The sequence below is a fragment of the Ranitomeya variabilis genome, chromosome 2 (genome assembly GCF_051348905.1).
Source record: "Ranitomeya variabilis isolate aRanVar5 chromosome 2, aRanVar5.hap1, whole genome shotgun sequence".
Lineage (NCBI taxonomy): Eukaryota > Metazoa > Chordata > Amphibia > Anura > Dendrobatidae > Ranitomeya > Ranitomeya variabilis.
The window spans coordinates 388,828,630-388,964,527 of NC_135233.1; the positions used below are offsets into that span (position 1 = coordinate 388,828,630).

The window sequence follows — 135,898 nt, forward strand, 5'->3', positions numbered from 1 at the left end:
AACTCCAGCAGCTGCCGGCAGCTTTCCTTCGCAGGTACAGGAAACCGGTCTGCCTCTGAATTCATTGGCAACTTCCCTTAGTCCTCCGGGTTGGGCCTTCTCCTCTTCTTGTTGCCATTTTCTCTCAACGCGGCCTATGCTGCCATAGCTGTACACGGGATTTTCTTCCGGGCCACACCCGTTCCAAGGTGGGGTCGCTTCCGGCCGCTCCACCCATTTTCTAGCAATCTGTGGAAAGGGGCCAGTACTACTCCTCTTCAGACACTCCCACCAGGGGAGGTCACCATACTTAGCTTACTATGCCAAGTAGTTTTTCATTCCACTTCTAGGTCAGAATGCCTACAAGGGGTGGGGTCAGAGTTGTTGTTCTCCATTTTGGCGCCATTTTCCGCCATCTTTAGAATCACCATCTTGGAGTCAGTCACAATCAGTCCGTCACCTCAATAATTTTTCCATATCTCTTGTTCATTTCCACAACATCAATTTCTTCACTTTTCACGGAATCACAATCCTTACTATTCCTGGTTACATTTAAGTATTCAGCATCTCCTCTTGTCACATCAATGTCATCTCTTACAGCATTTCCTCACTACACAGTTTCGGCATCCTGCTGCACTATGCAAAATGTAAGGGGCACGACCAGGGCAGTAGTCATGGCCAAACACTCCAGTGTGTGCCCTGGCCTCCCAATACATGAAAACATTGTCTATCACTTTGCGTACCTGTGGCTCGACTTTCTGCGCCGTCAGTGTCACCACTGTTTCGCTGTAGGTTCCTATCAGTCAGTGTGCTAAAGATTGAGACACAGTCCTTTTCAACTTTCAAATAAACAATTTTACTGCAAGCTTTACGCAGCACATCCAGATTCTTTACAGCATTTGCAACAGAATTCGCATTACACATCTCCTCTTCTTTCTCTGCACCTTCCTTTCTGTCACTCAGCACACACCAGGGTCAGACCGTGCCACACGGTTCCTCAGCGTCCTCCCAACTCAGCTCTGCTGCGGTTAGACATTCCTTAGTCTGTTTCGTCCCAGACAAGAGAATTTCCATCTCCGAAGCAAGTTGCAACTTGGCAAGCGACCTGCCCTTCAGTACTGTGGTTTGTGGTGACCCAGCTCACTTCTTCTGGGAGTTCCCCCAGCAACCGCTTGGCCCTGGTACTGAGGGCATCAGCCCAAGCTATAAGCTGCCACATCCTGGAGCTACCTGTGCCCCGTACTTTCTAGTTTCTCCTTTCCCGCTGCTGAACTGGCCTCTGCTGTTCCGGCCCGATGCTGTGGATGACTGGGCTTTTTCTCTTAATAAAACGTTAAGTGGAAGCTGCTATTGTCCTGGGCTCTTAAGCCCGTGTGGACTGTCTGAGCACCCTAGCCCTTCTACCTCAAATCAGGAAGTCCTCCCTGTCTTAGCTACAGATAACCCCTCCTAACTATGCACATTATTGTGCCCCATCTAGTGTCCAAACTTCAATACTACACTTTCCCTATTTAACAAGTACATGCAATATAACATTATATACATTAGGCACATAGCAGCTATTATAACTTTATCACAAGAGAAGGGAGTGGAGTATTATATGTACTGCCACATCCCCTACAATTGTAATAATTTACTTGTAGTACAAGTGCTTTCTCATCTACTGTACATTCGGAAGGCACTCGCACCATGTTGTTTGTATGTATCACTTTACTCGCACCATTATTTGGGTTGTTCTCGGGGATGTTGGTTCTAAAATTGTGGTTCTCTCTTGTATCCATTGTAGAGTGTACTGTTTTACTATTTTATGCTCTGATTTTCCATCTCTCACTATTTCAATTATTCATCATGAATCTCCTCGGAATTGATCCATTATCCCATTAACGACTGGACAATTTCTCTGTTTTCTTCACTGTAGATAATATCATTGTTCCCTGATGGTGATTGTATATTATTTATTGTTTTATTCATTTGTTTTCATCCGGATGATAATAATCCATTACAGGTTCAAGTCTGATAGTGGAGGAACACCAGAAAAAGTCCTGTAGGGGCCCCGATGCTGATAACCCAGTGGGAAGTGCATACACTGTAAGCTCAGGAGGAGGTTCTGCCATTGATATGGAGCCTTAATGTTCACATGTATTCTGCTCCCCATGACTTGGATGATAAATGTCTGCTCAGGCTGCCGTCACACTAGCAGTATTTGGTCAGTATTTTACATCAGTATTTGTAGCCAAAACCAGGAGTGGAACAATCAGAGGAAAAGTATAATAGAAACACGTCACCACTTCTGCATTTATCACCCACTCCTGGTTTTGGCTTGCAAATACTGATGTAAAATACTGACCAAACACTGCTAGTGTGACGGCAGCCTCATAGTTATGGCGAAGGGGAAACTGTCAGTTCCCATGCATACGTCACTTTTGGTGATACTCAAATCTGGGTCCTGATGTTAAATAACACCAGCATTGACCACTGAGCCTGACCCAAAAGTTCACAATGCGGTTTTGTAACTGACACTTTAAGGCTAAGTTCACACTGGGCGTTTTTGCTGCATTTTTTCGGCGCGTTTTCTGCTGCTAGTTTTTCAGCTGCGTTTTTCAGTACCAGCTATGTCTATGAGATTTCAGTAATCTCATGCACACAGCTTGTTGTTTTTTTGTCTTGTATTTTGCGCTTTACATGGTTTTCTGGACCTAGAGCATGACACTTCAGCATTTTTCACCCATTGATTTAATTGGAAAAAAACGCATGAAAAAGCGCACCAAAACCGCTGCAAAAATGCAGCAAAACCTGTGTTTTTGCTGCAGCTTCTTTCCTGCCAAGCACTCAGGCTTTGCTGCAGAAAAAAAGCCCAGTGTGAACTTTGCCTAAGAGGCACACCATTCAGTATTGTTTCTATTGTTGCAAAGTGAAACAAACTGGAAAACATCAAACAATTCAAGATTATCTGTTTCTTACGTCTTTGTCACTGGTACATATCTTAAACCAATAGTATTAGTTCACACGGTCTCACGCCAACACTGCTACATCACACAGTCTCACACCAACACTGCTACATCACACAGTCTCACACTAACACTGCTATATCACAGAGCCTTACTTTATCTGCCAGTAACTTCCAGGAAAATAAAAAAAATCCTGCGCCAGAATATAAGCTGGTAATGTGCAAAGTGTAAGAGCACGTTCACACTGTCGCCATTTCACAGACAAAGCTGAAGAAAAAAACAAAATGAGCGTATATTCTACAGCAAGTAAATAAGAAAATAGTAATAGTACATAGAAATAACATAAGGTACCTGCTTAGCGTTATTTTGATAAAAAAAAGCATAAAAGCCATCGCACCATGACAAGATGTATCCATTGGGACAAGCCTAACCTGTCTCTAGTATTAAAGCCTTAACATGTATCAAACAACGTCAGTGTGAATAAGGGTGGAGCAGAACAGGACCCCAATTGAGACCCCATCCACTGGAAGCTATGCAGGTTAAATACTTAGCTCAGAGGGGGGAGCCCTGTCCTGCTCTGCCCCTATTCACATTGATGTTGTGTTATACATGTTCAGGTTATAATACTAGAGACAGACTAGGACCATTGCAATGCGTGCACCTTGTCGCAGTGGGACGGCTTTTATGCTTTTTCGATCAAAATAGCGTTAACCAAGTCCCCGATGTTACTTTTATGCAGTATTACTATTCAGTTATTTACTTGCTGTAGGGTTTATGCTCATTTCCTTTTCTTTACTTCAGTAATTTCCAAAGTTGAACCATCAGGCTACATTCTAGGCCAATACGGCCGTCCCTGCTGCAATTTTGACCCAGAAGGATCCTCATAACCCTCTTATAGAAGTCAACTGCAGTGTCCCACTGGCGTGAATTGCCCAGCTTCACCACGACCAGTTCTCACATCGACAGCCGACTCTACAGAGCCAACCACTGATGATTGACTTCATTCATCATTAGTTCAGCGGTGGCCCACAAGAATCCCCTGCTAGCCCACTGTTCACCCCATGGCTCACTTGCCAGACTTCACTTAGTAAAATAGGCATCCTCGCCTGCTCCTCAGCATCTTCAAGACTTTAGTCACATCTACCGACCACCGGTCCTATAGCTGCACCTTTCATCCTCTATAGAACCAGAAACACATGGGCTACTTGCACACTGAACAAGTCTGGAGGAACCTGTTCACACCACCAGAAAACTTGAAGACACAAAAAAGCACAGTGAGGTCAAAAATACTCTGTTGTAAAAAAATCACAGTAATAAGCAAGTGCTAGTCAAAAGATGTAAAGAAAACAGGGTATTTAGTTGATACGTTTTTTTGCAAAAAAATGTATACTAAGCTGCTCCACCAAATCGCCAAGGTATACCCTTATAGAGCAGTCCTAACTAATGTATGCAATCCCTATCTGATGTATTTAAAACCTGATTATCTGTATAGTACCTGTATAAGCAGGGTTCAGAGAGAAAAAAATATACATGTGGACATGCAGGATGGAACAGCTTAAATGCAAATGACCCACAATCCTCTGTGGGTCATTTGCATTTAAGCTGTTCCATCCTGCATGTCCACATGTATATTTTTTTCTCTCTGAACCCTGCTTATACAGGTACTATACAGATAATCAGGTTTTAAATACATCAGATAGGGATTGCATACATTAGTTAGGACTGCTCTATAAGGGTATACCTTGGCGATTTGGTGGAGCAGCTTAGTATACATTTTTTTGCAAAAAAACGTATCAACTAAATACCCTGTTTTCTTTACATCTTTTGACTAGCACTTGCTTATTACTGTGATTTTTTTACAACAGAGTATTTTTGACCTCACTGTGCTTTTTTGTGTCTTCAAGTTTTCTGGTGGTGTGAACAGGTTCCTACAGACTTGTTCAGTGTGCAAGTAGCCCATGTGTTTCTGGTTCTATAATTGTTCTCTTGTTTCTACAAGACTGGGGAGTCCACCACTCCTCTGTGGGTCATTTGCATTTAAGCTGTTCCATCCTGCATGTCCACATGTATATTTTTTTCTCTCTGAACCCTGCTTATACAGGTACTATACAGATAATCAGGTTTTAAATACATCAGATAGGGATTGCATACATTAGTTAGGACTGCTCTATAAGGGTATACCTTGGCGATTTGGTGGAGCAGCTTAGTATACATTTTTTTGCAAAAAAACGTATCAACTAAATACCCTGTTTTCTTTACATCTTTTGACTAGCACTTGCTTATTACTGTGATTTTTTTACAACAGAGTATTTTTGACCTCACTGTGCTTTTTTGTGTCTTCAAGTTTTCTGGTGGTGTGAACAGGTTCCTACAGACTTGTTCAGTGTGCAAGTAGCCCATGTGTTTCTGGTTCTATAATTGTTCTCTTGTTTCTACAAGACTGGGGAGTCCACCACTCCTCTGTGGGTCATTTGCATTTAAGCTGTTCCATCCTGCATGTCCACATGTATATTTTTTTCTCTCTGAACCCTGCTTATACAGGTACTATACAGATAATCAGGTTTTAAATACATCAGATAGGGATTGCATACATTAGTTAGGACTGCTCTATAAGGGTATACCTTGGCGATTTGGTGGAGCAGCTTAGTATACATTTTTTTGCAAAAAAACGTATCAACTAAATACCCTGTTTTCTTTACATCTTTTGACTAGCACTTGCTTATTACTGTGATTTTTTTACAACAGAGTATTTTTGACCTCACTGTGCTTTTTTGTGTCTTCAAGTTTTCTGGTGGTGTGAACAGGTTCCTACAGACTTGTTCAGTGTGCAAGTAGCCCATGTGTTTCTGGTTCTATAATTGTTCTCTTGTTTCTACAAGACTGGGGAGTCCACCACTCCTCTGTGGGTCATTTGCATTTAAGCTGTTCCATCCTGCATGTCCACATGTATATTTTTTTCTCTCTGAACCCTGCTTATACAGGTACTATACAGATAATCAGGTTTTAAATACATCAGATAGGGATTGCATACATTAGTTAGGACTGCTCTATAGTTAGGACTGCTCTATAAGGGTATACCTTGGCGATTTGGTGGAGCAGCTTAGTATACATTTTTTTGCAAAAAAACGTATCAACTAAATACCCTGTTTTCTTTACATCTTTTGACTAGCACTTGCTTATTACTGTGATTTTTTTACAACAGAGTATTTTTGACCTCACTGTGCTTTTTTGTGTCTTCAAGTTTTCTGGTGGTGTGAACAGGTTCCTACAGACTTGTTCAGTGTGCAAGTAGCCCATGTGTTTCTGGTTCTATAATTGTTCTCTTGTTTCTACAAGACTGGGGAGTCCACCACTCCTCTGTGGGTCATTTGCATTTAAGCTGTTCCATCCTGCATGTCCACATGTATATTTTTTTCTCTCTGAACCCTGCTTATACAGGTACTATACAGATAATCAGGTTTTAAATACATCAGATAGGGATTGCATACATTAGTTAGGACTGCTCTATAAGGGTATACCTTGGCGATTTGGTGGAGCAGCTTAGTATACATTTTTTTGCAAAAAAACGTATCAACTAAATACCCTGTTTTCTTTACATCTTTTGACTAGCACTTGCTTATTACTGTGATTTTTTTTACAACAGAGTATTTTTGACCTCACTGTGCTTTTTTGTGTCTTCAAGTTTTCTGGTGGTGTGAACAGGTTCCTACAGACTTGTTCAGTGTGCAAGTAGTCCATGTGTTTCTGGTTCTATAATTGTTCTCTTGTTTCTACAAGACTGGGGAGTCCACCACTCCTCTGTGGGTCATTTGCATTTAAGCTGTTCCATCCTGCATGTCCACATGTATATTTTTTTCTCTCTGAACCCTGCTTATACAGGTACTATACAGATAATCAGGTTTTAAATACATCAGATAGGGATTGCATACATTAGTTAGGACTGCTCTATAAGGGTATACCTTGGCGATTTGGTGGAGCAGCTTAGTATACATTTTTTTGCAAAAAAACGTATCAACTAAATACCCTGTTTTCTTTACATCTTTTGACTAGCACTTGCTTATTACTGTGATTTTTTTACAACAGAGTATTTTTGACCTCACTGTGCTTTTTTGTGTCTTCAAGTTTTCTGGTGGTGTGAACAGGTTCCTACAGACTTGTTCAGTGTGCAAGTAGCCCATGTGTTTCTGGTTCTATAATTGTTCTCTTGTTTCTACAAGACTGGGGAGTCCACCACTCCTCTGTGGGTCATTTGCATTTAAGCTGTTCCATCCTGCATGTCCACATGTATATTTTTTTCTCTCTGAACCCTGCTTATACAGGTACTATACAGATAATCAGGTTTTAAATACATCAGATAGGGATTGCATACATTAGTTAGGACTGCTCTATAAGGGTATACCTTGGCGATTTGGTGGAGCAGCTTAGTATACATTTTTTTGCAAAAAAACGTATCAACTAAATACCCTGTTTTCTTTACATCTTTTGACTAGCACTTGCTTATTACTGTGATTTTTTTACAACAGAGTATTTTTGACCTCACTGTGCTTTTTTGTGTCTTCAAGTTTTCTGGTGGTGTGAACAGGTTCCTACAGACTTGTTCAGTGTGCAAGTAGCCCATGTGTTTCTGGTTCTATAATTGTTCTCTTGTTTCTACAAGACTGGGGAGTCCACCACTCCTCTGTGGGTCATTTGCATTTAAGCTGTTCCATCCTGCATGTCCACATGTATATTTTTTTCTCTCTGAACCCTGCTTATACAGGTACTATACAGATAATCAGGTTTTAAATACATCAGATAGGGATTGCATACATTAGTTAGGACTGCTCTATAAGGGTATACCTTGGCGATTTGGTGGAGCAGCTTAGTATACATTTTTTTGCAAAAAAACGTATCAACTAAATACCCTGTTTTCTTTACATCTTTTGACTAGCACTTGCTTATTACTGTGATTTTTTTACAACAGAGTATTTTTGACCTCACTGTGCTTTTTTGTGTCTTCAAGTTTTCTGGTGGTGTGAACAGGTTCCTACAGACTTGTTCAGTGTGCAAGTAGCCCATGTGTTTCTGGTTCTATAATTGTTCTCTTGTTTCTACAAGACTGGGGAGTCCACCACTCCTCTGTGGGTCATTTGCATTTAAGCTGTTCCATCCTGCATGTCCACATGTATATTTTTTTCTCTCTGAACCCTGCTTATACAGGTACTATACAGATAATCAGGTTTTAAATACATCAGATAGGGATTGCATACATTAGTTAGGACTGCTCTATAAGGGTATACATTGGCGATTTGGTGGAGCAGCTTAGTATACATTTTTTTGCAAAAAAACGTATCAACTAAATACCCTGTTTTCTTTACATCTTTTGACTAGCACTTGCTTATTACTGTGATTTTTTTTACAACAGAGTATTTTTGACCTCACTGTGCTTTTTTGTGTCTTCAAGTTTTCTGGTGGTGTGAACAGGTTCCTACAGACTTGTTCAGTGTGCAAGTAGCCCATGTGTTTCTGGTTCTATAATTGTTCTCTTGTTTCTACAAGACTGGGGAGTCCACCACTCCTCTGTGGGTCATTTGCATTTAAGCTGTTCCATCCTGCATGTCCACATGTATATTTTTTTCTCTCTGAACCCTGCTTATACAGGTACTATACAGATAATCAGGTTTTAAATACATCAGATAGGGATTGCATACATTAGTTAGGACTGCTCTATAAGGGTATACCTTGGCGATTTGGTGGAGCAGCTTAGTATACATTTTTTTGCAAAAAAACGTATCAACTAAATACCCTGTTTTCTTTACATCTTTTGACTAGCACTTGCTTATTACTGTGATTTTTTTACAACAGAGTATTTTTGACCTCACTGTGCTTTTTTGTGTCTTCAAGTTTTCTGGTGGTGTGAACAGGTTCCTACAGACTTGTTCAGTGTGCAAGTAGCCCATGTGTTTCTGGTTCTATAATTGTTCTCTTGTTTCTACAAGACTGGGGAGTCCACCACTCCTCTGTGGGTCATTTGCATTTAAGCTGTTCCATCCTGCATGTCCACATGTATATTTTTTTCTCTCTGAACCCTGCTTATACAGGTACTATACAGATAATCAGGTTTTAAATACATCAGATAGGGATTGCATACATTAGTTAGGACTGCTCTATAGTTAGGACTGCTCTATAAGGGTATACCTTGGCGATTTGGTGGAGCAGCTTAGTATACATTTTTTTGCAAAAAAACGTATCAACTAAATACCCTGTTTTCTTTACATCTTTTGACTAGCACTTGCTTATTACTGTGATTTTTTTACAACAGAGTATTTTTGACCTCACTGTGCTTTTTTGTGTCTTCAAGTTTTCTGGTGGTGTGAACAGGTTCCTACAGACTTGTTCAGTGTGCAAGTAGCCCATGTGTTTCTGGTTCTATAATTGTTCTCTTGTTTCTACAAGACTGGGGAGTCCACCACTCCTCTGTGGGTCATTTGCATTTAAGCTGTTCCATCCTGCATGTCCACATGTATATTTTTTTCTCTCTGAATCCTGCTTATACAGGTACTATACAGATAATCAGGTTTTAAATACATCAGATAGGGATTGCATACATTAGTTAGGACTGCTCTATAAGGGTATACCTTGGCGATTTGGTGGAGCAGCTTAGTATACATTTTTTTGCAAAAAAAGTATCAACTAAATACCCTGTTTTCTTTACATCTTTTGACTAGCACTTGCTTATTACTGTGATTTTTTTACAACAGAGTATTTTTGACCTCACTGTGCTTTTTTGTGTCTTCAAGTTTTCTGGTGGTGTGAACAGGTTCCTACAGACTTGTTCAGTGTGCAAGTAGCCCATGTGTTTCTGGTTCTATAATTGTTCTCTTGTTTCTACAAGACTGGGGAGTCCACCACTCCTCTGTGGGTCATTTGCATTTAAGCTGTTCCATCCTGCATGTCCACATGTATATTTTTTTCTCTCTGAACCCTGCTTATACAGGTACTATACAGATAATCAGGTTTTAAATACATCAGATAGGGATTGCATACATTAGTTAGGACTGCTCTATAAGGGTATACCTTGGCGATTTGGTGGAGCAGCTTAGTATACATTTTTTTGCAAAAAAACGTATCAACTAAATACCCTGTTTTCTTTACATCTTTTGACTAGCACTTGCTTATTACTGTGATTTTTTTACAACAGAGTATTTTTGACCTCACTGTGCTTTTTTGTGTCTTCAAGTTTTCTGGTGGTGTGAACAGGTTCCTACAGACTTGTTCAGTGTGCAAGTAGCCCATGTGTTTCTGGTTCTATAATTGTTCTCTTGTTTCTACAAGACTGGGGAGTCCACCACTCCTCTGTGGGTCATTTGCATTTAAGCTGTTCCATCCTGCATGTCCACATGTATATTTTTTTCTCTCTGAACCCTGCTTATACAGGTACTATACAGATAATCAGGTTTTAAATACATCAGATAGGGATTGCATACATTAGTTAGGACTGCTCTATAAGGGTATACCTTGGCGATTTGGTGGAGCAGCTTAGTATACATTTTTTTGCAAAAAAACGTATCAACTAAATACCCTGTTTTCTTTACATCTTTTGACTAGCACTTGCTTATTACTGTGATTTTTTTACAACAGAGTATTTTTGACCTCACTGTGCTTTTTTGTGTCTTCAAGTTTTCTGGTGGTGTGAACAGGTTCCTACAGACTTGTTCAGTGTGCAAGTAGCCCATGTGTTTCTGGTTCTATAATTGTTCTCTTGTTTCTACAAGACTGGGGAGTCCACCACTCCTCTGTGGGTCATTTGCATTTAAGCTGTTCCATCCTGCATGTCCACATGTATATTTTTTTCTCTCTGAACCCTGCTTATACAGGTACTATACAGATAATCAGGTTTTAAATACATCAGATAGGGATTGCATACATTAGTTAGGACTGCTCTATAAGGGTATACCTTGGCGATTTGGTGGAGCAGCTTAGTATACATTTTTTTGCAAAAAAACGTATCAACTAAATACCCTGTTTTCTTTACATCTTTTGACTAGCACTTGCTTATTACTGTGATTTTTTTACAACAGAGTATTTTTGACCTCACTGTGCTTTTTTGTGTCTTCAAGTTTTCTGGTGGTGTGAACAGGTTCCTACAGACTTGTTCAGTGTGCAAGTAGCCCATGTGTTTCTGGTTCTATAATTGTTCTCTTGTTTCTACAAGACTGGGGAGTCCACCACTCCTCTGTGGGTCATTTGCATTTAAGCTGTTCCATCCTGCATGTCCACATGTATATTTTTTTCTCTCTGAACCCTGCTTATACAGGTACTATACAGATAATCAGGTTTTAAATACATCAGATAGGGATTGCATACATTAGTTAGGACTGCTCTATAAGGGTATACATTGGCGATTTGGTGGAGCAGCTTAGTATACATTTTTTTGCAAAAAAACGTATCAACTAAATACCCTGTTTTCTTTACATCTTTTGACTAGCACTTGCTTATTACTGTGATTTTTTTACAACAGAGTATTTTTGACCTCACTGTGCTTTTTTGTGTCTTCAAGTTTTCTGGTGGTGTGAACAGGTTCCTACAGACTTGTTCAGTGTGCAAGTAGCCCATGTGTTTCTGGTTCTATAATTGTTCTCTTGTTTCTACAAGACTGGGGAGTCCACCACTCCTCTGTGGGTCATTTGCATTTAAGCTGTTCCATCCTGCATGTCCACATGTATATTTTTTTCTCTCTGAACCCTGCTTATACAGGTACTATACAGATAATCAGGTTTTAAATACATCAGATAGGGATTGCATACATTAGTTAGGACTGCTCTATAAGGGTATACCTTGGCGATTTGGTGGAGCAGCTTAGTATACATTTTTTTGCAAAAAAACGTATCAACTAAATACCCTGTTTTCTTTACATCTTTTGACTAGCACTTGCTTATTACTGTGATTTTTTTTACAACAGAGTATTTTTGACCTCACTGTGCTTTTTTGTGTCTTCAAGTTTTCTGGTGGTGTGAACAGGTTCCTACAGACTTGTTCAGTGTGCAAGTAGCCCATGTGTTTCTGGTTCTATAATTGTTCTCTTGTTTCTACAAGACTGGGGAGTCCACCACTCCTCTGTGGGTCATTTGCATTTAAGCTGTTCCATCCTGCATGTCCACATGTATATTTTTTTCTCTCTGAACCCTGCTTATACAGGTACTATACAGATAATCAGGTTTTAAATACATCAGATAGGGATTGCATACATTAGTTAGGACTGCTCTATAAGGGTATACCTTGGCGATTTGGTGGAGCAGCTTAGTATACATTTTTTTGCAAAAAAACGTATCAACTAAATACCCTGTTTTCTTTACATCTTTTGACTAGCACTTGCTTATTACTGTGATTTTTTTACAACAGAGTATTTTTGACCTCACTGTGCTTTTTTGTGTCTTCAAGTTTTCTGGTGGTGTGAACAGGTTCCTACAGACTTGTTCAGTGTGCAAGTAGCCCATGTGTTTCTGGTTCTATAATTGTTCTCTTGTTTCTACAAGACTGGGGAGTCCACCACTCCTCTGTGGGTCATTTGCATTTAAGCTGTTCCATCCTGCATGTCCACATGTATATTTTTTTCTCTCTGAACCCTGCTTATACAGGTACTATACAGATAATCAGGTTTTAAATACATCAGATAGGGATTGCATACATTAGTTAGGACTGCTCTATAAGGGTATACCTTGGCGATTTGGTGGAGCAGCTTAGTATACATTTTGTTGCAAAAAAACGTATCAACTAAATACCCTGTTTTCTTTACATCTTTTGACTAGCACTTGCTTATTACTGTGATTTTTTTACAACAGAGTATTTTTGACCTCACTGTGCTTTTTTGTGTCTTCAAGTTTTCTGGTGGTGTGAACAGGTTCCTACAGACTTGTTCAGTGTGCAAGTAGCCCATGTGTTTCTGGTTCTATAATTGTTCTCTTGTTTCTACAAGACTGGGGAGTCCACCACTCCTCTGTGGGTCATTTGCATTTAAGCTGTTCCATCCTGCATGTCCACATGTATATTTTTTTCTCTCTGAACCCTGCTTATACAGGTACTATACAGATAATCAGGTTTTAAATACATCAGATAGGGATTGCATACATTAGTTAGGACTGCTCTATAAGGGTATACATTGGCGATTTGGTGGAGCAGCTTAGTATACATTTTTTTGCAAAAAAACGTATCAACTAAATACCCTGTTTTCTTTACATCTTTTGACTAGCACTTGCTTATTACTGTGATTTTTTTACAACAGAGTATTTTTGACCTCACTGTGCTTTTTTGTGTCTTCAAGTTTTCTGGTGGTGTGAACAGGTTCCTACAGACTTGTTCAGTGTGCAAGTAGCCCATGTGTTTCTGGTTCTATAATTGTTCTCTTGTTTCTACAAGACTGGGGAGTCCACCACTCCTCTGTGGGTCATTTGCATTTAAGCTGTTCCATCCTGCATGTCCACATGTATATTTTTTTCTCTCTGAACCCTGCTTATACAGGTACTATACAGATAATCAGGTTTTAAATACATCAGATAGGGATTGCATACATTAGTTAGGACTGCTCTATAAGGGTATACCTTGGCGATTTGGTGGAGCAGCTTAGTATACATTTTTTTGCAAAAAAACGTATCAACTAAATACCCTGTTTTCTTTACATCTTTTGACTAGCACTTGCTTATTACTGTGATTTTTTTACAACAGAGTATTTTTGACCTCACTGTGCTTTTTTGTGTCTTCAAGTTTTCTGGTGGTGTGAACAGGTTCCTACAGACTTGTTCAGTGTGCAAGTAGCCCATGTGTTTCTGGTTCTATAATTGTTCTCTTGTTTCTACAAGACTGGGGAGTCCACCACTCCTCTGTGGGTCATTTGCATTTAAGCTGTTCCATCCTGCATGTCCACATGTATATTTTTTTCTCTCTGAACCCTGCTTATACAGGTACTATACAGATAATCAGGTTTTAAATACATCAGATAGGGATTGCATACATTAGTTAGGACTGCTCTATAGTTAGGACTGCTCTATAAGGGTATACCTTGGCGATTTGGTGGAGCAGCTTAGTATACATTTTTTTGCAAAAAAACGTATCAACTAAATACCCTGTTTTCTTTACATCTTTTGACTAGCACTTGCTTATTACTGTGATTTTTTTACAACAGAGTATTTTTGACCTCACTGTGCTTTTTTGTGTCTTCAAGTTTTCTGGTGGTGTGAACAGGTTCCTACAGACTTGTTCAGTGTGCAAGTAGCCCGTGTGTTTCTGGTTCTATAATTGTTCTCTTGTTTCTACAAGACTGGGGAGTCCACCACTCCTCTGTGGGTCATTTGCATTTAAGCTGTTCCATCCTGCATGTCCACATGTATATTTTTTTCTCTCTGAACCCTGCTTATACAGGTACTATACAGATAATCAGGTTTTAAATACATCAGATAGGGATTGCATACATTAGTTAGGACTGCTCTATAAGGGTATACCTTGGCGATTTGGTGGAGCAGCTTAGTATACATTTTTTTGCAAAAAAACGTATCAACTAAATACCCTGTTTTCTTTACATCTTTTGACTAGCACTTGCTTATTACTGTGATTTTTTTACAACAGAGTATTTTTGACCTCACTGTGCTTTTTTGTGTCTTCAAGTTTTCTGGTGGTGTGAACAGGTTCCTACAGACTTGTTCAGTGTGCAAGTAGCCCATGTGTTTCTGGTTCTATAATTGTTCTCTTGTTTCTACAAGACTGGGGAGTCCACCACTCCTCTGTGGGTCATTTGCATTTAAGCTGTTCCATCCTGCATGTCCACATGTATATTTTTTTCTCTCTGAACCCTGCTTATACAGGTACTATACAGATAATCAGGTTTTAAATACATCAGATAGGGATTGCATACATTAGTTAGGACTGCTCTATAAGGGTATACCTTGGCGATTTGGTGGAGCAGCTTAGTATACATTTTTTTGCAAAAAAACGTATCAACTAAATACCCTGTTTTCTTTACATCTTTTGACTAGCACTTGCTTATTACTGTGATTTTTTTACAACAGAGTATTTTTGACCTCACTGTGCTTTTTTGTGTCTTCAAGTTTTCTGGTGGTGTGAACAGGTTCCTACAGACTTGTTCAGTGTGCAAGTAGCCCATGTGTTTCTGGTTCTATAATTGTTCTCTTGTTTCTACAAGACTGGGGAGTCCACCACTCCTCTGTGGGTCATTTGCATTTAAGCTGTTCCATCCTGCATGTCCACATGTATATTTTTTTCTCTCTGAACCCTGCTTATACAGGTACTATACAGATAATCAGGTTTTAAATACATCAGATAGGGATTGCATACATTAGTTAGGACTGCTCTATAGTTAGGACTGCTCTATAAGGGTATACCTTAGCGATTTGGTGGAGCAGCTTAGTATACATTTTTTTGCAAAAAAACGTATCAACTAAATACCCTGTTTTCTTTACATCTTTTGACTAGCACTTGCTTATTACTGTGATTTTTTTTACAACAGAGTATTTTTGACCTCACTGTGCTTTTTTGTGTCTTCAAGTTTTCTGGTGGTGTGAACAGGTTCCTACAGACTTGTTCAGTGTGCAAGTAGCCCATGTGTTTCTGGTTCTATAATTGTTCTCTTGTTTCTACAAGACTGGGGAGTCCACCACTCCTCTGTGGGTCATTTGCATTTAAGCTGTTCCATCCTGCATGTCCACATGTATATTTTTTTCTCTCTGAACCCTGCTTATACAGGTACTATACAGATAATCAGGTTTTAAATACATCAGATAGGGATTGCATACATTAGTTAGGACTGCTCTATAAGGGTATACATTGGCGATTTGGTGGAGCAGCTTAGTATACATTTTTTTGCAAAAAAACGTATCAACTAAATACCCTGTTTTCTTTACATCTTTTGACTAGCACTTGCTTATTACTGTGATTTTTTTACAACAGAGTATTTTTGACCTCACTGTGCTTTTTTGTGTCTTCAAGTTTTCTGGTGGTGTGAACAGGTTCCTACAGACTTGTTCAGTGTGCAAGTAGCCCATGTGTTTCTGGTTCTATAATTGTTCTCTTGTTTCTACAAGACTGGGGAGTCCACCACTCCTCTGTGGGTCATTTGCATTTAAGCTGTTCCATCCTGCATGTCCACATGTATATTTTTTTCTCTCTGAACCCTGCTTATACAGGTACTATACAGATAATCAGGTTTTAAATACATCAGATAGGGATTGCATACATTAGTTAGGACTGCTCTATAAGGGTATACCTTGGGGATTTGGTGGAGCAGCTTAGTATACATTTTTTTGCAAAAAAACGTATCAACTAAATACCCTGTTTTCTTTACATCTTTTGACTAGCACTTGCTTATTACTGTGATTTTTTTACAACAGAGTATTTTTGACCTCACTGTGCTTTTTTGTGTCTTCAAGTTTTCTGGTGGTGTGAACAGGTTCCTACAGACTTGTTCAGTGTGCAAGTAGCCCATGTGTTTCTGGTTCTATAATTGTTCTCTTGTTTCTACAAGACTGGGGAGTCCACCACTCCTCTGTGGGTCATTTGCATTTAAGCTGTTCCATCCTGCATGTCCACATGTATATTTTTTTCTCTCTGAACCCTGCTTATACAGGTACTATACAGATAATCAGGTTTTAAATACATCAGATAGGGATTGCATACATTAGTTAGGACTGCTCTATAAGGGTATACCTTGGCGATTTGGTGGAGCAGCTTAGTATACATTTTTTTGCAAAAAAACGTATCAACTAAATACCCTGTTTTCTTTACATCTTCTGACTAGCACTTGCTTATTACTGTGATTTTTTTACAACAGAGTATTTTTGACCTCACTGTGCTTTTTTGTGTCTTCAACCTTTCATCCTCTGTCTACAATCCCAAACCAATGGAAACAATCCCATAAAAGTTGTGTGTCCCAGGTCACAAAGGGACTCATGCCGGTCATAGCTGCCCACATTTCGGGAGGCATTGAAGTCCCATTCCAAACCTACGTGTCTCATGAACACCACCAAACCTCCATTTTATGAAAACCCCATCCCCTGCTTGCCCCGGAGCTATGATGACTATGAACTTGAGTCCTCAGGCAACCAGAATTTGGGACTATTATTGGTGAAATTCGGTGGGCTCCGCTCACACTGTAATCAGCACACTCCTACATGGCACCAGGCCGCCTACTTCTATGGCTCCTCCATGCTACCTGTCAGTTTCGTGACCCCGTAGATCTCATCGCCACTACGCTCAGCCAGTTGTGAACCTCTGGACAGTCCATTCTCCTCCAGGGCCTGCAGGTCCCCACGTTTAATGCAGCAGAACATATATGTAGCGCCCCCACTGCCGCAGGGCCGAGGAGTACCCGGTACCGGGCCTCTGAGTCTCTGCTCTGGGGTTGTCACGGTGGCTAGGCCCCGGTCCGTGACCCTGCCGAGGGGCGCACAGCTTATGAAGTGATAGGTGTAAATGGTGATGTTGCGGTGCAGTGTAGGTTGTAGTAAATAACGAGGACACCAGGTTGCAGTCTCTTTACCTCTTTACTGAAGATCTCTGGGTCCTCAGTCCGGAATCCGGATAACCAGGCTGCGCAAGTCCGGCCGGTCCAATGGCACCTCCAGAGTTCTCTTTGCAGGTGGAAATCTGTGCCTTCCTTCTAGCGCTAGGTGTTGTGGTCCTTCCCTGCTGTGCTTACGGAAAGTCCCCACAACTGTTGTGTCCGTTTCTTAAGTTCCCTCACAACTCGATTAGATGATGTTCTGCTAATCCTCCGTCCCTCCATGATGTTGCGGTTAGGATGGCACCCGTATGACGGGTAGGCTCGGAGCTCTTCCGGGACCCTAGAGTCGCCCCTCTCCACAAGTTGCCCCCCAAGACTGCATAGGTGATTTGGGTGAGACAGCCCGCCTTAGACTGACTGTCCTGCCGTTGGTTTAGAGTATTGCCTGAAGCTGAATATTGTAATACTCCCTCGGCGTTCCGGCCGCCGGTTGTGCGCCTCAGTAGGATGTTGCCTCGGTCTTGCAGCACGACTCCTACTGGTATTCTCCTTCTTGCTTTGATCTCGTTTCTCACTCAGCACAATCTATCTCGCTTCTAATCCTTCCTTGGGCACCGCCGCTATGCTGAGCAGGCACGGTCCCGTTATATTCCTTCTTGTAGCCAGGCCTCTGTCAGGATCCCACCCCTGACAGGGACCCTACCGAATCTTCTCCCACAACACCCTCTGCCACAAGGTGTTGCCTGGTTCCAACCCAGTCAGCTTTCTTATCTAACTTCCTGCCTGACCCCCAGTTTACCCACAATGGTGAGGAGTGGCCTAATGAATAGAACCCTTAGCTCCCCCTGGAGGCCCGGCTGTGAAATGTATTGGTGTCTTTCATACCTGGTCAGATGAACTCCTTCAGTGCCATCAGACGTACCATAGCTCCCCTTAGTGGCGGAGCCACAGTACTGCAACGACCAGGACTCTGGGGCGCTGCACTCCCCCCCGGTTAAATCCAGTACTCCGGGACTGGGAAGAAAACAATACAGGTTAGCAAAAAGACATACAATTTTGTGAGTGCAATAACAATAAGCATATTTGAACAGAGCTTCCCTTTATGGGAGGTGAGGACACTTGAACGTTACAAACATGGTTAAATACTTTGAATAACTTAGTATAAATAACTTTTCTCACCCAACCGGGTATTCTACTTAGTGCAAATCTTTGAACAATAAGTTAACGCTGCCTTTAAGGACGTACACTCTGAATCCACTAAAGACCTTCTTATAACACATTATAAGGCTTAAGCAACTGTGCTACATTCTCCTACTTGATGTCTGCAGGACCGCCTGTCCTAACGGCTCCAGACCTACTGCCTCTCCTTTCCTTACAGGACCGCCCCTTTCAGCCCGGGCCTACTGCCTTTTCAACTACTATACACAGTATAGAACATAACATTTACTTTCAGTTTGAAATCACTGAGCCATCTCTATCTGGCTCCTGAGAGGACTCACCACTAACCCCTACGGGTTCACTTCCTGTCCTCGTTCTTCCATCAACATTATCAAACACTTTTCACATTTAACTAGTCAGGTACATTTAACGTGTTCACATCAACATTATTACTTTCTCTTTACAAGACATTATTGCCACCCAACTGTCTTAAGGCAATACGGTTCATCAGCGCAATACGTGAACATCCCCTTTAGGAGGGGACCAAGTCTCTATGAGGTAGCACATCTTCTCAAGCTACCAGTCCATACTCAGCAAAAGCTCCGGTGCGGTATCTTCACAAAGAGTCTCTCTTTAAGTAAAACCAGTAGGGAGCACCTTTAATAAGGTGCCAACTATTTACAAGCAGTTTGTATCATGCACTGTTCATGATTGCGGCAGTTCTTTTCAACAGGAACAAAAAGTGGAAAAACAACCAAAAAGCAATAGGGATCCCGGGTCAACAAAGGGATCCCTTTAAGAGTTAACCCTAATCGGGTTTAGCAGCAAAACAGTAGAACAGTAACTATTTACATTTGTTAAAGCATTCCTGCTTACTCAGTCTTGTAGTGTAGGGGGTGGTCTCCTTCCAGGCCTCACCCGGCCCACGGGTCGCCTTGGTGTGGCAAGGGCCGGTCCTGGCTCCAGCAGCGACAGGATCCCTCGCCGGGATGCCCTCCTTGCTTGTGGGCGAGCACGACCCAGGGGCACACGGTGAGCCCGGACTTCTGGAGATTCCACGGAAACAGGTTCCATCACCTTCTCTGCAGGGGACTCGTCCTCAGATGTCCCAGTAGCAGCCTTGAGTGCGACACACCGCTGGACGCCCCGAGCCATCCAGCCAGTTTCGCCAGTTTCCCTCCTCCACCGGGTATAGGTCACTGCGTCGCCAGGCTCCAGGTCGGAATCATACCTTCCCCCGCAGGGCTCTACTTCTTCCCGGTCAACACGGACCTGTAGTGGCTCCCCGATCTCCTGGATAACTCCCCTTCCCTTCCGGGAGTTGAAGGACACCACGACACCCCAGTGTGACGGTGGGGTCTCCGCGACGCTTGTCAGATCTACCTGGGCTGCAGGTTGGGGCCTGTTCCGCCATGCTGTCATCAGGCACCGCAGGCGTTCTGCCTCCGGTAAGATCCCCAGGCCCTGCGCCTGCAGCGTACCTTCAGCCGCGGCCGGGTTGGGAGGAGCAGGGGACACCGGAGACAGGCGGACCTCCGTGGGCTGGCCCAGCCGAGCGAGCACGCGGGCATCAGCCTCCAAGCGGCGTGCTATTTGTCGGGCTTCGGCTGCGGCCACACACTCCTCGGACATCTGCCAGTTGGGTCGACCCATCGGTGGTTCCGTGAGGGCCAGTCCCCGCAACGATGGCGTCTCCGAGGCTGTGTCCGGTGATGCGGCTCCATGCCGAGTCAGGTCATCCACACGCGGTGCTCCCGGCGTCGCCATCTTTATCTCCTCTCCAGCGTCTTCTTCCCGCGGTCTCTTTCGTGGGCGGCCCCGTCTCCATGGTCTCCACCCTCCAAACAGGATCAGGAGGCGGACCTCGGCTGTTGACGGACACGTCCTCAGGACACAGAAATATTTAGACTGGGCGGCCATCGTCGTTCGCGCTCTCCAGCTTGTCCACGCCTACTCCACGCCCCTCTTCTTCTCCTGCGCTCTCCTCAGCGCTGTAATGGCAGCGGATTTTGGCGGCAAGTGGCACAGCACAGTCTTTGCAATAAAATACAGTCCAAGCACAATAAATCACAGTTCCAAGGCACACATGACCTGATTCCTCAGGCTTAAGTAGATCCTGTTCGTGACACCAAAATTTGTAGCGCCCCCACTGCCGCAGGGCCGAGGAGTACCCGGTACCGGGCCTCTGAGTCTCTGCTCTGGGGTTGTCACGGTGGCTAGGCCCCGGTCCGTGACCCTGCCGAGGGGCGCACAGCTTATGAAGTGATAGGTGTAAATGGTGATGTTGCGGTGCAGTGTAGGTTGTAGTAAATAACGAGGACACCAGGTTGCAGTCTCTTTACCTCTTTACTGAAGATCTCTGGGTCCTCAGTCCGGAATCCGGATAACCAGGCTGCGCAAGTCCGGCCGGTCCAATGGCACCTCCAGAGTTCTCTTTGCAGGTGGAAATCTGTGCCTTCCTTCTAGCGCTAGGTGTTGTGGTCCTTCCCTGCTGTGCTTACGGAAAGTCCCCACAACTGTTGTGTCCGTTTCTTAAGTTCCCTCACAACTCGATTAGATGATGTTCTGCTAATCCTCCGTCCCTCCCTGATGTTGCGGTTAGGACGGCACCCGTATGACGGGTAGGCTCGGAGCTCTTCCGGGACCCTAGAGTCGCCCCTCTCCACAAGTTGCCCCCCAAGACTGCATAGGTGATTTGGGTGAGACAGCCCGCCTTAGACTGACTGTCCTGCCGTTGGTTTAGAGTATTGCCTGAAGCTGAATATTGTAATACTCCCTCGGCGTTCCGGCCGCCGGTTGTGCGCCTCAGTGGGATGTTGCCTCGGTCTTGCAGCACGACTCCTACTGGTATTCTCCTTCTTGCTTTGATCTCGTTTCTCACTCAGCACAATCTATCTCGCTTCTAATCCTTCCTTGGGCACCGCCGCTATGCTGAGCAGGCACGGTCCCGTTACATTCCTTCTTGTAGCCAGGCCTCTGTCAGGATCCCACCCCTGACAGGGACCCTACCGAATCTTCTCCCACAACACCCTCTGCCACAAGGTGTTGCCTGGTTCCAACCCAGTCAGCTTTCTCATCTAACTTCCTGCCTGACCCCCAGTTTACCCACAATGGTGAGGAGTGGCCTAATGAATAGAACCCTTAGCTCCCCCTGGAGGCCCGGCTGTGAAATGTATTGGTGTCTGTGATACCTGGTCAGATGAACTCCTTCAGTGCCATCAGACGTACCATAGCTCCCCTTAGTGGCGGATCCACAGTACTGCAACGACCAGGACTCTGGGGCGCTGCATATAGAGGGGGATCTACATGGAATCCAAGATTTTAAAGGAGCATGCAACAAGAGCGGACACATTGGCCGCCCTAAGTCTGCAACTCACGGAGGTTTTACATTCCTCCCTCCTCTCATAGTTGCTGTAAGTGCTGCAGAGACCCATCATGGTGTAATTAACCCGGGAGATAATTGTTTTCTATTGACGACTCGTTTTGTGGAATTTTACAGATCTGAGGTTGGAGACGGTCCAGGGATTGCACACGGGATGTTTCACCGCGGATCTCCCCTCTCAGTCTGATCCCAGACCAGAACGGAAAGCACACTTCAGCTATGTCTCTCCTGAGGAAGATGATGGGGGCTCTTGTCCTGATCTTCTGCATTCAACTACTCTCAGCATCCTCCAAAGAACAGACGTCACCTCCCCCTGAGGTGGACAATGTGTCCAGGAATGGCTCCCAAGTGAACATCTTCTCCATGGAGTATCACCACGTGAAGACGCCCTTCGAGATCACCCTGTGCATTTTGCTGGCCTCATTCGCCAAGATTGGTAAGAGGTGGCAGCGCCCTTCTCTTCACCAGGGATGATGCCCATAGACGTCCCGGGGGGAGGACAAGATGGCGTTAAACATTTCTGATGTGACCACTCTAGTAAGGGCCCCCGAGCAGGGACACGAGACTGTAATGTCACAGATCTCTGCTTGCTGCCAATGAATTTTCCAGTCTGTTATAATTTGTCATCATTTTAAAAATCTCTGCTTGTTTCAGTGAATGAGATTGTTCATTATTTAGATCTAAAGTTTATCACAGCTGAAGGTTTGTTATAATGTGTCGGCGGAAACAATCCTGTGTGCAGGGGCGGATACAGCCAGGAGAGGCCCCTGTTCAAAAATGTACATGGGCCCTTTGCAGTCTTACAGTACATGGTAATGAGTCTGGGACAGATGCTGTTCTGGAGCCGGATGTGACGCCTCACCACTGACTCCTGTGCGGCTGCGCAGATCGCCCCAGTGGTCTGTCCGGCCCTGCCTGTGTGAGGGAACCAGCAGGATGTGTCCTGTCCTGGATTTACCTGGGCTGATACATTGTAACAAGCCCACAGCCAAACATTACTGATACATTGTAACAAGCCCACAGCCAAACATTACTGATACATTGTAACAAGCCCACAGCCAAACATACTGATACATTGTAACAAGCCCACAGCCAAACAATACTGATACATAACAAGCCAACAGCCAAACATTACTGATACATTGTAACAAGCCCACAGCCAAAAATACTGATACATTGTAACAAACCCACAGCCAAACATACTGATACATTGTAACAAGCCCACAGCCAAACATACTGATACATTGTAACAAGCCCACAGCCAAACATACTGATACATTGTAACAAGCCCACATCCAAACATACTGATACATTGTAACAAGCCCACAGCCAAATATACTGAGCCCACAGCCAAACATACTGATACATTGTAACAAGCCCACAGCCAAAAATACTGATACATTGTAACAAACACACAGCAAAACATACTGATACATTGTAACAAACCCACAGCCAAACATACTGATACATTGTAACAAGCCCACAACCAAACATTACTGACACATTGTAACAAGCCCACAGCCAAACATACTGATACATTGTAGCAAGCCCACAGCCAAACATACTGATACATTGTAACAAGCCCACATCCAAACATACTGATACATTGTAACAAGCCCACAGCCAAATATACTGAGCCCACAGCCAAACATGCTGATACATTGTAACAAACCCACAGCCAAACATACTGATACATTGTAACAAGCCCACAGCCAAACATTACTGATACATTGTAACAAGCCCGCAGCCAAACATACTGATACATTGTAACAAGCCCACATCCAAACATACTGATACATTGTAACAAGCCCACAGCCAAATATACTGAGCCCACAGCCAAACATACTGATACATTGTAACAAGCCCACAGCCAAAAATACTGATACATTGTAACAAGCCAACAGCCAAACATACTGATACATTGTAACAAGCCCACAGCCAAACATACTGATACATTGTAACAAGCCCACAGCCAAACATACCGATACAGCATAACAAGCCCACAGCCAAACATACTGATACATTGTAACAAGCCCACAGCCAAATATACTGATACATTGTAACAAGCCCACAGCCAAACATACTGATACATTGTAACAAGCCCACATCCAAACATACTGATACATTGTAACAAGCCCACAGCCAAATATACTGAGCCCACAGCCAAACATACTGATACATTGTAACAAGCCCACAGCCAAACATACTGAACCCACAGCCAAACATACTGATACATTGTAACAAGCCCACAGCCAAATATACGGATACATTGTAACAAGCACACAGCCAACCATGCTGATACATTGTAACAACCCCTCAGCTAATTGCAATGACACATTACAACAACCCCTCAGCTAACTGCACTGATACATTGGAACAACCCCTCAGCTAACTGCACTGATACATTGTAACAACCCCTCAGCTAACAGCACTGATACATTGTAACAAACTTTCAGCTGCCCCGATGGTAACTGAGTGCTCTTTCTATTTCTGCAGGTTTCCATTTCTCTCCCAGGGTCCGCACAGTGGTCCCAGAGAGCTGCGTCCTCATCATTTTGGGCCTCATTATGGGGGGGATCATTTACTTTGTGAGTAATCAGGCCCCAGTGATGAACAGCGACGTCTTCTTCCTCTACCTCCTGCCCCCCATCGTCCTGGACGCCGGTTACTTTCTCCCCATTCGGCCTTTCATGGAGAACCTGGGCCCCATCCTGTGGTACGCCGTCCTGGGGACCCTCTGGAACGTCTTGGGGATCGGACTGTCCCTTTATGGGATCTGCCAGGTGAAGGCGTTTGGGCTGCCGGACGTCTCTCTGCTGCAGAATCTGTGGTTCGGGAGTCTGATCGCCGCCGTGGATCCGGTCGCCGTTCTCTCGGTCTTTGAGGAGATTCATGTGAATGAGAAACTTTATATCTTAGTGTTCGGAGAATCTCTGCTCAATGACGCAGTGACTGTGGTGAGTTCAGACAGGGGCAGGATGGTATATATGACCTCCATCCTGAGCTCATCCCTATATAGATATCCCCCATCCTGGTATACAGTTGTGCTCAAAAGTTTACATTCCCTGGCAGAATTTTTGCTTTCTTGGCTTTTTTTCTGAGAATGATAACACCAAAACTTTTCCTCCACTCATGGTTAGTGGTTGGGTGAAGCCATTTATTGTCAAACTTCTGTGTTTTCTCTTTATAAATCATGACAACCAAAAACATCCAAATGACCCTAATCAAAAGTTCACATACCCTGGTGATTTTGGCCTGATAACATGCACAGAAGTTGACACAAATGGGTTTGGATGGCTACTAAAGGTAACATCCTCACCTGTGACCTGTTTGCTTGTAATTAGTGATGAGCGAGTGTACTCATTGCTCGGGTTTTCCAGAGCACGCTCGGGTGGTCTCCGAGCATTTTTTAGTGCTCGGAGATTTAGTTTTCTTTGCGGCAGCTGAATGATTTGCGGCTACTAGACAGCTTGATTACATGTGGTGATTCCCTAGCAACCAGGCAACCCCCACATGTATACAATAAGTGGATGTATATAGTGGTGTGGTGGGCACTGATTATCTGGGCACTATATACAATAAGTGGATATATATATAGAGGTCTAGTAAGCACGGATTATCTGGACACTGTATGTAATAAGTGGATGCATATAGTGGTGTGGTGGGCACTGTATACAATAAGTGGATGTATATAGTGGTGTTGTGGGCACTGTATACAATAAGTGGATGTATATAGTGGTGTGGTGGGCACTGATTATCTTGGCACTGTATACAATAAGTGGATGTATATAGTGGTGTGGTGGGCACTGATTATCTTGGCACTGTATACAATAAGTGGATGTATATAGTGGTGTGGTGGGCACTGATTATCTTGGCACTGTGTACAATAAGTGGATGTATATAGTGGTGTGGTGGGCACTGATTATCTGGGCACTGTATACAGTAAGTGGATGTATATAGTAGTATGATGGGCACTGATTATCTGGGCACTGTATTCAATAAGTGGATGTTTATAGTGGTGTGGTGGACACTGATTATCTGGGCACTGTATACAGTAAGTGGATATATAGCGGTATTGTGGACACTGATTATCTGGGCACTGTATACAATAAGTGGATGTTTATAGTGGTGTGGTGACACTGATTATCTGGGCACTGTATACAGTAAATGGATGTATATAGTGGTGTTGTGGGCACTGATTATCTGGGCGCTGCATACAGTAAGTAGATGTATATAGTGATGTGGTGGACACTGATTATCTGGGCACTGTATACAGTAAGTGGATGTATATAGTGGTGTGGTGGGCACTGAATATCTGGGCACTGTATACAATAAGTGGATATATATAGTGGTATTGTGGGCACTGATTATCTGTGCACTGTATACAATAAGTGGATGTATATAGCGGTGTGGTGGACACTGATTATCTGGGCACTGTATACAGTAAGTGGATGTATATAGTGGTGTGGTGGGCACTGATTATCTGGGCACTGTATACAGTAAGTGGATATATATAGTGGTGTGGTGGGCACTGATTATCTGGGCACTGTATAGCACCATTATACACATCCATAAACATGAGCGTTACATTTTTCGTTACATTTTTCTTCAGGTCCTGTATAAACTTTTCAAAGCCTTCGATGGCATGAAGGACATCCTGCCAAGTGACATCTTTATTGGAATTGGCAATATCTTTGTGGTTGGCATCGGCGGGACTCTGGTTGGCCTGATATTTGGGCTTTTGGCGGCCTTCACGACTCGCTTTACGGAGCACATCCGCGTTATCGAGCCGCTGTTTGTCTTTCTGTACAGCTATCTGGCTTATCTGACAGCAGAAATCTTCCATATGTCTGGGATTATGGCGTAAGTCTGGCGGCTGTGGCGGGGGATGACTTTGGGCACACGGATCTGAGAACAGGACTCTGATATTCTGCTTACACGGTTTCGTCCACAGGATCATCTCGTGCTCGGTGAGTATGAAGCGCTACGTGGAGGAGAACATCTCGCAGAAGTCGTACACCACGGTGAAGTACTTCATGAAGATGTGGAGCAGCGTCAGCGAGACGCTCATCTTCTTCTTCCTCGGATTCTACACTGTGGAGAGCTCTCACCAGTGGAACTGGCCATTCATCCTCCTCACCATCGTCTTCTGCTTGTTCTGGCGTGCGTCAGGTATGAGGTCGACTCCAACTGTGCAAGGGGAGACTTTAATGAAGTGTCTTCCGAGACATGGCATGATCAGGAGTGCAGGGGTGCGGTGATGCCTCCAAAAGTCCCTCACAGGATGGCGTTATTGTGATCTACTTTATTTATATCGATCTTCAGCCAAGAAAGCGGCTCCATGTCCTCAGCAGAAAAGTCCACCGTTACAAACGCTGCAGTCTGTGCTCCAGATTATATCATGATGAGAGTTGTAGTCCTGATGATTGTGCTATTTTAGGTATTGTAGTCCTGATGATTCCCCTATTATGGGAGTTGTAGTCCTGATGATTGTGTTGTTATGGGAGTTGTAGTCCTGATGATTGTTTTATTATAGGAGTTGCAGCCCTGGTGATTGCCCTATTATGGGAGTTGTAGTCCTGATGATTGTGCAATTATAGGGGTTGTAGTCCTGATGATTGCCCTATTATGGGAGTTGTAGTCCTGATGATTGTGCAATTATAGTAGTTGTAGTCCTGATGATTGCTCTATTATGGGAGTTGTAGTCCTGATGATTGTGTTATTATGGGAGATGTAGTCCTAATGATTGTGTTATTATGGGAGTTGTAGTCCTGATGATTGTTATTATGGGAGTTGTAGTCCTGATGATTGCCCTATTATGGGAGTTGTAGTCCTGATGATTGCCCTATTATGGGAGATGTAGTCCTAATGATTATGTTATTATGGGAGATGTAGTCCTGATGATTGTGTTATTTTAGGGGTTGCAGTCCTGATGATTGCCCTATTATGGGAGTTGTAGTCCTGATGATTTTTTTATTATAGGAGTTGCAGCCCTGGTGATTGCCCTATTATGGGAGTTGTAGTCCTGATGATTGTGCAATTATAGGGGTTGTAGTCCTGATGATTGGGTTATTATGGGAGATGTAGTCCTAATGATTGTTTTATTATGGGAGATGTAGTCCTGATGATTGTGTTATTTTAGGGGTTGCAGTCCTGATGATTGCCCTATAATGGGAGTTGTAGTCCTGATGATTGTGCTATTATGGGAGTTGTAGTCCTCCTGATGATTGTGTTATTATAGGGGTTGTAGTCATGACGATTGTGTAATTATAGGGGTTGTAGTCCTGATGATTGTGTTATTATTGGAGTTGTAGTCCTCCTGATGATTGTCCTATTATGGTAGTTGTAGTCCTGATGATTGTGTCTATTATAGGGATTGTAGTCCTGATGATTGTGTCATTATAGGGATTGTAGTCCTGATGATTGTGTCATTATAGGGGTTTTAGTCCTGATGATTGCCCTATTATGGGAGTTGTAGTTCTGATGATTGTGTTATTATTGGAGTTGTAGTCCTGCTAATTGTGCTATTATAGGGGTTATAGTCCTCCTGATTATTGCTCTATTATGTGAGTTGTAGTCCTGCTGATGACTGTCCTATTATGGGAGTTGTAGTCCTGATGACTGTGTCTATTATAGGGGTTGTAGTCCTGATGATTGGGTTATTTTAGGGGTTGTAGTCCTCCTGATGATTGTTCTGTTTATAGGAGTTGTAGTCCTGATGACTGTTCTATTATAGGGGTTGTAGTCCTGACGGGCATTTTGAACAAGTTCTGCCTGAACGTCATCTCCAAGAAGAATCAGTTCATTATCGCCTATGGCGGACTTCGTGGGGCCATCTGTTTCTCATTGGTCTTTCTTCTCCCCGATATGACACCAAAGCATCTGTTTATTGCGGCCACCAGCGCCGTCATCCTCTTCACGGTCTTTGTCCAGGTCAGTCCTGGGCAGATGTCATAACGTCCATCTATCAGATGAAATAACAGTAAAGCAGGTGGGGGAGGATCCTACAGAGGAATCTCCACCTCATTTACTCAGGCCCCTCCCCCGAGGAGCATTCACTTTTTTTTTCATTCTGCAGAGATTGTGGCTCATGGATGTGCTGGTTATGGGTGATTAATGGAAGGTTTTCTGACTTTTTTCAGCTAATACCTGTAGGATGAGCCTCAGGGAGGGAATTTTGGAAAGTGTGTCACCATTTATAATCCGAGGTGGTGGTCACTTAGCTTTCCCAGGCTGCTGAATACAAATCTTCCCTGCATGAATATGTGAAATATGACTATGTAACTAGACAGACGCTGCCTTCTTGGTTCTGGGGCAGTTCTTCTACATCGGATACATTGTTTCTTTGTGAGTCTGAATATTTTCCACTTCTCTTCTCTGTTACTTCGCATCGTTATCTGCTGCTTCACTCAGGGAATGACCATCCGGCCGCTGGTGGAGCTACTGGAGGTGAAGAAACGGAACAAAACGACGTCCACCGTGAGCGAGCAGGTCAACATCCGGGTAAGTGACGCTGACACACTGTAACGAAAATCTGGTCACAGAGAAAAGTCATTGTAAAAATGAAAACCAGCCAGGGCCGGTGTCAGGCAAAGCGTAGTCCTGGGAAGAAATAAGAGCAGGGTCCCAAATTCTGCACTCAAGCTTTGATATTACCAGCACGTCCTCCAGCCCATAGACTGTCTAATAAGACACGTGGATGATACCTGGCGATCATACGTACCACCGGGCATGTGGAGATGGGAGCCCAAAAATAGGAGTGCCAAACACTAACATCAGTGGGGGAATAAGATCTCCTGGAAGCAGAGGAAGCTGAAACCCGGCAGGAGCGGTAGGTGACGGCTCGGTGCTGGGGAAGAACGGTGCCGGACACAACAGGAAGGTAAGTTGTAATTAACCGCCTAATAGTGCTTAGGTACATTTTTTTATTTTTTAAGTCCCGGATACCCCCTATGAGGAAGTTTTTCCTTATCATCTAATATGGAAACAAACCTAAAAGGGTCATCTCACAAAGTAGATTTTAAGTAATAAATCTTAAGAGAGAAACCACATCACAGGTGCATTCGGTATTTCCTCGCGGGCAGGAACGTACAAAGAAATCACGGCACCAATAGCAGAACTTCTAATGGGGCCCTGTCCCCTCAAAACAAATCCTCAATATTTGGTAATTTTCCTCCTATTGAAGCCCCTAGATTGCCCTTTCATTGCCCCCCATAAAGTATGATACCAACAAAAGTGCCTCCCAAACACAGTATGATACCCCCACAGTGAACTCCTCCACAGTACCATCCACAAGCACGGTATGATGGCCCTACTGTGCCCCCAACTCCCCTGCCAAAGTATTGTGACCCCAACACATAGATGCCCCAACTGTGATCCCCATAAAGCCCTCCATACAGAATAATGCCCCCACATATTGCTCCATACAGAATGATGGCCCCACACAGTCCTCCATACAGAATAATGGCCCTCCATACAGAATAATGGCCCCACATAGTCCTCCATACAGGATAATGACCCCACACAGTCCTCCATAAAGGATAATGGCCCCACATAGTCCTCCATACAGGATAATAGGCCCCACACAGTCCTCCATACAGAATAATGGCCCCACATAGTCCTCCATACAGGATAATGACCCCACACAGTCCTCCATACAGGATAATGGCCCCACATAGTCCTCCATACAGGATAATAGGCCCAAATAATCCATAGTGCCCAGTCTGCCACCTTAAGGTCGACCCTGAAACAAGTGATGTAATGATTGTCCAGATAACCCCATACTGAGCTTTACCTGTCATGTACTGATCCTGAAATACAGCTTATTCTCCAGTCACCTCCAGAGCTGCAGTCACTATTCTGCTGTTACATCGTGTCTTATCCTCCAGTCACCTCCAGAGCTGCAGTCACTATTCTGCTGTTACATTCTGTCTTATCCTCCAGTCACCTCCAGAGCTGCAGTCACTATTCTGATGTTACATCGTGTCTTATCCTCCAGACAACTCCAGAGCTGCAGTCACTATTCTGCCGTTACATCATGTCTTATCCACCAGTCACCTCCAGAGCTGCAGTCACTATTCTGCCGTTACATCGTGTTTTATCCTCCAGTCATCTCCAGCGCTGCAGTCACTATTCTGCTGTTACATTGTTTCTTATCCTCCAGGTCTTTTATTAAATAAAATAAAAATACTTTACATGACAATAACTAAGATACATTACAAATAAAACACAACAGAACAAAACATAAGAACAAAGCTCCAATCAGACGACAACAAACGACAAAAATCACAAAGAAATAAACCGGAAATGGAACAAAAATGGAGAAAGTTCATGACCTACAAATCAGGGACGTGAAAGAAAAATTCCAATAAAAATAAAGAAAGCAAAACTAAAAGACGACAAACAAAATACTCATAACTACATGAATACCCCTGTAAAAAATATAAATATAAATAATAGTATAAAATCAGGTAAGATCCCCGGCCCAGCTTCATTCATACTACTATATACAACCCCAACTACATTCACACCGTCCTATATACAATATTATATACAATATATACACTATAAACACATTATACTAAACCAAACACTATACAACACCGCAAACACAACAAAACCCTACTGGTCCCACTGCCTTACCTCACAGCCACCCCCTTACACCACCACATTCACCCCACAACAAACCTAAATACAATACAGTGTACAACATTAACATTTTTTTTTTTTTTTAATATATATACACACACCTACTCTAACTTTCCCGCCACCCCTGATCCAGCTCTGGCCACAAAGTTCAGGAATTATCCGAGCTAGGATCAGGCCCCAAAGTTTTTCCCCAGACGGGGCCTGAGCCAGGCCAGATCAGTCTCTTATCACCGCCGTTGAACCCCCCAATCCCCCCACCCAACCTAACTAAGACCCTCTATTATATACACTATATACAATATATACAATATATACATAAACAAACATCACAGAACACAACCTACATACTCACCACCCAAGGCTCAAGTTCGATGCCTGCAAACCTTCTATTCAGGGAGCAGAAATACAAAACAAAAACCTAGGGTGTAAAGACATCAGCCCACCACCAGGATATAGGAGCGCTAACGGACTAAGGCACCCCGAAGGAGAAACCCCTCCAGAGATGGGCCGCCCTCCGGGCACCCAGTCTTTCGCACTCCAGAGAACGTACCTTCACCAGGGCACCTAGGATGCTGCTACAAACTTCATCTACACGGAGGATTTTACTCTGCGTCGAAACTAAAACTCGTGCGTTCCACGTGAAGTACCTGACCACTGCACTAACTAAGAATAAAGTGGCTCGGTCCCGTCTCCCGAGGTCTCTGAACGCTCCATAGGCCAACTCGGCATAGGACAGAGTGGCCAGCTGCGGCCAACCAATGGAAACGCCTACCCTGTTGTACACCTCTGTATTAAAGGGACAATGAAGCAGGAAGTGCTCCATGCTTTCCAGCATGGTAGCGCAATCCTCACGGGGACAATTTCTGTCCACGGAGCTCCTGTGCTTCAAATTGTCCCTCACATACAACTTACCTTGGAAGCAGCGCCAAGTCAAGTCCCAATACTTCTTGGGGATCCTGCTAGAATTTAACAAACTTAACCCAACCTCTAGATCCCGACTCGGGCAGTCCTTGAGGACCAGTGGTCTCTGAAAATGCGAAAGCAAGACCCGCATGTTGAGGAGTTTCCTCGGGAGGGACCTCACTTCCCACATTCCCAGACCCCACCGGCGCATCATTTTCAGAACCGGGGTAACATAAGCTGGGAGATGCCCGTGCGGTGTGCAAAGATCTTTCAATCTTCCCCCTGTCTCCCATTCCTGGAAGAAAGGCTGAAACCATCCCTTGCAGGAGAATACCCACGGAGGAGCCCTCTCCTTCCAGAGGTTTGCCACGTTAACTTTCAAAAAGGTGTTCACTAGAAACACCACGGGGTTCACCATATTCAACCCCCCTAGTCTCCTCGTGCGATAAGTGACCTCCCGTTTGACTAGGTTCAGTCTATTCCCCCATAACATCTGGAAGAACAGACTGTAGACCCGTGTCCAGAGAGGCTCCGGCAAGACACAGACGCTGCCCAGGTAGACCAGCAAGGGGAGCAGGAAAGCTTTGCACAGGTCAACCCTTTCCCTCGGTCAAAGACCAACCCTTCCATTAGCCACTTTTTGGGCGACACCCTTGATTCTGCCTTCCCAGTTTTTCGTGGGGTAATCACCCTGGCCAAATTCGATGCCTAGGACTTTGGCATGTTCTTGGGGTTCGGGGAGGGTGTCCGGAAGATCAAACGTGGGATCCCTGCCTCCCAGCCAGAGACTCTCACACTTGTCCTGGTTGACCTTGGACCCGGATGCCTCCGAGTAGCTCTCCACTTCTGACATCACCACCATCGCCTCCTCTTGCGAAGAAACAAAGACAGTAACGTCGTCCGCGTAGGCCACTACCCTCAGGATAGCCTCTGGCACCAACCCGCCCATCCTCACCCCCACCAACGGTCCACAATCAACCCTTCTGAGGAAGGGATCGATCGCAAACGCGTAAAGCAAAGGACTAAGAGGGCAGCCCTGGCGGACACCAGATCCCACCCCGAAAGGTTGTCCAATCCACCCGTTTACCAGAGGGAAAGTCTCAGCCCCTGCGTACAAGGTCTTAAGCCAGTCCACAAACCCTCCAGGCAGACCATACCTCAAAAGAGTGGACCAGAGGTACTCGTGGTCGACCCGATCAAAGGCTTTTGCCTGATCCAGGGTCAGCAAGAACCCCTTCCAAAGGCCCGCCCTGCCTTGCTCCACGGCCTCTGGGACACCCAGAACAGCACTGAAAGTGCTATGGCCAGGAACGCAACAGTGCTGGGCCTCCGAAAGGAGCCGCGGTGCAAACTTCACCAGCCTATTGAAGAGTATCTTAGCCAAAACCTTCCTGTCCACATTGAGAAGTGATATGGGACGCCAATTCTCAATGCGTGACGGGTCCTTACCCTTTGACAAAATGATCAAAGCTGACCTCCTTAATGATCTCGGCAGAGTGCCCGAGGAGAGACACTCATTAAACACCTGAGTCAAGAGGGGGACCAAAGAGTCCCTAAAGGTCTTAAAGAACTCGGATGTTAAGCCATCCGGACCTGGCGATTTTTTGGGCCGGAGCCCATCGATCGCCAGTCTCACTTCCTCTTCTTTGATCGCTTCTGCCAAACCGCCCAGCGAGAGGTCAGCCCCTGGCTCAGGAACAGCTTCAGCCAGGAAAGCCGACATCCTGTCACGATCCAGTTCCTTCCTTCCCAAGAGGTGCGAGTAGTATGAACTGACGACCTCCAAGATCCCTGATCTGGACCTTCTCAGCAGAGGCGTAGCTAGGGTTTCAACTTAGGGGGGGGCGAAACATCTGAGTGGGCCCCTAACCAGCTAACCCTGATTACAGCTACGGTTGCGCACTCTAGTTGTGAATATAGGGGAACCTCAGAATATGACCCTACTGTTATTGAAAATAAATCTATATACAAAAACGAACATGGACTTTACCGCCATATTGTGACCATATGCAACTTTGATGGTCACAATACTCTGAGTGCCCCTATAACAATAATGCTTAAGTGCCCACTTAACATTTAAAGGGAACCTGTCACCCCGTTTTTTGAAGATGAGCTAAAAATAGCGTTAAATAGGGGCAGAGCTGGGCGTTACATTAGTGTCTTTGTGTGCCTTCATTACCCACCTATGCTGCCGAAATACCTTTGTAAAGTCGCCGTTTTCTGCTGTCACTCACGCTGGTCTGGTCCTATGGGCGTGGTGACAGCGTTGTTTCTCCCCCAGAATCCTGCTCATCATTACGTTGGTGGCGTAGTGGTGTGTGCATGTCCAAAAGGCGAATCCACTGCCCAGGTGATGAAAAACAGCGCGATCTGCGCTATTCAGCCGTTTACCGGTGGGCGCGGCCATCTTTCCTGTGGCCGCGCGTGCGCAGATGGAGCGCTCTGCTGCCCGGGGCTTCAGGAAAATGGCCGCCGCGATCTCCATCTGTGCACGCGCGGAATCCCGCGGCCATTTTCCTGAAGCCCCGGGCAGCAGAGCGCTCCATCTGCGCACGCGCGGCCACAGGAAAGATGGCCGCTCTCACCGGTAAACGGCTGAATAGCGCAGATCGCGCTCTTTTTCATCTCCTGGGCAGTGGATATTCTCTGTTGGACATGCACACACCACTACGCCACCAACGTAATGATGAGCAGGATTCTGGGGGAGAAACAGCGCTGTCACCACGCCCATAGGACCAGACCAGCGTGAGTGACAGCAGAAAACGGCGACTTTACAAAGGTATTTCGGCAGCATAAGTGGGTAATAAAGGCACACAAAGACACTAATGTAACGCCCAGCTCTGCCCCTATTTAACGCTATTTTTAGCTCATCTTCAAAAAACGGGGTGACAGGTTCCCTTTAATAATGTCCCCTAAGTTCCCCCATGTACTGCTCCATTATACACAGTATGGTGAGCTTAAAGCTTCCCTATACACAGTCTAAGGCCCCCACAGCTCCCCTATACACAGTATGGTGATTCTATAACTCCCCTTTACACCGTATGATGTTCCCACTGCTCCCCTATAGATATGAGCCCAATGCTCCCCTATACACAGTATAATGCTGACAGAACTCCACTATAGAAAGTATAATGCCCCCCAGAGCTCCCCTATATACAGTGTAATGGGCCAACAGCTCCCATATGCACAATATGCCTTCAGTTTCCTATACACAGTATGATGGGTCGGCAGCTCCCGTCAAACAGTATGATGTCCCTCACAGTTCCCCTGTACACAGTATGATGGGCACACAGCTTCCTTATATACAGTATGATGGTCCCACAGCTTCTTTATACACAGTATGATGGGTCACAGCTTCCTTATACACAGTATGATGGGCCTGCAGCTTCCCTTATACACAGTATCATGGGCTCGCAGCTCCCTTATACACAGTATGATGGGCCCGCAGCTCCCTTATACACAGTATGATGGGCTCGTAGCTCCCTTATCACAGTATGATGAGCCCGCAGCTTCCTTATACACAGTATGATGGACCCACAGCTCCCATATATACAGTATGATGTGTGCACAGCTTCCTTATACACAGTATGATGGACTCACAGCTCCCTTATACACAGTATGATGGGCCCGCAGCTCCCTTATCACAGTATGATGAGCCCGCAGCTTCCTTATATACAGTATGATGGACCCGCAGCTCCCTTATACACAGTATGATGGGCCCGCAGCTCTCTTATACACAGTATGATGTGTGCACAGCTCCCTTATCACAGTATGATGGGCCGCAGCTCCCTTATCACAGTATGATGGGCCCGCAGCTCCCTTATCACAGTATGATGGGCCCGCAGCTCCCTTATCACAGTATGATGGGCCCTCAGCTTCCTTATACACAGTATGATGGACCCGCAGCTCCCATATACACAGTATGATTGGCCCGCAGCTCCCTTATACACAGTATAATGGGCCCGCAGCTCCCTTATACACAGTGTGATGGGCCCGCAGCTCCCGTATACACAGTATGATTGGCCCGCAGCTCCCTTATACACAGTGTGATGGGCCCGCAGATCCCTTATACACTGTCTGATGGGCCTGCAGCTCCCGTACAAACGGTATGATGGACTCACAACTTCCTTATACATAGTATGATTGGCCCGCAGCTCCCGTATACACAGTATGATGGGCCTGCAGCTCCCCTATACACAGTATGATGGGCCCGCAGCTCCCTTATACACAGTATGATTGGCCCGCAGCTCCCATATACACAGTATAATGGGCCCACAGCTCCCTTATACACAGTATGATGGGCCCGCAGCTCTCTTATACACAGTATGATGGACCCGCAGCTCCCTTATACACAGTATGATTGGCCCGCAGCTCCCTTATACACAGTATGATGGACTCACAGCTTCCTTATACACAGTATGATGGACCCGCAGCTCCCTTATACACAGTATGATGTGTGCACAGCTTCCTTATACACAGTATGATAGGCCCGCAGCTCCCGTATACACAGTATGATGGACCCGCAGCTCCCTTATACACAGTATGATGGGCCCGCAGCTCCCTTATACACAGTATGATGGGCCCGCAGCTCCCTTATACACAGTATAATGGGCCCGCAGCTCCCATATACACAGAATGATGGGCCCGCAGCTCCCATATACACCGTATGGTGGGCCCGCAGCTCCCTTATACACAGTATGATGGGCCCGCAGCTCCCTTATACACAGTATGATGGGCCCGCAGCTCCCTTATACACAGTATGATGGACCCGCAGCTCCCATATACACAGTATGATGGACTCACAGCTTCCTGTCATGATGTGGATGCTCCGGTCATTTACTCATCCTCCGGCGTATTCACTATTTTGTGGCACTGCTGCAGTGCCTCTGCTCAAACTTGTGAGCGCAGTTTCTGACAGGCCAGAAGTTAGAAGCTATGTCACAAGCGCTCAATGTAAGACTATGAGGCTATGTGCACTTGTTGCGGATTTACTGCGGATTTCCTGTGGTTTTTGTGCAGATTTCACCTGCGTTTTACTACCTGCAGAATCCTATACAGGAGCAGGTGTAAAACGCTGCAGAATCCGCAAATAGAATTGACATGCTGCAGAAAATAAAATGCAGCATTTCTGTGCGGTATTTTCCGCATCATGGGCACTGCGGATTTGGTTTTCCATAGGTTTAAATGGCACTGTAAACCAGATGGAAAACTGCTGCAGATCCGCAGCGGCCAATCCGCACCGTGTGCACATACCCTGAGAGTGAGGAACAGGCCAGAACGAGGCTCCCACAGACTCACATTGATTAGTGACCTCTGCGCTGCTCCATGAAACACTGGAGCCTCGGACAGGCCACAAACTGCAGGAGACGGAGCCGAGCGGAGACTAAAACACATGAAAACGCCGGAAGGTGAATATCAGACAGGAGGCAGGGGACGTGGATTTTCAGCACCGCTCCAGCAGTGAAATAAAAAATAATGCTGGAGTGGTGCTGTAAATGTGATGCAGGTCTTGGTTACTGTATGCGGGCTCCTTATACTAATACTCATAAAAGACCCAGGTGGTACGTATCAAAAGCCCCCCATCTCCCCATCTCCAGCCTCCCCAGACAGCAAATATTACATGTGATGGAGTACATATAATATCAGAACTAAAGATTATAATATTCAGCCCCCAGTGCCCTGTCCACCCTCCCCCCTTCAGCCCCAATACCCCCATCATCTCACATCCACCCCTCAGTGCCCTGTCCCACCTCACCCACCTTCAGCCCCCACAACACCCCCATTGTCTCACATTTACCCCCCAGTACCCTGTCTCCCCTCCCCCACTTCAGTATCCAATACCCCCATCAGCTCACATCCACCCCTCAGGGCCCTGTCCCACATCACCCACCTTCTCCCCTCATAACACCCAAATGGTCTTACATTCACCCCCCAGTACCCTGTCTCCCCTCCCCCACAATACCCCCATGGTCTCACATTCACTCCCCAGTACCCTGTCCCCCCTCACCCACTTTCAGTGCCCACAATACCCCAATGGTCTCACATTCACCTCACAGTGACATACCTGAATTTAATAAACCTAATAAGTTCCATCCCCAGCACTTACTGATAAAGTTTGCAGGCAGGACCAGGAAGTGTCTAGGTGAAATGCAAGGTGGGCACTAGGACCCAGCGTGCCTGAGCCAATCCCAGCGTGCACAGAGTGAAGAAAACTGCAGCCGGGGAAAAGCTTCATGATCAGGTCAGACGGGCGAAATCATTCACTGCAGGGGGGAGACTCTGCAGCCGGGCACTGTGCTAATAGCAGCCTGCAGAGTCTCCGTCAGACGGGAGCAGACAATATACTGCTCTGCTCCTATGCGGTGTTCAGCCTCGTCACAGAAGTGGCCCTGCCCTGGCTCCCGGTGGGCCCCTTCATGTGACAGGGCCCAGGGCGATGGCCCCCTCTGCCCCCCCAGTAGCTACGCTACTGCTTCTCAGGGATCCCGTACTGTCCATCAGCCCGGTCACTATCTTACTATTCACTGACATCCTGCAGCTTCTGTAAGGGTCGGGCGAGTAGTACTTCCCGTAATCCCTCTCAAAAACCAAAGATGCGTGCCTATCGTACTGACACCTCTTTAGCAAGGATTTCACACTGGAGATCGCCTCGCGGCTACCCCCAGTCGAGACAAGATGCTCGAGTTTCCTCCTCAGACTCTGATACAGGCGATCCCTGTTCAGGCTTCTGAGGTTCGAGAGTTGCCGGAAGAATCTCGCCACCCGATGTTTGAACATCTCCCACCACTCAGACTTAGTGTTACTTAGGCCCAGCAGCGGTACCTGGCTCTGAAGAAATTCCTCAAAGGACCGTCTTACAGCTTCTTCCTCAAGGAGTGACGAATTCAGCTTCCAATAACCTCTTCCCATCCGAGGAGTCTCTGTAACGCTCAGAGAAAACATAATCAAACAGTGATCGGAGAATTCCACCTCCACAACTGACAACGGCGAGGAGACGGCATCCTCCTTCAAATAAAACCTGTCTATCCTAGACCTGCACTGACTACCTCTAAAAAAGGTTAACCCCGCGTGGCCTGTGTTGTGCCGGATGTGGACATCCACCAGGCGTGCCTCACTTACTATCCTATTTAGCGCGACGCAATCGTAAGCCAGCCGGTCTCCGGAACCTCCTCTATCACAGGGTCTCGTGACGTTGTTGAAATCCCCTCCAAAGACCACCTGCCGACTCGAAAATAAGAAAGGTTTGATCTTCATGAAGAGACACTTGCGATCCCACTTGGACTGGGGACCGTAGATGTTAATGAGCCGAAGCTCCTGTCCCCCAATTGAGACATCTAGGATCAAGCATCTCCCCATTTCTAACTCGATCAATCGTCTGCATTCAACCGCTGCGGTCTTAAAAAGGACCGCCACCCCGCTATACGGCTCGGCCGCAAGAGACTAGTAGGAGGGCCCGTGCCTCCACTCCCGCCTTGCTTTATGCATGGTTGATAGGTCGGTCAACCTGGTCTCCTGCAAAAACAAAATGTCGGCGTCAAATTGGCCGAGAAAATGAAAGGCCGTGTACCTTGCCACATCTGACTTTATGCTGGCAACATTAATGGTTGCCAGTGTCAACGGGGTGGGTGCCGCCATCATGACTGATTGAATTAGATAGCCTTTTTCTTCCCACCCCCAACAGTTTCACCCTCTTCCTCTGACAATGATGAGTTTTTAGTGCGCTTAAGACAAACAGACTCATCCATTCTCTCCTTACATACACTCTGGCCCTTGTCTGGTGGTCCTGAGTTAGTCCCCCCCCCCAGAAGACTTTGTATTTGCCCCCTGAGAAGAAGACCCAGCGACCTCCTGAGCCCCAACAACGTTGTCCGCAACCTCCGGCCCCGGGTCCCCATCGCCCCCCTCTGGAGGGGAGTCCTGGAGGGCCCGGAACCGGTTAGAGAGATCCACCAGAGGGGGGGGGGGGGGGGCGGCTGGACCTTCCAATGGCACCTGTATCAGGACTACGGAGTCAGAGGGGTCGTACTCCGAGGAGGAGGCTCGAGGCCCGGACCCCCTCTTATCCTTAGTGGTTTTCCTGTTACCCTTTTTCTTTTGCTGTGACCACTCCCCCTCTCCCTCATCCAGACTGTCACCGGATGAAGGTTCCTGGGCAGACATGGCGTCCTTTTGCTCCTCCCTTTCAAGTCTCTTAACTTCCTCGTTCAATTCGCCATCTTTAGGATCCTCAGCTGCAAGCGAAGCACCCGGGTCAGAGTTTAGGGTCATTACTCCCTGCCCCCTGTTCCCATGGCGCTGCTCCTGCCGCCTGATATTGGATGGCGGCAGCCTGCTCCTCACCGGTTCCCTGCCTCCTCTGCCTCTACTGGTCCCTTCACCGGCGAGATTAGTCCCGGCTTTCGCCTGTCCCGCACTCGCCGCTTTCAGGACCGCATTGGCAAAGGAACGCGGACAGCGACTGAACGGGTGACCGAGGTCACCACACAAGTTACACCTAATCCTGCCACAAGTAGCAGCAAGATGGCCGAGGTCCCCACACAGTGCGCATTTCTGGGTGGTACACTGCGCACTGAAGTGTGTGGGGCTGCCGCACCTGTGACAGACCTTAGGCTGCCCCCGGTAGAAAATCAAGATCCTGTCCCTCCCCAAAAATGTTGAGGAAGGGATATGGGTAACGGTGTTTCCTGAAACCTTCAATTTCACCATGAAGGTCCAGGCTCCTGACCAGATACCATGCTCATCGAGGGTCTTCTCGGGAATACCGACGATGTCGCCGTATCATCCAACCCAGGTGGAGATGTCTACACAGGAAAGTGACTCGTTACTGGTCAAAACGGTCACCTTCCTAACCGAGTTCTGGCGGGATATTGCTACAGTGTGGAAACCCTGCCATTCGGGGCGACCCCGAGCCAGCTCATGGCGAGACCAGAAAAGCTCAAGGCCCTCCGGTCTCACGAAGCTGACATCGAAGTAGGAGGTCCCATAGGGATGGATCAAGGCGAAGATGTCATATGCCACGAAGCCCATCCCCAGCAGGAGCTCAGCAACCTTTGACCGATCAGGACAGGCATCCTTGCTTACCCACTGGAGACGGGCCACGTTCCTACGGTTACTCCTCTGCCCCGGTGTCGGCAGAGACCAGACAGTCTCTGCCCCTCTGTCTCGGAAGGCGGAAAGACCGTGTCTCTCTATCCAGAAAGACAGATCAACCTCCCTCCCCTCTACATTGATAGAACTCTCCCCTCTCCTCAGGGCGTCCAGGAAGCGCTGTTGCAAGTCACCATCCTCAGGGTCACCAGACAAGGGCGCACTACTACCCCCAGCAGTGACAGCTCCTGAATAGCTTGGGGCTGAAGCCCCCGCCACCGTTGGGGGGGCAGCGGGACCACTACCTGCTTCCCCTCCACCAACACCCGTAATGCTCTCCTCATTCACTCCACCACTACTCCCATCATTTGCAACTTCACTACTCCCACCATTCACTCCACCACTACTCCCATCATTCACTCCACCACTACTCCCATCATTCACTCCACCACTACTCCCTCCATTCACTCCACCACTACTCCCTCCATTCACTCCACCACTACTCCCATCATTCCCCTCACCACTTCCCATCACTTTATTACCAGTATTCTCACCACCATTTGTCCCAGTGTTCTCTGCACCTTCCACAGTAACATCCATTCCTTCCTCACTTGTGTCTGGCTCCTCTGCACTCACACCTGCTGGACCGGGGGAGGGGTGCAGCACCACACCCGTTTTCCCTTCATTGGTGTTTTGTTGTTTCTCTGGAGCGCCTTGCCCCCCTACTGCAGCAGTTTGTATTTTATTATTCTGGGCCCGCTGCTTGTTGGGGGGCACCACCTGCCCCGCACCCACAGACTTCGGGGTCCTGGTGTCACATTTGGGTGCTGGAGCATTCTGTCCTCCCGTCGCAGCAGGGTGCCCAGTGTTCCCTGCGGCTGATTTTTCCTGCTTTTTTTTTTTCTTTTTGGACTCGCTGCTCCCCTATCGCAGCCGCGTGCCTCTTCTCTGTTGAGGCGCACTGCGTCCCTGTCACAACAGTGCGCCCCCCTTTCGCCGCACCATGTTTCTCGGACCTGCCCCCCACAGCCCTGGCGTCGGCCGGCTCAGCCGTAGTGAGCAGGGATGGAGTCTGCCCACACCGTCCCCCTTTCGCAACGGCGTGAACATCCCCCTCGCCCCCCTCAGCCCCGGTGATAACCGGCTTAGCCGCAGAGGGCAGGGAGGTAAACTCCTCGGGGTCCCCTATGTCCGGCGCCATGAGTACCTCCACAGCCTCGCCCCCTGCACTGTTCCCCGCACAGACGGCAGCACCGCTGGACGTCCTCCTCCTCTCCCCACCTTGCCTATGCCCCGGACCCACTGCAGAGCCCGTGCCTTTAGGTTTGGTGGGGTTTACACAGGAGGTGGTAGGTGTAACATCATCCATCAGTACATATCTGTAACTCACCACCTCCCGTGCGGTCTCCTTCGTTGTCTTCTTCCTCTTCTTTGTTTCCTCTGCTGGCTCGTCCTCACCAAAGGAAAAGCGGTCCAGGTTCACTGGAGACTCCAGCTGTCGGATCTCCTATAGCAGACCGCCCTCCTCCTCTTCCTCCGCTGACACTCCAGCCTGTGCTGTCGGAGTCCCCTGCCGTGCCGGGAGGCCGCTCCCCTGTTGTCGGCTCTGCGACTCACTCTCCCGGCTGGTTCCAGTTTGTAGGACTCCAGTCACAACCACATCGGCGTCCTCCTCCTCCTCCTCCTCGTCGCTTAGGACGCCGGCTGGCGGCTCTCCTGAGGTATTTAACCCCTTCATTTCTGAGAACCGCCGCTGGTTCTTAAACCTCTCCAGGAAGGGACCTGCGCTTTTCTCAATCCCCTCCCGGAGGAGCACTAACCGGGCCACCTCATCTCTGAGGGCTCTGAACCTCTGGGAGGTCGCGGGTTTCTCCTTGTTAGAGGCTCGGGTGTTCAGGATCCGTGCCTCCTGCAGCTTCTCCTTCAGCCCTGTCAGTGCTTTGCCGGCGTCCTCGTACTCACGTAGCATGGCGACCACTCGGGAGGAGAAGGTACTCGTGGACTCGCCGGAGCTCCTCTCCCCCCAGGGTGTTCCTGGGCTCTCCTTCCTGGGGCCTGGGGTGCCCCTGTCTCCCTCTCTGGGCGGACGATGAGCCATCTCGGGGTTGGAGTAGGTGGGTATGTTTCTTCTCACCCGTCCCGACCTCCTCAGTCCCTCTTGGGCCGGTTGCTGCTGCTGCTCTCTGTCCCCCGCCGGCACAGACCGGGGAACAGAAGCCTGGGAAGCCATGCCGGCCTCCCAGGAAGCCTGCCTCTCCCTGGGGAGAAGAGAGGCAGACTCTGGGCCTCCTGCTGGAAGTGCTGGAGCTCACAAGACAGGTGCTGCTCCTAGCAGGGTGTGACTGATTGTGGGCACCTGTCCTTCAGTCACCTCCAGAGCTGCAGTCACTATTCTGCTGTTACATGACATCTTATACCCCAGTCACCTCCAGAGCTGCAGTCACTATTCTGCTTCTACATGTTGTCATGCGAAGACTAAGAACTGTTGTTCGAAATGCGTCTGCCCACATTACATTCCCATATGGAGGTTGTGACTTTTTAAGATATGCAACGTTTTTATGGAAGATATTTTTCTAATAAAGAATTAAAAAAAACATAAAATTAACCGACCTTTCTGAGCTGGATCATACCTTCATGATTTCTTGTTCCTGCTACACAGCAGCTTCCGTGCTTGGATACTGGGACCGACAGATGGGTGAGCTGACTTTTTTCTATATTTTTTCTTATTCTGCTGTTACATCGTGTCTTATCCTCCAGGTCTTTTATTAAATAAAATAAAAATACTTTACATGACAATAACCAAGGTACATTACAAATAAAACACAACAGAACAAAACATAAGAACAAAGCTCCAATCAGACGACAACAAACGACAAAAATCACAAAGAAATAAACCAGAAATGGAACCAAAATGGAGAAAGTTTATGACCTACAAATCAGGACCGAGAAACAAAAATTCCAATAAAAATAAAGCAAAGCTAAAAGACAACAAACAAAATACTCATAATTACATGAATACCCCTGTAAAAAATATAAATATAAATAATAGTATAAAATCATATAAGACCCCCGGCCCAGCTTCATTCATACTACTATATACAACCCCAACTACATTCACACCGTCCTATATACAATATTATATACAATATATACACTATAAACACATTATACTAAACCGAACACTATACAACACCGCAAACACAACAAAACCCTACTGGTCCCACTGCCTTACCTTACAGCCCTCCCCCTTACACCACCACATTCACCCCACAACAAACCTAAATACAATACAGTGTACAAATTTTTTTTTATTATTATTATTTTTTTTTTTTTATTTTTTTTTATTTTTTTCCTTTTTAATATATATATATATATACACACCTACTCTAACTATCCCGCCACCCCTGATCCAGCTCTGGCCACAAAGTTCAGGAATTATCCGAGCTAGGATCAGGCCCCAAAGTTTTTCCCCAGGCGGGGCCTGGGCCAGGCCAGATCAGTCTCTTATCACCGCCGTTGAACCCCCCAATCCCCCCACCCAACCTAACTAAGACCCTCTATTATACACACTATATACAATATATACAATACACTATATACAATATATACAAAAACCAACATCACAGAACACAACCTACATACTCACCACCCAAGGCTCAAGTTCGATGCCTGCAAACCTTCTATTCAGGGAACAGAGATACAAAACAAAAATCTAGGGTGTAAAGACATCAGCCCGCCACCAGGATATAGGAGCGCTAACGGACTAAGGCACCCCGAAGGAGAAACCCCTCCAGAGATGGGCCGCCCTCCGGGCACCCAGTCCTTCGCACTCCAGAGAACGCACCTTCCCCAGGGCACCTAGGATGCTGCTACAAACTTCATCTACACGGAGGATTTTACTCTGCGTCGTAACTAAAACATGTGCGTTCCACGTGAAGTACCTGACCACTGCGCTGACTAAGAATAAAGTGGCTCGGTCCCTTCTCCCGAGGTCTCTGAACGCTCCATAGGCCCACTCGGCATAGGACAGAGTGGCCAGCCGCGGCCAACCAATGGAAGCCCCCAGCCTGTTGTACACCTCTGTATTAAAGGGACAATGAAGCAGGAAGTGCTCCATGCTTTCCAGCATGGTAGCACAAGCCTCACGGGGACAATTCCTGTCCACGGAGCTCCTGTGCTTCAAATTGTCCCTCACATACAACTTACCTTGGAAGCAGCGCCAAGTCAAGTCCCAATACTTCTTGGGGATCCTACTAGAATTTAGCAAACTTAACCCAACCTCTAGATCCCGACTCGGGCAGTCCCTGAGGACCAATGGTCTCTGAAAATGCGAAAGCAAGACCCGCAAGTCGAGGAGTTTCCTCGGGAGGGACCTCACTTCCCACATTCCCAGACCCCACCGGCGCATCATTTTCAGAACCGGGGTAACATAAGCCGGGAGATGCCCGTGCGGTGTGCGAAGATCCTTCAATCTTCCCCCTGTCTCCCATTCCTGGAAGAAAGGCTGAAACCATCCTTTGCAGGAGAATACCCACGGAGGAGCCCTCTCTTTCCAGAGGTTTGCCACGTTAACTTTCAAAAAGGTGTTCACTAGAAACACCACGGGGTTTACCATATTCAACCCCCCTAGTCTCCTCGTGCGATAAGTGACCTCCCGTTTGACTAGGTTTAGTCTATTCCCCCATAACATCTGGAAGAACAGACTGTAGACCCGTGTCCAAAGGGGCTCCGGCAAGACACAGACGCTGCCCAGGTAGATTAACAAGGGGAGCAGGAAAGCTTTGCACAGGTCAACCCTTTCCCTCAGGGTCAAAGACCAACCCTTCCATTGGTCCACTTTTTGGGCGACACCCTTGATTCTGCCTTCCCAGTTTTTCGTGGGGTAATCACCCTGGCCAAATTCGATGCCTAGGACTTTGGCATGTTCTTGGGGTTCGGGGAGGGTGTCCGGAAGATCAAACGTGGGATCCCCGCCTCCCAGCCAGAGACTCTCACACTTGTCTTGGTTGACTGTTGTGAAATTGGATTTTGGGCTCCCCCGGTGGCCACTGGTGGAATTGAACTGGTGTGCATCATCCCCTCTGTTCACCTGTTTCCATCAGGATGTGGGAGTCGCTATTTAGCCTTGCTCCTCTGTCACTTCCATGCCGGTCAACATTGTAATCAGAAGCCTTTCTGTGCATGTTCCTGCTGCTAGACAACTCCCAGCTAAGTTGGACTTTAGTCCTTGTTTGTTTTTGCATTTTGTTCCAGTTCACAGCTGTAGTTTCGTTTCTGTGTCTGGAAAGCTCTTGTGATCTGTAATTGCCACTCTGATGTTATGAGTTAATACTAGAGTCTTAAAGTAATTTCAGGATGGTGTTTAGATAGGGTTTTTAGCTGACCATGAAAGTGCCCTTTCTGTCTTCCTGCTATCTAGTAAGCGGACCTCAATTTTGCTAAACCTATTTTCATACTACGTTTGTCATTTCATCTAAAATCACCGCCAATATTTGTGGGGGCCTCTGTCTGCCTTTCGGGGAAATTTCTCTAGAGGTGAGCCAGGACTATATTTTCCTCTGCCAGGATTAGTTAGTCCTCCGGCCGGCGCTGGGCGTCTAGGGATAAAACGCAGGCTACGCTACCCGGCTACTGTTAGTTGTGCGGCAGGTTTAGTTCATGGTCAGTTTAGTTTCCATCCTTCCAAGAGCTAGTTCTTATGTTTGCTGGGCTATGTTCTCTTGCCATTGAGAACCATAACAGTTTGACCGGCCCCAAAAGGGTTAAATTAATTGACAGAGAAAGGAGAGAAAAGAGAAGTCTGCTGAAGATTTTTTTTTTTTTTTTTTCCCTTCAGTTCTGAGTGTGCTTGTAATTGAATCTCTTGCAAGTCTGCCTATATTGCAGCCTTTCTCTCTCTCTCTCCTTCTAATCCTGGAATGGCTCTGTGTTCACCTGTTTAAAATGGATATTCAGAGTTTAGCTGCAGGTTTGAATAATCTCACCACGAAAGTTCAAAATTTACAAGATTTTGTTGTTCAGGTTCCTATATCTGAACCTAGAATTCCTTTGCCTGAATTTTTCTCGGGGAATAGAGCTTGCTTTCAAAATTTCAAAAATAATTGCAAGTTGTTTTTGTCCCTGAAATCTCGCTCTGCTGGAGATCCTGCTCAGCAGGTCAGGATTGTGATTTCCTTGCTCCGGGGCGACCCTCAGGATTGGGCTTTTGCATTGGCTCCAGGGGATCCTGCGTTGCTCAATGTGGATGCGTTTTTTCTGGCCTTGGGGTTGCTTTATGAGGAACCTCAGTTAGAGCTTCAGGCGGAAAAGGCCTTGATGTCCCTATCTCAGGGGCAAGACGAAGCTGAAATATACTGCCAGAAATTCCGTAAATGGGCTGTACTTACTCAGTGGAATGAGTGCGCCCTGGCGGCGAATTTCAGAGAGGGTCTCTCTGATGCCATTAAGGATGTTATGGTGGGGTTCCCTGTGCCTGCGGGTCTGAATGAGTCCATAACAATGGCTATCCAGATCGATAGGCGTCTGCGGGAGCGCAAACCTGTGCACCATTTGGCGGTGTCTACTGAGAAGACGCCAGAGAATATGCAATGTGATAGAATTCTGTCCAGAAGTGAACGGCAGAATTTTAGACGAAAAAATGGGTTGTGCTTCTATTGCGGTGATTCAACTCATGTTATATCAGCATGCTCTAAGCGTACTAAGAAGCTTGATAAGTCTGTTTCAATTGGCACTTTACAGTCTAAGTTTATTCTATCTGTGACCCTGATTTGTTCTTTATCATCTATTACCGCGGATGCCTATGTCGACTCTGGCGCCGCTTTGAGTCTTATGGATTGGTCCTTTGCCAAACGCTGTGGGTATGATTTGGAGCCTCTTGAAACTCCTATACCCCTGAAGGGGATTGACTCCACCCCATTGGCTAGCAATAAACCACAATACTGGACACAAGTAACTATGCGGATTAATCCGGATCACCAGGAGATTATTCGCTTTCTTGTGCTGTATAACCTACATGATGTGTTGGTGCTTGGATTGCCATGGCTGCAATCTCATAACCCAGTCCTTGACTGGAAAGCTATGTCTGTGTTAAGCTGGGGATGTAAGGGGACACATGGGGACGTACCTGTGGTTTCCATTTCATCATCTATTCCCTCTGAGATTCCTGATTTCTTGACTGAATATCGTGACGTTTTTGAAGAACCTAAGCTTGGTTCATTACCTCCGCACCGGGAGTGCGATTGTGCCATAGATTTGATTCCGGGTAGTAAATACCCTAAGGGTCGTTTATTTAATCTGTCTGTGCCTGAACATGCTGCTATGCGAGAATATATAAAGGAGTCCTTGGAAAAGGGACATATTCGTCCTTCGTCATCTCCCTTAGGAGCCGGTTTTTTCTTTGTGGCTAAGAAAGATGGCTCTTTGAGGCCGTGTATTGATTATCGGCTTTTGAATAAAATCACGGTTAAATATCAATATCCGTTGCCACTGCTGACTGATTTGTTTGCTCGCATAAGGGGGGCCAAGTGGTTCTCTAAGATAGATCTCCGTGGGGCGTATAATTTGGTGCGTATTAAGCAGGGGGATGAGTGGAAAACCGCATTTAATACGCCCGAGGGCCACTTTGAGTATTTGGTGATGCCTTTTGGTCTTTCAAATGCCCCTTCAGTCTTTCAGTCCTTTATGCATGACATTTTCCGTGATTATTTGGATAAATTTATGATTGTGTATCTGGATGATATTTAGATTTTTTCGGATGACTGGGACTCTCATGTCCAGCAGGTCAGGAGGGTTTTTCAGGTTTTGCGGTCTAATTCCTTGTGTGTGAAGGGTTCTAAGTGCGTTTTTGGGGTTCAAAAGATTTCCTTTTTGGGATATATTTTTTCCCCCTCTTCCATCGAGATGGATCCTGTCAAGGTTCAGGCTATTTGTGATTGGACGCAACCCTCTTCTCTTAAGAGTCTTCAGAAATTTTTGGGCTTTGCTAACTTTTATCGTCGATTTATTGCTGGTTTTTCTGATGTTGTTAAACCATTGACTGATTTGACTAAGAAGGGTGCTGATGTTGCTGATTGGTCCCCTGCTGCTGTGGAGGCCTTTCGGGAGCTTAAGCGTCGCTTTTCTTCCGCCCCTGTGTTGCGTCAGCCTGATGTTGCTCTTCCTTTTCAGGTTGAGGTCGACGCTTCTGAAATCGGAGCTGGGGCGGTTTTGTCGCAGAGAAGTTCCGATTGCTCCGTGATGAGACCTTGTGCTTTTTTCTCGCGTAAATTTTCGCCCGCCGAGCGGAATTATGATGTTGGGAATCGGGAACTTTTGGCCATGAAGTGGGCTTTTGAGGAGTGGCGTCATTGGCTTGAGGGGGCTAGACATCAGGTGGTGGTATTGACTGACCACAAAAATCTAATTTATCTTGAGTCCGCCAGACGCCTGAATCCTAGACAGGCGCGCTGGTCGTTGTTTTTCTCTCGGTTTAATTTTGTGGTGTCCTACCTGCCGGGTTCTAAGAATGTTAAGGCGGATGCCCTTTCTAGGAGTTTTGAGCCTGACTCCCCTGGTAATTCTGAACCTACAGGTATCCTTAAGGATGGAGTGATATTGTCTGCCGTTTCTCCAGACCTGCGGCGGGCCTTGCAGGAGTTTCAGGCGGATAGACCTGATCGTTGCCCACCTGGTAGACTGTTTGTTCCTGATGATTGGACCAGTAAAGTCATTTCTGAGGTTCATTCTTCTGCGTTGGCAGGTCATCCTGGAATCTTTGGTACCAGGGATTTGGTGGCAAGGTCCTTCTGGTGGCCTTCCCTGTCTCGAGATGTGCGAGGCTTCGTGCAGTCTTGTGACGTTTGTGCTCGGGCCAAGCCTTGTTGTTCTCGGGCTAGTGGATTGTTGTTGCCCTTGCCTATCCCGAAGAGGCCCTGGACGCACATCTCGATGGATTTTATTTCGGATCTTCCTGTTTCTCAGAAGATGTCTGTCATCTGGGTGGTGTGTGACCGTTTCTCTAAGATGGTCCATTTGGTTCCCCTGCCTAAGTTGCCTTCTTCTTCCGAGTTGGTTCCTCTGTTTTTTCAAAATGTGGTCCGTTTGCATGGTATTCCGGAGAATATCGTTTCTGACAGAGGTACCCAATTCGTGTCTAGATTTTGGCGAGCATTCTGTGCTAGGATGGGCATAGATTTGTCTTTCTCGTCTGCTTTCCATCCTCAGACTAATGGCCAGACCGAGCGGACGAATCAGACCTTGGAGACATATTTGAGGTGTTTTGTGTCTGCAGATCAGGATGACTGGGTTGCTTTTTTGCCTTTAGCGGAGTTTGCCCTCAATAATCGGGCCAGCTCTGCCACCTTGGTGTCTCCCTTTTTCTGTAATTCGGGGTTTCATCCTCGATTTTCTTCTGGTCAGGTGGAGTCTTCGGATTGTCCTGGAGTGGATGCTGTGGTGGAGAGGTTGCATCAGATTTGGGGGCAGGTAGTGGACAATTTGAAGTTGTCCCAGGAGAAGACTCAGCTTTTTGCCAACCGCCGGCGTCGGGTTGGTCCTCGGCTTTGTGTTGGGGACTTGGTGTGGTTGTCTTCTCGTTTTGTCCCTATGAGGGTTTCTTCTCCTAAGTTTAAGCCTCGGTTCATCGGCCCGTACAAGATATTGGAGATTCTTAACCCTGTGTCCTTCCGTTTGGACCTCCCTGCATCTTTTTCTATTCATAATGTTTTTCATCGGTCATTATTGCGCAGGTATGAGGTACCGGTTGTGCCTTCCGTTGAGCCTCCTGCTCCGGTGTTGGTTGAGGGCGAGTTGGAGTACGTTGTGGAAAAAATCTTGGACTCCCGTGTTTCCAGACGGAAACTCCAGTATCTGGTCAAATGGAAGGGATACGGTCAGGAGGATAATTCTTGGGTGACTGCCTCTGATGTTCATACCTCCGATCTGGTCCGTGCCTTTCATAGGGCTCATCCTGATCGCCCTGGTGGTTCTGGTGAGGGTTCGGTGCCCCCTCCTTGAGGGGGGGGTACTGTTGTGAAATTGGATTTTGGGCTCCCCCGGTGGCCACTGGTGGAATTGAACTGGTGTGCATCATCCCCTCTGTTCACCTGTTTCCATCAGGATGTGGGAGTCGCTATTTAGCCTTGCTCCTCTGTCACTTCCATGCCGGTCAACATTGTAATCAGAAGCCTTTCTGTGCATGTTCCTGCTGCTAGACAACTCCCAGCTAAGTTGGACTTTAGTCCTTGTTTGTTTTTGCATTTTGTTCCAGTTCACAGCTGTAGTTTCGTTTCTGTGTCTGGAAAGCTCTTGTGATCTGAAATTGCCACTCTGATGTTATGAGTTAATACTAGAGTCTTAAAGTAATTTCAGGATGGTGTTTAGATAGGGTTTTTAGCTGACCATGAAAGTGCCCTTTCTGTCTTCCTGCTATCTAGTAAGCGGACCTCAATTTTGCTAAACCTATTTTCATACTACGTTTGTCATTTCATCTAAAATCACCGCCAATATTTGTGGGGGCCTCTGTCTGCCTTTCGGGGAAATTTCTATAGAGGTGAGCCAGGACTATATTTTCCTCTGCCAGGATTAGTTAGTCCTCCGGCCGGCGCTGGGCGTCTAGGGATAAAACGCAGGCTACGCTACCCGGCTACTGTTAGTTGTGCGGCAGGTTTAGTTCACGGTCAGTTTAGTTTCCATCCTTCCAAGAGCTAGTTCTTATGTTTGCTGGGCTATGTTCTCTTGCCATTGAGAACCATAACAGTTGACCTTGGACCCGGATGCCTCCGAGTAGCTCTCCACTTCTGACATCACCACCATCGCCTCCTCTTGCGAAGAAACAAAGACAGTAACGTCGTCCGCGTAGGCCACTACCCTCAGGATAGCCTCTGGCGCCAACCCGCCCATCCTCACCCCCGCCAACGGTCCACAATCAACCCTTCTGAGGAAGGGATCGATCGCAAACGCGTAAAGCAAAGGACTAAGAGGGCAGCCCTGGCGGACACCAGATCCCACCCCGAAAGGTTGTCCAATCCACCCGTTTACCAGAGGGAAAGTCTCAGCCCCTGCGTACAAGGTCTTAAGCCAGTCCACAAACCCTCCAGGCAGACCATACCTCAAAAGAGTGGACCAGAGGTACTCGTGGTCGACCCGATCAAAGGCTTTTGCCTGATCCAGGGTCAGCAAGAACCCCTTCCAAAGGCCTGCCCTGCCCTGCTCCACGGCCTCTCGGACACCCAGAACAGCACTGAAAGTGCTACGGCCAGGAACGCAACAGTGCTGGGCCTCCGAAAGGAGCCGCGGTGCAAACTTCACCAGCCTATTGAAGAGTATCTTAGCCAAAACCTTCCTGTCCACATTGAGAAGTGATATGGGACGCCAATTCTCAATGCGTGACGGGTCCTTACCCTTTGACAAAATGATCAAAGCCGACCTCCTTAATGATCTCGGCAGAGTGCCCGAGGAGAGACACTCATTAAACACCTGAGTCAAGAGGGGGACCAAGGAGTCCCTAAAGGTCTTAAAGAACTCGGATGTTAAGCCATCCAGACCTGGCGATTTTTTGGGCCGGAGCCCATCGATCGCCAGTCTCACTTCCTCTTCTTTGATCGCTTCTGCCAAACCGCCCAGCGAGAGGTCAGCCCCTGGCTCAGGAACAGCTTCAGCCAGGAAAGCCGACATCCTGTCACGATCCAGTTCCTTCCTTCCCAAGAGGTGCGAGTAGTATGAACTGACGACCTCCAAGATCCCTGATCTGGACCTTCTCAGGGATCCCGTACTGTCCATCAGCCCAGTCACTATCTTACTATTCACTGACATCTTGCAGCTTCTGTAGGGGTCGGGCGAGTAGTACTTCCCGTAATCCCTCTCAAAAACCAAAGATGCGTGCCTATCGTACTGACACCTCTTTAGCAAGGATTTCACACTGGAGATCGCCTCGCGGCTACCCCCAGTCGAGACAAGTTGCTCGAGTTTCCTCCTCAGGCTCTGATACAGGCGATCCCTGTTCAGGCTTCTGAGGTTCGAGAGTTGCCGGAAGAATCTCGCCACCCGATGTTTGAACATCTCCCACCACTCAGACTTAGTGTTACTTAGGCCCAGCAGCGGTACCTGGCTCTGAAGAAATTCCTCAAAGGACCGTCTTACAGCTTCTTCCTCAAGGAGTGACGAATTCAGCTTCCAATAACCTCTTCCCATCCGAGGAGTCTCTGTAATGCTCAGAGAAAACATAATCAAACAGTGATCGGAGAACTCCACCTCCACAACCGACAACGGCGAGGAGACGGCATCCTCCTTCAAATAAAACCTGTCTAACCTAGACCTGCACTGACTACCTCTAAAAAAAGTGAACCCCGCTTGGCCTGTGTTGTGCCGGATGTGGACATCCACCAGGCGTGCCTCACTTACTATCCTATTTAGCGCGACGCAATCGTAAGCCAGCCAGTCTCCGGAACCTCCTCTATCACAGGGTCTCGTGACGTTGTTGAAATCCCCTCCAAAGACCACCTGCCGACTCGAAAATAAGAAAGGTTTGATCTTCATGAAGAGACACTTGCGGTCCCACTTGGACTGGGGACCGTAGATGTTAATGAGCCGAAGCTCCTGTCCCCCAATGGAGACATCTAGGATCAAGCATCTCCCCATTTCTAACTCGATCAATCGTCTGCATTCAACCGCTGCGGTCTTAAAAAGGACCGCCACCCCACTATACGGCTCGGCCGCAAGAGACCAGTAGGAGGGCCCGTGCCTCCACTCCCGCCTTGCTTTATGCATGGTTGATAGGTCGGTCAACCTGGTCTCCTGCAAAAACAAAATGTCGGCGTCAAGTTGGCCGAGAAAATGAAAGGCCGTGTACCTTGCCACATCTGACTTTATGCTGGCAACATTAATGGTTGCCAGCGTCAATGGGGTGGGTGCCGCCATCATGATTGATTGAATTAGATAGCCTTTTTCTTCCCACCCCCAACAGTTTCACCCTCTTCCTCTGACAATGATGAGTTTTTAGTGCGCTTAAGACAAACAGACTCATCCATTCTCTCCTTACATACACTCTGGCCCTTGTCTGGTGGTCCTGAGGTAGTCCCCCCCCCCAGAAGGCTTTGTATTTGCCCCCTGAGAAGAAGACCCAGCGACCTCCTGAGCCCCAACAACCTTGTCCGCAACCTCCGGCCCCGGGTCCCCATCGCCCCCCTCTGGAGGGGAGTCCTGGAGGGCCCGGAACCGGTTAGAGAGATCCACCAGAGGGGGGGCGGCTGGACCTTCCAATGGCACCTGGATCAGGGCTACGGAGTCAGAGGGGTCGCACTCCAAGGAGGAGGCTCGAGGCCCGGACCCCCTCTTTTCCTTAGTTGTTTTCCTGTTACCCTTTTTCTTTTGCTGTGACCACTCCCCATCTCCTTCATCCAGACTGTCACCGGATGAAGGTTCCTGGGCAGACATGGCGTCCTTTTGCTCCTCCCTTTCAAGTCTCTTGACTTCCTCGCTCAATTCGCCGTCTTTAGGATCCTCAGCTGCAAGTGAAGCACCCGGGTCAGAGTTTAGGGTCATTACTCCCTGCCCCCTGTTCCCACGGCGCTGCTGCTGCCGCCTGATATTGGATGGCGGCAGCCTGCTCCTCACCGGTTCCCTGCCTCCTCCGCCTCTGTTGGTCCCTTCACCGGCGAGATTAGTCCCGGCTTTCGCCTGTCCCGCACTCGCCGCTTTCAGGACCGCATTGGCAAAGGAACGCGGACAGCGACTGAACGGGTGACCGAGGTCACCACACAGGTTACACCTAATTCTGCCACAGGTAGCAGCAAGATGGCCGAGGTCCCCACACAGTGCGCATTTCTGGGTGGTACACTGCGCACTGAAGTGTGTGGGGCTGCCGCACCTGTGACAGACCTTAGGCTGCCCCCGGTAGAAAATCAAGATCCTGTCCCTCCCCAAAAATGTTGAGGAAGGGATATGGGTAACGGTGTTTCCTGAAACCTTCAATTTCACCATGAAGGTCCAGGCTCCTGACCAGATACCATGCTCATCGAGGGTCTTCTCGGGAATACCGATGATGTCGCCATATCGTCCAACCCAGGTGGAGATGTCGACACAGGAAAGTGACTCGTTACTGGTCAAAACGGTCACCTTCCTGACCGAGTTCTGGCGGGATATTGCTTCAGCGAGGAAACCCTGCCATTCGGGGCGACCCCGAGCCAGCTCATGGCGAGACCAGAAAAGCTCAAGGCCCTCCGGTCTCACGAAGCTGACATCGAAGTAGGAGGTCCCATAGGGATGGATCAAGGCGAAGATGTCATATGCCACGAAGCCCATCCCCAGCAGGAGCTCAGCAACCTTTGACCGATCAGGACAGGCATCCTTGCTTACCCACTGGAGACGGGCCACGTTCCTACGGTTACTCCTCTGCCCCAGTGTCGGCAGAGACCAGACAGTCTCTGCCCCTCTATCTCGGAAGGCGGAAAGACCGTGTCTCTCTATCCAGAAAGACAGATCAACCTCCCTCCCCTCTACATTGATAGAACTCTCCCCTCTCCTCATGGCGTCCAGGAAGCGCTGTTGCAAGTCACCATCCTCAGGGTCACCAGACAAGGGCGCACTACTACCCCCAGCAGTGACAGCTCCTGAATAGCTTGGGGCTGAAGACCCCGCCACCGCTGGGGAGGCAGCGGGACCACTACCTGCTTCCCCTCCACCAACACCAGTAATGTTCTCCTCATTCACTCCACCACCACCACTATTCCCATCATTTGCAACATCACTACTCCCATCATTTACTCCACCACTGCTCCCATCATTCATTCCACCACTATTCCCACCATTCACTCCACCACTACTCCCATCATTCACTCCACTACTACTCCCATCATTTCCTGCACAGCTGCTTTCATTCTTCTTACCATTGCCACCACTTCCCGTCACTTTTTTTCCAGTATTCACACCACTATTTGTAAAACTGTTCTCTGCACCTTCCACAGTAACATCCATTTTCTCCTCACTTGTGTCTGGCTTCTTTGCACTCACACCTGCTGGACCGGGGGAGGGGTGCAGCACCACACCTGTTTTCCCTTGATTGGTGCTGGCTCTCTGTTGTGTCTCTGGAGCGCCTTGCCCCCCTACTGCAGCAGTTTGTATTTTATTATTCTGGGCCTGCTGCTTGTTGGGGGGCGCCGCCTGCCCCGCACCCACAGACTTCGGGGTCCCGGTGTCACATTTGGGTGCTGGAGCAATCTGTCCTCCCGTCGCAGCAGGGCGCCCAGTGTTCCCTGCAGATGATGTTTCCTGCTTTTTTTTTCCTTTTTGGACTCGCTGCTCCCCTGTCGCAGCCGCGTGCCTCTTCTCTGTTGAGGCGCACTGCACCCCTGTCACAACAGTGCGCCCCCCTTTTGCCGCACCAAGTTTCTCGGACCTGCCCCCCACAGCCCCGGCGTCGGCCGGCTCAGCCGTAGCGAGCAGGGATGGAGTCTGCCCACACCGTCCCCCTTTCGCAACGGCGTGGACATCCCCCTCGCCCCCCTCAGCCCCGGCGATAACCGGCTTAGCCGCAGAGGGCAGGGAGGGAAACTCCTCGGGGTCCCCTATGTCCGGCGCCGTGAGTACCTTCACAGCCTCGCCCCCTGCACTGTTCCCCGCACAGACGGTAGCACCGCCGGACGTCCTCCTCCTCTCCCCACCTTGCCTATGCCCCGGACCCACTGCAGAGCCCGTGCCTTTAGGTTTGGTGGGGTTTACACAGGAGGTGGTAGGTGTAACATCATCCATCAGTACATATCTGTAACTCACCACCTCCCGTGCGGTCTCCTTCGTTTTCTTCTTCCTCTTCTGGGTTTCCTCTGCTGGCTCGTCCTCACCAAAGGAGAAGCGGTCCAGGTTCACTGGAGACTCCAGCTGTCGGATCTCCTGTAGCAGACCGCCCTCCTCCTCTTCCTCCGCTGACACTCCAGCCTGTGCTGTCGGAGTCCTCTGCCGTGCCGGGAGGCCGCTTCTCTGTTGTCGGCTCTGCGACTCACTCTCCCGGCTGGTTCCAGCTTGTAGGACTCCAGTTACAGCCACATCGTCGTCCTCCTCCTCCTCGTCGCTTAGGACGCCGGCTGGCGGCTCTCCTGAGGTATTTAACCCCTTCATTTCTGAGAACCGCCGCTGGTTCTTAAACCTCTCCAGGAAGGGACCTGCGCTTTTCTCAATCCCCTCCCGGAGGAGCACTAACCGGGCCACCTCATCTCTGAGGGCTCTGAACCTCTGGGAGGTCACGGGTTTCTCCTTGTTAGAGGCTCGGGTATTCAGGATCCGTGCCTCCTGCAGCTTCTCCTTCAGCCCGGTCAGTGCTTTGCCGGCGTCCTCGTACTCACGTAGCATGGCGACCACTCGGGAGGAGAAGGTACTCGTGGACTCGCCGGAGCTCCTCTCCCCCCAGGATGTTCCTGGGCTCTCCTTCCTGGGGCCTGGGGTGCCCCTGTCTCCCTCTCTGGGCGGACGATGAGCCGTCTCAGGGTTGGAGTAGGTGGGTAAGGTTTTCTTCACCCGTCCTGACCTCCTCAGTCCCTCTTGGGCCGGTTGCTGCTGCTGCTGCTCTCTGTCCCCCGCCGGCACAGACCGGGGAACAGAAGCCTGGGAAGCCATGCCGGCCTCCCAGGAAGCCTGCCTCTCCCTGGGGAGAAGAGAGGCAGACTCTGGGCCTCCTGCTGGAAGTGCTGGAGCTCACAAGACAGGTGCTGCTCCTAGCAGGGTGTGACTGATTGTGGGCACCTGTCCTTCAGTCACCTCCAGAGCTGCAGTCACTATTCTGCTGTTACATGACATCTTATACCCCAGTCACCTCCAGAGCTGCAGTCACTATTCTGCTTCTACATGTTGTCATGCGAAGACTAAGAACTATTGTTCGAAATGCGTCTGCCCACATTACATTCCCATATGGAGGTTGTGACTTTTTAAGATATGCAACGTTTTTATGGAAGATATTTTTCTAATAAAGAATAAAAAAAAACATAAAATTAACCGACCTTTCTGAGCTGGATCATACCTTCATGATTTCTTGTTCCTGCTACACAGCAGCTTCCGTGCTTGGATACTGGGACCGACAGATGGGTGAGCTGACTTTTTTCTATATTTTTTCTTATTCTGCTGTTACATCGTGTCTTATCCTCCAGTCACCTCCAGAGCTGCAGTCACTATTCTGCTCTTTTAGCACATCTTATACTCTGACATTACGTCATATCTTACAACCCAGTCACTTCCTGAGCTGCAGTTACTATTCAGACATTGCATCACATCTAATAGGCCAATCGCCTGCAGAACTACATTCACATTTCTGCTCTTACAGGATGTCTCATATTCCAATCACATTTGGAGCTGTATTCACAGTTCTGCTCTTTCCTTATGTCTTATACTCCAGTAACATCCAGATCTACAGTCACATCCGATCTGGATCTGCATTCATAGCTGTTTTTTACTTATGTCTTATTCTCCAGAAAAGCCAGACCCACATTCACATCTGGAGCTGTATTCAAATTTCTGCTCTTTCCTTATGTCTTATATGCCAATAAAATCCAGATCTACAGTCACATCTGGCGCTGTATTCACAGTTCTGCTCTTTCCTTATGTCTTATGTTAGTAACATCCCGATCTACAGTCACATCCGGAGCTGTATTCACAGTTCTGCTCTTTCGTTATGTCTTATACTCCAGTAACATCCTGATTTACTGTCACATCAGGAGCTGCATTCATAGTTCTGCTTTTTACTTATGTCTTATCCTCCAGAAAAACCAGATCCACATTCAGATCTGGAGCTGTATTAAAGTTCTGCTCTTTTCTTATGTCTTATACGCCAGTAACATCCAGATCTACAGTCACATCTGGAGCTGTATTCATAGTTCTGCTGTTTCTTGTTTTATACTCCAGTAACATCCAGATCTACAGTCACATCTGAAGCTGAATTAATATTTCTGCTTTTTACTTATGTCTTATACTTCAGAAAAGCCAGATCGACATTCAGATCTGGAGCTGTATTCAAAATTCTGCTCTTTCCTCATGTCTTATGTTAGTAACATCCCGATCTACAGTCACATCCGGATCTGTATTCACAGTTCTGCTCTTTCCTTATGTCTTATGTTAGTAACATCCAGATCTACAGTCACATCTGGAGCTGTGTTCACAGTTCTGCTCTTTCCTTATGCCTATACTCCAGTAACATCCCAATCTACAGTCACATCCGGAGCTGTATTCACAGTTCTGCTCTTTCGTTATGTCTTATACTCCAGTAACATCCTGATCTACAGTCACATCCGGAGCTGTATTCACAGTTCTGCTCTTTCCTTATGTCTTTTATACTGCTATTTCGTTATGTCTTATACTCCAGTAGCATCCTGATCTACAGTCACATCCGGAGCTTTATTCACAGTTCTGCTCTTTGCTTATGTCTTATACTCAATTAACATCCTGATCTTCAGTCACATCTGGGACTGTATTCAAAGTTTTGCTCATTCCTTATGTCTTATGTTAGTAACATCCTGATATACAGTCACATCTGGAGCTGTATTCACAGTTCTGCTCTTTCCTTATGTCTTAGGCCGGCATCACACTGGCGAATTTTACGGACGTATGAGCGCAGAAAATACACCCGTAAAATACGCATAACACACGGCCCAATGATTCTCTATGTCCCAGCTCCTATCAGCCGTATTTTACTGATCCGTATTATACGGTCTTCTACGGCCGTACAAAATCGCAGCATGCTGCGTTTGTCACCATAATGCGCAAAAAATCGCCAATGAAAGTCTATGGGGGCGAGAAAAATACGGATTACACACGGACCAGCAGTGTGACTTGCGAGAAATACGCAGCAGTGTTCTATAGAAAAGCCGGTAATTCAATTGCCGGCTTTTCATTTCTCCTTCACAAACCCGATAGGATATGAGACATGGTTTACATACAGTAAACCATCTCATATCCCTTTTTTTTTTGCATATTCCACACTACTAATGTCAGTAGTGTGTATGTGCAAAATTTGGGCGCTGTAGCTTGTAAAATAAAGGGTTAAATCGCGGAAAAAATTGGCGTGGGCTCCCGCGCTATTTTCTCCGCCAGAGTGGTAAAGCCAGTGACTGAGGGCAGATATTAATAGCCTAGAGAGGGTTCATGGTTATTGGCCCCCCCGGCTAAAAACATCTGCCCCCAGCCACCCCAGAAAAGGCACATCTGGAAGATGTAGAAACACAACTTGTCGTGTTTGGAGGAAAAAGAATACTGAGTTGCATCCATCAAACACCATACCTACTGTAAAGCATGGTGGTGGAAACATCATGCTTTGGGGCTGTTTCTCTGCAAAGGGGCCAGGACGGCTGATCCGGGTACATGAAAGAATGAATGGGGCCATGTATCGTGAGATTTTGAGTGCAAACCTCCTTCCATCAGCAAGGGCATTGAAGATGAAACGTGGCTGGGTCTTTCAACATGACAATGATCCAAAGCACACCGCCAGGGCAACGAAGGAGTTGCTTCGTAAGAAGCATTTCAAGGTCCTGGAGTGGCCTAGCCAGTCTCCAGATCTCAACCCTATAGAAAACCTTTGGAGGGAGTTGAAGGTCCGTGTTGCCAAGCGAAAAGCCCAAAACATCACTGCTCTAGAGGAGATCTGCATGGAAGAATGGGCCAACATACCAACAACAGTGTGTGGCAACCTTGTGAAGACTTACAGAAAACGTTTGACCTCTGTCATTGCCAACAAAGGATATATTACAAAGTATTGAGATGAAATTTTGTTTCTGACCAAATACTTATTTTCCACCATAATATGCACATAAAATGATAAAACAGACAATGTGATTTTCTGGATTTTTTTTTTCTCAGTTTGTCTCCCATAGTTGAGGTCTACCTATGATGTAAATTACAGACGCCTCTCATCTTTTTAAGTGGTGGAACTTGCACTATTGCTGAATGACTAAATACTTTTTTGCCCCACTGTATATATATATGTGTCTCAATGACATATATATATATATATACTGTATATATGTTTTAACGAACATTTGAGCACATAAATCCATTAGATTGCAAGCAAGCCTGCGAGAAAATATCGCAGTACGGATGCCATACGGATTACATACGGAGGATGCCATGCGCAAAATACGCTGACACACCCTGCCTACGGATAACATACGGATCACTATTTTGGGGACTTTTCTGCTTATTACGGCCATAAAAAACGGACCGTATTTACATACGCTGAGTGTGACGCCGGCCTTATACTCCAGTAACATCCCGATCTACAGTCACATCTGGAGCTGTATTCACAGTTCTGCTCTTTCCTTATGTCTTATGTTAGTAACATCCCGATCTACAGTCACATCCGGATCTGTATTCACAGTTCTGCTCTTTCCTTATGTCTTATGTTAGTCTTATGTTAGTAACATCCAGATCTACAGTCACATCTGGAGCTGTGTTCACAGTTCTGCTCTTTCCTTATGCCTATACTCCACTAACATCCCGATCTACAGTCACATCCGGAGTTGTATTCACAGTTCTGCTCTTTCGTTATGTCTTATACTCCAGTAACATCCTGATCTACAGTCACATCCGGAGCTGTATTCACAGTTCTGCTCTTTCCTTATGTCTTTTATACTGCTATTTCGTTATGTCTTATACTCCAGTAGCATCCTAATCTACAGTCACATCCGGAGCTTTATTCACAGTTCTGCTCTTTGCTTATGTCTTATACTTCAGTAACATCCTGATCTACAGTCACATCTGGGGCTGTATTCAAAGTTCTGCTCATTCCTTATGTCTTATGTTAGTAACATCCAGATCTACAGTCACATCCAGAGTTGTATTCACAGTTCTGCTCTTTCCTTCCTTATGTCTTATGTTAGTAACATCCCGATCTACAGTCACATCAGGAGCTGTATTCACAGTTCTGCTCTTTTGTTATGTCTTATACTCCAGTAGCATCCTGATCTAGAGTCACATCCGGAGCTGTATTCACAGTTCTGCTCTTTCCTTATGTCTTATACTCCAGTAACATCCTGATCTACAGTCACATCTGGAGCTGTATTCAAAGTTTTGCTCTTTCCTTATTGTCATGGTAATATATAAAATGGAGTAGGATTTTTCATTTTCCCCGTTATCACACATGCTGTGGGCTTTGACCCCCCTTCTCTCTTTGCTTCTGCTGCTGTGTGTGTGAATCCCAAATCTCTCATTCCCTACCACCAAAAGAATGTTTATGGCCACAGTAACTGCAGTAGACAATTCTCCCATCTAGTACCAGCTGAAACTGGTATAGTCTCTCTCAAAAGACATGAGGCTCTTTGTTCTATTATAGTGAGATATTGGGCCACCGATTTGGGCTAGGAAAATAAGGAGTACATATTGTGAATTTCCAAAGGTAGATCTGTCAATCACTGTAAGCGCAAGCAGCTAAACACAACGAGTGCAAAGTGTGGATTTCTCCTGAATCGGGTGGAACAACTAGTTCGAGTACGGTATCGTTAGAAAGCTAATTTTAATTTAATTGAATGATGGGTGTGCTGTGACTCTGCCATATTCTCAAGCTAAGATATGAGAATTATAGGTATTGCTGATAAATCTATAACTCGGAAGAAAAGGGAGGGCAAGGGTAACTCAACCCCCTTTAGTGATGTCACAGCCTACCAGTATAAGTTACGGCCAGTGAGTCCAGCATTCACTCTTGCCTGGGACTTCACACCAAGAAGTCTCTTTGATGAACTGGGACATTTGGCTTCGCCCACCAGCATGGTTAGCTAGGATGATCTGAGCACATGTGAGTGTTAATTTCTGTTTTAATCCCTGTTTGTTTTGTGATTACCTTGTATATACTTTGTCTCATACTGTAAAATCTTTATATACCTTTTATAAACACTGCCTACCTTTTCGGAGTAAAATATAAAATTTATTAGTTTCGTCTTTTCCATGCTCTGTGCGAATTTTCACGTGTCTGAACTAATTATGCTACTAATTTGGGTTGGCTCAAACCCCTCTCTGTGAGAAATCTGAGCTGGTGGCAGCGAAGTGTGTTCTGGGCTAGGTGGGTACTGCTGGCAGCGACGGAACAGGGTTTTATAAGCTAATGTCTGGCTGCGGCCTGAGCATTTATAATTCCGTCGCTGCAGCGTGCCTGCTAGCCAGTCCACAGTGAAGCGGCCCGTCCGGCGACTAATTATCCCAGGTGTAGTTCCCTGACTGACCTGAGGGTAAGGGGGCACCAGGGAGCTGCAAGTTCCGAAGCGGAACTGGAAAGCGGGATATACATAAATCCCTGCAGTTCATGATATTGTAGCAGCAGTGCAATAACTAAAATAAGCCCCTGTGGTAAATTGATAGGTCAATAGCCTTGTGTGTGTTTTCATCACATTGTAGCAGTGAAGGGATAACTAAGATAAGACCCCTGCACATGTGATAGCAGTGTGCTGGCCAAAGGTCACCCCAGATCCGTGACACTTAGGTCTTATACTCCAGTAACATCCCGATCTACAGTCACATCTGGAGCTGTATTCACAGTTCTGCTCTTTCCTTATGTCTTATACTCCAGTAACATCCCGATCTACATTCACATCTGGAGCAGTACTCACAGTTCTGCTGTTTCCTTATGTCTTATACTCCAGTAACATCCCGATCTACATTCACATCTGGAGCAGTACTCACAGTTCTGCTGTTTCCTTATGTCTTATACTCCAGTAACATCCCGATCTACAGTCACATCTGGAGCTGTATTCACAGTTCTGCTCTTTCCTTATGTCTTATGGAGCGCCCCCAGACATAGGGCCGCGGGGTACTCGGTACCGGGCCTCTCTGTCTCAGTTCTGGGGTCGTCACGGTGGCTAGACCCGGTCCGTGACCCTGCTAAGGGGCGTCCAATGAAAGTTGTAGGTGGTGGTGCGTGGTGTAGGTCGCGGTGAATAACGAAGACACAGGGTTGCAGTCTCTTTACTGAAGGCTTCAAGATCCTCAATCCAGAGTACGGTTAACAGGGCTGTCTGAGACCGGCCGGTCCGATGGCACCTCCAGAGTTCCCTTTGCAGGTGGAAATCTGTGCCTACCTTCTAGCTCCTGTGTGTTGTAGTACTTCCCTGCTGAGCACCACGGGATAGTCCTCACAACTGTTGTGTCTGTTTCTGATGTTCTTTCCCACAACTTATGTCTGTTCTGATGTTCTTCTCCGTCCCCCAGATGATATGGATAGGACGCACCCGTATGACGGGTAGGCCTGGAGTTCTTCCGGGACCCTAGTGACGCCCCTCTCCCACAGTTGCCCCCTACACTGTGTTCCAAATTATTATGCAAAAAGAGTTTAGGAGTGATAAGATTAGAATTTTTTTGTTTGTCATTTAAACTCATTGATGGTGATGTGTGTCAGTGCTCTTTATATCACTGAAAGCAATTGCAGATACCTGTGCAAATTAGTTTGGCAGGTGTGTCCAAATAAAGGCAAGACTACTTAAGAATGCTGTTCCACATTATTAAGCAGCCTACATTTTTTGTCAAAATGGGAAAGAAAAAGGATGTGTCGGCTGCTGTGAAGCAACAAATTGTGGAGTATTTAGGTCAAGGCATGACTACAATCAACATTGCCAAGACACTTCATCATGATCATCGCACAATCAAGAAGTATGTAGCTGATTCCCAGCACACACGTGTGCGTGCTGATAAGGAAAAATTGAGGACTCTTTCCAACAGGCAATTGCGTAAATTTAAAAGAGCAGCTGCAAAAAGGCCCTGTCATAGCAGCAGACAAGTTTTTGAAGCTGCTGGTGCCTCCAACATCCCCAGAACAACAAGATGCAGGGTCCTTCAGAGGTTTGCAGCTGTGCGTAAGCCATCCTGTCGACCACCTCTATCCACTGCACACAAGCAGTGGGCCAAACAATACATGAAGACTGACTTCCAAACTGTTTTGTTCACCGATGAATGCCGTGCAACGCTCGATGGCCAGATGGTTGGAGTGGAGGATGCCTGGTTGATGGACACCCCAAGAAAACACGGCTAAGGCGCCAACAAGGAGGAGGAGGAGTAATGTTTTGGGCTGGAATCATGGGGAGAGAGATTGTCGGCCCCTTTATGATCCCTGAAGGGGTAAAGATGAACTCCATAATCTATGTGGAGTTTCTAAAACAACGCTTCCTGCCATGGTTCAAGAGGAAGCGTGCTTTACGCAGCAAGATCATTTTCATGCATGATAATGCACCGTTTCATGCTGCAAAAAACACATCTGCATCTCTGGCTGCTATGGGCATAAAAGAGGACAAACTTATGGGGTGGCCACCATCTTCCCCTGACCTCAACCCCATTGAGAACCTCTGGAGCATCATCAAAAAGAGTGTCTATGATGGCGGGAGGCAGTTCACATCTAAGCAACAGCTCTGGGAGGGGATTCTGTCCACATGCAAAACAATTGAAGCAGAAACCATCCAAAAACTGACAAATTCAATGGACGAGAGAGTTCAGAAGCTTCTTTCGAACAAGGGGTCCTATGTGCAAATGTAACATCACCTAGAATAAAGTTTTCACTTGAAAACTGTTTGATTTCATTTTGTAATAAGCTGAAATGCTTATAACTCCACAATTGACCATTTTTTTGTTCAAAATAAAAAAAAAAGGTTGAAAACTCTGCTGTGCATAATAATTTGGAACATGCATTTTGAGAGTTTATTTTTTTAAAAAAGATACTGTTTTCATAGGCAGTTTGTTCCAAAACATTGCAATTATACTAGAATAGTAGATGACTGGAAAATAACAATGACTGCAATTCAGATAGGTAATTTAGAGAAAATATGAGGAAATATTATTTGCATAATAATTTGGAACACAGTGTATGTCTGCTTAGGTGATTTAGGTGAGACAGCCAACCTATAATTAACTGTCCTGCCGTTGGTTTGAAGTAATGCTTGGAGCCCAATACTTCCTCGGCGTTCCGGCCACCGGCTACGCGCCTCAGTAGGATGTTGCCTCGATCTTACAGCACGACTCCTACTGGTGTTATCTCCTTTTTGCTTTGATCTTGTTTCTCACTCTTCACAATAAACCTCGCTTCTTGTCCTTTCTTGAGATACCGCCGCAATGTAGTGCAGGCGCGGTTCCTTAACGTTCTGTTCTTTTCGCTAGGCCTCTGTCAGGATCCCACCCCTGACAGGGACCCCCCTGAATCTTCCCCTGCAACACCCTCTGCCACAGGATGTTGCCTGGTTCCAACCCAGTCAGCTTCTATCTAACTTTCTATCCAACCCCCAGTTTTACCAGATTGTGAGGAGTGGCCTAATACATAGCACCCTTAGCTCCCCCTGGAGGCCAAACTATGAAGTGCATTGGTGTCTGTGATACCTGGTCAGGTGAACTCCTTAAGTGCCATCAGACGTACCATCACTCCCCTTAGCGGCGGAGCATCAGTACTGCAACGACCAGGACTCTGGGGCGCTGCACTCCCCCCCCGGTCAAATCCAGTACTCCCGGACTGGGAAGAAAACAACAATACATGTCAGCAAAAGACATACAAATTTTGGAATGCAATAAACAAGTAATAGGAAATAATAACAGTGCTTCCCTTAATGGGAGGTGAGGACTCTTAAACGTTACAAACAAACATAGTTACATATTTTAAATGACACACTATAAATAACTTTTACTACCCAGCCGGGTATTCTACTAAGTGCAAATTCTGAACAATAATTTAACTTTGCCTCTAAGGACGTATAAGCTGGATCCACTAAAGGCTTACTATAAAACTCCAAAAATATAAATTAACTTTTCTTCATTTCTTGATTTGTTTTATGCAGGACCGCCTGTCTATCTGCCCAGGCCTACTGCCTCTTTTCTTAGCACAGGACTACTGAGCCATCTCCCTATGGCTCCTAGGAGGACTCACCCACTAACCCCTACTGGTTCACTTCCTGTCCTCAATTTCTAGCAACATTATCAAACATTTTTTATAACTAACTAGCTGGCGACATATAACTTGTTATGTACAACATTATTCACTTTCTCTTAAGGCAACATTGTATATTAAGTGCAACTGGTGAACTTCCCCTTTAAGAAGGGACCATGTCTCTTCGAGGTAGTGCAACTGCTCAAGTTGCAAGTCCGTGTAAGGCAGGAACTCCTATACTGTTTCCAGGTCTTCGCAAAGAGTTCTCTTTCTTGTAAAACCAGCAGAAGGCACCCATAATAGGGTGCGAACTATTTACATCACAGTTTGTGAACCATTCACCGTCCATGATTCGGCAGTCTTTTCGAGATAGGGGGTATAAGGAGTAAAAGGAAAAACCAAAAGCAAAAATAAAAAGCAATAGGGATCCCGGGTAAACAAAGGGACCCCTTTAAGAACAACCCTGGTCGGGTACTAGCAGCAGAAAACACAGAAGACGAACAGTTAACTATATACATACTCGTGGTTCCGAGGTTTGTCCTCACAGAAGGTTACACTGCATCAATTGGTGACGGACACTCGCCGTCCGGCAAGGCTGCGGTCCTCTGTCCTCGGCGGATGCAGAATCAGTATCATTGGTTGGTCTCCCAGACGCGGTCAGATCACCTGGTTTCTGGATTCGAATGTCAGCTGTGGTTGCAAGTTCAGTAGCGGCGATAATACACATCGTGGCAACAGTAGTGGGGTTGGTCAAATCTGGGTTAGTCATAGTAGGGACAGCAGGTGGCGCTACTGCCGGCTCGCATCATTGGACGTCTTGAGCGCACCACCCCTGCGCACTCCGGTGGCGAGTGTAGGTCACCTGGTCCCCTTTACATGGTAGCTGATTGTCATATTGATTGCGGGTCGGGGTTTTCACATTGTAGCTGGTAAAGAAGATTTCTGTCGGCAGTCCCGGTTCTTGTATAGAGCCCCAACCCCGCTTCGGGTGGAAGGCTAGTACAGTCCCTTGCCTGACCGAGTTCCTCCTGTTGTGTTCAGTCTTTGGTCTCTGTACTCTCGGTGGGTCATTTGGTTCTGTCTCTTCTTGATTTTGCCATTGTCGAATTAAGCATTGCTTATACTGTTCCCAGGTGAGCGCAGCAATGCTGAGGCCCTCCTGCCTGGCCCCGTCCGGCCCGATCCGTGGGGTATCCCATTGGAAGGTCACCCCCTCTGAGCTCACATCTAGCGGTTTCCCCATCATTGTCGGTAACGGAGGCACCAGCTTCTCCATGGTGCCTGGGGTCAGTATTACTAGCTCAGCGGTGAAAACTCGGTTATTGTCGGGCTGGGGAGCGGTCACGGGAGCGGGGTCGGTCGGGGGAGCAGGATCGGTCAGGGGAGCAGGGACGCTTTCCATACCTGCGTCTGATGTGATTCCACCGATGTCGATCTGTCCCGTTGACAAGGACACTGGAGTCGGCTGCAGCCCGGACCGTGGTTCTTCCAGGGCGGTCTCCTGACACAGCTCTGACTTCCATTGCTTCGCATCGGCTGGCTCCATATTCGGGATAGGCTGGCTCGGCTCCGCCGCCTGCGGCTCCGAGAGGTCCGGATCCTCCAGCTGCGGTGGGTTCGGGTCCATCTCCGGTAGTCGAGGACAGGCCGGAATCACTTTGCCGTCGCTCTGGGACTCGCTGGTCGCCATCCCTGCTCCGGGATCTTCGGTGGCACATGCACGCTGCTCCTCCATTTTCTGAGGGCGTAGCTTCTTCTTCCTCTCGTTCCCACCGTTGCAAATCAGGGGGCGGTTCTCCTCTGCTTCTTGGCAGGTCGTCATCTCGCAGCTGTAGTCGGAGGGGGCGGTCACCACTTTTGGCGCTGCTTGGATAGTCTCCTCCCATGGCACGCCCTTCTTCTTCTTCTGCGCTCCTCTTAGCGCTGTAATGGCGGCGGTTTTGGCGGGAACTTCTGGCGGCAAGTGGCAATCCACAGTCTTTGCAATAAGTCACAGTCCAAGCACAATAAATCACAATTCCAAGGCACACATGACCTGATTCTTCAGGCTTAAGTAGATCCTGTTCGTGACGCCAAGTTTGGAGCGCCCGCAGATGCAGGGCCGTGGGGTACTTGGTACCGGGCCTCTCTGTCTCAGTTCTGGGGTCGTCACGGTGGCTAGACCCGGTCCGTGACCCTGCTAAGGGGCGTCCAATGAAAGTTGTAGGTGGTGGTGCGTGGTGTAGGTCGCGGTGAATAACGAAGACACAGGGTTGCAGTCTCTTTACTGAAGGCTTCAAGATCCTCAATCCAGAGTACGGTTAACAGGGCTGTCTGAGACCGGCCGGTCCGATGGCACCTCCAGAGTTCCCTTTGCAGGTGGAAATCTGTGCCTACCTTCTAGCGCCTGTGTGTTGTAGTACTTCCCTGCTGAGCACCACGGGATAGTCCTCACAACTGTTGTGTCTGTTTCTGATGTTCTTTCCCTCAACTTATGTATGTTCTGATGTTCTTCTCCGTCCTCCAGATGATATGGATAGGACGCACCCGTATGACGGGTAGGCCTGGAGTTCTTCCGGGACCCTAGTGACGCCCCTCTCCCACAGTTGCCCCTTATGTCTGCTTAGGTGATTTAGGTGAGACAGCCAACCATTAACTGTCCTGCCGTTGGTTTGAAGTAATGCTTGGAGCCCAATACTTCCTCGGCGTTCCAGCCACCGGCTACGCGCCTCAGTAGGATGATGCCTCGATCTTACAGCACGACTCCTACTGGTGTTATCTCCTTTTTGCTTTGATCTCGTTTCTCACTCTCCACAATAAACCTCGCTTCTTGTCCTTTCTTGAGATACCGCCGCAATGTAGTGCAGGCGCGGTTCCTTAACGTTCTGTCCTTTTCGCTAGGCCTCTGTCAGGATCCCACCCCTGACAGGGACCCCCCTGAATCTTCCCCTGCAACACCCTCTGCCACAGGATGTTGCCTGGTTCCAACTCAGTCAGCTTCTGTCTAACTTTCTATCCAACCCCCAGTTTTACCAGATTGTGAGGAGTGGCCTAATACATAGCACCCTTAGCTCCCCCTGGAGGCCAGACTATGAAGTGCATTGGTGTCTGTGATACCTGGTCAGGTGAACTCCTTAAGTGCCATCAGACGTACCATCACTCCCCTTAGCGGCGGAGCATCAGTACTGCAACGACCAGGACTCTGGGGCGCTGCATCTTATACTCCAGTAACATCCCGATCTACATTCACATCTGGAGCTGTACTCACAGTTCTGCTCTTTCCTTATGTCTTATACTCCAGTAACATCCCGATCTAGTCACATCTGGAGCTGTATTCACAGTTCTTCTCTTTCCTTATGTCTTATGTTAGTAACATTCTGATATACAGTCACATCTGGAGCTGTATTCACAGTTCTGCTCTTTCCTTATGTCTGATGAATCACTCTCCCCAATATATTGTGAGCGATGCCTCATTTGCTGCAAGTGAAAAGGTCCAGAAGGCAGAAACCATCAGTCTCCCTGGAGCAGCAGCGCGGGGAGAAATCAATTAAATCCGGCTCATTTCCTGCGTGGAACGTGCGCTGCCGAACCGCGACTCCAGCAGTTTATTCACCGCCGCTGCCATTAATGGATCCGTCCATCTGTGCTGATCTCACTATAAAGACTAAAGGTCAGAAGGATCCATCAGCCGAGTGTGAAGTCCTGCGGTGATGGGTGACGGACAGGCGTCTGCGGCTATTGGCCTGGGGATCCAACTCCATATTAATGACTGGTGTTACACTAGGTGTCGGCGGAAATCGATGGATGTGTGCCAGTGGCTTGCAGTATATTCAGAGAAGAATCACTGCGGCGAGCAAAGTCCAAGAATCCGCTGCCGATGACCAAAAACATGTCTGATACTCTACAGGCTGAGTGTCAGTCCAAACTGTAAGGAGGGTGAAGGGTCCATCACTTTAACTGGCTGCCAGGAGACCTGTGACGCACAGGAGGAAGAGCCTGCACACAGTGTCTGCAGAGAAGGAAGAGACTGCACCCATTGTCTGCAGAGGAGGAAAAGACTGCACACAGTGTCTGCAGGGGAGGAAGAGACTGCACACACTGCAGAGGAGGAAGAGACTGCACACACTGTCTGCAGAGGAGAAAGAGACTGCACACACTGTCTGCAGAGGAGGAAGAGACTGCACACACTGTCTGCAGAGGAGGAAGAGACTGCACACAGTGTCTGCAGAGGAGGAAGAGACTGCACACAGTGTCTGCAGAGGAGGAAGAGACTGCACACAGTGTCTGCAGAGGAGGAAAAGACTGCACACAGTGTCTCCAGTGGAGGAAAATACTGCACACAGTGTCTGCAGAGGAGGGAAAGACTGCACACAGTGTCTGCAGAGGAGGAAAAGACTGCACACAGTGTCTGCAGAGGAGGAAAAGACTGCACACAGTGTCTGCAGAGGAGGAAAAGACTGCACACATTGCATGCAGAGGAGGAAAAGACTGCACACAGTGTCTGCAGAGGAGGAAAAGACTGCACACAGTGTCTGCAGAGGAGGAAAAGACTGCACACAGTGTCTGCAGGGGAGGAAAAGACTGCACACAGTGTCTGCAGAGGAGGAAAAGACTGCACACAGTGTCTGCAGAGGAGGAAAAGACTGCACACAGTGTCTGCAGAGGAGGAAAAGACTGCACACAGTGTCTGCAGAGGAGGAAAAGACTGCACACAGTGTCTGCAGAGGAGGAAAAGACTACACACAGTGTCTGCAGAGGAGGAAAAGACTGCACACAGTGTCTGCAGAGGAGGAAAAGACTGCACACAGTGTCTGCAGAGGAGGAAAAGACTGCACACAGTGTCTGCAGAGGAGGGAAAGACTGCACACAGTGTCTGCAGAGGAGGGAAAGACTGCACACAGTGTCTGCAGAGGAGGAAAAGGCTGCACACAGTGTCTGCAGAGGAGGAAAAGACTACACACAGTGATTGCAGAGGAGGAAAAGACTGCACACAGTGTCTGCAGAGGAGGAAAAGACTGCACACAGTGTCTGCAGAGAAGGAAAAGACTGCACACAGTGTCTGCAGAGGAGGAAAAGACTGCACACAGTGTCTGCAGAGGAGGAAAAGACTGCACACAGTGTCTGCAGAGGAGGAAAAGAATACACACAGTGATTGCAGTGGAGGAAATAATGCACACAGTGTCTGCAGAGGAGGAAAAGAGTGCACACAGTGATTGCAGAGGAGGAAAAGAATGCACACAGTGTCTGCAGAGAAAAAGACTGCACACAGTGTCTGCAGAGGAGGAAAAGACTGCACAGTGTCTGCAGAGGAGGAAAAGACTGCACACAGTATCTGCAGAGGAGGAAAAGACTGCACACAGTGTCTGCAGAGGATGAAGAGACTGCACACAGTGCCAGTGCAGCCCTCCAGAGTCCAGGTCGTTGCAGTACTGATGCTCCGCCGCTAAGGGGGGCATTGGTACGTCTGATGGCACTGAAGGAGTTCACCTGACCAGGTATCACAGACACCAATACACTTCACAGTCTGGCCTCCAGGGGGAGCTAAGGGTGCTATGTATTAGGCCACTCCTCACAATCTGGTAAAACTGGGGGTTAGATAGGAAGTTAGAGAGAAAGCTGACTGGGTTGGAACCAGGCAACATCCTGTGGCAGAGAGTGTTGCAGGGGAAGATTCAGGGGGGTCCTTGTCAGGGGTGGGATCCTGACAGAGGCCTAGCGAACAGAAAGAACGTTACGGGACCGCGCCTGCACTTCATTGCGGCGGTACCCCAAGAAAGGACAAGAAGCGAGGTTTATTGTGCTGAGTGAGAAACGAGATCAACGCAACAAGGAGAATCACCAGTAGGAGTCGTGCTGTAAGATGAGGCAACATCCTACTGAGGCACGCAGCCGGTGGCCGGAAACGCCGAGGAAGTATTGAGCTCCAGGCCTTACTTCAAACCTACGGCAGGACAGTCAGTTCTAGTCGGGCTGTCTCACCCAAAATCACCTAAGCAGACACAGGGGGCAACATTTGGAGAGGGGCGACTCTAGGGTCCCGGAAGACCTCCAAGCCCACCAGTCATACGGGTGCGTCCTAGCCAGATCATCTGGGGGACGAAACAGAACATCATAATCGAGTTGTGAGGGAACTTCAGAAACAGACACAACAGTTGTGAGGACTATCCCGTAAGCTCAGCAGGGAAGGACTGCAACACACAAGCGCTAGAAGGTAGGCACAGATTTCCACCTGCAAAGGGAACTCTGGAGGTGCCATCGGACCGGCCGGACTCAAGCAGCCCGGTTAACCGTATTCCGGACTGAGGATCTCGAAGCCTTCAGTAAAGAGGTAAAGAGACTGCAACTCTGTGTCCTCGTTATTCACTGCGACCTGCACCACACCATAACATCATCACTCTCCATCTTCACTGGACGCCCCTCAGCAGGGTCACGGAGCGGGTCTAGCCACCGTGACAACCCCAGAACCGAGACAGAGAGGCCCGGTACAGGGTACCCCTCGGCCCTGCGGCAGTGGGGGCGCTCCAACTTGGCGTCACGAACAGGATCTACTTAAGCCTGAAGAATCAAGTCATGTGTGCCTTGGAACTGTGATTTATTGTACTTGGACTGTGACTTATTGCAAAGACTGTGCATTGTTATTGCCGCCCGAAGTTCCCGCCAGAAACCGCTGCCATTACAGCGCTGAGGGGAGCGCAGGAGGAGAAGAGGGGCGTGGAGTAGGCGTGGATCAGCTAAAGAGCGCGAAAGACAATGGCCGCCCAGTCTAAATATTTTTGCATCCTGAGGACGTGTCCGTCAGCAGCCGAGGTCCGCCTTCTCATCCTCTTTGGAGGGTGGAGACCATGGAGACGGGGCCGCCCACGAAAGAGACCGCGGGAAGAAGACACTGGAGATGAAGCAAAGATGGCGACGCCGGGAGCACCGCGCGGGGACGACCCGACCCAGCATGAGGCTGCACCACCCGACACAGCCCCAGACTCGCCATTGCTGCAGGGACTGGCCCTTACGGAGCTACCGCCGGGCCGTCTGAGGAGTGTGTAGCTGCAGCTGAGGCCCGGCAGATAGCACGCCGCCTCGAAGCCGACGCTCGTGTGACCGCTCGGCTGGGTCAGCCTACGGAGGTCCGCCTAACTTCGGTGTCCCCTGCTTCCTCCATCCCGGCCGCGACAGAGTGTGAGCTGCAGGCACAGGGCCTGAGGATCCTGCCGGAGGCAGAACACCTGCAGCGCCTGATGGCGGAGTGGCGGAGCAGACCCCAACCTGCGGCCCAGGTCGACCTGACGGGCGTTGAGGAGGCTCCGCCGTCACACTGGGGTGTGGTGGTGTTCTTCAACTCCCGGGAAGGAAGGGGAGTCATCCAAGAGATTGGAGAGCCGCTGCAGGTCCGTGTTGACCGGAAAGAAGTGGAGCCCTGCGGAGGAAGGTACGACCGCGACCTGGAGCCCGGGGATGCAGTAACCTACACTCGGTGGAGGAGGGAGGTCGGCTGGGTGGCTCGGGGCGTCCAGCGGTGCGTCGCACTCCAAGCCGCTGCCGGGACGCCGGAGGACAAATCCCCTGCGGAAAAGGTGACGGAACCTGCCCCCGCGGAGCCCCAGGAAACCCAGACCCACCGCGTGCTTATGAGTCGTGGTCGCTCCCGATTGAGGAGGGTGTCCCAAAGAGGAATCCTGTCGTTGCTGAGGCCAGGACCGGCCCTTGTTACGCCACCACGACCCGTCTGCCAGGCGAGGCCCGGAAGGAGGCCGCCTCCTGCTCAGCCAGAAACTGAGTAAGCAAGAATGCTTCATCACTTGTATATAGTTAACTGTCCGTCTTTCTATGTGTCTTCTTGCTGCTTCAACCCGACTAGGGTTAACTCTTAAAGGGATCCCTTAGTTTACCCGGGATCCCTATTTTTGCCTTTTTTGCTTTTGTTTCTCGTTCATCATTGTTGAAAAGAACTGCTGGATCATGAACACTGCATGATTACAAACTTATTGTAAATAGTTTGCACCTTCTTAAAGGTGCCCTCTACTGGTTTTACAAAGAAAAGGACTCTTTGCGAAGAAACCGTTCCTGGAGACAGTACCGAAGTCCTTGCTGTATACGAACTTGCAGCTTGAGAAGTTGCACTACCTCCAAGAGACTTGGTCCCCTCTTAAAGGGGACGTTCACCAATAGCACTTAAAGTCGAATAATGCTTACATGTAAAAGTTATATGTAGTCAGTCAGTTGATTATAAGAAATGTTTAATGATGTGTTAGAGAATGAGGACAGGAAGTGAACCCGTATGGGGTTAGTCGGTGGGTCCTCCTAGGAGCCATACAGAGATGGCTCGGTGATCTTGAACTGAGAGAAGGTTGATAAGTTCTATACTGTGTATAGTAGCAGAAAGGCAGTAGACCCGGATGAGAGATGGGGCGGTCCTGCAACAGAGCGAGAGGCGGTAGGCCTGGGGCAGATAGACAGGCGGTCCTGCAGATGTAAAGGTGAAAAATGAAGAAAAGTTGATTAGCCTTATAGCGTTTTATAAGAAGGTCTTTAGTGGATTCAGCGTATACTGTTATGATCCCAATGGCAGGGGACCTCAGAGATTACAGCAAAGTCTGCAAAACATAAATACCAGCTCATAGGGAAGTGGTAACTAGGCTGACCATATACCTGATCCTAGCACAAAACACTAACAGCAGCCGGGGAACGTGCCTACGTTGATCCTAGACGTCTCGCGCCAGCCGGAGAACTAACTAACCCTATCAGGGAAAATAAGACCTCTCTTGCCTCCAGAGAAAAGACCCCAAAGTAATACAAGCCCCCAACAAATAATAACGGTGAGGTAAGAAGAAAAGACAAACGTAAGAATGAACTAGATTTAGCAAAGAGAGGCCCACTGACTAATAGCAGAATATAGTAAGAAGAAATATATGGTCAGCAAAAAACCCTGCAAAATATCCACGCTGAATATCCAAGAACCCCCAAACCGACTAACGGCGTGGGGGGAGAATATCAGCCCCCTAGAGCTTCCAGCGATAACAGGAATCACATTTTGTACAAGCTGGACAAAAAATACGAACAATGCAAATGATCAAAAGTACGAAAGCAGGACTTAGCTTATCTTGCAAAGAACCAGGACCTGCAGACAGGAGCAAACAGAAGTGAACTGATTACAACGATGCCAGGCACTGGACTGAGAATCCAGGAAGTTTAAATAGCAACACCCCAGGCCTAACGAAGCAGGTGAGTACCAACCTGGGAAAGGACAATCAAAGTGCCAAACCACTAGTGACCACAAGAGGGAGCCAAGAAGTATAGTTCACAACAGTACCCCCCCTTTAAGGAGGGGTCACCGAACCCTCACCAAGACCACCAGGGCGATCAGGATGAGCAGCGTGGAAGGCACGAACCAAATCGGCCGCATGAACATCCGAAGCGACCACCCAGGAATTATCCTCCTGACCATAGCCCTTCCATTTGACCAAATACTGAAGCCTCCGTCTAGAGAGACGAGAATCCAAGATCTTCTCCACCACGTACTCCAACTCGCCCTCAACCAACACCGGAGCAGGAGGCTCAACAGCAGGAACCACAGGCACAACGTACCGCCGCAACAAAGACCTATGGAACACGTTGTGAATGGCAAACGACACAGGAAGGTCCAAACGAAAAGAAACCGGGTTAAGAACTTCCAAAATTTTATAAGGACCAATAAAGCGAGGCTTAAACTTAGGAGAGGAAACCTTCAGAGGGACATACCGAGAAGACAACCAAACCAATTCCCCAACACGAAGTCGGGGGCCCACACCGCGGCGGCGGTTGGCAAAACGCTGAGCCTTCTCCTGTGACAACTTCAAGTTGTCCACCACATGATTCCAAATCCGCTGCAACCTATCCACCACAGAATCCACCCCAGGACAGTCAGAAGACTCAACATGACCCGAGGAGAAACGAGGATGAAAACCAGAGTTGCAGAAGAATGGCGAAACCAAGGTAGCGGAACTAGCCCGATTATTAAGGGCAAACTCAGCCAACGGCAAGAAGGTCACCCAATCATCCTGGTCCGCAGAAACAAAACATCTCAAATAAGCCTCCAGTGTCTGATTAGTTTGCTCCGTTTGACCATTAGTCTGAGGATGGAAGGCAGATGAAAACGACAAATCAATGCCCATTTTAGCACAAAAAGAACGCCAGAATCTGGACACAAACTGGGATCCTCTGTCGGACACGATATTCTCCGGAATGCCGTGCAAACGAACCACATTCTGAAAAAACAAAGGAACCAGATCGGAAGAGGAAGGCAACTTAGGCAAGGGTACCAAATGGACCATCTTGGAAAAATGATCACACACCACCCAGATGACAGACATTCCCTGAGACACCGGAAGATCAGAAATGAAATCCATGGAAATGTGTGTCCAAGGCCTCTTCGGGACGGGCAAGGGCAAAAGCAACCCGCTAGCACGAGAACAACAAGGCTTAGCCCGAGCACAAGTCCCACAGGACTGCACAAACGACCACACATCCCGTGACAAGGAAGGCCACCAAAAGGACCTAGCCACCAAATCTCGGGTACCAAAAATTCCCGGATGCCCTGCCAACACCGAGGAATGAACCTCGGAAATGACTCTGCTGGTCCATTTATCAGGAACAAACAGTCTGTCGGGTGGACACGAGTCAGGTCTACCAGCCTGAAATCTCTGCAACACACGTCGCAAATCCGGAGATATGGCCAACACGATTACTCCCTCTTTAAGAATACCAGCTGGCTCCGAGACTCCAGGAGAGTCAGGCACAAAGCTCCTAGAGAGAGCATCAGCCTTGACATTCTTCGAACCAGGCAGGTATGAGACCTCAAAGTCAAAACGAGAGAAAAACAATGACCAACGAGCCTGTCTAGGATTCAGGCGATACTGTTGTGAACTATACTTCTTGGCTCCCTCTTGTGGTCACTAGTGGTTTGGCACTTTGATTGTCCTTTCCCAGGTTGGTACTCACCTGCTTCGTTAGGCCTGGGGTGTTGCTATTTAAACTTCCTGGATTCTCAGTCCAGTGCCTGGCATCGTTGTAATCAGTTCACTTCTGTTTGCTCCTGTCTGCAGGTCCTGGTTCTTTGCAAGATAAGCTAAGTCCTGCTTTCGTACTTTTGATCATTTGCATTGTTCATATTTTTTGTCCAGCTTGTACAAAATGTGATTCCTGTTATCGCTGGAAGCTTTAGGGGGCTGATATTCTCCCCCCACGCCGTTAGTCGGTTTGGGGGTTCTTGGATATTCAGCGTGGATATTTTGCAGGGTTTTTTGCTGACCATATAAGTCTTCTTACTATATTCTGCTATTAGTCAGTGGGCCTCTCTTTGCTAAATCTAGTTCATTCTTACGTTTGTCTTTTCTTCTTACCTCACCGTTATTATTTGTTGGGGGCTTGTATTACTTTGGGGTCTTTTCTCTGGAGGCAAGAGAGGTCTTATTTTCCCTGATAGGGTTAGTTAGTTCTCCGGCTGGCGCGAGAAGTCTAGGATCAACGTAGGCACGTTCCCCGGCTGCTGTTAGTGTTTTGTGCTAGGATCAGGTATATGGTCAGCCTACTAACCTAAACCAAACAAGGATCCCTAAAATATAACCTTTATTAGGGTAATTAAAAATAGACTTTATTATTCAATAGTTATTAAAAGTAAGAAGGCATACAATGTACCTAAACCGCCCTGTATAATACACTGATTCAACCTACCTAGCTGTGGAGGTAGGCACCCTACTTTACCGCGGTAGGCGCCCCCACTCGTCGCAGACTAGCCCTGTTGTTGCCCTAGGGCTCCCTATAATACAGGAAACCTGATAAGCACTGCAACAGATCACTATGGTGACACCTACCTAACAGTGGAGGTAGGCACCCTAAGTTGTCGCGGTAGGCGCCCCCACTCCGCGGCGGCTAGCCCTGGGGTCCCTTACTCGCCCTACAATCAGGAAAGATGAAAGATATATGTCCCAATACACCACACGAACCCGTGAAAAGACAAAAACAGAAAAAAATGACCAACATAACCAGAAAAAAATCATCAAAACTGAACCAAAAAATGTAGATACATTTCAGACCACTGTAACCCAGAAGGATGATTTATAAAAAATGCTGGTTAAATAAACAGTAGACTGATACGTCCCATACGGGATCACAGGTCACTAGAGTGTAACAATATACCTTAATCCAAATAAATATTTATATACAGTTATAGCACCTGGATACCTTCCACAATGCAAGTATAAAAAATGCTATCAGCATTCCTCTATTGTCTTAGAGAGGTATGGCCTTATCCTGCCATATAGTGCCCAAAAAGTACAAGGCTGAGAATTATATAACACTTGAGACTCTAAGGCCATGTTCACACGATCCTTTTTTTGATCCTTTTTTTTTCAGGTCCTGATTTGGAAAACCCGCAGTGCAAAACTGCACTGCTGATTTTCCTGCAGTTTCTTCTGCAGATTCCTCTGCGGGTTTTCAACAGCACTTTCCTATTGGTGCCTGTTGAAAACAGGAGCTGAATCCGCAGAAAGAAGTGACATGGTACTTCTTTTTTTCTGCAGGCAAATCCGCGCAGATTTGCCTGAGAAAAAAAGGATAGTGGGCACAGCGGTTTTTGTTTTCCATAGGGTAACATTGTACTGTACCCTGCACAGCGGGTTTTCCAAATCAGGACCTGAAAAAAAAAGGATAAAAAAAAGGATCGTGTGAACATGGCCTAATAATCTGATAGGTTACTGGCTCAGTGGCCAGAATCCAAACTGTCAGCACTGGACAAGGGTAAACATAAATAATATTAAGAGAGAAAGATTTATAGGCAGCAGGGACATATTAATAACCACCAGTGACTCATTGTTGAAACTTAACATTACAGGTTCAGTTCTAAATGTTAAAGCGCTCAACAATCCTACTGATGTATGCAAATAGGTGCAATTGCACAAAATATACTTATCAGCGTTTTGGAAGTTCCCATTTTGTTCGTCCCGCTTCTGCCCAAGATGCAATGATCAACTCTCTCAAGTAGTCCCCATACAATGTCCAGAAGCTGATTGTCTCAATGGTCAACTCTCACAAATAGCCTTCTAAGATGGGAGAGCCACCACCCTTTCCCGCAAAAAAGAGGTATCCCGAAAGGACAGTTCCTGAGACTTCGCAGGAACTGTTCCTCCTTGAGTGACTTTAAAGCCAAATCACAAGAACTCAAACATCGGTTCTGTGATAGGGGATACCCAGGTGATGTAGTAGATTCCGCATATTTTGCTGCTTTAGGCTCAAGCAGAACATCGCTATTGGTACCTAGACCCCATGTGGATGGCTCAGGAATTACAAGGCTCATTGGGACCTTTGATGACCAGTCCAGGAGGGTATATGATATCTTTAAGCGACACTGGCAAATTTTAAAATCTGACCCTGAGATAGGTAACTATGTGTCTCCACACCCGTCGATCACATACCGTAGGGGGAGATCTATCAAGGACAGTATAGTCCATAGTCACTTTATCCCCCCAAAAAGACAGAACACCTGGCTGATGAATAGATCGACGGGGACTTACAAATGTGGACACTGTTCCTTTTGCAAATTCGTTGAAGTGTCAAAAACCTTTAAGAGCTCGGCCACAGGCAGGACTTTCTCAATGAGGCAGTTTGCTAATTGTAGAACGACTGGTCTGGTATACCTATGTACATGTTCTTGTCATAAGGACTACATAGGGAAAACCAAACGTGAACTTCGAGTTCGCATTAGCGAACATCTGGGAGATATCAGACATGGTCGAGATACACCAGTTGCACGCCATATCAATACGGTGCATGGGGGGGATTTGAGCTCACTATCTTTTAAGGTTATCGAGGTGATTGCACCATCAGTCAGGTTGGGGGATTGGGACAGAAGGATCCTGCAACGTGAATGTAGATGGATTTATCTATTGAAATCTATGAGTCCAGTAGGCCTCAATGAACAATTGTCCTTTGGTAGTTTCATCTAGCCCTAGTTCTATTGGTCTGTTAAAGCCATGTATATTGATATGCGTATATTCTTTAGGGTCATTAAATATGACCCATTGTATATTATCTCTGTATATTTGACTTTATTTTTCATTGATTGTTCCATTTTTCCGAATGTTTAGGTCATTATTTACTTTCCATGTGATATTTACCCCTTTATATAATGATCTCTTTAATGTCTATTACGCTGGAGGAACTATCAAAAGTATCCGGTATTATCTCTCTCCGGAGCGATCGGTTTGAGACTGTGTGAGTTCCCCAAGACAGCCGAGCGCATGCGCAAGAGCGGCGCTGTCGGCCATTTTTTTGTAGTCAATCGAACTCAGTGCATTTTGCTAGCGTTTAGTATGTGATTTCCGGCCCGTCGCCAGTTTTTGTGCAGGTCTCTGTGCGTGCTGATGGCGCGCACTTCATGCGGCTGAGAAGCGGTGCAGTTGGCCATTTTTAAGTAGCCTATAGAGCCGATGGTACACTGCGGGTTCGGTACTTTTCACTTCCGGCTCGCCACTGCACTAAATGAATACCCAGCCGCATATTGATGACGCACACTCCATGTGGCATGGACGCCGGGGATGCTAACTCACGGCTCTTTTTAAAAGGGGCACATGGTGAGTGGATCCTATCTTTACAGCTCCTCTATCTCCTTATCGGCATATGTGGCTGTGCTATCCCTGATGAACCCCCGTTATACCCCAAAGAAAAAGGGGGGGAAACGCGTCGGACATTGGACGGGGACTACTTGTGAGAGTTGACCATTGAGACAATCAGCTTCTGGACATTGTATGGGGACTACTTGAGAGAGTTGATCATTGCATCTTGGGCAGAAGCGGGACGAACAAAATGGGAACTTCCAAAACGCTGATAAGTATATTTTGTGCAATTGCACCTATTTGCATACATCAGTAGGATTGTTGAGCGCTTTAACATTTAGAACTGAACCTGTAATGTTAAGTTTCAACAATGAGTCACTGGTGGTTATTAATATGTCCCTGCTGCCTATAAATCTTTCTCTCTTAATATTATTTATGTTTACCCTTGTCCAGTGCTGACAGTTTGGATTCTGGCCACTGAGCCAGTAACCTATCAGATTATTAGAGTCTCAAGTGTTATATAATTCTCAGCCTTGTACTTTTTGGGCACTATATGGCAGGATAAGGCCATACCTCTCTAAGACAATAGAGGAATGCTGATAGCATTTTTTATACTTGCATTGTGGAAGGTATTCAGATGCTATAACTGTATATAAATATTTATTCGGATTAAGGTATATTGTTACACTCTAGTGACCTGTGATCCCGTATGGGACGTATCAGTCTACTGTTTATTTAACCAGCATTTTTTATAAATCATCCTTCTGGGTTACAGTGGTCTGAAATGTATCTACATTTTTTGGTTCAGTTTTGATGATTTTTTCTGGTTATGTTGGTCATTTTTTTCTGTTTTTGTCTTTTCACGGGTTCGTGTGGTGTATTGGGACATATATCTTTCATCTGATTGTAGGGCGAGTAAGGGACCCCAGGGCTAGCCGCCGCGGAGTGGGGGCGCCTACCGCGACAACTTAGGGTGCCTACCTCCACTGTTAGGTAGGTGTCACCATAGTGATCTGTTGCAGTGCTTATCAGGTTTCCTGTATTATAGGGAGCCCTAGGGCAACAACAGGGCTAGTCTTCGACGAGTGGGGGCGCGGTAAAGTAGGGTGCCTACCTCCACAGCTAGGTAGGTTGAATCAGTGTATTATACAGGGTGGTTTAGGTACATTGTATGCCTTCTTACTTTTAATAACTATTGAATAATAAAGTCTATTTTTTAATTACCCTAATAAAGGTTATATTTTAGGGATCCTTGTTTGGTTTAGGTTAGTAAGTGTTTCTAGGATTCCGCAATATTGCAGTTTGGTTTTTGATATGGTCAGCCTAGTTACCACTTCCCTATGAGCTGGTATTTATGTTTTGCAGACATTGCTGTAATCTCTGAGGTCCCCTGCCATTGGGATCATAACAGTATGCCCTGCACACGTGCAGCAAGCTGATCCACACTAGTAATCAAGGTCTGAACATTCATGTCTGCAGCAAGCTTCAAGCCACTCAGAGATAAAGGGGAGGAAGAAAAAAAAAATTCCAAAAAAAAACAACAAAAAACTCAGAACTTCTTTTCTTTTAATCCCACTTCAGCAATGCATTAACTATTTATTGGCCTGGCATACTGTTTAAATAGGAAGTTTAAATAGCAACACCCCAGGCCTAACGAAGCAGGTGAGTACCAACCTGGGAAAGGACAATCAAAGTGCCAAACCACTAGTGACCACAAGAGGGAGCCAAGAAGTATAGTTCACAACAGTACCCCCCCTTTAAGGAGGGGTCACCGAACCCTCACCAAGACCACCAAGGCGATCAGGATGAGCAGCGTGGAAGGCACGAACCAAAACGGCCGCATGAACATCCGAAGCGACCACCCAGGAATTATCCTCCTGACCATAGCCCTTCCATTTGACCAAATACTGAAGCCTCCGTCTAGAGAGACGAGAATCCAAGATCTTCTCCACCATGTACTCCAACTCGCCCTCAACCAACACCGGAGCAGGAGGCTCAACAGCAGGAACCACAGGCACAACGTACCGCCGCAACAAAGACCTATGGAACACGTTGTGAATGGCAAACGACACAGGAAGATCCAAACGAAAAGAAACCGGGTTAAGAACTTCCAAAATTTTATAAGGACCAATAAAGCGAGTAGAAGTAGAATACCCGGTTGGGTAAGAGAAGTTATTTATAGTATGTTATTTAAAATATTTAACCATGTTTGTAATGTTCAAGTGTCCTCACCTCCCATAAAGGGAAGCTTTGTTCAAATTTACTTGTTATTGCATTTCAAAAATTGTATGTCTTTTTGCTGACATGTATTGTTGTTTTCTTCCAAGTCCAGGAGTACTGGATTTAACCGGGGGGGAGTGCAGCGCCCCAGAGTCCTGGTCGTTGCAGTATTGATGCTCCGCCGCTAAGGGGGGCATTGGTACGTCTGATGGCACTGAAGGAGTTCACCTGACCAGGTATCACAGACACCAATACACTTCACAATCTGGCCTCCAGGGGGAGCTAAGGGTGCTATGTATTAGGCCACTCCTCACAATCTGGTAAAACTGGGGGTTAGATAGGAAGTTAGAGAGAAAGCTGACTGGGTTGGAACCAGGCAACATCCTGTGGCAGAGGGTGTTGCAGGGGAAGATTCAGGGGGGTCCCTGTCAGGGGTGGGATCCTGACAGAGGCCTAGCGAACAGAAAGAACTTTACGGGACCGCGCCTGCACTTCATTGCGGCGGTACCCCAAGAAAGGACAAGAAGCGAGGTTTATTGTGCTGAGTGAGAAACGAGATCAACGCAACAAGGAGAATCACCAGTAGGAGTCGTGCTGTAAGACGAGGCAACATCCTACTGAGGCGCGCAGCCGGTGGCCGAAAACGCCGAGGAAGTATTGAGCTCCAGGCCTTACTTCAAACCTATGGCAGGACAGTCAGTTCTAGGCGGGCTGTCTCACCCCAAATCACCTAAGCAGACACAGGGGGCAACATTTGGAGAGGGGCGACTCTAGGGTCCCGGAAGAACTCCAAGCCCACCCGTCATACGGGTGCGTCCTAGCCATATCATCTGGGGGACGAAACAGAACATCATAATCGAGTTGTGAGGGAACTTCAGAAACAGACACAACAGTTGTGAGGACTATCCCGTAAGCTCAGCAGGGAAGGACTGCAACACACAAGCGCTAGAAGGTAGGCACAGATTTCCACCTGCAAAGGGAACTCTGGAGGTGCCATCAGACCGGCCGGACTCAAGCAGCCCGGTTAACCGTATTCCGGACTGAGGATCCCGAAGCCTTCAGTAAAGAGGTAAAGAGACTGCAACTCTGTGTCCTCGTTATTCACTGCGACCTGCACCACACCATAACATCATCACTCTCCATCTTCACTGGACACCCCTCAGCAGGGTCACGGAGCGGGTCTAGCCACCGTGACAACCCCAGAACCGAGACAGAGAGGCCCGGTACCGGGTACCCCTCGGCCCTGCGGCAGTGGGGGCGCTCCACCAGCCTGTGACAGTATAGCTATTGTGAAACCACAACTCTCATCATGGTCCTATCACCTGGTACATGTTCTTGAATAGCACTAGGACTTCTGCTTCCACTAAAACTACAACTCCCACCCAGTGTTCAGGTTTCAGACCTTCAACAGCTGACTCTCACTATGTCTACAGTTTTCACACAACTACTACTCCCACTATGCTCCCTCCTGTTGTTGTACTGCTGTTCTCTCTTCTTTTTTTTGTTTGTTTTTACTTTTCTGAGACTTGTAGTGATTGTCCGATGTGTTCACAATAGCCTGTGTCATGTCCACAGCTGATGGATCATCTGATCGTTGGGATGGAGGACGTGTGCGGCCGCGGGGGGCAGCTTTACTGGAAAGACAAGTAAGGATGATTCAGACATTAAGGTCGGGGTCACACCTGCGTGTGCAATACGAGAAACTCTCGCATCAATCCCCGACACTCGTCACAAGAGTGTGCCGCTGCATAGAAATACATACAGTACAGCCGCACACTCCAGTCCCGTGTGCCGGCGGTAGTGCCGGGTATTGATGCGCGAGTTTCTCGCATTGCACATGCAGGTGTGACCCCGGCCTAACATGGAAAATAGCAATCAGCCAAGATCATGAGACAACACAACAACATAACAAGCAAAGCACAACATAAAGTAACGGCACAATATACGGAGACACGAAGTAAAGGCACAATATACAGAGACACAAAGTAACGGCACAATATACGGAGACACAAAGTAACGGCACAATATATGGAGACACAAAGTAACAGCCCAATCCACGGAGACACATAGTAACGGCACAATATACGAAGACACAAAGTAACTGCACAATATACGGGAACACAAAGTAACGGCACAATATATGGAGACACAAAGTAACTGCACAATATACGGAGACACAAAGTAACTGCACAATATACGGAGACACAAAGTAACGGCCCAATATACGGAGACACAAAGTAACGGCACAATATAGAGACACAAAGTAACGGCACAATATACGGAGAGACAAAGTAACAACACAATATACGGAGACAATGTAACGGCATAATATACGGAGACAATGTAACGGCATAATATACGGAGACAACGTATATTGTGCTGTTACTGAGACACAAAGTAACTGCACAATATACAGAGACACAAAGTAATGGCACAATATACGGAGACACAAAGTAACGGCACAATATACGGAGACATAAAGTAACGGCAAAATATATGGAGACACAAAGTAACGGCACAATATAGAGACACAAAGTAACGGCACAATATACGGAGACACAAAATAACGGCACAATATACGGAGACACAAAGTAACGGCACAATATACGGAGACAATGTAATGGCATAATATACGGAGACAATGTAACCGCATAATATACGGAGACAACGTATATTGTGCTGTTACTGAGACACAAAGTAACTGCACAATATACAGAGACACAAAGTAATGGCACAATATACGGGGACACAAAGTAATGGCACAATATACGGAGACACAAAGTAATGGCATAATATACGGGGACACAAAGTAATGGCACAATATACGGAGACAACGTAACGGCATAATATACGGAGACAATGTAACGGCATAATATACGGAGACAACGTATATTGTGCTGTTACTGAGACACAAAGTAACGGCACAATATACAGAGACACAAAGTAACGGCACAATATACGGAGACACAAAGTAACGGCACAATATACGGAGACACAAAGTAACGGCACAATATACGGAGACACAAAGTAACTGCACAATATACGGAGACACAAAGTATCGGCACAATATACGGAGACACAAAGTAACGGCACAATATAGAGACACAAAGTAACGGCACAATATACGGAGACACAAAATAACGGCACAATATACGGAGACACAAAGTAACGGCACAATATACGGAGACAATGTAATGGCATAATATACGGAGACAATGTAACCGCATAATATACGGAGACAACGTATATTGTGCTGTTACTGAGACACAAAGTAACTGCACAATATACAGAGACACAAAGTAATGGCACAATATACGGGGACACAAAGTAATGGCACAATATACGGAGACACAAAGTAATGGCATAATATACGGGGACACAAAGTAATGGCACAATATACGGAGACAACGTAACGGCATAATATACGGAGACAATGTAACGGCATAATATACGGAGACAACGTATATTGTGCTGTTACTGAGACACAAAGTAACGGCACAATATACAGAGACACAAAGTAACGGCACAATATACGGAGACACAAAGTAATGGCACAATATACGGAGACACAAAGTAACGGCACAATATACGGAGACACAAAGTAACTGCACAATATACGGAGACACAAAGTATCGGCACAATATACGGAGACACAAAGTAACGGCACAATATACGGAGACAATGTAACGGCATAATATACGGAGACAACGTATATTGTGCTGTTACTGAGACACAAAGTAACGGTACAATATACGGAGACACAAAGTAACTGCACAATATACGGAGACACTAAGTAACGGCACAATATACAGAGACACAAAGGAACGGCACAATATACGGAGACAATGTAATGGCATAATATACGGAGACACTAAGTAATGACACAATATACGGAGACACTAAGTAATGACACAATATACTACTAACCAATATACAGTAATTGTAATGTAACAACATGATATTGGACGATTCTACTGTAACCATCAGCTCTGTACAGTTTAGAGCACAATATGAAGTAGTGCGACAGAACACAATAAACGGAGATGTATTATTACACCATAGTGTCATGGTGCCGATGTGCCCGGACTGTTATGAGTGGATACTTCTCTTTTTCAATATGAGACTTTTTATGTGCCCCTTATTGTTCATCCTTTTTGTGTCTTGTCATGGTGCTGCCTTATGTCTATACTTATTAATGATGAAGAGAATGAAACATGATCACAGCCTCTGGATTCATCCAGTCTGAAATCTGAGCCTCGTGCAGAAATCTTGACACCTCCGGCCTCGGCTGCCATCACTGAGGTTAGTAATGGTCGTCTGAGGAAGGTTCTGCTGTTGGTCGTATAAATCACCAGGATCCGCTGCCGGCAGCTCCTGTGTAATCCCCGACCAATGATGTCCCCAATGTGCTTGATGGAGGCAAGTCCGGAGACGCTGCGGCCACGGGAGACAAGTCCAGAGATGCTGCGGCCACAGGAGACAAGTCCGGAGATGTTGCGGCCATGGGAAACAAGTCTGGAGATGCTGCGGCCTCGAGAGACAAGTCCAGAGACGCTGCGACCACGGGAAACAAGCCAGAGATGCTGTGGCCACGAGAAACAAGTCCAGAGATGCTGCGGCCACAGGAGACAAGTCCAGAGATGTTGCGGCCATGGGAAACAAGTCTGGAGACGCTGCGGCCTCGGGAGACAAGTCCAGAGATGCTGCGGCCACGAGAAACAAGTGCAGAGATGCTGCGGCCACAGGAGACAAGTCCGGAGATGCTGCCACCATGCAGACGAGTCGGGAGACGCTGCGGCCACCGGAGTAAATTGAGGCCACACAGAACATTCACAGAAACTCCAGAAAAATGTGGCCTGGGGTGTCATGTGGAAAAATGGCTCCTGTGACACTGTACAAATGGCCGCACAATTAAGGACACCAACAAATCATTGTAAAGTAGAGCTGTTAGTGGACTTGAAATGAAGACTGGAGGGTCCAGTTACTGGACATTATAACCCCCCACACCATAATCCCAGGAGTAGGACCGGTGTGATGTTCCCTTTTAAAGGTGCAACACTAACCTCACACCACCACTCTCACAGGTGATCACGGTGTAGAGTAAGACAGAAATGGAGGCTGTCCTCTTCAATGAGGAGTCACGCTTTTCTGTTGGATGCACTGATATCCGGATATTAGTCTAGAGACCACGTGGGTGACACCATGAAGACGCCTTGACGAGGAAATGTAACACCGGTCCTACTCCTGTGATTATGTGTGGGGGCATAAAGACCAGTACCCGGACCCCTCCAGTCTCCGCTCCAGGGGCACTAACAGCTCAGCGTTACATTCTGAGGTGGTAGAACCAGCGGTGCGGCCCCTTCTCCAGTGCGGTGACCACACAGCAGTGGATCCTGATGATTTGTACAATCAGCTGCAGAACCTTCCTCAAATGACCATTAATGACCTCAGTGACAGCAGCCGAGGACCGGAGATGCCGGGATTTCTGCACGAGGCCGGAGGTGCTGGGATTTCTGCATGATGCTCAGCCTCCAGACTGGATGGATCTAGAGGTTGTGATTATGTTGTTTCCATCTTCTGCAGATCAGTGATGTCTCCGTCCTGTGACTTCCATAACTTTTCCTTCTGGGTGTTCTGATCTCAATGTTGAGTGGATATTGTTCATAGATAGGAATAAATGTTGATTGGATATTACAGATAATGTATAGATTGTATATTGTCTATGGATTATATACAAATTGTACAGATATCGTCTATGGATTGTATAGATTTCATCTATGGATTGTATACTGATTGTACAGATATCGTCTATGGCTCCTATACAGATTGTACAGATATCGTCTATGGATTGTATACTGATTGTACAGATATCTATGGATTGTATACAGATTGTACAGATATCGTCTATGGATTGTATACAGATTGTACAGATATCGTCTATGGATTGTATACAGATTGTACAGATATCATCCATCATTTTACAGGTTTGAGCAATTTGATAATCGATGTCTGAGGAGAATTTTGCTACGAGATCATCAGCCAAAGTCCAGCATCGTCCTCCTGTATGAGAAGCTGGAGAAGAAGCACGCCATCGAGCTCGCCGAGGCCGGGCAGTTGTCATACATGTCATCATACATGTCACCCGCTGCGTCTTCATGGTGAGCGGTGATCCCTTGTAACCAGTGAGCGACCGCCCCGCGCTCGCTATCCACAGATGTTAAAGTGGACTGACAAGTTATTAGTACAACTCTATATTTCCTCATTACATGGAATGTACCGGCCCTTTAATACATTTATATTTCCAATCCCTTTTAGTGAAAGCTACAACCAATCACCGACCAGAGTGAGATTTACCGAGAAAGAGAAGGACGACATCCAGAAAATACTGGGCGCCAGTCTGTATCAGATAAGGAACAGGGTGAGCGCAAAATGTCTCCTCCTCCAGAGCTGCAATCACTATTCTGCTGTTACATCATGCCTTATCCTCCAGAGCTGTATTCACTATTCTACTGTTACATGATGTCTTATCCTCCAGTCACCTCCAGAGCTGCAGTCACTATTCTACTTTTACATCATGTCTTATCCTCCAGGTCTTTTATTAAATAAAATAAAAATACTTTACATGACAATAACCAAGATACATTACAAATAAAACACCACAGAACAAAACATAAGAACAAAGCTCCAATCAGACGACAACAAACGACAAAAATCACAAAGAAATAAACCAGAAATGGAACCAAAATGGAGAAAGTTCATGACCTACAAATCAGGGACGAGAAAGAAAAATTCCAATAAAAATAAAGCAAAACTAAAAGACAACAAACAAAATACTCATAACTACATGAATACCCCTGTAAAAATGTTACATAATAAATAGTATAAAATCATATAAGACCCCCGGCCCAGCTTCATTCATACTACTATATACAACCCCAACTACATTCACACCGTCCTATATACAATATTATATACAATATATACACTATAAACACATTATACTAAACCAAATATTATACAACACCGCAAACACAACAAAACCCTACTGGTCCCACTGCCTTACCTCACAGCCACCCCCTTACACCACCACATTCACCCCACAACAAACCTAAATACAATACAGAGTACAAATTATTATTATTATTTTTATATGTATATATATATATATATATATATATATATATATATATATATATATATATATATATTTTTTTTTTTTTTAATTATATTTTCATTTATTTTTTTTATTTATTTATTTTTTTTTAAATATATATATATATATATATATATATATATATACACACACACACACCTACTCTAACTATCCCGCCACCCCTGATCCAGCTCTGGCCACAAAGTTCAGGAATTATCCGAGCTAGGATCAGGCCCCAAAGTTTTTCCCCAGGCGGAGCCTGGGCCAGGCCAGATCAGTCTCTTATCACCGCCGTTGAACCCCCCAATCCCCCCACCCAACCTAACTAAGACCCTCTATTATACACACTATATACAATATATACAATACACTATATACAACATATACATAAACCAACTTCACAGAACACAACCTACATACTCACCACCCAAGGCTCAAGTTCGATGCCTGCAAACCTTCTATTCAGAGAACAGAAATACAAAACAAAAACCTAGGGTGTAAAGATATCAGCCCACCACCAGGATATAGGAGCGCTAACGGACTAAGGCACCCCGAAGGAGAAACCCCTCCAGAGATGGGCCGCCCTCCGGGCACCCAGTCTTTCGCACTCCAGAGAACGCACCTTCACCAGGGCACCTAGGATGCTGCTACAAACTTCATCTACACGGAGGATTTTACGCTGCGTCGTAACTAAAACTCGTGCGTTCCACGTGAAGTACCTGACCACTGCGCTGACTAAGAATAAAGTAACTCGGTCCCTTCTCCCGAGGTCTCTGAACACTCCATAGGCCCACTCGGCATAGGACAGAGTGGCCAGCCGCGGCCAACCAATGGAAGCGCCCACCCTGTTGTACACCTCTGTATTAAAGGGACAATGAAGCAGGAAGTGCTCCATGCTTTCCAGCATGGTAGCACAAGCCTCACGGGGAAAATTCCTGTCCACGGAGCTCCTGTGCTTCAAATTGTCCCTCACATACAACTTACCTTGGAAGCAGCGCCAAGTCAAGTCCCAATACTTCTTGGGGATCCTGCTAGAATTTAACAAACTTAACCCAACCTCTAGATCCCGACTCGGGCAGTCCTTGAGGACCAATGGTCTCTGAAAATGCGAAAGCAAGACCCGCATGTCAAGGAGTTTCCTCGGGAGGGACCTCACTTCCCACATTCCCAGACCCCACCAGCGCATCATCTTCAGAACCGGGGTAACATAAGCCGGGAGATGCCCGTGCGGTGTGCGAAGATCCTTCAATCTTCCCCCTGTCTCCCATTCCTGGAAGAAAGGCTGAAGCCATCCCTTGCAGGAGAATACCCACGGAGGAGCCCTCTCTTTCCAGAGGTTTGCCACAGTAACTTTCAAAAAGGTGTTCACTAGGAACACCACGGGGTTTACCATATTCAACCCCCCTAGTCTCCTCGTGCGATAAGTGACCTCCCGTTTGACTAGGTTTAGTCTATTCCCCCATAACATCTGGAAGAACAGACTGTAGACCCGTGTCCAGAGAGGCTCCGGCAAGACACAGACGCTGCCCAGGTAGATTAACAAGGGGAGCAGGAAAGCTTTGCACAGGTCAACCCTTTCCCTCAGGGTCAAAGACCAACCCTTCCATTGGTCCACTTTTTGGGCGACACCCTTGATTCTGCCTTCCCAGTTTTTCGTGGGGTAATCACCCTGGCCAAATTCGATGCCTAGGACTTTGGCATGTTCTTGGGGTTCGGGGAGGGTGTCCGGAAGATCAAACGTGGGATCCCCGCCTCCCAGCCAGAGACTCTCACACTTGTCCTGGTTGACCTTGGACCCGGATGCCTCCGAGTAGCTCTCCACTTCTGACATCACCACCATCGCCTCCTCTTGCGAAGAAACAAAGACAGTAACGTCGTCCGCGTAGGCCACTACCCTCAGGATAGCCTCTGGCGCCAACCCGCCCATCCTCACCCCCGCCAACGGTCCACAATCAACCCTTCTGAGGAAGGGATCGATCGCAAACGCGTAAAGCAAAGGACTAAGAGGGCAGCCCTGGCGGACACCAAATCCCACCCCGAAAGGTTGTCCAATCCACCCGTTTACCAGAGTGAAAGTCTCAGACCCTGCATACAAGGTCTTAAGCCAGTCCACAAACCCTCCAGGCAGACCATACCTCAAAAGAGTGGACCAGAGGTACTCATGGTCGACCCGATCAAAGGCTTTTGCCTGATCCAGGGTCAGCAAGAACCCCTTCCAAAGGCCCGCCCTGCCCCGCTCCACGGCCTCTCGGACACCCAGAACAGCACTGAAAGTGCTACGGCCAGGACCGCAACAGTGCTGGGCCTCCGAAAGGAGCCGCGGTGCAAACTTCACCAGCCTATTGAAGAGTATCTTAGCCAAAACCTTCCTGTCCACATTGAGAAGTGATATGGGACGCCAATTCTCAATGCGTGACGGGTCCTTACCCTTTGACAAAATGATCAAAGCCGACCTCCTTAATGATCTCGGCAGAGTGCCCGAGGAGAGACACTCATTAAACACCTGAGTCAAGAAGGGGACCAAAGAGTCCCTAAAGGTCTTAAAGAACTCGGATGTTAAGCCATCCAGACCTGGCGATTTTTTGGGCCGGAGCCCATCGATCGCCAGTCTCACTTCCTCTTCTTTGATCGCTTCTGCCAAACCGCCCAGCGAGAGGTCAGCCCCTGGCTCAGGAACAGCTTCAGCCAGGAAAGCCGACATCCTGTCACGATCCAGTTCCTTCCTTCCCAAGAGGTGCGAGTAGTATGAACTGACGACCTCCAAGATCCCTGATCTGGACCTTCTCAGGGACCCCGTACTGTCCATCAGCCCTGTCACTATCTTACTATTCACTGACATCTTGCAGCTTCTGTAAGGGTCGGGCGAGTAGTACTTCCCGTAGTCCCTCTCAAAAACCAAAGATGCGTGCCTATCGTACTGACACCTCTTTAGCAAGGATTTCACACTGGAGATCGCCTCGCGGCTACCCCCAGTCGAGACAAGATGCTCGAGTTTCCTCCTCAGGCGCTGATACAGGCGATCTTGGTTCAGGCTTCTGAGGTTCGAGAGTTGCCGGAAGAATCTCGCCACCCGATGTTTGAACATCTCCCACCACTCAGACTTAGTGTTACTTAGGCCCAGCAGTGGTACCTGGCTCTGAAGAAATTCCTCAAAGGACCGTCTTACAGCTTCTTCCTCAAGGAGTGACGAATTCAGCTTCCAATAACCTCTTCCCATCCGAGGAGTCTCTGTAACGCTCAGAGAAAACATAATCAAACAGTGATCGGAGAATTCCACCTCCACAACCGACAACGGCGAGGAAACTGCCTCCTCCTTCAAATAAAACCTGTCTAATCTAGACCTGCACTGACTACCTCTAAAAAAGGTGAACCCCACGTGGCCTGTGTTGTGCCGGATGTGGACATCCACCAGGCGTGCCTCACTTACTATCCTATTTAGTGCGACACAATCGTAAGCCAGCCGGTCTCCGGAACCTCCTCTATCACAGGGTCTCGTGACGTTGTTGAAATCCCCTCCAAAGACCACCTGCCGACTCGAAAATAAGTAAGGTTTGATCTTCATGAAGAGACACTTGCGGTCCCACTTGGACTGGGGACCGTAGATGTTAATGAGCCGAAGCTCCTGTCCCCCCATGGAGACATCTAGGATCAAGCATCTCCCCATTTCTAACTCGATCAATTGTCTGCATTCAACCGCTGTGGTCTTAAAAAGGACCGCCACCCCGCTATACGGCTCGGCCGCAAGAGACCAGTAGGAGGGCCCGTGCCTCCACTCCCGCCTTGCTTTATGCATAGTTGATAGGTCGGTCAACCTGGTCTCCTGCAAAAACAAAATGTCGGCGTCAAGTTGGCCGAGAAAATTAAAGGCCGTGTACCTTGCCGCTTCTGACTTTATGCTGGCAACATTAATGGTTGCCAGCGTCAACGGGGTGGGTGCCGCCATCATGATTGATTGAATTAGATAGCCTTTTTCTTCCCACCCCCAACAGTTTCACCCTCTTCCTCTGACAATGATGAGTTTTTAGTGCGCTTAAGACAAACAGACTCGTCCATTCTCTCCTTACATACACTCTGGCACTTGTCTGGTGGTCCTGAGTTAGTCCCTCCCCAGAAGGCTTTGTATTTGCCCCCTGAGAAGAAGACCCAGCGACCTTCTGAGCCCCAACAACGTTGTCTGCAACCTCCGGCCCCGGGTCCCCATCGCCCCCCTCTGGAGGGGAGTCCTGGAGGGCCCGGAACCGGTTAGAGAGATCCACCAGAGGGGGGGCGGCTGGACCTTCCAATGGCACCTGGATCAGGGCTACGGAGTCAGAGGGGTCGCACTCCAATGAGGAGGCTCGAGGCCCGGACTCCCTCTTATCCTTAGTGGTTTTCTTGTTACCCTTTTTCTTTTGCTGTGACCACTCCCCCTCTCCCTCATCCAGACTGTCGCCGGATGAAGGTTCCTGGGCAGACATGGCATCCTTTTGCTCCTCCCTTTCAAGTCTCTTGACTTCCTCATTCAATTCGCCGTCTTTAGGATCCTCAGCTGCAAGTGAAGCACCCGGGTCAGAGTTTATGGTCATTACTCCCTGCCCCCTGTTCCCATGGCGCTGCTCCTGCTGCCTGATATTGGATGGCGGCAGCCTGCTCCTCACCGGTTCTCTGCCTCTTCTGGTCCCTTCACCGGCGAGATTAGTCCCGGCTTTCGCCTGTCCCGCACTCGCCGCTTTCAGGACCGCATTGGCAAAGGAACGCGGACAGCGACTGAACGGGTGACCGAGGTCACCACACAAGTTACACCTAATCCTGCCACAGGTAGCAGCAAGATGGCCGAGGTCCCCACACAGTGCGCATTTCTGGGTGGTACACTGCGCACTGAAGTGTGTGGGGCTGCCGCACCTGTGACAGACCTTAGGCTGCCCCCGGTAGAAAATCAAGATCCTGTCCCTCCCCAAAAATGTTGAGGAAGGGATATGGGTAACGGTGTTTCCTGAAACCTTCAATTTCACCATGAAGGTCCAGGCTCCTGACCATATACCATGCTCGTCGAGGGTCTTTTCAGGAATACCGACGATGTCGCCGTATCGTCCAACCCATGTGGAGATGTCGACACAGGAAAGTGACTCGTTACTGGTCAAAACGGTCACCTTCCTGACCGAATTCTGGCGGGATATTGCTACAGTGTGGAAACCCTGCCATTCGGGGCGGCCCCGAGCCAGCTCATGGCGAGACCAGAAAAGCTCAAGGCGAAGTAGGAGGTCCCATAGGGATGGATCAAGGCGAAGATGTCATATGCCACGAAGCCCATCCCCAGCAGGAGCTCAGCAACCTTTGACCGATCAGGACAGGCATCCTTGCTTACCCACTGGAGACGGGCCACGTTCCTATGGTTACTCCTCTGCCCCGGTGTCGGCAGAGACCAGACAGTCTCTGCCCCTCTATCTCGGAAGGCGGAAAGACCGTGTCTCTCTATCCAGAAAGACAGATCAACCTCCCTCCCCTCTACATTGATAGAACTCTCCCCTCTCCTCAGGGCGTCCAGGAAGCGCTGCTGCAAGTCACCATCCTCAGGGTCACCAGACAAGGGCGCACTACTACCCCCAGCAGTGACAGCCCCTGAATAGCTTGGGGCTGAAGACCCCGGCTCCGCTGGGGGGGCAGCGGGACCACTACCTGCTTCCCCTCCACCAACACCAGTAAAGCTCTCCTCATTCACTCCGCCACTACTCCCATCATTGGCAACGTCACTACTCCCATCATTCACTCCACCACTACTCCCACCATTCACTCCACCACTACTCCCATCATTCCCCTCACCACTTCCCATCACTTTATTACCAGTATTCTCACCACCATTTGTCCCAGTGTTCTCTGCACCTTCCACAGTAACATCCATTCCTTCCTCACTTGTGTCTGGCTTATCTGCACTCACATCTGCTGGACCGGGGGAGGGGTGCAGCACCACACCCGTTTTCCCTTCATTGGTGTTTTGTTGTTTCTCTGGAGCTCCTTGCCCCCCTACTGCAGCAGTTTGTATTTTATTATTCTGGGCCCGCTGCATGTTGGGGGGCACCGCCTGCCCCGCACCCACAGACTTCGGGGTCCTGGTGTCACATTTGGGTGCTGGAGCACTCTGTCCTCCCGTCGCAGCAGGGCGCCCAGTGTTCCCTGCAGCTGATTTTTCCTGCTTTTTTTTTTTTCATTTTGGACTCGCTGCTCCCCTATCGCAGCCGCATGCCTCTGTAGCGCCCCCACTGCCACAGGTTGTCACGGTGGCTAGACCCGGTCCGTGACCCTGCTGAGGGGCGTACAGTAATAGATGTGGATAGTGGTGGTGGTGCGGTGCAGTAAATAACGAGGACACCAGGTTGCAGTCTCTTTACCTCTTTACTGAAGGTCTCTGGGTCCTCGGTCCGGAATACGGTTCACCAGGCTGCGCAAGTCCGGCCGGTCCGATGGCACCTCCAGAGTTCCCTTTGCAGGTGGAAATCTGTGCCTTCCTGCTAGCGCTATGTGTTGTGGTCCTCCCCTGCTGTGCTTACGGAAAGTCCCCACAACTGTTGTGTCTGTTTCTCGTGTTCCCTCACAACTCGATTAGATGATGTTCTGCTAATCCGTCCCTCCCGGTGTTATGGTTGGGACGCACCCGTATGACGGGTAGGCTCGGAGCTCTTCCGGGACCCTAGAGTCGCCCCTCTCCACAGGTTGCCCCCTATGTCTTCTTAGGTGATTTAGGTGAGACAGCCCGCCTGTGACTGACTGTCCTGCCGTTGGTTTGAAGTATTGCCTGAAGCTATATATATAGAAATACTTCCTCTACGTTCCGGCCGCCGGTTGTGCGCCTCAGTAGGATGTTGCCTCGGTCTTACAGCACGACTCCTACTGGTATTCTCCTTCTTGCTTTGATCTCGTTTCTCACTCAGCACAATAAATCTCGCTTCTTGTCCTTTCTTAGGGCACCGCCGCTATGCTGAGCAGGCACGGTCCCGTGACGTTCTCTCTCGTTGCCAGGCCTCTGTCAGGGTCCCAAACCTGACAGGGACCCTACCGAATCTTCCCCCACAACACCCTCTGCCACAAGGTGTTGCCTGGTTCCAACCCAGTCAGCTTTCTCCCTAACTTCCTGCCTGACCCCCAGTTTTACCAGTATGTGAGGAGTGGCCTAATGAATAGTACCCTTAGCTCCCCCTGGAGGTCCGACTGTGAAATGTATTGGTGTATGTGATACCTGGTCAGATGAACTCCTTCAGTGCCATCAGACGTACCATAGCCCCCCTTAGCGGCGGAGCCACAGTACTGCAACGACCAGGACTCTGGGGCGCTGCACCTCTTCTCTGTTGAGGTGCACTGTGCCCCTGTCACAACAGTGCGCCCCCCTTTCGCCGCACCAAGTTTCTCGGACCTGCCCCCCACAGCCCCGGCGTCGGCCGGCTCAGCCGTAGTGAGCAGGGATGGAGTCTGCCCACACCGTCCCCCTTTCGCAACGGCGTGGACATCCCCCTCGCTCCCCTCAGCCCCGGTAATAACCGGCTTAGCCGCAGAGGGCAGAGAGGGAAACTCCTTGGGGTCCCCTATGTCCGGCGCCGTGAGTACCTCCACAGCCTCGCCCCCTGCACTGTTCCCCGCACAGACGGCAGCACCGCCGGATGTCCTCCTCCTCTCCCCACCTTGCCTATGCCCCGGACCCACTGCAGAGCCCGTGCCTTTAGGTTTGGTGGGGTTTACACAGGAGGTGGTAGGTGTAACATCATCCATCAGTACATATCTGTAACTCACCACCTCCCGTGCGGTCTCCTTCGTTGTCTTCTTCCTCTTCTTTGTTTCCTCTGCTGGCTCGTCCTCACCAAAGGAGAAGCGGTCCAGGTTCACTGGAGACTCCAGCTGTCGGATCTCCTGTAGCAGACCGCCCTCCTCCTCTTCCTCCGCTGACACTCCAGCCTGTGCTGTCGGAGTCCTCTGCCGTGCCGGGAGGCCGCTTCCCTGTTGTCGGCTCTGCGACTCACTCTCCCGGCTGGTTCCAGCTTGTAGGACTCCAGTTACAGCCACGTCGTCCTCCTCCTCGTCGCTTAGGACGCCGGCTGGCGGCTCTCCTGAGGTATTTAACCCCTTCATTTCTGAGAACCGCCGCTGGTTCTTAAACCTCTCCAGGAAGGGACCTGCGCTTTTCTCAATCCCCTCCCGGAGGAGCACTAACTGGACCACCTCATCTCTGAGGGCTCTGAACCTCTGGGAGGTCGCGGGTTTCTCCTTGTTAGAGGCACGGGTGTTCAGGATTCGAGCCTCCCGCAGCTTCTCCTTCAGCCTGGTCAGTGCTTTGCCGGCGTCCTCGTACTCACGTAGCATGGCGACCACTCGGGAGGAGAAGGTACTCGTGGACTCGCCGGAGCTCCTCTCCCCCCAGGATGTTCCTGGGCTCTCGTTCCTGGGGCCTGGGGTGCCCCTGTCTCCCTCTCTGGGGGCGGACGATGAGCCGTCTCAGGGTTGGAGTAGGTGGGTATGGTTTTCTTCACCCGTCCCGACCTCCTCAGTCCCTCTTGGGCCGGTTGCTGCTGCTGCTCTCTGTCCCCCGCCGACACAGACCGGGGAACAGAAGCCTGGGAAGCCATGCCGGCCTCCCAGGAAGCCTGCCTCTCCCTGGGGAGAAGAGAGGCAGACTCTGGGCCTCCTGCTGGAAGTGCTGGAGCTCACAAGACAGGTGCTGCTTCTAGCAGGGTGTGACTGATTGTGGGCACCTGTCCTCCAGTCACCTCCAGAGCTGCAGTCACTGGTTTTAACCTCTCAGGCTGTAGGTCTTCACATCTCACTGCTGCCATCTGCAGACCACCCATAGTACTAATCCTCTAGGATTTCTGATCGGTCTGAGGGGTCCCCAGTGACAGCGGCCTCCATTATTGTGAATGCAGCTCTGGCAATTTTCAATGATAAGAATGAAACTAATGAAGACATTTTCTCATCACTACAGACCACGGCCTACAGCAGACACACGCTGACTGGGGGTCCCGGAGCCGAACAAGCCAAGGAAATCCTGATCCGCCGGAAGCAGAGCCTGACTATCAATGCCACTGCGTATGAGCGGCCACGTTGGAAGCAGGTGACACACATGGCACTGCCAGGAGGCTACTGGGCTGATAGTCTGCTACAATGTATCAGTGCAGCCAACAGCAACAGTCTGTTATATGTATCCAGTCTGGATACAATTGTCACAAACCCTCAGATGCGAGAAGGATGACTTGGATGTGAACAAGAATGTTTACATTTACTAAACGAGAGCAAAGATCTGAAGAGATTATAAAAAGAAAAATCAATGAAGAAATTGCAGAGTTTTTTTCATTATGCACTGATTAAGTAAATTTACATTAAGCAGGAACACCCCTTTAATTAGGTAATAATTAGTGATACTGAACCTTCTACCTGCAGTTTGTACTTCAGCTACTAGATGGCGACAGAGTAGCACAGATTTGCAGTGTCTGCTATAGACTAGTGAGGCAGCAGTAGTGTCCTGCAGGTGGCGCTGTCAGCTGATGTCAGGAACCCCAAAGTAACCCTCCAATATTTGGGAGGAATCCCACATCACATAGCCTGACTCCCTGGATGAAAAGATGTGGCTGTCACACCTTAGTCCTTGGTGAATGGAACGGGTCGGAAATGAGGGTCTCGGCAGCTGGTGATTGAACTAATCCTATTATGGGGGAAGAGGGGAAGTTATTACAACCATGTGTATATTATATACTGATTATCCTGTAACACAAGCTGTTATTTTTCTTTGTCCCTCAGAGTGCCTCGCTGATACAAAGAGGAGGGAAGCCGAAGCCGAAATTATTTCGATCACTAACTGGTGAGTGAGAAAGTAAAGACATGGAGGAGCCGGAGTCGGGTTAGTAAAGTGTGGGTCAGGGGATTAGAGGTGGGGTTACGTTAGGAGGGTTGGTAAATCCACATGGTGGCGGTTTTCGTAGTAGATGAAGTCAGTAGAATCAGGGTTAGGGTATTAGAGCTAGGGCTTATCATTGTTAGGTTTGTACAAATATGATTAGGTCAATGGGGTTCGGCTAGCAGTGTTTGTGTTAATGGGGTTTGGCTAGTGGTGTTTGGGTTGGTGGGGATCCAGTTAGCAGTGATTGGGTTAGTGGGGTTCATCTAGTAGTGTTTGAGTTAGTGGGGTTCGGCTAGCAGTGATTGGGTTAGTGGAGATCCGGCTAGTAGTGTTTGAGTTAGTGGGGTTCGGCTAGCAGTGATTGGGTTAGTGGGGTTTGGCTGGCGGTGTTTGGGTTAGTGGGGATCCAGCTAGCAGTGATTGGGTTAGTGGGGTTCAGCTAGTAGTGTTTGGGTTAGTGGGGATCCGGCTAGTAGTGTTTGAGTTAGTGGGGTTCGGCTAGCAGTGATTGGGTTAGTGGGGTTCGGCTAGCAGTGTTTGGGTTAGTGGGGATCGGCTAGCGTGGGTTAGTGGGGTTCGGCTAGCAGTGATCGGGTTAGTGGGGTTCGGCTGGCAGTGTTTAGGTTAGCAGGGCTCGGCTAGCAGTGTTTGGGTTAGCAGGGCTTGGCTAGCGGTGTTTGGGTTAGTGGGGTTCGGCTTGTAACGTTAGGGTTAGTGGGGTTCGGCTGGCAGTGTTTGGGTTAGTGGGGTTTGGCAGGCGTGGGTTATTGGGGTATGGCTGGAGGTGTATGGGTTAGTGGGGTTTGGCTGGCGGTGTTTGGGTTAGTGGGGTTCGGCTGGCGGTGTTTGGGTTAGTGGGGTTCGGCTGGCGGTGTTTGGGTTAGTGGGGTTCGGCTGGCGGTGTTTGGGTTAGTGGGGTTCGGCTAGTGGTGTTTGGGTTAGTGGGGTTCGGCTAGTGGTGTTTGGGTTAGTGGGGTTCGGCTGGCGGTGTTTGGGTTAGTGGGGTTCGGCTGGCGGTGTTTGGGTTAGTGGGGTTCGGCTGGCGGTGTTTGAGTTAGTGGGGTTCGGCTGGCGGTGTTTGGGTTAGTGGGGTTCGGCTGGCGGTGTTTGGGTTAGTGGGGTTCGGCTGGCGGTGTTTGGGTTAGTGGGGTTCAGCTGGCGGTGTTTGGGTTAGTGGGGTTCGGCTAGTGGTGTTTGGGTTAGTGGGGTTCGGCTGGCGGTGTTTGGGTTAGTGGGGTTCGGCTAGTGGTGTTTGGGTTAGTGGGGTTCGGCTGGCAGTGTTTGGGGTAGTGGGGTTCGGCTGGCGGTGTTTGGGTTAGTGGGGTTCGGCTGGCGGTGTTTGGGTTAGTGGGGTTCGGCTAGTGGTGTTTGGGGTAGTGGGGTTCGGCTGGCGGTGCTCGGTGTAGTGGGGTTCGGCTGGCGGTGTTTGGGTTAGTGGGGTTCGGCTAGTGGTGTTTGGGGTAGTGGGGTTCGGCTGGCGGTGCTCGGGGTAGTGGGGTTCGGCTGGCGGTGTTTGGGTTAGTGGGGTTCAGCTGGCGTTTGGGTTAGTGGGGTTCGGCTAGTGGTGTTTGGGTTAGTGGGGTTCGGCTGGCAGTGTTTGGGGTAGTGGGGTTCGGCTGGCGGTGTTTGGGTTAGTGGGGTTCGGCTGGCGGTGTTTGGGTTAGTGGGGTTCAGCTGGCGTTGTTTGGGTTAGTGGGGTTCGGCTAGTGGTGTTTGGGTTAGTGGGGTTCGGCTGGCAGTGTTTGGGGTAGTGGGGTTCGGCTGGCGGTGTTTGGGTTAGTGGGGTTCGGCTGGCGGTGTTTGGGTTAGTGGGGTTCGGCTAGTGGTGTTTGGGGTAGTGGGGTTCGGCTGGCGGTGCTCGGGGTAGTGGGGTTCGGCTGGCGGTGTTTGGGTTAGTGGGGTTCGGCTAGTGGTGTTTGGGGTAGTGGGGTTCGGCTGGCGGTGCTCGGGGTAGTGGGGTTCGGCTGGCGGTGCTTGGGGTAGTGGGGTTCGGCTGGCGGTGCTCGGGGTAGTGGGGTTTGGCTGGCGGTGTTTGGGGTAGTGGGGTTCGGCTAGCAGTGTTTGGGTAATGGGGTTCGGCTGGCGGTGTTTGGGGTAGTGGGGTTCGGCTAGTGGTGTTTGGGGTAGTGGGGTTCGGCTGGCGGTGCCCGGGGTAGTGGGGTTCGGCTTGTGAGGTCAGTAGTAGTAAATCCACTTGGGGCGATTCTCTGAGTGGGGTGGGGGGCAGCTTTTAGGGTGCACATCGCCCTCATCGGTCACGTGCATTGGTTGTGGGGGACTTCGTGCTGTGATTTGTGTTTCCCTTTTCTTGACAGTCGGGGAAACAGACACCTCAGAACGATACAAGAAGAATCTGCCCGACGGCGAGGACGACACAGAAGAACTAGATGAAATCTCCGCCATCTCCTGAGACTTATCTGCCATTAGCACCGAGGCTGCAGATCCTGATCCCACAATGCAGAAGCCGACGCCATAGACCTCGGCAGATCCGCACAGCTGGGGGTTTGTTACTTTGTACTCAGTCTAGACAATGACTGTCTATGACTTGTACACAGCAGCGCACCCCTATCCTCTCCTGCATTCCCATCTTCCCTGCACTGACACATTGTAACAACCCCCTCAGCTGTGAGAAGCCACAGATTCAGGACACAGGGTCACGTTTTGTATATTTTTGGCCACGTGACTCGAATGTATTTTAGGGGGTCAGATGAGGAGGATGATGGGCGTTATCCTGTAAATATTCTGCATAAAAATGTCGCCTTTCAGCAAAATCTTCACTTATCGTTTTTGATGGGACAGAGCTGGAAACACGATTCTGTCATTTCCACAGAAAGCGTCAATCCTGAAGAAAGCATGATGGGTGTGTAAAGCATGGTGGAGCGCTGGAATGTCAGCTCTAAGGTCTAGTGGCGGGTGAGCACTTTATATTCCCACCTTGAGATCATACACTGGTTACGGGGAAGTAAGGAGACTCAGTAACTTACACCCTGAGCCGGCGCCCCACTTTTATTGGGCCCCGTGGCAGATGCCTGGGTGTTCCGCACATTCACTCTTGAACAGTAGCACAAACCTCTGCGGGGGTCACATATTTTAGAGCCAAGGTGAAAAAATGACAAATAATAATAACTGCCTCAAATTGTGAGTAATGAGTAACGTGGTAACACTGGGGCTGTACCACTCCCATGATGCTTTGCTGCTGATCAGCTTCAGTAATAATTAGCCACTAGGTGGCTGTTCTGTTGGATTATTTTGCATTAAATGGAGAATCGCTGTCATTTCATATAGTCTATAACAATCCTTTAATCCGGCATCTGATAATCCAGAACACACGCCAATCCGGCAGCTGTCCGGTCCCATTAATGGCGGATTATCTGGATTTACCGCTGACACGAATGGCCCCCAACTTCTTCATTCTCACGATTTTTGGAAGTATCTCATCATTTGCTGTTTTTTTTTTTCCTTTCAAAGCAAATCTTGGAGCCTGGTGAATAAATCTGGCACGGTCTGAGGACTTCCGCACCGTACGACAGCGCTGACAACTCTGCTGATTCACAGACCAGACATGAAAAGGGAGAGTGCTCGTCACCTATTTCATCTGGTCTGGAATTTTCCATTTGTAAACGATTCATCTAATCGCATTATTACATTCTGGATCCTCTATAAATAGCGCCGGGGGAGGGGGATTAATGCGCCAAAGTGATCCCGAATGGCAAAAATGTGAAGTATGTGAGATCCGGCAAACAGTGCGGCGCACATGTGCCTGACACAACCGGAAAAGACGCTGATCAGACGCGGAAGCCTCAGACGCCGCTTCGCAGGGCGGTACACGGACGCTGCCGCATTCCTGGCCACTCTGCTGGTTTTCCACTGATGATGAGATCCATGTGTGCGACATTATGCGGTGCCAGGCGTTAGATCAGTGGATGCGGCTGCTAGGAGCCTACACTGGAGGAAATGAGAAGAAATACATTTTAACAAACTCAGCTCTGCTATATCATAAGATACTGTGCAGAACGAACCATAAGAGATATAATATAACAAAGTCAGCTCTGCTGCCTCACAATGGAAAGAACCAAGAAAAGAGATACATTGTAACAAACACAGCCCTGCAGCATCATAACAGAGGGAGAAAAGAGAAGAAATATATTGTAACAAAGTCAGCTCTGCATCATCATAACAGAGGGAACCAAGAGAAGAAATATATTGTAACAAAGTCAGCCCTGCTACATCACAACATACTGTGCAGAACGAACCATAAGAGATATAATATAACAAAGTCAGCACTGCTGCCTCACAATGGAATGAACCAAGGAAACAGATACATTGTTACAAACACAGCTCTTCTACATCACAACATACTGTGCAGAACGAACCATAAGAGATATAACAAAGTCAGAAATACATTGTAACAATCACAGCTCTGCAGCATCATAACAGAGGGAACCAGGAGACGAGAGACAATGTAACAAACACAGCTCTGCTGTATCTTGACCGAAGAAACCAGAAGAGATTTATTGTGCAAACTCCGCTCAACTCAACCTATACTAAATAAGCTTTAGTAAAACTTCATTGTGGCCCAGAATGTTTTTTTTTTTTTACATTTTTCCCCTGAAGTTTTTATGCCGTCCCCTCCCTGTAGAGAGAAGTCCGGGTTCAAAAAGTTGCAATTCCCAAATCTGGTGGACTCCTATCTGCGGAGCTCGGTCCGCGCACGCGACCACCCAAAACTAGGGATTTTTTTTACTCTTCATAGGGTTCATGAGAGGAGATGATTCTGGGACCCCTCCATCTGTACACAACGTGCCCCCAATACTCAGGTCTCAGTCTCTGCTGTAACCGCCACACACCGAGGACGGGTCACCCGTAGGATAGAAGAGGATAGTACTGGTTATAGACCCAGTGGTGAGAGGGGATCTCAGAATGATGGCGGAATACTATGTTAATCAGTCTGACACTAGACGAAGATGATGGGGGTTGTTGGCTGAATGGTCTGAACAAATACATATTACATAAATACAGGTCCTTCTCAAAAAATTAGCATATAGTGTTAAATTTCATTATTTACCATAATGTAATGATTACAATTAAACTTTCATATATTATAGATTCATTATCCACCAACTGAAATTTGTCAGGTCTTTTATTGTTTTAATACTGATGATTTTGGCCTACAACTCCTGATAACCCAAAAAACCTGTCTCAATAAATTAGCATATTTCAACCGTCCAATCAAATAAAAGTGTTTTTTAATAACAAACAAAAAAAACATCAAATAATAATGTTCATTTATGCACTCAATACTTGGTCGGGAATCCTTTGGCAGAAATGACTGCTTCAATGCGGCGTGGCATGGAGGCAATCAGCCTGTGACACTGCTGAGATGTTATGGAGGCCCAGGATGCTTCAATAGCGGCCTTAAGCTCATCCAGAGTGTTGGGTCTTGCGTCTCTCAACTTTCTCTTCACAATATCCCACAGATTCTCTATGGGGTTCAGGTCAGGAGAGTTGGCAGGCCAATTGAGCACAGTAATACCATGGTCAGTAAACCATTTACCAGTGGTTTTGGCACTGTGAGCAGGTGCCAGGAAGCATGAAGTGCTCCAAAATCTCCTGATAGCTAGCTGCATTGACCCTGCCCTTGATGAAACACAGTGGACCAACACCAGCAGCTGACATGGCACCCCACACCATCACTGACTGGGTACTTGACACTGGACTTCAGGCATTTTGGCTTTTCCTTCTCCCCAGTCTTCCTCCAGACTCTGGCACCTTGATTTCCGAATGACATGCAAAATTTGCTTTCATCAGAAAAAAGTACTTGGGACCACTTAGCAACAGTCCAGTGCTGCTTCTCTGTAGCCCAGGTCAGGCGCTTCTGCCGCTGTTTATGGTTCAAAAGTGGCTTTACCTGGGGAATGCGGCACCTGTAGCCCATTTCCTGCACACGCCAGACTCAGTCCACTGCTTCCTCAGGTTCCCCAAGGTCTGGAATCGGTCCTTCTCCACAATCTTCCTCAGGGTCCGGTCACCTCTTCTCGTTGTACAGCGTTTTCTGCCACATTGTTTCCTTCCAACAGACTTACCATTGAGGTGCCTTGATACAGCACTCTGGGAACAGCCTATTTGTTGAGAAATTTCTTTCTGGGTCTTACCCTCTTGCTTGAGGGTGTCAATGATGGCCTTCTTGACATCTGTCAGGTCGCTAGTCTTACCCATGATGGGGGTTTTGAGTAATGAACCAGGCAGGGAGTTTTTAAAAGCCTCAGGTATCTTTTGCATGTGTTTAGAGTTAATTAGTTGATTCAGAAGATTAGGGTAATAGGTCGTTTAGAGAACCTTTTCTTGATATGCTAATTTATTGAGACAGGTTTTTTGGGTTATCAGGAGTTGTATGCCAAAATCATCAGTATTAAAACAATAAAAGACCTGACAAATTTCAGTTGGTGGATAACACAGGTCAACAAAAAAAAAATTTTTTTCTGGTGTCCAAAATATTTTAATGAATTTGGGGTATTTTTGGGGTGCTGATTCTGAATATGCTATCAGTTTTGCCAGATTGGCTCAAGTTTTTGAGATTTTTGGTATCTTATTTATAGCACTTGTTGGTAAATGCGACGCATCATCTCATTAATTTCTTTGGATTAGTACTTGAACTGAGCAGTTCTCAATATAGTTTTGTGTTAATTAGTGTTCTAAAAGTTTGTTCATAGCTTGATTTTTGCACTAACTTTATGTTGTTGTCTGTTTTCCAGTGAAAAGCATGAACTCATCAAGAAGAAGTTGTCTTAACGATCCAGACTCATTCTGTTACATTTGTGGTGAATACACACTGCCAAAACATAGAAGAAACATAACAGACTTCGTAAAAAAAGTGTATTTTGCCTATTTTGGGGTTATGCTTGGGGACCAAGACAAGTTTTGGGCACCACACATAGTGTGCAAAGCATGTATCGAATTATTATGAAAATGGAGCAAAGGACAAAGAAAAAGCTTCAAATTTGGTGTTCCAATGGTGTGGAGAGAGCCAAAAAATCATCATGATGACTGTTATTTCTGTGCAGTGCAAGTGCAAGGATTCAATAAGCATAAGAAACGAAAATGGGAGTAACATGGAATCTGCAAGAAGGCCTGTCCCTCATTGTGAAGATGTGCCTGTACCTGTGTTTACCATAAATAACAGTCATCATGATGATTTTTTGGCTCTCTCCACACCATTGGAACACCAAATTTGAAGCTTTTTCTTTGTCCTTTGCTCCATTTTCGTAATAATTCGATACATGCTTTGCACACTATGTGTGGTGCCCAAAACTTGTCTTGGTCCCCAAGCATAACCCCAAAATAGGCAAAATACACTTTTTTTACGAAGTCTGTTATGTTTCTTCTATGTTTTGGCAGTGTGTATTCACCACAAATGTAACAGAATGAGTCTGGATCGTTAAGACAACTTCTTCTTGATGAGTTCATGCTTTTCACTGGAAAACAGACAACATAAAGTTAGTGCAAAAATCAAGCTATGAACAAACTTTTAGAACACTAATTAACACAAAACTATATTGAGAACTGCTCAGTTCAAGTACTAATCCAAAGAAATTAATGAGATGATGCGTCGCATTTACCAACAAGTGCTATAAATAAGATACCAAAAATCTCAAAAACTTGAGCCAATCTGGCAAAACTGATGACATATTCAGAATCAGCACCCCAAAAATACCCTAAATTCGATGAAATATCTTTGGCACCAAAAATGCTGTTGACCAGTGTAATGAATCTATAATATATGAAAGTTTAATTGTAATCATTACATTATGGTAAATAATGAAATTTAACACTATATGCTAATTTTTTGAGAAGGACCTGTATATAAATTCTGCGCAGACATAAGGTGCAGTGATCGAAGGATGTGGACCTGCAACAAAAGGGTAAAATAAAAATGTAAAAAAACAAAAGTGAGAAAAACAGGAACTGACAAATTACAGCCTACATCTGTCCTGCAATTTTGCATTAACACTTGGCCACTAGGTGGCGCCACCTGTGCAAGTTTTTCCCAGTAATGTCTGTGCACAGTGCAGAACATTCCCAGTATGAGTGGCATCTGCCCAGTGAGGGCGATCGCTGGCAGCCGGCGTTACGTGTCATGCCGATATAATGATAGCATCACACACAGAGTCTGCTGCGGTTTTACTCTATAATTGTCCAGGGTGTGGGCAGAACTCCGCTACTTAAAGGGCACTTACGTCTTACAGTAAAAATAATGTTCTGGAAACATTCTGTGGTTTCAGATTTTTTATTTAAAAAATGCAAAAATATAGTGGAAGGTTTTATAGAAAATGGGGGCATAATTTTCTTACATCTCCAATTTTATACTGCCACTTTTATTTAAAATATTATAATGTGTCCTTGGAATAAATATGGGTGGATCTGCAGTACCCGACTGTGGCCACTATATAGGTGATGGCGCTCTACAAGTGATCACATCTGGCCGCTGCCGGTAACAATTGATCGGTGGTGATGTCAGATGTCGTAAGACCACCGATATCACAATGATGACGCATACAAAGGGGGTCAGTATAAAAGTGCTGGACAACCCATTTAACCGCTTTATGAACTACCGTAAGTAAATAGTTCACATTTTGTACAGTATTTTCTTTGAAAAAAATAAAAAAACACAAAAACTAAAATCAGAATGATACATATTGAAAACAATTTGAAAAGATTATGGATTTCTGAATCTTATGTGCTGAGATCTTTCTGGATCACTGACAAGTAGGGTTGAGCGAAACGGATCGGACAAATTAAAAAATCGCCGACTTTCGGCAAAGTCGGGTTTCATGAAACCCGACCCGATCCTAGTGTGGGATCGGCCATGAGGTCGGCGATCTTCGCGCCAAAGTCGCGTTTCGTATGACGCGTTCAGTGCCATTTTTCAGCCCATGAAGGAGGACGCAGAGTGTGGGCAGCGTGATTACATAGGTCTCGGTCCCCACCATCTTAGAGAAGGGCATGACAGTGATTGGCTTGCTTTCTTCGGCGTCACAGGGGGTATAAAGGGGCGTGCACGCCGACCGCCATCTTACTTCTGCAGATCTTAGCATAGGGAGAGATTGCTGCAGCTTCGTCAGAAGAAGGGACATAGTTAGGGAGGGAAGATTAACCCCCAAACCGCTTGTGCTGTAGCGATTTCCACTGTCCAACACCACCTTTGTTTTGCAGGGACAGTGGAGGCTATATCTTTGTGCATCAGCTCTGTAGCTTATTAGGCTGCCTCATAAGGCTCCCTGATAACTGCATTGCTGTTTGCACCGCTGCTGTGCAAACCAACTGCTTTTTTAAAAGCAAAAATCCTGTTGCTCCGTTCTGCACAGTTATCTAGTATATTTGTCCACACTTTTGTGTGCAGCAGTCCTTTGTATTGCTGCCATACTTGTCCTGAGATCATTGTAGGGAGATTGAAATTGTACTACAGTCCTTGTATTTTTTCATATATCTTCCAGCCACTTTCTGCCACTTACATTGTGTTGTGTTATACACTGGGCCTGAGTTTTGGTGCAGTCTCCCCCCAAAAAAAGGGAGATTCAAATTGTCACAAAGTGGATATACTTCAGTCCTGTTAGTTTGTCGTATATCAGCCAGCCACGTTCTGCCACTTACATTGTGTTGTGTTATACACTGGGCCTGAGTTTTGGTTCAGTCTCCCCCCCAAAAAAGGGAGAATTAAATTCTCAACAAGTTTATATACACCTTCTACCTTGTTTTACAGTACCATATAACGGTTGTTATTTTGGTTAGATTTTCCCAAAAATGAGGAAGTCTGGTAGAAGAGGCCGTGGGCGGTCGTTGCCAGCTGGTAATGATGGTGGTGGTGCTGGTGGAGCATCTGGTGGTAGTGGGAAAAGCAAAATAGCACCTAAGGCTGGAGGTGTTGAGCCAGCGTCATCGTCTGGCTACACAAGGCCTTGAAGGCTTCCTTATCTTGGAGTAGGAAAACCGCTTTTAAAGCCGGAGCAGCAGGAAAAAGTTTTGGCTTTCCTTGCTGACTCAGCCTCTAGCTCTTTCGCCTCCTCTTCAGAAAGTTCAAAATATGAAAGCAGCGAGTCGTCAGTGGATGCTCCCGGTCAGGAACAAGATGTTTCCTTGTGTCCTTCACCCAAACCAAAAGTGAAGGATGCGGCAGGCGACACCACAGGTTACTCCATGGAGCTCTTTACACATAAAGTGCCTGGGTTAGAAAGGGAAATTGTTAACTGCCCATTACAAGATGAATCGGACATGGAGTGCACTGATGCACAGCCACAGCTAGATTATTATGCTGTTCCATTGACTCAGAACACTACATTGCCCTCGCAGTGTACTGAGCCAGAATCTGACCCTGAGGAGACTATGGTGCCCCGTCCCGAACGCTATAGCACCTTACACGGTGACACAGAGGAAGGTGCACATGACATTGAAGAGGAGGTGAAAGATGACCCAGTTGTTGACCCAGATTGGCAGCCATTGGGGGAAGAGGGTGCCGCTGCCAGTAGCTCAGAAGCTGAGGAGGATGATCCGCAGCAGCCATCTCCATCACAACAGCTGTCATCTGGCAGCCCCGTATCAGGCCAAAAACGTGTGTCAAAAACAAAAACAGTTTTAGGACAGCGTGGCCATCTGGTGAAAGTAGCACAGCGTGCAATGCCTGAAAAGGTATTCGATAGTAGGAAGAGTGCAGTGTGGCAATTTTTTAACCAAGGTCCGAATGATCAGTCAAAAGTTATCGGTAAGAAATGCTTTGAGCATTTCTTACCGATAACTTTTGACTGATCATTCGGACCTTGGTTAAAACCTTTAGCAAAGGGAAGAATCTTCAAAAATTTAAATACAACGTGCATGCATAGACATTTAAACAGCATGCACTTGCAAGCCTGGACTAACTACCAAACGTCACGTACCGTTGGTGCACCTGCTCAGAATGAAGGTAGTCAGCAACGCTACATTGCTTCCCTCACTGTAAGCCCACCGGTTAGGACACCACCAGCAGCAAATGTGGAGGTATCGTCGCAAGGCCAAAGCAGTCAGGGAATCACAAGGTTATTGGTAGGAAACACTGTATGTAGGCCAACATTAAGAATACCATCACCAACCCTCTCTCAATCCGCCATGTCCACCACCACCGCTAGTTCCACCATATGCAGCTCTCCAGTCCAGCTCACCCTACAAGAGACTCTCGTTAGGAAAAGAAAGTACTCATCCTTTCATCTGCATACACAGGGTTTGAACGCCCACATTGCTAGACTAATCTCGTTAGAGATGATGCCCTACCGGTTGGTTGAAAGCGAAGCTTTCAAAGATCTGATGGCCTACGCAGTACCATGCTATGACCTACCCAGTCGGCACTTCTTTGCGAGAAAAGCCATCCCAGCCCTCCACCAGCATGTCAAAGACCGCATTTTCCATGCACTGAGGCAATCAATCAGTGGAAAGGTGCACCTCACAACAGATGCATGGACCACATATAAGCAGGAGAAATAAGCAGCATATAGTATTCATTTATATAAACGAGTGTCTTTTATTGGTACAAAATATTAAAACAGTAATACATTTCAAATAATGTGTAATCCCGTCTGCAAATTTATTGACTACTATCTCAAACCTTTGGTGGAAACCTTACCATCGTATGTGAAAGACACCTCGGACGTCCTGTCGACGGCATCCTTGTGGACTATGATACAATTCTAGTAACAGCCGACGTCGAGAGTCTATACACGTGCATTGACCACTCCCATGGTTTAGATGCCGTTCACCATTTCCTGGATGCCTCCGACCTGGACGGCCCTCTGTGTGAGTTAATCCTCGAGCTGGTGGAGTACATCCTGACCCACAATCTTTCAAGGATAAGTTTTATCTACAGAAACGAGGCACGGCCATGGGCGCGGCATGTGCGCCCTCGTACGCAAACCTCTTCCTTGGCGCCTGGGAGAGGGATGTCTTTGGCGATGGGGGCCCACCATCCGCTGCCCATGTGCTGTGCTGGCATCGCTACATCGATGACATTCTGTTTCTGTGGGGGGGATCTGTCCGCCAGCTCGAGGATTTCATGAGATGTTTGAACAACAATACATCGAATATACGTCTAACATTTGCTTTTAGTACGGTTACGGTCGACTTCCTGGATGTCCGTCTGGAGATTGATTCCGATCGGCGCATCCAGACTGACGTCTTCAGGAAGCCGACCTCTGTCAATTCTTTGTTACACGCTACCTCTGCTCACCATCCAGCCACTGTGAGGGCCATCCCGGTCAGACAGTTTCTCAGGATGCGGCGAATCTGCTCCTCTGAGACCAAATTTGAACTACAGGCAGGGGACCTCAGAGGTTTAAGGCCCATGGCTATAGCCATAGATCTATTAAAACCGGTTATGACCGCTCCAGGGCAACCCCACGGAGTGATCTTTTGCACTGTACTTCTCGACGTCGTGCTGCGAATAAGGGTGGACCGATAAGATTCATTTCCACCTATAATCACGAGTGGGAGAACATGCGCTCTATTTTTGCTAAACACTGGTCTGTCCTACACACTGAGCCCTCCCTGCGTGCTGCCCTGGGTAATTTTCCCCTTATGACTCCTAAAAGATGTAGGAGTCTTAATGATATGCTGGTTAGGAGCCATTACATCCCGGCTCCAATAAACCCTTTTGGTACCGGGGGCCCCCGTCCGGGTTGTGTTCCATGTGGGCGCTGTCTTGCCTGTGCCAATGTCCTCCGCTGCTCTGATTTTACCTCGAGCGATGGTTTGAGAACATTTCAAATTAGACAGCGCATTACTTGCAGTACCACCAATGTTATCTATTATGCGACCTGTCCATGTCCAAGAATATATGTTGGACTCACCACTCGTGAATTTAGGGTTCGCGTGCGTGAGCATGTGCGGGACATTGGTGCGGCCAAGACGGCGCCCACAATAACTGACCTAAAAACAATCCCACGCCATTTTAGGTTACACCACAACTGCAATGATAAATTGCTTTTGGTCAGGGGGATTGATGTAGTTCACCTCGGTATCAGAGGTGGTGACTATAAAAAACGCCTAGCACAGATTGAATCCAAGTGGATTGTTTTACTTGACACTCTTACCCCTAGGGGTCTAAACGAATCCTTGAGCTTCGCTTCTTATCTTTAGTATATCTTGGGATTAGCCTTTGTTTTGTCTCATCTTTGTCCCTCCGGATCCTTTGTTTTTATTTTTATTATTTTTTTGTCCATGGTTTTAATTAAAAATTGTTTTCTTCTCTTTTATCATCAGTAACACTTTTTCATCCATGGGCCCTCCCTTGATTCCTGTTTCGTATGGAGTAAAAAAATCCCACCTACATTCCGGTGTGTGAAATTATGGACTCCTTATGGTTCCGAGCCAGCTGCCCTTGTCTATGGGATATGCAATGGAATATGCTTATATATATATATGTCGTATGCATGTGTATAGCTTATTATGTTCGCATTATGTATATCTTTATAAAATATAGAGCTATATGTAGCTACGTTGGTGCTGTTTATGTGATTTTTACGTTATGTATTATCTTTTTCCCTTCTCCCCTTTTTTTAACTTTAATGTATTACAATACTGGGGATTTACTAGGGGTTAGGGCATCCATTTGTATGTGGTACGGCACCTTTGCGCTATGATATGGCACCTTAATACGCTTTATTGTGAAGACCTTTATCACCACTCATGCATCCCTCATATGGCTAGATTTTTTGCTCTACTAGCCGCTGCAGTATTCCCTTTATATGCTTACCCGCACGGCCGTGCGCATCGCACTGTGAATGGACGGCTCCGGCTTGTGGGCGGGCATCTTAGTGCCCCGTGCGCGATCCCCAGGTCTTTGCCTGGCGCTTGCGCACTAGGTCTGACGCCCGTCCCCCATTCCTGACCCGTCCGTCGCAGTGCGCATGCGCCGCTGGCGCCACTCGGATTGGCTGGGACTGCACAGGTGACCAGGGTCGGGGGGGGTTATCAGAAGGTCCTGCACTGCCAGACACTATCCCCTTGAGAAAGCGGCGTGGTAGAGCCGCGAAACGCGCGTCGGGGCGCTTTATTCTTCCAGCGGGACCCCCCCTCTTTTGCCCTCTTGACTGGTAAGCTTACCTGTGGTATTCATATCTTTATCACGTACTATTTATCATCGTTACTTTAGCTTTGTTTCTGGCTATTTGCACCGGCTTAGCCAGACCCTGGGTTTGCTTATCTTCCATCTTTACTCTTCATGTGGGGCGGTTTTGTCCCTCTTGTGATTGATTATATATTTATATATGGGGGCAATATAGGGGGGAACTCCCCTTCTTGTGCTTGATTGGGGAATGCCCACTATTTGAAATGTATTACTGTTTTAATATTTTGTACCAATAAAAGACACTCGTTTATATAAATGAATACTATATGCTCCTTATTTCTCCTGCTTATATGTGTATCTTTTGGAGCTCATTTTCGTCTGGGGGCACTTAATGTCTATGTGCTCTGGCCCAGACTATTGCTATGACTTCGGGAATCTTGTTAATATAGATGCATGGACCAGTAGGCATGGCCAGGGACATTACATGTCCATCATGGCGCACTGGGTTAATGTGGTGGATGCAAGGTCCACGGGGGGACAGCCATAGTGGGACAGTTCTGCCTAGTCCACGGTCTAGGAAACTGTTGGCTGTAGGCATTCGCCACCCCTCCTCCTCCTTCTCCAGAAGCGAAAGCTCATCCACAGAGCGCAGTCGCACGACCACTCCATCCGCAGTTGCCAGTGTTGCACACGAGGTGTCCCATTATCGAACAGCTAGTGGTAAGCGTCAGCAGGCTGTGTTACAAATGAAGTGTTTGGGCGACAACAGACACACCGCGGAAGTACTGGCTGAGTACTTGCAGCAAGAAACTCAGTCATGGCTGGGCAGTGTACATCTTGAGGCAGGCAAGGTATTCAGTGATAACGGAAGGAATTTTATGGCTGCCATAGCCCTTTCAGAACTGAAACACATACCTTGCCTGGCTCACACCTTGAACCTGGTGGTGCAGTGCTTCCTGACAAATTATCCGGGGTTACCCGCCCTGCTCCTGAAGGTGCGAAGACTTTGCTCGCACATCCGCCGGTCGCCCGTACACTCCAGCCATATGCTGAACCATCAGCGATCGCTGAATCTTCCCCAGCACCGCTTAATAATCAACGTTGCAACAAGGTGGAACTCCACACTGCACATGGTTCAGAGGCTGTGCGAACAGAGGCGTGCTGTAATTTATTTGTGGGAGGATACACATACACGGGCAGGCACTTGGATGGCAGACATGGAGTTGTCTGCTGTGCAGTGGTCGTAGCTACAAGACCTCTGTCAAGTCCTTCAGGGTTCTGAGGAATGCACACGGCTGGTAAGTGCAGACGACGCCATCATAAGCATGAGCATCCCACTAATGCGTCTGCTGATGCATAGTTTGACGCACATTAAGGAGCAGGCGTCTGCAGCCAAGGAGGAGGGAAGCCTTGATGACAGTCAGCAATTGTCTGCTCAGGGAACTGTCCTGGACGAGGTGGCGGACGAAGAGGAGGATGATGATGGGGATGAATATTTATGGGAGGAGGATGCTTCTCAGGGGGCAATAGAAACTGGTGGCGTTGCAAGGTCAGGTACAGGGTTTTTGCGGGACACAAGTGATGTTGATTTGCAAGAAAGTGCTCCTCAACCCAGCACAAGCAGTGAATTGACACCTGGAACATTGGCCCACATGGCTGAGTATGCCTTGCGTATCCTAAAAAGGGACCCCCGCATTATCAAAATGATGACCGATGACGATTACTGGTTGGCCTGCCTCCTGGATCCACGATATAAAGGGAAATTACAAAATATCATGCCACATGAGAACCTTGATCAAATATTGGCTACCAAACAAGCAACTCTTGTAGACCGTTTGGTTCAGGCATTCCCAGCACACAGCAGCGGTGATGGTTCTCACACGAGCCGTAGGGGGCAACATGGCAGAGGTGTTAGAGGTGCACAAATCCGAAGTGGCGTTGGACAGAGGGGTTTTATGACCAGGTTGTGGAGTGATTTCGCAATGACCGCAGACACGACAGGTACTGCTGCGTCGATTCAAAGTGACAGGAGACAGCATTTCTCCCGTATGGTTACGAACTACTTTTCCTCTCTTATCGATGTTCTCCCTCACAGGTCATTCCCCTTTGATTACTGGGCATCTAAAATAGACACCTGGCCTTAATTGGCAGAATATGCATTACAGGAGCTCGCTTGCCCTGCTGCTAGTGTGCTATCAGAAAGAGTCTTCAGTGCTGCTGGTTCAATACTGACCGAAAAAAGGACACGTCTGGCTACCCGAAATGTTGATGATCTAACCTTCATTAAAATGAGCCAATCATGGATTTCAAATTATTTGGCCCCACCTTCCCCTGCTGACTCGTTGCTTGCCTGAAAAATGTCTTGCTTTTGGCCTCCTCTTACTGACTGCTCCAGTTCCTCCATTTGCATCTGCTGAATGTCCACCATAGGCCATTTTTATACCTCCCTAAATGGGCTGACTCCCCCCACAGGGCCGTGGTCACCACCTGGCGCAAGCACCCGTGTGAGTGCCGTTTGCCTGGACAAGTGGGTGTGCCCACTCTTGGGCGACGGCACTGGCACAGGGTCCCTCATAATACAATGAAGTGTCTCTGACGGTGGTGGTGCACAACCAACGTCAGACACACCGTCGTAATGAGGGGCCCTGTGCCAGTACCGCCGCCCACGAGAGAGTGTTCCCCCCCAGCTCGAACAGTGCTCTACCACTTGCAATACTTACCTCTCCCTGCTCCACCACTGTGTAGTCTGGGCTGTTAAATCCTTCAATGGCACTGCCAATACAAATTTGTTGAAATGATAAATGATAGTTAAAATATACAGGGGCCCTGGCCTCCATTTAGACCAGTTAATACTTTGCGCCTACTACCACTGTCTGCTACTCAGCAGAGGAGCCCACCCCTGTACCTAGCTATGCCACCTGTTTATTTATGAACAATTTTTTGGCAGACATTTAGCCCACTTTATTATTTGGGCCTACTGTGTCTGCCCCTCATTACAGTTGTCCTCCGCTGAACAAAGCAATGCCGCCAGTTTAGTCCTGTTACCAATTTTGAACTGCATTTAGCCCACTTTATTATTTGGGCCTACTAACTGTGTCTGCCACTCATTACAGTTGTCCTCCACTGAACAAAGCAATGCCGCCTGTTTAGTCCTGTTACCAATTTTGAACTGCATTTAGCCCACTTTATTATTTGGGCCTATATCTGTGTTCCCTCCTCATCCTGCCCATTGCTCAGCCACTGCTAGATGAGTCTGCTGGTACATTGACCCAGACCACTACATTCCCCTTGCACTCTACACAGCCAGAATCTGACCCTGGTGAAAGTCAGGTTCCCCTTCCCGCATACTATACCACCTTACACGGGGACAAAGAGGAAGGTGCAGATGAAAGTGCAGGTTCCTTTATCAGGTGGGGGGCATATTCGTTGGCGACGTCACTGGCACAGGGCCCCTCATAGTACGCAAAAGTGTCACTACCGGTGGGAGGCGCCACCCGCCGTCAAACACACCGCCGTACTATGAGGGGCCCTGTGCCAGTGCCAACGAGTGGGCCCCCTTGCTTGCTCAGGATCACAGCACTTGCAAAGTTGAAATACTTACCTCTCCCTGCTCCACCGCTGTGACGTATTCTGCGTTTCCTGGGCCCACGAAAATCTTGAGCCAGCCCTACCCCCCCACAACTTTAGCCAAATGACCCCCAGTTTTCAATGCCTAACTATTATTATAAAGTAAATTAAGATTGACAAGCTTCAGTAATAAGAATTGATGTTTTTGGCATTAAAATGGGCACTGTAGGTGTTTTGCTGTCCTCCACTCACTGCCGACTTTGATTCCCCATTGACTTGCATTGGGTTTCGTGTTTCAGTCGGCCCCCGACTTTACGCAATAATCGGCCGATTTCACCCGAACCGACTTTTGACAAAGTCGGGTTTCGCGAAACCCGACTCAATCCGAAAAAAGTAAAAGTCGCTCAACTCTACTGACAAGCACAGGTGCCCTGACTGCAGCCAACTGCACCCTCCGAGTGCGGATTTTACGAGGATATTACTCACACCAAGAACAAACTGCCAGAGGCCCAATTAATAAACAGATCAACTGAGCTGCTTAATGCTCCGTCCCCCCAAGAATTCCAGCAGCGTTATTTATATTCTTATAGTTTTACTACCGACTACAGCGCCGACTCCAGGGACAAAACTGCACAAAACTTACAAGAAAAAAAATGAGAAAAACAAAACTTGACAAAAAACTAAAATTTATTAAAAAAGGTTAAAATATTAATAATATAATAATATTAATTAAAATAAAATCTATAAAATAAAGATTGAAAAACAAAGACAAAAAGATTCAATACATAATATCTATATAAGTAGGATGTATGTACTGTATGTGAATGACAAGAGAAATGAGACAAATATCATCATTATTAACAAGTTCTAGAAACCTACACCACATTTTATACCTCTATATAAGGCAGTATTATAGCAGACATATTCTTGAACATAGGGGGCATCATAATTCAGAATTGTTCTGCCCACCACAGGTCTCCATGTCTAAGGCTACGTTAGTGTCTGGGTAAGGGCTTTGAAGGTGGATGATCCTCTATATCCCTGTCACATTTTGCCTCTATTCTTTTCAGTTCTTGTTCAAATTTTCCATGTGACTCAGACAGAACTTCATATCTGTTAGGCTACTTTCACACTTGCGTTTTTAGCAATCTGTCGCAATCCGTCGTTTTGGGCAAAAAACGGATCCTGCAAATGTGCTTGCAGGATGCGTTTTTTGCCCATAGACTTGTATTAGCGACGGATCGCGACGGATGGCCACACGTCGCATCCGTCATGCGACTGATCCGTCGTGTTTTGGTGGACCGTCGTCACAAAAAAAGTTCAATGTAACTTTTTTTGTCTGTCGCGTCCGCCATTTTCTACCTCGCATGCGCATCCGGAACTCTGCCCCCCGGACTTCAGAATGGGCAGCGGATGCATTGAAAAACTGCATCCGCTGCCCACGTCGTGCACAAATTTCACAACGTGCGTCGGTACGTCGGCCCAACGCATAGCCATAGACACGACCATCACAGCAACACCGTTGCTGAGTTTTTTCCTGGCCAATCTTCCCACACCTTATATTTTGGCAGTCTGCAGCTACATGGCCTACTTCCTCACACAGGCTGCACTTGACCACAGTACAGGCATGTGCCAGATGACCTGCTTTGCCACATTTAAAGCACTTGCGTGGTTGCCCAGGATAGAAGCAAATGCCCTTCTCTCTCTCAATGAAGGAGTTGGGTAAGTGGGCAGTAATGTTGTTATTCTGCCGCAGCTTGACCAGAACTTTCCACCCTCCCGTCCAAACACCATCATCATCTTGATTCTTGGTGAGATCAGAGACAAGGTCACAATGTCTCTGGAGCCACACCACAATGTCCTGCAGGGGAACAGTCTAATTCCAAAAGATGATATTTACAGTAACTGTATCTGGCCTGGAAATGGGGAACAAAGATACATTTGTTCCATCCGTCCGTGTCCCTGAACTTGGGGAAATTGGGCCAGATTCTGTCCAGATCAGGCAGGAGCTTAAGCTGACATCATTGTTACGGATCTGCAACACAGGACTAAGGTAGAAGGGGAAAACTGACCCTGCACTATGACTAGGCTGAAACCCTACGATGGAGTGGATGACCCATTCCTTGCGAATAGACCCACCGACGATCCTAGGTTAATCTCAAGCGAAGACCTATAGATAAGGGGAAAGGGTTCCCTAAAAAAACAAAGGACTGGGTACAAAAACAGGTCACCTCCTAGTAGAAAACACAGAGAAGGCTGCAGAAACCAATAGAAAATAGAAACGAAGGCTAGCAGAGCCAGAGGTACCAGTACTGCACAAATAACACATACAGAACACATATCAAAGCACCAAGCTAGAGCTCAAGCAGATTAACACTGTTGTCCAGCAAGGACTGGGAGGCAGGTGCTTGTTAATAAAGAGTGAAACAAACACCTGACCCAAGACAAACCCAGCACCAGAGGAAAAAGACCAGCAGCCAGAACTCTACAAGAAAATGGCAGATAGTAACAAACTAAATAGATTCTAATAGTACCTCCCTTTAACGAGGATCCCCCGAATCCTCTAGGCCGGGCCTTATTCGGAAGTCTCCTGTGAAGAGCCTTAATTAATCTTGAGGCTGAGACATCCACAGCTTTCACCCAGGAATTGTCCTCGGGACCGAAACCCTTCCAGGACACAAGATACTGTAACCCTCCTCTATGCCACCTGGAATCAAGAATGCGTGAAATCTCAAACTCGCAGTCCTCATCAATTGGAGGAGCAGACGGCATAGCCACCTTATCTGGCGTGTCAACCTTCTTCAGCAAAGATGAATGAAAAACATTACATGAAAAATAATTTTCCAGGACGAAGGAATGTCTAATCTCACCGAAGCCAAGTTGACAATGTGAACCACTTTGAAAGGTCCTACAAACTTCAGCCCCAACTTTTTAGAAGGGATCTTCAAACGCAGATTCCTAGAGGACAACCAAACTATGTCCCCAACAACAAACCTCGCCTCCCTTCTTTGCTTGTCAAAATATTTCATAGACCTCCAATTAGCCTGTTTAAGATTATGGCGCACACTGGTCCAAACCCTTTCCAAATTTCCAGAAAAATTCTCCTCGTCAGGCACCGCCACCCCAATCCTAGAAAAAGGACCGAAAGATGGATTCTTCCCAGTACAACAAAAGAAAGGAGAACACCCAGCCGAAGAAGACGTATGATTATTGAGAGCAAAGTCAGCTAATGGTAGATATTCCGACCACATCTCCTGATTGTCCGTTACAAAACATCTCAAAAACTGCTCAACGTCCTGGTTCTTCCTCTCGGTCTGTCCATTGGACTGCAGATGATAGCCCGATGAAAATGACAAATTAACCTTAAGTCTGTTAAAAAAGGCACGCCAAGGCGCGCATGCGCGGGCTTTGATGGGGCTGGACGTGCTCTGCTGAGCTCCGCAGCCCGTCGTCCTAATATACCCTCACCAAGCACCGGAACCGGGGGAATTTTGCAGCGGTCGATCTCCCCTCACACCTGGGAGTCCCGAGGCTTGAAATGCCCAAAAAAGGGGGAGCTGGACAACCGGTGAGCCGCCCGATATCTGAGCTCCTGGCAGGCTGCGGTGTGAGCAAAATGGCCGCCGCGCCTATCTCCACTCCCGCCCTGTCCTCACAGATCAATGTGGGAGCAGGCGATGATGACCTAAGCAGCGGAGAAGAAGCGGTGATCTCCACCGCAACGCTCATTAAAACCATCCAAGACACCTTCCGCACTGAGCTCACCACCGCTATGCAAGCCATATCCACCCAACTGCAGGACATAACCCAGCGCACTACAAGCCTGGAGGAAAAGATGGAGGTCACGGCTGAAGCTATAGAGGAGGATCAAGAGACCCTTAAACTCCACGCTGATCGCATCATGGAACTGGAGCTGAGGAACGAGGACTTAGAAAACAGGTCCCGCAGGGGAAATATTAGGGTACGTGGACTACCGGAATCTTTTATAGCCTTAAAGGAGACAATCGCCACGCTTTTTGCAGCTTTACTACCGGCTACAGACCCTTCCTTACTACACATTACCAGGGTCCATAGATCTCTGGGTAGGCAGCGGTCTCCGGATATCCCAGAGACCTCATTCTGAATGCTGCCAGATCACTCTCCGTTCTACCTGGCCTTCCAGATGCCGTACGCCTATTTTCAGATATTGCACCTGCCACGCTTTTTTGCAGGAGAGCCCTAAGACCAGTCACTTTGGCCCTGCAATCAGCTCAAGTCAAATACCGATGGGGCTTTCCATTCTCCCTATCCTTCACCCATGGAAATGAACTGCACATATGTCGCTCGATGGAGGAAGGCAAAAAGGCCCTTGTGCAAGCTGGAATACCTTATCAGGACTCCCTCCCCCCACAACCTCAAAGAAAATCTCGCCCGATCAGAGAATGGCAGACCGCTCCTAAAACTAGGAGCCAACGTTCGAGAATTACCTGACTGTCCCTTATAAGCCATATGATGCTATGTTATAGTTTTATTGTCACATCGTAGCCTGGTACTGACTTTATCAAGCTGAGATGGTTCTACCGTTTCATTATTTTTGAGCATCCTTTCGGTTCCATGTTTAATATGATGAGCCCGAATTATCATTTACCCTCTCCCCCTCTATCCCTCCCATCCCCCCAACCCCCATCATTACCCCCTTCTCCCCCTCTTCCCTTGGTGGTGTGGTGATTTCAACTTAACCTTGAATCCGAGTCTAGATAGTACTGCAACGCGTAGATCCGATCTCACCAAGACTGATAGAAAAAAAATCCTGCACATGATGGGAGAGAATAGATTGGTGGACATATGGAGGGAGGCAAACGGGTCTACAAAAGGCTACACATTCTTCTCACCAGTCCATAAATCATACTCGCGTATCGACCTACACATCACAACTGCGAGCTTGCTCACAACAGTTTTATATTCGCGACACATCCCTTCGATATGGTCAGATCATGACCTCGTCATGTCAGTCTTTAAATTCGACATTACTACGTCCAACTTGTTCAAATGGCGACTCAATGATTCCCTAATCATAGACCCCTCAATTAAATCCCAAATCGCTGAGGAATTAAAACTTTTCTTCCAAACTAACGAGACTGGCGACTCTACTCCCGGAAATATCTGGATGGCCCATAAAAAGTTCATCACAGGCTCATTAATTAAAATAGCTTCGTTTCGCAAAAAAAGCAGAACTGATCTCCAGAATAGATTGGGGACCAAACTCTTCAAGCTAGAACAGGCAAATCAACTATCCACGTCCCGTTATATAATAAAACAAATACACGACGTTAAAAAACAACTGGATGCTATTCTCACTAATAGAATGGAGAAGGTCCTAGCCTGGACCAGAGCCACTTTTTATAAGCAGGCAAACAAACCCTCCAGAATGCTAGCTCGCCAACTACGAGCGAGAGAATTTATAAATACCATCCCCTCCATTAAGGATAACATGGGACATATATCCGCCCACCCTGAGACCATCTATAAAGTCTTTCAAGAATATTACCAGAAATTATACTCTTCTCCCCCGGCGCCATCTACTAATCTCTTGAATTCCTTCCTTCAGGGCATAAATCTCCCTACAATTGCGGACCCCATAGCATTGCAGCTCCAGTCAGAGGTTTCGCCTGAGGAGATTAATTCGATAATTAAAAAATTAAAAGCAGGCCGGGCGCCAGGACCTGATGGTCTCTCCGCTCTATATTATAAAAAATTTGGAAACCTCCTTTTACCTCACATAAAAAATGTTTGTAATGCACTCCTTACGGGCTCCCAGATGCCGCCCGAGTTTTACGTTGCTCATGTGACGGTTATCCCCAAACCAAAACGAGACCACTTATTAGTTAAAAATTATAGACCCATCTCATTATTAAATGTCGACTTAAAAATATTTACTTCACTCATTACCGATAGACTTAATAAAATTCTCCCTATGCTAATTCACCAAGACCAGGTAGGCTTCATTCCCAAGAGGCAGGGCCCTGATAATATACGTAGAAATCTTAATGTCATCCACTCAGCTAATTGCTCCCAAAAACCACTCATGGTATTAGCCTTAGGGTACTGTCACACAGTACCATTTTGATCGCTACGACGGTACGATTCGTGACGTTCTAGCGATATCGTTACGATATCGCAGTGTCTGACACGCAGCAGCGATCAGGGATCCTGCTGAGAATCGTACGTCGTAGCAGATCGTGTGGAACTTTCTTTCGTCGCTTGATCACCCGCTGACATCGCTGGATCGTTGTGTGTGACAGCGATCCAGCGATGTGTTCGCTTGTAACCAGGGTAAACATCGGGTAACTAAGCGCAGGGCCGCGCTTAGTAACCCGATGTTTACCGTGGTTACCAGCGTAAACGTAAAAAAACAAACAGTACATACTCACATTCCGGTGTCTGTCCTCCGGCGTCTCAGCTTCTCTCCACTGTGTGAGCGTCTGCCAGCCGGAAAGCGAGCACAGCGGTGTGCTTGCCGGCTATGGCGCTTACACAGTGGAGAGAAGCAGAACGCCGGGGACAAACACCGGAATGTGAGTATGTACTGTTTGTTTTTTTTACGTTTACGCTGGTAACCACGGTAAACATCGGGTTACTAAGCGCGGCCCTGCGCTTAGTTACCCGATGTTTACCCTGGTTACCGGGGACTTCGGCATCGCTCCAGCGCCGTGATTGCAACGTGTGACCGCAGTCTACGACGCTGGAGCGATAATCATACGATCGCTGCGACGTCACGGATCGTGCCGTCGTAGCGATCAAAATGGTACTGTGTGACAGTACCCTTAGATATTGAAAAGGCGTTTGATACTGTTACTTGGCCTTACCTTTTTACAGTATTAGCTAAATTTGGCTTTCCACAAAAGCTAATTTCATGCCTACAGCTCATATATAATAAACCAACTGCCTATCTTAAACTCCCCTCGACTAAACCTACCCCAATAGCTATACAACGCGGCATTCGACAGGGATGCCCACTATCCCCTGCATTATTTGCATTAGCTATGGAGCCGTTAGCTGAAGCTATCAGAAATAATCTGGATATACTGGTCCCTCAGGATTAGGTGAACAATATAAAGTTAGCCTTTTCGCCGATGACCTTCTTCTCACACTGTCTAACCCCTACTCCACGCTCCCTAACCTGTTCTCTCTCCTTCATACATTTGAAAAAATATCTGGCCTTAAAATTAATGTAGATAAGTCGGAGGCCCTGTTTATCAATACCCCCAGGGAAGAGCAGGACAAATTAGTCTCACAATTTGGATTCACAAAGAAAGAACACTTCCTAACTTATCTGGGAATTAATCTTACGACCCACAAGTCATCTCTCTTTAAATGGAACTATTCTCCCCTAATTAGAAACTTTCAAGCAGATATTACCAAGTGGTCACGCATGACATTATCTTGGCTGGGCCGTCTACACACCATTAAGATGATTTGTCTCCCGAGATTTCTCTATCTATTTAGGTCCCTTCCTATAATGGTACCCTCAAAATGCCTCCAAGATATCCAGTCTTCCATCTCTAAGTTTATTTGGAACGGTAAGAGACCTCGCATTAAACAAAATGTCATGTTCTTGCATAGGAAGATAGGTGGCCTATCACTACCCAATTTTAAGCTATACTTTAAGTCTGCCCAAATAGCCCAAATGGCCAAGCTCAATTCTAATAGTCATAGCCCCAGATGGGTACAACTAGAATCCTTTTTTCTACGGCCTTACTCACTTCGCGGCCTTTTATGGTCTACTGAAAAGCTACCACAAAATATTCTAATTATGGCCCCTTTTTCAGCCCTCTCCCTTATCCTTTGGAGAAAAGCGAGATTTAAATACGGTCTACAGTCCAAATTGTCCCCCCTCACTTCTCTATTTCATAACCCTATGTTCACTCCGGGGTTAGAGACAGCACACTTTACCTGGTGGTTCCAGAAAGGAATCTTCATTTTGAAACATCTTTGTTCTCCGTTTAATCTATTACTCACCAGACAGGAATTTGTCCAGCAATATGAACCACCATCTAAAGAAACCCTACGCATAAACCAGGTTTTTCACTTCGCCGGGCGGAATTCACCTTGTGGGATTCCGTTCAGTCCAACTAATTTTGAACAGAGGTGTATTGACGATCCTATGGGTAATGGAATGATTTCCCTCCTATACTCTACAGGTCCTTCTCAAAAAATTAGCATATAGTGTTAAATTTCATTATTTACCATAATGTAATGATTACAATTAAACTTTCATATATTATAGATTTATTATCCACCAACTGAAATTTGTCAGGTCTTTTATTGTTTTAATACTGATGATTTTGGCCTACAACTCCTGATAACCCAAAAAACCTGTCTCAATAAATTAGCATATTTCAACCGTCCAATCAAATAAAAGTGTTTTTTAATAACAAACAAAAAAACCATCAAATAATAATGTTCATTTATGCACTCAATACTTGGTCGGGAATCCTTTGGCAGAAATGACTGCTTCAATGCGGCGTGGCATGGAGGCAATCAGCCTGTGACACTGCTGAGATGTTATGGAGGCCCAGGATGCTTCAATAGCGGCCTTAAGCTCATCCAGAGTGTTGGGTCTTGCGTCTCTCAACTTTCTCTTCACAATATCCCACAGATTCTCTATGGGGTTCAGGTCAGGAGAGTTGGCAGGCCAATTGAGCACAGTAATACCATGGTCAGTAAACCATTTACCAGTGGTTTTGGCACTGTGAGCAGGTGCCAGGAAGCATGAAGTGCTCCAAAATCTCCTGATAGCTAGCTGCATTGACCCTGCCCTTGATGAAACACAGTGGACCAACACCAGCAGCTGACATGGCACCCCACACCATCACTGACTGGGTACTTGACACTGGACTTCAGGCATTTTGGCATTTCCTTCTCCCCAGTCTTCCTCCAGACTCTGGCACCTTGATTTCCGAATGACATGCAAAATTTGCTTTCATCAGAAAAAAGTACTTGGGACCACTTAGCAACAGTCCAGTGCTGCTTCTCTGTAGCCCAGGTCAGGCGCTTCTGCCGCTGTTTATGGTTCAAAAGTGGCTTTACCTGGGGAATGCGGCACCTGTAGCCCATTTCCTGCACACGCCTGTGCACGGTGGCTCTGGATGTTTCCACACCAGACTCAGTCCACTGCTTCCTCAGGTTCCCCAAGGTCTGGAATCGGTCCTTCTCCACAATCTTCCTCAGGGTCCGGTCACCTCTTCTCGTTGTACAGCGTTTTCTGCCACATTGTTTCCTTCCAACAGACTTACCATTGAGGTGCCTTGATACAGCACTCTGGGAACAGCCTATTTGTTGAGAAATTTCTTTCTGGGTCTTACCCTCTTGCTTGAGGGTGTCAATGATGGCGTTCTTGACATCTGTCAGGTCGCTAGTCTTACCCATGATGGGGGTTTTGAGTAATGAACCAGGCAGGGAGTTTTTAAAAGCCTCAGGTATCTTTTGCATGTGTTTAGAGTTAATTAGTTGATTCAGAAGATTAGGGTAATAGGTCGTTTAGAGAACCTTTTCTTGATATGCTAATTTATTGAGACAGGTTTTTTAGGTTATCAGGAGTTGTATGCCAAAATCATCAGTATTAAAACAATAAAAGACCTGACAAATTTCAGTTGGTGGATAATGAATCTATAATATATGAAAGTTTAATTGTAATCATTACATTATGGTAAATAATGAAATTTAACACTATATGCTAATTTTTTGAGAAGGACCTGTATGTTCAACAAACCACACGTAGATGGCAAATTAAAATACATGTTACAGTGGGAGAAGGATCTGGGACTCACTATGCCCATAGAGACTTGGCACGCTTGTTGTGACACGTTATCAAAAGGCAGTCATCAGACGTCATTGGCCGAAACATCACTTAAAGTTCTACATAGAACATATCTTGTTCCAACAAAACTCCATGCCATATTTCCTCACATCACTGAAAACTGCTTCAGGGGTTGTACGGTCCCGGGTGACTTTCTACACATCTGGTGGAAGTGTCCAGCAGTCGAGGCTCTATGGAGGGAAGTCAAATTGATCATCGAACAAATTTTGGGCAAAACCATCCCCATGGATCCCACTGTTTTCTTGTTGGGCAAGAAACACCCTGGGTTTCCAAAATGTCTACAGAAATTGGTGACCACTATATGTATGGCTACCAAAATTCATATTGCCACCAAGTGGAGAACCCCATCATTGTCTGTCTCACTAGTCAGAGGTAGAGTAGACGAGATCTTATTATGCGAACGAATCCAGGCTACCAGGAATGATGAGTGGGATGTTTTTTTTAAGACCTGGGGTCCTTGGATGAGCCTTGGCTCTGGCGCTCTTCTAGCTCGTGCCCTCTCGCTATCTCCGTAAATATTTATAAGTGCACGGATAAGAGATTAATCTTGTTAATTCTTGCTATATGGTGACCTCCTGAGACCTGGAGACACTCTTCTATGTGTAAAATCTCTACTGCCCCAGACGCTCTCGCCCGCCTGAAACCTGTGTGCATCTGGGTCTTGATCTATATCACTCTCCCCCTCTATGTGTTACTTATGTAGCGATGTACACAGTAGTGAAGTTCGTGGCCATCGTGTCTTTATCCCTTGTCTGTACTGTCTGTTTTGTAGTACACCGTGTCCGTTTTGTATTGTATCTATTAAGTCTTTATATTTGTTTCATCCTATGTTAAATTGACTCCTCCCCTTTACAAATATTGTACTTTTCAAAAATCTGCTGTCTCTTGTGTTTAGAGGAGCATTTATATTCTGTTATGTTGTATAGAAAAACTTTCAAATAAACATATTGAAACTAAAAAAGGCACGCCAAAAGCGAGCCACAAACTGTGGTCCCCTATAAGAGACAATGTCCGTGGGAACACCATGGAGTCGGACAATCTCTTTCACAAATGCCCTGGCAAGTGTCTTAGCGCAGGGTAATTTATTGAACAGGACCAGATGACACATCTTACTAAACCGGTCCGCTACAACCCAGATAACAGAAAAACCCTCAAAGACCGGCAGGTCAGTGATAAAATCCATTGCAAGATGCGTCCATGGAGAACTAGGAACCTCTAACAGGCAAAGCAATCCTGCCGCAAAACATGAGAAGCCTTAGACCTAGCGCACATGGTACACTGACGCACCCACTTGACAATTTCTCTTAGCCACCCCAGCCACCAGAAACTCAGACCGATCGACTTTCTTGTTTCGGCAATTCCTGGATGACCTGCCAAACAAGACTCATGACTTTCTGTAAAGAAAGCTCTCCTCAGGGCTTTAGGCACAAATAACTTCCCATACGGAGTGTTAGTTGGTGCCGCATCCTGGGCTTTAAAAATGCTATTTTCCAACTCAGAACCTAATGCTGCCACCACCACCCCTCTCTGCAGAATATATTCTTCCTTTTCAGTATTAATCGCTGGGGATAAACTTCGAGACAAAGTATCAGCTTTAACATTTTTTGTCCCAGGGATATATGTCACAGAGAAATGGAATCGGCCAAAAAACATTGCCTAACTAGCTTGACGGGCATTCAAACGTTTAGCAGCATCCAGATAGATCAGGTTCTTGTGATCAGTAAAGACTTGTATAGGATGTCTAGCGCCCTCCAAAAAAATGTCGCCAATGCTCAAACGCAAGCTTAATAGCCAGCAATTCTCGGTTCCCAACATCGTAGTTGAGCTCCGCCTCTGAAAATTTCTTAGAAAAGAAAGCACAGGGATGCACCCTATCCTCTCCCTCCTGGGACAGAACAGCCCCCACTCCTACTGATGAGGCATCCACCTCTACCAGAAATGGCTTAGGCTACGTTCACATTTGCGTTGTGCGCCGCAGCATCGGGCGCTGCAGCATCGCCGCATGCGTCATGCTCCCCTATATTCAACATGGGGGCGCATGGACATGTGTTGTGTTGCGTTTTGTGACGCATGCGTCTTTTTGGGCGCACGCGTCAGGGCGCAGAGGACGCAGCAAGTTGCATTTTTTTTGCGTCCAAAATCATGCAAAAAAAGGACGCATGCATCACAAAACAATGCGTTTTGCATGCGTTTTGCATGCGTTGTGCATTGCGTGGCCGATGCGTCGCCGACGCAACACACAACAATGCAAATGTGAACGTAGCCGAAGTCTCATCTGTCTGGATCAAAACAGGGGCAGAGCTAAACCTCTCCTTGAGATGCTCAAAAGCCTTAACAGCCTCAGGGGTGTTGCAGAGTGCGTCTTCTTGCAGTCAGCGCTGTACTTAGGAGAGCTTCAATCAGCAAGATATCTTGAGTAAACAGTATTTACTTCATACTGGATAAACTTGAGATACAATTCAGTGTCACACAGTCCGTGCACTGACACATAACACATTCAAGAAGAAGAAAGAATAATCAGGAAGTAAGAAAAACAACCAACAATTGAGAGCTTTCCTCCCCACATTACAGCAAGTATATAACTTTACACACTATCGCCATCTGCTGTCTGGTTAGTATAAAGTCCTCCTTTGACTTATAATAAGTCCTAATCTGTTGCATATGCCAACACCCTTTCTCAACAGTAAGAACTTATTCAATCAAACCCAACTTTTTTATTAGTCTCTGATGTTTGTCAGCATTCAACGCCTTCGTGAGGATGTCTGCTGTCATTTCTTCAGTAGGACAGTACTCTAACTTCAAGACTCCTTGTTCCTGATGATCTCTCAAGAAATGATATTTCACATCAATATGCTTGGTTCTTGGATTGACTCTTTCCATCTGAGCAAGAACAAGACATCCTTGATTGTCCTCTTTCAGTTTTGTTGGTGCCAACTGTGGTTGTCCTAATTCTGTCAACAATTGTCTTAACCACAGTACTTCTTGACTCGCATGTGCTGCGGCAACATATTCTGCTTCTGTTGAAGATAGTGTCACAATTGACTGTTTCTTACTTGTCCAACTTATTGGTCCACCTGAGAGAAACAAAAAAAATGTCCACTGGTAGATCTTCTGTCAGTTGGATCTCCAGCCCAATCTGCATCAACATATCCTATTAGAATGCAATCATCACTTGTGGGTAATTTCAGCTTAACATTGCTAGTTCCTTTCAAATAACGCATTAATCTCTTCACGGCATTCTAATCAGCTTTATTTGGTTTTGATACCTTTCTACTCAGGATTCCTACTGCTGCTGCGATGTCTGGTCTTGTAACGGTCGCTAGATACAGTAGTTTTCCTATTGCTGTTCTGTATTCTTCATTATTTGGTACCATATTTTTTTCACTGTTCATCTCTTTGAGATAATTAGTTTCCATTGGAGACTTTACTGTCTTTGCATCCTTTAATCCAAATTTTTCTGTTATGTCTTGAATCATGTGATTTTGATTCAGTAGGAAACTTCCATCTTCTTCTCTTTCTACCTGTATTCCTAGATATTGTTTTACATTTCCCAAGTCTTTGATTTCGAAATGTTGCTTCAGGATTTTTAGAATGTTTTCGTTATCGCTTTCTTGTTCAAAACAAATCAAAATGTCGTCTACATATATGAGTATATAAATCCATCTATTAATCAGCCTTTTTGTGTATAAGCATGGATCAGCTTTGCTTCTTTGAAATTTTTCATTTGTAAGTACTTCCGTGATTTTGTCAGTCCATGCTTTAGCTGCTTGCTTTAAACCATATATGCTTTTCTGTATTTTACAAACTTTGTTTGGATTTCTTTCATCTTTGAATCCTGGAGGTTGTTCCATATAAATGTCTTCTGTTAAATCTCCATTCAGAAAAGCTGTCTTTACATCCAGATGTCTCAGTTGCATCTGTTTCATTGCTGCAACTGTAAGTAAAGTTCTTATTGTAGTGTGTTTGACAACTGGAGCAAATGTCTCATCATAGTCTTCTCCATATTTTTGAGAATACCCTTTAGCTACGAGTCTTGCTCGGTATCTTTCAGCTGTGCCATCTGTTTGGTATTTAACTTTAAAAATCCATTAACATCCTATGGTTTTTCTTCCTTCTGGTAAATCTGATAGTGTCCATGTATTTGAATCTTGCATGGATTTAATTTCTGTTTCTGTTGCTTCTATCCATTTATTAGCTTTTTCTACAGGAAGATTAGATATGTCTTCCCAAGAGGTAGGCTCATAGATTTTTCTTGTGCTTGTCTTGTATGAGAGACGTTTTGGTGGTTTTCCTTTGTTCTCTCTCATTGAACGTCTTGATTCTGTGTCTGTTTGTAGTTGTGATTCTTCACTTTCAGTATTTTGTTCTTCATTAATTTCTGCTTCTTTCTCATCAGATATTTCTTCAGTTGTGTCACTATTGGTTTTCTCATTTTTTGTTTCAACTGAAATCATAATGTCTTCATTTAAATCTTCAATGAATGTCACACTGTTACTCACCATAACTCTGTCTGTTTTGGGATCTAGGATTCTGTATCCTTTGCAATTTTCACTATATCCAACAAATATTCCTTCCATGGATCTGTTTTGAAGTTTGGAACGTTTTTCGTTTGGAATGAATATAAAAACTTTACATCCAAAAACTTTTAAATGATTGACACTTGGTTTCATACCTTGCCACAGTTCATATGGTTTTCGTCAGTTTTCTGGAAAAAAGTTGGTTATGTAGATATGTAGCTGTCATTGCTGCCTCACACCAATATTTCTCTGGTAGTTTGGAATCCGTCAGCATACATCTTATCATTTCTGTTAGAGTTCTGTTTTTTCTTTCTGCTACTCCATTTTGTTCATGTGTGTATGGAACCGTTTTCTGGTGTTCTATTCCATTTTGTCTTAAGTAGTCTTCTATTCTGTGACCTGTAAATTCACCTCCATTATCACTTCTGATGACAATTGGCTTCCTTTGAAATTTGTTACTTGAGCTTGTTACATAGTGTACAAGTTTATCAAAAACTTCACTTTTGTTTTTAATTAAGTATGTGACTGTGTATCTTGAGTAATCGTCTATAAAAGTCAACATGTATCTATTGCCTCCTGATGTAGTCACTTTCATGGGTCCACATGAGTCAGTATGCACCAAATCAAGTGGTCTTTCGCTTTCATCTCACTTTCTTTTGGAATAGATATCCTTGTGGCTTTGGATTTTATACAACATTCACATCTTATGGTAATTGAGCAATCTGATATCTTTAAGTCTTTTGTCAATTCTTTTCTCTGTAGTTCCCTTATACTGTCAGGGTGTCTATGTCCTAGATGTCTATGCCACATGTGAATACAGTTTTTGTGATCATGTGTACATACCTTCATCTGTTCCTTTGGTGTGTCAAAATGATATAATTGTTCATCTGCCTTGACTTTTGTTATCACCTTGTTTCCTGCAATAATTGCACACTCATTGTCTTTGAATTTCACTGTAAGTCCTTTTGCTGTTAAACGTTTCACAGATAATAATCTGCCTTCCAATTTTGGAACATACAACACATCTTGTACAAGTATCTTTGAATCTTGCCCAAACTTGTTTGAACAATTTAGCATACCTTGTCCGATACCTTCTGCGGTTATTTTGCTTCCATCTGCAAGAAAATGGCTTCTTTCTTATCTAAATCAAGATCAGTAAAGAAATTCTTGTCACTTGTCATATGACTCGTTGCTCCTGAATCAATAAACCAACCAAGTGATGATTTCTTGTCTGTTACTTTAAATGTGCCATTCCAATTATTCTCACATGAATCGGAAATTGTGTTTTTTACTTTCTGTGTATGCTGTTTATGTTGTAAATTTTGTTGTTCTGCTTTCCATATGGTACAGTCCGTCTTTAAATGACCTTTTTTCTTACATCTGAAGCATTCTCTTGTCTCTTTATTATAGGGTTTTTTGAATTCTGTAGCTTTAAGAGCGTTTTCACTGTCCTTTTCAGTAGAAGAATCATTTCTTTGTTCTTTTCTTCTCTGATATTCATCTATTAGTCTTGTTTTCACAAAATCTAATGTAATGTCAGTTTCTGGTCTCATCTCAAGGGCATTTATCAAGGCTGTATACGAATCTGGTAAACTGCACAACAATATAGTTGCTACATGACTTTCTTTAACATCTTCACCAATAGATCTTAGCTGTGATATCACTTCCATAATTGAGAATATGTGCTTCTGCATATTGTCATTTGCACTCAATCTCATACTGTAAAGCTTTCTTAATAAAAATAACTTGTGATTCAAGCTAGGTCTTTCATACAGTTTTCTTAATGCTTCCCACATTCCCTTAGCTGTTTCTTCATTTCTTATATGTATTAATTGAGCATCATCCACTAATAAGCTAATGGTGGCTTTAGCTTGCATATTCTTTTTATCCCATGTCTGATTATCTTGATCTGGTCTTGCTGTAACAATTACTTCCCATATATCATCCTTAGATAACAACATCTCTACTTTGAATTTCCATAACTGATAATTTTCACTATTCAGTTTAGCTACTGTAAATTTCAGTTCTGTGTTACTCATCATCTTTATATAGTCTTACTTGTTTAGTGAGTTGTACTGAAGATATTCTCCTGTATGTCCTGTGAATTCTCTGTAATTATATCCAGCTCTTGGGATCATGAATTCCTTTGTCACTCTGTATCTGGATTTATTTCCTTCTGTTTACAGAGCTTATCTGTGTGCTGTTATCTGGGGATATAAACCAGAATCCTGCTCCCTGGGCTTGTAGTACAGATCTGTAGTGTCTGGGCTCATAACCTGTTGCAGAGTGCGTCTTCTTGCAGTCAGCGCTGTACTTAGGAGAGCTTCAATCAGCAAGATATCTTGAGTAAACAGTATTTACTTCATACTGGATAAACATGAGATACAATTCAGTGTCACACAGTCCGTGCACTGACACATAACACATTCAAGAAGAAGAAAGAATAATCAGGAAGTAAGAAAAACAACCAACAATTGAGAGCTTCCCTCCCCACATTACAGCAAGTATATAACTTTACACACTATCGCCATCTGCTGTCTGGTTAGTATAAAGTCCTCCTTTCACTTATAATAAGTCCTAATCTGTTGCATATGCCAACAAGGGGACCATTGGACAGTATTGGAACCCTTCTTAGTAAGATCAGTAAAGGGTTTTGCG

General features: G+C 46.9%; 1 protein-coding gene across 1 annotated transcript; it reads left to right on the forward strand.

Moving 5' to 3' along the window:
* The first annotated feature begins 22,109 nt into the window (after positions 1 to 22,109).
* On the forward strand, positions 22,110 to 104,479 carry LOC143809501 (sodium/hydrogen exchanger 2-like). The gene is made up of 12 exons (XM_077292580.1): positions 22,110 to 22,391; positions 24,452 to 24,912; positions 26,568 to 26,818; positions 26,910 to 27,127; positions 28,692 to 28,888; positions 29,369 to 29,458; positions 85,781 to 85,851; positions 90,190 to 90,363; positions 90,521 to 90,623; positions 100,303 to 100,431; positions 101,115 to 101,175; positions 103,530 to 104,479. The coding sequence occupies exons 1-12, from the start codon at positions 22,175 to 22,177 to the stop codon at positions 103,622 to 103,624; spliced, it is 2,067 nt and encodes a 688-aa protein (XP_077148695.1). The 5' UTR covers positions 22,110 to 22,174; the 3' UTR covers positions 103,625 to 104,479.
* The last annotated feature ends 31,419 nt before the right edge of the window (positions 104,480 to 135,898 follow it).

Excerpts from the sequence above, each read along its gene's own strand:
- LOC143809501 (XM_077292580.1), top strand. The coding sequence starts at position 22,175 with ATGTCTCTCCTGAGGAAGATGATGGGGGCTCTTGTCCTGATCTTCTGC. Across the intron at positions 90,624-100,302 it reads TGTATCAGATAAGGAACAGG|ACCACGGCCTACAGCAGACA; the intron begins GTGAGCGCAAAA and ends TCATCACTACAG. Across the intron at positions 101,176-103,529 it reads ATTATTTCGATCACTAACTG|TCGGGGAAACAGACACCTCA; the intron begins GTGAGTGAGAAA and ends TTTTCTTGACAG.